The 130,444-nt window shown below is 31.8% G+C and overlaps 6 protein-coding genes across 11 annotated transcripts; 3 read left to right on the top strand and 3 right to left on the bottom strand.

Moving 5' to 3' along the window:
* Positions 1-1,403: 1,403 nt before the first annotated feature.
* On the bottom strand, positions 1,404-11,464 carry LOC134713839 (retinol dehydrogenase 12-like). Its single transcript, XM_063575114.1, has 8 exons — positions 11,267-11,464; positions 10,329-10,414; positions 9,548-9,755; positions 5,594-5,628; positions 4,797-5,003; positions 4,078-4,222; positions 2,482-2,608; positions 1,404-1,594 (listed from the first exon to the last, which is right to left on the bottom strand). Exons 1-8 carry the CDS (start codon positions 11,340-11,342, stop codon positions 1,498-1,500), a joined length of 981 nt encoding a protein of 326 aa, XP_063431184.1. The 5' UTR covers positions 11,343-11,464; the 3' UTR covers positions 1,404-1,497.
* A 2,199-nt stretch (positions 11,465-13,663) lies between these two features.
* Positions 13,664-23,952, top strand: LOC134715005 (tripartite motif-containing protein 2-like). Of its 4 annotated transcripts, none has more exons than XM_063576822.1 (3): positions 13,664-13,902; positions 21,391-21,459; positions 22,769-23,949. In XM_063576822.1, the coding sequence occupies exons 2-3, from the start codon at positions 21,399-21,401 to the stop codon at positions 23,881-23,883; spliced, it is 1,176 nt and encodes a 391-aa protein (XP_063432892.1). In that variant the 5' UTR covers positions 13,664-13,902; positions 21,391-21,398; the 3' UTR covers positions 23,884-23,949. The 4 variants fall into 4 exon arrangements, with proteins under 4 accessions (XP_063432892.1, XP_063432893.1, XP_063432896.1 ...); XM_063576823.1 differs by lacking the exon at positions 13,664-13,902 and adding an exon at positions 18,722-18,963 and having other exon boundaries at positions 22,769-23,952; XM_063576826.1 differs by lacking the exon at positions 13,664-13,902 and adding an exon at positions 19,120-19,170 and having other exon boundaries at positions 22,769-23,952.
* Positions 23,953-46,895: 22,943 nt separating this feature from the next.
* LOC134715004 (transmembrane anterior posterior transformation protein 1 homolog) lies at positions 46,896-60,595 on the bottom strand. 2 transcript variants are annotated; one of them, XM_063576821.1, is made up of 12 exons: positions 60,399-60,595; positions 58,839-58,969; positions 58,191-58,315; positions 57,402-57,543; positions 57,295-57,315; positions 54,424-54,559; positions 53,989-54,086; positions 53,285-53,435; positions 51,482-51,591; positions 51,191-51,250; positions 49,502-49,647; positions 46,896-48,550 (listed from the first exon to the last, which is right to left on the bottom strand). In XM_063576821.1, exons 1-12 carry the CDS (start codon positions 60,427-60,429, stop codon positions 48,001-48,003), a joined length of 1,701 nt encoding a protein of 566 aa, XP_063432891.1. In that variant the 5' UTR covers positions 60,430-60,595; the 3' UTR covers positions 46,896-48,000. The 2 variants fall into 2 exon arrangements, with proteins under 2 accessions (XP_063432891.1, XP_063432890.1); XM_063576820.1 differs by lacking the exon at positions 57,295-57,315 and having other exon boundaries at positions 57,381-57,543.
* A 6-nt stretch (positions 60,596-60,601) lies between these two features.
* Positions 60,602-99,272, top strand: LOC134715003 (phospholipase DDHD2-like). Of its 2 annotated transcripts, XM_063576818.1 has the most exons (21): positions 60,602-60,829; positions 62,827-63,174; positions 72,534-72,965; positions 73,459-73,646; positions 74,141-74,284; positions 74,850-74,867; positions 77,393-77,456; positions 78,215-78,304; positions 78,672-78,813; positions 80,784-80,886; positions 81,172-81,277; positions 85,588-85,718; positions 86,314-86,430; positions 89,250-89,345; positions 91,948-92,057; positions 92,581-92,800; positions 93,353-93,364; positions 93,769-93,862; positions 94,700-94,894; positions 95,906-96,044; positions 96,298-99,272. In XM_063576818.1, exons 1-21 carry the CDS (start codon positions 60,688-60,690, stop codon positions 96,614-96,616), a joined length of 3,210 nt encoding a protein of 1,069 aa, XP_063432888.1. In that variant the 5' UTR covers positions 60,602-60,687; the 3' UTR covers positions 96,617-99,272. The 2 variants fall into 2 exon arrangements, with proteins under 2 accessions (XP_063432888.1, XP_063432889.1); XM_063576819.1 differs by lacking the exon at positions 74,850-74,867.
* A 2,034-nt stretch (positions 99,273-101,306) lies between these two features.
* Positions 101,307-108,341, bottom strand: LOC134715002 (E3 ubiquitin-protein ligase RNF103-like). Its single transcript, XM_063576817.1, has 3 exons — positions 107,879-108,341; positions 106,434-106,683; positions 101,307-105,607 (listed from the first exon to the last, which is right to left on the bottom strand). Exons 1-3 carry the CDS (start codon positions 108,102-108,104, stop codon positions 104,065-104,067), a joined length of 2,019 nt encoding a protein of 672 aa, XP_063432887.1. The 5' UTR covers positions 108,105-108,341; the 3' UTR covers positions 101,307-104,064.
* A 1-nt stretch (position 108,342) lies between these two features.
* Positions 108,343-130,006, top strand: LOC134715001 (coiled-coil domain-containing protein R3HCC1L-like). Its single transcript, XM_063576815.1, has 12 exons — positions 108,343-108,460; positions 111,886-112,039; positions 112,508-112,651; positions 113,348-113,518; positions 114,634-116,075; positions 116,542-116,648; positions 120,331-120,421; positions 121,106-121,187; positions 121,511-121,581; positions 122,097-122,192; positions 122,644-122,793; positions 126,718-130,006. The coding sequence occupies exons 4-12, from the start codon at positions 113,373-113,375 to the stop codon at positions 126,780-126,782; spliced, it is 2,250 nt and encodes a 749-aa protein (XP_063432885.1). The 5' UTR covers positions 108,343-108,460; positions 111,886-112,039; positions 112,508-112,651; positions 113,348-113,372; the 3' UTR covers positions 126,783-130,006.
* Positions 130,007-130,444: the final 438 nt, after the last annotated feature.

Genomic DNA, 130,444 nt, shown 5'->3' with positions numbered 1-130,444 from the left:
TATTTTTTTTAATAAATTAAGTGATTAAACTAGGATTAATTTTATATATAAATTTTGACAGCTAAGGCGAAATGAGAATAAGCCACACCTGGTGATGCTTGTTAGAATAAAGATCGCACACCAATTAGTACATTAACACCTGTAAATCTTAGATTCACACCTGGTGATTCTTGTTAGAATAAAGATCACACACCAATTAGTACATTAACACCTGTAAATCTTAGATTCACACCTGGTGATTCTTGGGCAGTACTCCTTTTGCGCCAATTACTGTTTTTCAGGGGTATCATTTGCGCCAACATTGTTTCTCTCAAATGTATCAATTGCGCCAGTTTTCGGAACTCATTTGCGCCAATTTACCTGAACACATATTGATCGTACGTATTAAAGATTAATATATATTTAGTATCAATTTTGTATTATATATTTTTGTTCGTTAAAAAATTGTTACTGTTGTTGGTGAAAGGTGAGTAAAAATGATAGGATTACCATTAAACTAAAGGTATCCATATAAACAAACAGGTAAACACTAATTATAAAAAGTGTTCAGTGATAAATATATAAAAGATGTTTTTGCTGATGGAACATTTAAGTGTTGTCCAAAGTATTTATAGCAATTTTATACAATACATGGATTCAGGAATGGACATTTAATTTAAATTCCACTTTTATATTGCCTATTGCCTTCCAAATCAGGAGACTGTTATAGAAACATGTTTTCTTTGTTTAAGGAAGTTTTTGCAAGATTTAATCTTTAAATGAATGTTACATCTATGCATGTAGATTTTGAGGAGAGAATGCACGTTGTCGTTAAAGAGTTTTTCCCAGGAATTATCATCAAGGCCTGTTGTTTTCACTCTGGCCAGGCATGGGGTCGGAAAATACAAAATCTTGGACTAGCAAAAGAGTATAAAAAAGTTGGCAGTGATGTTAGCAAGTGGTTACATCATTTTTTATTAGCTTTTCTGAACCCTGATGAAGTAGGTGATTGCTTTGCTAAAGATTTGATACAGGATATGCCAAAAGACAAGAAAATATAAGTCATTTTTCTTTAAATTGGCGCAATCGTATATTTTATTTATGGCGCAAATGATACCATGTAATTTTATAAACAGGTGGCACAAACGTAGCATTGAAGAAAAAAAGTTGTGGCGCAAAAGGACGCATTTTTGGCGCAAACGGATCTCTCCCGATTCATGTTAGAATAAAGATCACACACCAATTAGTACATTAACACCTGTAAATCTTAGATCAAATTTTATCTGATATTTGGACAGTAATAAGCTCATCAAATCATATATATATATATATATATTTATATCCAAAAAGGATTAAAGACAAATGGTCATTGTAACAGACATGAAAAGAAATATAAATGAAGACTTCACTATCATTAATTATTATGGACAAGATTTTTTTTTAATGAGGATTTTTATCAACTCTGTATAGGTAGCAGACAGAAAATCAAAGAAAGACATTGCCATTTTAAGAAAATTATTATTTTGTCTTCCATTCATTTCTTATATCATCTGTGATATAATCATTTAAACGTGATAGAGAATATTCCAGTACAGATTCTTGAATGTCTTTGTTTCTGAAAAAGAAAAGAAAAATAAATAAAAAAATCCCCACTGAATTGAAAGAAACGTAAAAATTTTTGTTCAACACTTTATTATCACTAAGGTCAAAGGATAGCAACCATATCAGTTAGTCAGGGAACATTTGTTAAATATCTGTTTTATAAAGAATTTGACCACATTTTGCTCAGGAACTACAAATTGGAGCTTCCTAAAATTTGCTTTACTGTATCACGTATGATGCACTTTCAGATCCACTACTCATCAACATCCTGTTACCCAAATACTTCATAAATTTTCATAACATTTATCTCTGGAACTACATAGCATGGCTTTCTAAAATTAGTAATTAAGCATCATGTGAGCATACTATACTGAGAGAGATTTCACATTTCAGCACTTATCCACTTCATGTGTATTGGTAAGCAGGGTCACATATGAACTGTCAACATTTACTCACTAAAAAATCACTGTGCAGCTAGTTATGACCAATAAGTTTGGCAGTTTACTGGTTTATGAGTATTAATTATACATAATGACATGACAATTTAAGAATAGTTGCAAAGTATATGTCTGTTTGAGAGGGTTAACTTGCGCTCGTCTGGGGTATATCCAAGGGCCACAACTTTTGCAAAAATCATTTGAATAGGACAAAATTTAAAAGGTTTGTTTTTGATACAACTACATCATACCATATATCTTAACAATAGACTAAAAAATTACTAGTACATATCAAAGTAAAAAAAAACAACCTCCTGACTGAATGCAAAGTTATATTCCCAATGTGACTTATTGGGCAGGCTGACTGAATCTTGTGTTTGATTTAAGAAGACTACCCACAGTGGGCAGATGGAAATAGCAAAATCCACCTAACATTTAAAGAAGGTATTGATATGAAACAAACCTTGCATCATCATGAGTATTCTTTGGTTTACAGTCTTGATAGTAAACATCTCGCACACCTTTTAAAGCAGGGTTGATTGCTGCATTTAATGTACATTCTGCTCCTGCAGCTGGTGACTTACTGAAAACTATATAAATAATACAGATTAATAGCTTTATTCAGAATGCATTTAGTTCAATTGTGCTGCTCGAATTTGTCTGTCTATGGAAAAAGTTTCAGTAGGGAATACTTGAGTACTGCTTGTTGAGAGATAGTGGCATTTATAACATTTTTTATAAACCACTGGAACAACTTGTATGAATATAAAAATTAAGGGATGAGGTACAGTGGCAGATCCATAATTTTTTTTAGGGAGGGCCAGGCTCATCATGCTTCAGCGATTCCCTATATAATCAACCAAATTTGTTCTACACACAAGGGGGGGGGGGGGGCTGTCTGGATCTGCCTATGTGGTATGAGTGCCAATGAGACAACTGACAACTATCCAAAGAGTACAAATGAAAATGATGTCACTATAATTCACAATACAACCTTAAAAATTAGCTCACCCAATATTACACACTACCATTTATCGATTTCAGGATATCCTGAAATATTTATGAAGTAAAACAAAAAAACAGTTTCAGGACGGAACTCAATCAAACCAACTTAAGCTGAATGGCTGCCATGGCTAAAAATAGAACATAGGGGTAAAATGCAGTTTTTGGCTTATATCTCAAAAAGCAAAGCAGTAAGAGCAAATCTGACATGGGATTAAAGTGTTTGTAAGGTGACGTTCTATCAGCCCTGAAATTTTCAGATGAATCTAATAACCCATTGTTGGGTTGCTGCCACTAAATTGGTAATTTTGTTGCTGCCACTAAATTGGTCATTTTCAGGAAATTTTGCAGTTTTGGTTATTATCTTGAATACTATTAATGATAAAGATAAAGTGTAAACAGCAAATATGTTCAGTAAAGTAAGATCTACAAACAAGTTTATACGATCAAAATTTTCAATTGACCTCATAAAGAGTTATTGCCTTTAAGGACAATTTTACACAATTTGTTTACCATGTCTTCTAAATCTAAAAATCTTGTTTTCTGAAACCACTGAACCAATTCCAACCAAACTTAAGCTGAATGGTCCTTAGGGTGTCTATAATAAAGTTCGTGTTTTATTTTCTGTTTCATCAAAACATGGCAGTCATGGTTAAAAATAGAACATAGGGGTAAAATGCAGTTTTTAGCTTATATTTCAAAAACCAAAGCAGTTGGAGCTAATCTGACATGGGTTTAAAGTGTTAATAAGGTGAAGTTCTATCAGCCCTTTAGGAACAATTTTACACAATTTGTTTATCATGTTTTCTAACTTTTATTAATATACATTAAAAAAAAAAAATACAATGAAATTGGACACTTAAACTCTTAAATGTAAGATAAGTGCCAAAAAATTAAATATGTGCGATTCAGGCTCTTGAGAGCCTCTTGTTCATTATCCAAACTACGCCTTTACATGTAATATAGGTTTTGTACATTTTTTTGATATTATCATATTACTTAAAATTTTGACCTTATTTTCTGCCTCATGTTGGGTAAAAAAATGTGTAGCAATTACCTCTTGCTATTTTCCATCCCCAAGTCATCCATGAAATATCTTGAAATCCTCGTGTTACTTCTGTGTCTACCAATCCGGGATGTAGTGACAACACACACACATTACTTTCAGCAAGCCGACGATTCATAAAATACATTTGTAAAATCTGAAATGAAATGGTCTCTGTGGAGTGAGAAAAAAGACAGAACTGAATCTTTATTTCAGAAAAGCTGTGTTGTCTTTATAGTAAGTTTGAGATTTAGATAATTTATCAATTGGTTCAAGATACCAAATTATTTCAGTCATTGTCCATTGATATTTTAAAGTTTTGCGAAGTGTACATGCTGAAGTGTGTGCAGGGAACCGCTTATGATAAGTCATTGGTAATTTGGATTGTAGTTGTATTAGCACTGGCATTTCTCATATCCAATGGTTATTTGTCCCTGTACCTTCAGTCAAGGTGCATTGTCTTTGAATGGTTTGCATAGTTTATAAGCTAAGGTACAGGGTAATGCTGTTTAACATTTGGAGTACATTATCAAAATATCACAAAAGTCGGACAGATCTCTGGTCAATTTTTTTTTAATCTACTTTTTCATACTACAATGTACATTTATTTTCCCCCGATTCGTTTCGTGGAGCTCCGTGTTGTTTCGTTTCCCACATTACATATAATATTTCATTTATAATGATGGAAAATTAGTTAATTATGTATGGCCTTGGCTTACATTTTATTTTACCTGATATAATTTCGAGTTTCCATAATATTTAAATCTAGGGAAGTTATCAGCATTATGTTGCTTTCCTTGTATTTTATCCACAGAAAATGGAGTGGAGTGGAAATTATGTCCGTGACTGCTGACAAGGATTATCCTGCTATCGTCACCAGATCGCTTCATTACTGGCAACAAATGGAACGTTAACAAAAGTTGGCTTAAATAATTTACCTGAAAACATAAACTAAGTTAATATCTACAGTTTAGATTTTTTTTACCGCTTGCAAATACAGAATGATAAGCAGTTCTTTGTAGGTTTTAGATACTGGTAATACACATTGATCGACTCATAAACAGTTGTTGATGATTGGTCGACTCATAAACAGTTGTTGATGATTGGTCGACTCATAAACAGTTGTTGATGATTGGTCGACTCATAAACAGTTGTTGATGATTGGTCGACTCATAAACAGTTGTTGATGATTGGTCGACTCATAAACCAGTTGTTGATGATTGGTCGACTAATAAACAGTTGTTGATGAGATTTGTGTCCGGAATAGTTCTGTGCACTGTCTTTGTCACTTTTCTTTCGACATTTTGATTGCTCTTGTGGTATTTCTCTGTTTTACTCTAAATACAACTATTGAAAGTAGACTTTTCATAACTTTATAGGATTTTTACTGCTATGACTAGTATAATATAAGGATATGTGTTATGATTGCTTATCTAACAGAGTCCAAATATAACATATATAAACACCTAAGACACGTATGGCCTTCAATAGTGATCAAAACTCAAATCGTAAACTCTTTAATTCTTACCTGAAACATAGTTTCATTTCCATCCTCGGTATATTCTGGAAGTAAACAATATTCATTTCTATTATGCAGCGTTAAAAATTGACACCATTTTGTTAAAAGATGCAAGAAAAAACGATAAAGTATAATACCTAGTAGTGGACAGAATTGTCCTATGTCCCTTTGAATTTTATAATAAATATCTTTTCTAAAGATGTTTCTGGACAATTTTGCACGATTGATTAATTTAAAAAAAAAACGTGTTCCATCCAGCATCACCGAAAGAACATTTCATACGAATCTGATGCACAATAATTGGAACTGTTAATTTTATCACCAAAAAATATCTTATAACAGTTCCAATTTTTTACGTATTTCTAATATCATCAATATGATTTCTTATAAGTTATGTAAGATAACTCGAATAATTCATTAGACATATCTTATATTTAGCGAGATGTCTTATAAAATGAGTGTTGTAAGCTATCTTCTAAGAGTGTCAGATGTATTAGAAATTTAAAAAAAAAGATACATAGAAATTTTATTTTATGAAATATATTAGATATATTTTAAAATATAAAAAAGATGTCATATTAAATACAAAAGTTGTCTCCTTAAATATTACAGATATCTTTTAGAATTCAGAACATATCTTAAAACTTTTATATGATCTATTTTTACATATCTTGAACGTTAAATGAATATGAAAATCGCGTGCCATACACGACTGGTATAACCATATAATTACATTAGATGTATGTTTCATTTTAATACGTTATTCTGATTGGCTAACTGCACATCACATGTTATTTAAGAATTGAATGGTTTTTTTATACGACCGCAAAATTTGAAAAAAATTTCGTCGTATATTGCTATCACGTTGGCGTCGTCGTCTGCGTCGTCGTCGTCGTCGTCGTCGTCCGACTACTTTTAGTTTTCGCACTCTAACTTTAGTAAAAGTGAATAGAAATCTATGAAATTTTAACACAAGGTTTATGACCACAAAAGGAAGGCTGGGATTGATTTTGGGAGTTTTGATCCCTACATTTTAGGAATTAGGGGCAAAAAAGGGCCCAAATAAGCATTTTCTTGTTTTTCGCACTGTAACTTTAGTATAAGTAAATAGAAATCTATGAAATTTTGACACAAGGTTAATGACATCAAAAGGAAGGTTGGGATTGATTTTGGAAGTTTTGGTCCTAACAGTTTCGGAATTAGGGGCCAAAAAGGGGTTCAAATAAGCATTTTTCTTGGTTTTCGCACCATAACTTTAGTAAAAGTAAATAGAAATATATGAAATTTAAACACAAGGTTTATGACCTCAAAAGGAAGGTTGGTATTGATTCTGGGAGGTTTGGTCCCAACAACAGTTTTGGAATAAGGGGCCCAAAGGGTCCAAAATTAAACTTTGTTTGATTTCATCAAAAATGAATTATTGGGGTTCTTTGATATGACGAGTCTAACTGTGTACTTGGATTCTTAATTTTTGGTCCCATTTTCAAATTGGTCTACATTAAGGTCCAAAGGGTCCAAAATTAAACTTAGTTTGATTTTGACAAAAAATGAAACTTAGGGGTTCTTTGATATGCTGAATCTAAAAATGTACTTAGATTTTTTATTATTGGCCCAGTTTTCAAGTTGGTCCAAATCGGGGTCCAAAATTAAACTTTGTTTGATTTCATCAAAAATTGAATAAAAGGGGTTCTTTGATATGCCAAATCTAACTGTATGTAGATTCTTAATTTTTGGTCCTGTTTTCAAATTGGTCTACATTAAAGTCCAAAGGGTCCAAAATTAAACTTTGTTTGATTTTAACAAAAATTGAATTCTTGGGGTTCTTTGATATGTTGAATCCAAACATGTACTTAGATTTTTGATTATTGGCCCAGTCTTGAAGTTGGTCCAAATCAGGATCTAAAATTAGTATATTAAGTATTGTGCAATAGCAAGAAATTTTCAATTGCACAGTACTCAGCAATAACAAGAAATCTTCAATTGCACAGTATTGTGCAATAGCAAGAGATTTTCAATTGCATAGTATTGCGCAATAGCAAGAAATTTTCAAGTACACAGTATTGTGCAATATCAAGTATTTGCAAATGCACAGTATTGCACAATATCAAGAAATATCTAATTTCACAATATTGTGCAATAGCAAGATTTTTAATTGGAGTTATCTGTCTTTGTCCAGAAGAGGTAGTTGAATAAACTTAAATCATTGTTTTATTCAATATACAATGTATATTCACTTTTACTACCAACTGATAAATTAAAACAATCTTTTATACCATTTAGTGATAACAAGCACTTTTTAACATTTTAATATTTTATGATGTATTTAAATGAGTAATTATTGTTGCAAACTCAATTAGAAATTAGAATTGAGATTAGTTTTGGAATAAAGGATAGGGGGTGTGAAAAAAAATTTGGGGGGGGATGGGTTCAATTTTTCTCATTTGAAATTTCATAAATAAAAAGAAAATTTCTTCAAATTTTTTTGAGAGGATTAATATTCAACAGCATAGTGAATTGCTCAAAGGCAAAACAAAAATTTTAAGTTCATTAGACCACATTCATTCTGTGTCAACTATTTAATCACAATCCAAATTTAGAGCTGAATCCAGCTTGAATGTTGTGTTCATACTTGCCTCAACCGTTCAGGGTTCAACCTCTGCGGTCGTATAAAGCTGCGCCCTACGGAGCATCTGGTTTGTAAATTTATTGGGGTGTAGAAGCGTTGACCAAAGTATATTTTGTATGAAGCGCGAAAGCGCTTCATGCCAAAAATGTACGCACGGTCAACGCTTTTACATCCCTATAAAGTTACAAAAAGAAGCATTCAATACTTATAATTACATTTTTTTTTATGTAGGATCATGAAAACACGATTTTTATCAAGTTTTATTCAATTCACCTGTGAATTTTATTGTGAGACCTCGTGTCATCATGAATGATAAATTTTATTTGAGAATTGAATGCTTCTTTTTGTAAATTTATTGTGGTGTAAAAGCGCTGACCGAAGTACATTTTATATGAAGCGCGGAAGCGCTTCATTCTAAAAATGAACGCACGGTCAACGCTTTTACAACCCTATAAAGTTACAAAAAGAAGCATTCAATACTTATAATTGCATTTTTTAGCTAGGATCTTGCATCTTTTTGTAACTTTATAGGGTTGTAAAAGCGTTGACCGTGCGTACATTTTTAGAATGAAGCGCTTCCGCGCTTCATACAAAATGTACTTCGGTCAACGCTTTTACACCACAATAAATTTACAAAAAGAAGCATTCAATTCTTAAATAAACGTTAATTCAATAATAATGGTTTGGTTTTTATGCCCTCGTCAGTCAGTGACTAGAACACCGATGCTCGTCCTTTTATCGTTATGTCTGTTTAGACACATTTGAATTTTGATTAACTACTTTGAGGTGGTGAGAAAATCATTTCGTATGTGTTGCGTGTTCGATGTCCGTCCATTTGCGGATATACAACTTTCGTAGTAAGGCAGCAATCATGAGCATTTTGTTTAATAAGCTGTTTCTCAGCTGACTACTACACTTTGTTCAAAGAGCCTGGTTTTAGTCTTATATGATTGTGGCTGTCGTTTGTTGATGAGTTTCATAAGTTTTTCTCGTTTGTATATAGATTAGACCGTTGGTTTTAATTTGTTAATGGTTTACACTAATAAATTTGGGGTCTCTTATAGCATGCTGTTCGATGCGAGTCAAGGCTCAGTTTTGAAGGCCGTACTTTGACCTATAATGGTTTCCTTAATAAATTTGTGACTTGGATGGAGAGTTGTCTCATTGGCACTCCTACCACATTTTTATTTTATATCTATTATAGTCAAACTATAAATAGAATAACGAAGCAATGCAATGATTATACTTAAAATGTGAACTTTATTTTATGATGCAGTTAAAACGCACTTTTTGTTGCTGATACAACTGTGTTCTTTAAACTTTAGAATTAAATATACCTAATGGGTGAAAAGCAATTCCTGCATTGCATATTAGTGTGTTTAGTTGCCGCCCAGAATCAATGAATTGATCCGTAAATTCTTTAGTTGATTCAAGAGAACTCAGATCTAATTTCATAAACTCTACAGATATATCGTCAGTTTGTATAACTCCTTCTGTTTTCTGTTCTTTCTCTCTCTGGAAATCTGACTTCATCCTTGCGATTGCCTGTAAATTAAATATTTAACAGTTCGGTTGATTCAGCCACATTAATGGTTCGGTTTGATTCAGCCACATTAATGGTTCGGTTTGATTCAGCCACATTAATGGTTCGGTTTGATTCAGCCACATTAATGGTTCGGTCCAGTTTGTTCAGTTACATTATTCTTACTAGTTTACACATATTTTCTTTGAATTATGAACAGCTCAAACCAACAGTTAAGTTACTGCATTGTCCATAAGTATTATAGTACATTTGTAACACCAATTGTTTAGTACTTCAATTACCAATAGTTCATCATGTGTTCGTTCAATCAAAATATGAAGCTTCAAAATGGTGAAAATTTATGATTTCATTATATTTAATACCAGTTATTTTTTTGTTATGTTTTATTAATATTTTTTTTCATCTTACAGACATATTGCCAAAAGGTACGTAGTAAGATTGAGTGCTCAATTATATTTCACTGCTTTTATACTACGACCACAGCAACTAATTTCATATGGTTGTTGTTTCGTCTCAAACTGTTGCAATCAATGTAGGTTATTATGATTGTTTTCGATTTGGATATTTCACTTTACCTCCAGAGCTCTTTTTTCTGACCTGCAGGCAATAATTACAGATGCCCCTAACATCGCCATCCATTTTGCTGTCTCATAACCAATACCTAACCGAAATACAGTAAATTTGTGAATGAGAAAATAAAAGGAATATACCGACATACATGATAAGATAAATAGAAATCTATAATACAATATCTTAAATCGATTACAGCGGGAAAAGACATGTACCTTTGGTATGTACATTATGAAAAGGGGAGGTTGAGATAAAAATAAAACAACCCACGTTTAACCGGTCAAATGCTAAATGCCTTTCCCCAAGTCAGGAACCTCTTCAATGTTTGTCTTTCATGATGTGTGAATGAATGTTTATATTTTATAAATTATGCAATTTGATGTTGATAGCATATCTTTAATAGTATCTATTAAAATAAAACTTAACAGCTTTCCTATACATTAAGTGACGTAGAGCTTGAGCTATCAAATAGATCCTGCATGTTTATTGTTTGAGACCATATTGGGGTTTTCTAAGGTTGCAATTTAACTTGAATCCTATACCTTTCTTTCATTGAAAACGAGAAGGTAATGCACCAAAATCGTTACTTGGCTAAGTCTAACATAAGCCTAGAATCATTATTATATTATATCATCCATACACGCGATATATAGGAGATACACAGGAGAGAAATCAAAGACTGGTCCGCTCGTCACCGAATGACTAAGAGAATAATACTACTACTTGTGGACCGTTTATTTGTAAAAGCATTTATCGCCAAACTTTAAGCAGTCATCATTTGATCGCTCTCTAAAATTGATACGAATATTTCTGAAATCGAGAAAGTAAGGTTAAAACGGAAACCATTTTGAAATACATTTATCGATTTCTTTGTGTAAAAAGTAAGTCAGAAACCCTTACTACATATTGACCTTTGGACTTGTGTATTCGTTCGTGTACATACCCGTATTTCCTCCTGTAACAACTACAACTCTGTCCTTGCTGATTGGAATTCTTGGGAACGATATTTTTCCACCCATTGTTGTTTAATTTTTAGAAATACACTCTAATGTAAAAACGTTTATCTGCATAGATATACACCGTCTTGTTATCTTTTAAGTAAATATAAGTATGACATAAGGGTTTAATAAATAGCTTTAATATGCACTCTTTCTTGTTTGTATTTGTAGATATAAGTGCACACAATACTTGACCTGACAAAAAAAAAATTAAATATAGTCCTTTGTTTATTTATGTTTCAGTGTCATTTTGTTTAGTTTCCTCTATTACCCCGGTACATCGGACTCGGACTTCTTTTAAACTGAGGTTTACAACACCAGTGCGTATTGTTGTGTGTTTGTTTATTCTAAATTTTCTAGAGTGGTAAGGGAAGGATTGCTATCTTTAACAATATCTTTAACTCCGCCGCATTTTTCGTCTTTCCCAAGTTAGGAGCTATATGCACTTTGTTACTCGCAGTGTATTTTTTTTTAAATTTTTGGTTCAAATATATGTTTCGGAGTTCAGTATGTCGTCCATTTTCGTTGAACTAGTACACATTTTTAAGGGCCAGCTGAAACTCACCTCTGAGTGCGGGATTTTCTTGATGTGTTCAAAACAAATGGTCGGCCTTGCGCTCTTTGACACATTCCCTTTTTTCCATTCTCTATTTTTTTTCTCTTAGATGTACAATATTTTGATGTGAGCATTACGACTTTTTAGACTAATTATATCATTGAATATTGTTTTTATTGGTAAAAATATTGATTTTATTATCAGTAAATTAAATGCAAACTAAATATTGTTGTTATATACTTATTCACCTTCATGGATCTACAATCTATCTTGGCATTGTACAAGGTAATTATTTTCTCTTGACTGTTTATAACATCTTTACACGAAATCCATAGGAAGTTGGATGTGTACTGATTGATAATTTTGTCATGATTTTTTTTTTAGTTGTTAGTGGCTTTGAACTAGCTGTCAGTAACTGCGAGTACTGTCAGATCAGTACTTAGTGTCTTTTTGCTGTTAGGATATAAAAGTATACCCGGCCACGTCCCCTTTGTGTTTTTGTTATATATGTATTTCTATTTGTATCCATCTGATGAGTTAAGCCTTTTTCAACTGATTTTTATATTTCTTTCTTATGTTGTACGGTCACACCACTGTCCCGGGTTAGTGAAGGGCTGTGATCCCGCTAAATGTGCCTGTCCCAAGTCAGGAGCCCGTCATTCAGTGGTTGTCGTTTGTTGATGTGTAACATCTTTGTTTTTCGTTATTTTTTTGTACTTAAAAATTAAGCCGTTAGTTTCCTCGTTTGAAATGTTTTATGTTTGTCTTTTCGGGGCCATCTTATAGCTTACTATATATGCGGTATGGGCTTTGTTCATTGTTGAAGGTTGTACGGTGACCTATAGTGGTTAATTTCTGTGTAATGTGATCTCTTGTGGAGAGTTGTCTCATTGGAAATTATACCACATCCTTTTTTTTTCCTCTTAAATTTGTATCAATTAATTTTATATCATTTACATAAAATTAAAAAAAAACACCCCAAAAAAACAATGGAAAAATAAAAATTGTGTTGTCACGTCAATACAAGATAAGATATTTTATTTCCAATTATGGGCCCCAAAGGGCATAAACATTACAACATCAATAATTTTTTCATAATACAAACAAACAATGAGATAAAAAAAAAAAAAAAAAAAAAAAAATATTTCATCATTTGTTCATTCAATAAAAAGTTCAAGCTTCAAAATGGTATTGAAAGCATACAGAAAATGGTAAATATTTATGATGTCGTTATTTTCTATATCCGTTTATTCTTTTTGTTTTATCTAATTTTTATTTTACTTGGCCCTGTGCTTTTTAACACAACTGGTTTACGTCTTACATATTTTTTCCACATAATAGCGGTACCATCAGAGCCCAATGGCATTTGACTGAAGGGAATTGAATCTAATGTATCAACAGTTTAACCTTTGTCAACTCCAGTAATCTTGTCACTAATTTCATTAAGAAAATGTCATTGACAGGCATACAGCTAATCTGGTTAGTGGACAACAGGGGTCCAGTTTAGCATACAGCGTGTGTTCGTATTCATCATTAGTTTAACTTGTCACATCCAGCGTAGACTTATAGAGATCCTCTCGTTTGATATTCACAATCAGGGCTTTTTAAAGCATATGACCCCCCCCCCCCCCTTAGTTTTTTTTAAAGAAGGAAACAAATAAGCTCTTGATATACTAATTAGCCTATTGACAATTTATGCCTGGTGAAATACCGCATTATTTTCTCTTCTTTATGTTCCTGACGTAATCATTATTTGGAATGTAACTCAGTATGCGTTCCGTTTTTTGTTCAGTATATATATATTGGTTACAATTACTAATATATGAAGACGGATTTTAGTCTTTGATGAGTAATGTTCATATGAAATAATTGATAGTAAAAAACGTGGTATACTCTACCCATACTGCACTTCGTAGTTTATATTGTAACCTATTGAATTGAACTATATCAACAAAAAGATCTTTGGTATGAGCAGTTGTAGGACCACACTGTGAAGAGGAAAAAAAGTACTAACGCTAACGCATGGTATGTATACACACATTTTACTTCAATTAACCAGTGTTTATTAGTAATACAAGTTACTTTTTAGCATTTGTTTGAGGCATTGGATTTTAATAGAATTAAATAACACATTTTACCCCCATTAGAAATAAAGCTACATTTAGAATAATTCATTTTGTAGGGTTGTACTCGTTGAAAATGTGCACATTTATTATAAGGCTCTATTATGTTATTGGAAGGACTTCCGTGCTTTGAGTCAACACTTTTTCACTCCAATAAATAACAAAAAAGAAACATTCAAGTCTGTACACTTTCTTTTATGTCCTAACAATTATTCTTCAAGGTTAAATACATTTTTGGCCTATTATATTTTGGTCAAATATATGCTTAGATGAATGCAAGCTGTGCATGTGCGTTCAACGGTAGTACATTTTATCGTACCCTCTTTTCACTGCATATGTTTATTTCTGAAAACTGTTCATTGCATGGTTTAATAATTGATGTTCTTCGTAATAAGAACAAATTTAGTGCATCCGTGGAAATGTGACCATTGATTTTATGATCAAGGAAAATGAGGTCAAGGTCAGATAAATCAAGCCGGAATAAATGCACACCTTGTATACAATCATTCCATAAACAGAATATAGATGACCTATTGCTCTAGTATAAAAGAAACAGACCAAACCATACAAATTCTATATTGACCAATATGAACGATGAAAATGAGATCAGGGTCAGATATAACACCTGCCAGACCGACATTGAACAACGTAAAATCATTCCATGCACAAGATATAGTTGACCTATTGCATAAAATATTAGAAAAAAAAACCCAAAATATTAATGTTTAAGAGAGCAATGAACCGTGAAACCGAGGTCAAGGTCAAATAGAACCTAACAGACTGACATGCGTCCGCGCTTCATACAAAATGTACTTTGGTCAAAGCTTTTACACCCCATTGAAGTTACAAAAAGAAGCATTCAATTCTAAAACACACCAAAACACCAAATATAGTTGACCTCCTGCATACATTAAAAAAATCTCGCTTAATTATTTGGATAAGATTTGTTTATTTACCAGGCGCGAACCATCTTTTTTTGTTTGTGTGAATTATATTCTAGTATGATATTTGGTAGGCAATGGTCTTATTATTCAACATTATCAATTTCTAAAAAGCTTGACTTTAAATGTAAGTACATTCAGTACGCACACTAAAAAACATATATTTTATTTTTAAAAGTTACACTTATCGATGAATAGATTGTAAATCTGCAGGTCTTACGATAACGAACAATTTATGATTGTTTTTCTTTCTGGTTTCAAAGTTCTTATTTGAATTTTCTTCCAATAAATGATTTTATATTGGGTAGTTTACTCTCAGTTTGGTGACTATTGAGTCAACATGTTTTTGTGGAAGGATTTTCATTTGGAATTGGTAAATATTTTTGTTCCTGATTATTTTTTTAAGGCTTTCAAGATGGGAAAATGTGAATGAAGATTACAACATACATATAAAAGTGTTTGAATTAAGGTTACCAGAAATTAGTTTTACATTTATTTTTCAAAGTGCAACCGACGATATTTAAGAAATGACTGTTTAACGCGCATAACGGGTTATTTAACAGTGTCAGAGACATATAATTGTATTATATGAGACATATATTGTATTATATGTCTTTGACAGTGTGCACTGTGCACCACATTTTTTTTATGTTATTCGAATAGACAGAAAAAATGTTACAGTCATTTCTTATAATTCAATTCTAAATTCCCTTTTTAACCGTAGAAAACCATGGAAAAACGTTGATGACGTCATGGTCACATTACTAAATTATGTCTATGGGCTGATAACAAAATAACGTTAGCTAATCAGAAGACGCGTTAAATCCGAAATTAAATTATAATTGAGAAGAATAGTATATTGTTTCGTAATGCCATTATTATGATACTATATTCTCAAATTATTTATCTTTTAAACAATATATTAGAAAAATAAGTTTCATTTCCAAAATGTTGCTATTCTCTCACAACGAACATTTTCCTTCTTTCTATAAAACGTCGATAATCATCAAGAAAAGCAGAAATTTTGACTTGTAACAGTTCACAAAACTAAATGTCATTCCAAACAGAGTTTTGATGGAAATACTATAACTTGTAATATTTGCGTCCATGCAAAAGTGGTGGTTAGTTAAGCGTAGAACTAGTTTCTTCTGGAAATTTTGAATAGTATTCGATAGTTCAGCATTTCCATCAAACTTATAAATATGAATCCTTAAACCTTGTTAAACTATTAAATGTGTATAAAACTTGATCGAGGAGAGGGACGACACAGACGGACGGACATAACTATACTATGGGCGACAATGTATCCTGTGTTATATCCCATTAATTAGATACTGTATACGGTATATATTTACAATTGTATTCACAATTTCAAATGTAGATCACTCCAGATACATTGACAAAGTCAACTAACAAAGTTTAACCATATAAACTTTAAATACTAGTCCTCCAAAATTTTTATTTACTGATTGAAGACTTCAAGCAAAATCCCATTTTAACAAAATCACTCAATCTGCCAGTATCTCGTCCAACTGACCTTCATCAGAACGTTTAATCACTTTCACTCTAGATATAACTTGCGTCATTTATTTTCAAATAAAAAGTTATATACTTTAGCCATATTTTAACCAGAGGTCAAATTTTACAAAGCATGAAATATTACAATAATCACATGACCACATTTATCTGTAGTTGTATACATGGAAAATTATGAATTTCAAAATCATTATCCGTGTCTGAGATCCGTGTTTGGTCACATCCATGTAGGAACAGTAAAGAGTTGCATTTCGATGGAATTATTCATTACTCTAAATATCAACAGAACAATATTTAATCTGCAAATTCAGCTTTTTGTACCTCACTCGCGGCAAATGTGCAGATTTAACATTGTTGTGCTGATATTATGCGAAATTATGAATCTAATAGATGTTTTAAGCCTCGTATCATCTTAACTTGGGATCAAATGAATGAATCTGTCGTAGAGTTGTCACTAATTAGACCATGCAAGTATTATATTTTTTCGTTTGGGCTTGTATCATTTCCCCCCTCCGGTTTATATGAACCGTTCATCCTATATTGGCTCTTAAATTTCAAGAGTCTATCTGAAATTGAGGGTAAATTATATGGCTTTCAGAATACCGTTTTGATCCCTAACATGTCCCTGAAGAGACATATATTGTCGAAATCTAGATCTGGTGTACAAAAAATATTGACACCTTCTGTTTGTGGCATAACATCTTGGCCACAAGTTTATCGTTTTCTGTTTAGTATTAAATTTATATTAAGATCCATTTTGTTACATCTCGTGATCAATTTTATTTGGCAATTGGCAATCGCCAATGGCAGTCAGCAGGGTTAAAGAACATCAGTTGTTCGACCTGTTAGTCAAATGCGTTTTGTTTAAATATACTTTTTCACCTTTTTGGTCTTTTGGAAAATGTTGTTTGTGCTGTATTTAGACCCTTCTACAACGCAATTTGTTTTACATACACACGTATAAAAATTGCGGTTTTTATCCAACACAATCATAGGTTTGAAAGTAGTTTTTCAATTTAGACTCGTATATGTACTATGATACAACTCTAGATTCTACTGACGAAAAAATGTAACAGTCGATTTTTTAGTTTAATCTAAGTGGTCTCGAGCGCTTGACACATATATATATATTTATATGTATGATGAAAAAAATAATAGCCAAATGAAAACTAATAAAAATTACGAATTGATACACGTCAATGCAAACTAGTTCATGCACAAAGTAACAAATCGGAAAACAAAGAAAATTATTCGAAAGCTCAAAAAGAAAAAACCAAACCAAAACCACCGACAAACAAAGGGAGAAAAACAAGTAGTAAAACTATATGAAGTAGTGGAATTGGATTAGAATATTACTATATAACGAGAACAAATGTATTTAAATCTCTTATGTTAAAGCTCATGTTGTTTAGCTTTTTTTTTATTAATAGGACTGCACAACGAATTTGTCCTGAAACCGGGTCTATTTTAAGTTTAAATGTCCTTGGATTGAAGAAATGATGTAAAATGATCAGCTTAAATACGATGAATTGACCGAGTTGTATTTCATGTGTTTTCATATATTCATTTCAATGATAAACAGGGGTTATTTATCCTACAATAGCTTAAAGAAATAAACACGATATGTTGGGGTCTCAATTTCTGTCATTTGTTTTCAAACAATTGTTGTTTGTTTGAAAACAATTTGGCCGCTGGTGTTTTTTTTAAACTATTTTAATGTGAAGTGTATAGACCATGTCTTAGCTTTAGTATCAGTTGCCGATTGTTTACTAGTCAGCTATTTATCAATTGATTAATCCATTATTAGGGAGACGGATTTATAAAAGTTTTTCCAAACTTGTTTCCGAATCCCATATTTGTACTTTATGTAACATTGTAATATTTGTCTTGAAATTGTTTATTAATAAATATTGTTTAAACTAATCCATTATTTCTTTTTTTAATATTCCTTCATCCATCCATTCATTTGTTTATTCATTTAGACTATTTTCCTTAGTAAACAAAACAGTACAATGAAATTGATAAAAAGATGCATTTAAGCCGATTCATATATCAAAGTTAAACAAATTGACAATTGTGAAGAAGTAACTTCAGTCATTGATGTTTCTACACTTGGAAATCATTCATTCGACCGTTCTTATATTGCCAGATTGTCTATGATTTTTAATTCTGATATTTCAACCGTCACTGGTACCGTCAAACCGTCAAAGGGACCAGACAAGTTTGAAAACAATTCTAAAGAAAATTATGCAAATTAGTAAAAGATATTTTTATAACAGCTAAACAAACGATCAACATGTATACCGTAAACCCACTTTATTCATATGTAAATATTTGGTCATTTTTAGTTTGGGTTTTAAAATTTGAACAGGTCACCCACTTCGAATAAAATGCAGTCAATGTTACGGTCACGGTACAGGGGCTAACAAAACGGATTAACTGAGGTTTGGGGTCATTTCAGACTGGATTTATAGAACTATCAAGAGGTAAATGTTTTTGTGTTTTTCTCTCTTCAAATAAGAATTTTATGGTTTACATTAAGAAAAAGTTCGTTTTCCGAAATTCTCAGTTAAAATACTTTTATCTTCATACGTCCAAATCCTTCCCGGTCGTAAACGAATTGTTTCTGCTGTTCGATGCTTTCGGAGATGTTGCCTGAGAATTATGTCTCAACCCGGATTCTGGAAGCAGTTGTAAGTGTCTATATTTGTAATTTGTTTGCTGATCGTTTAAGTCCACCTGCACGCAAACTATAATCTAGTATGGATAATCAACGACGCGTTTAAAAAAACCCATCTCAGAAACACATACTTTTTAAAGGTACTTCACAACAAAATGACTGTGCACGCTATGGTATTATTTTTCTTTTGAAATATTTAGGGATCAGGTTTAAATTTAATGAGATTCAACTTATTACTAGTAAATCAACATACCAGTGCATAAGGTAAGTGCTATACTGTGCTTAGTATGCTAGTTTTAAAAACGTAAAGATGTAATTATAATTTCAAATAGCCTTCAGACAAATGAGGGCAATTGCTTTTATTGGAAGACAAAACAACAACTATGCAGTTGTTTTTATATATGGATAAGGTCAACCTTTCTTTGGAATGATTAAAATGTTTTACGCTATCATCTAATTGTTTGTGAACTGGCCGATATTGAAGTTATCGAGAAAAAAAAATATTTTGAATAAATATGTTGTGGTTAATTATTGTGCTGAGTACTGATATTTTAATAATATGAGATTTGGTGAATTATCTCGCAATTGCACCACTGGTTCAGTGAGCAAGTTTACGTGTTCACAAGCATGTTTGACACCCACCCCCAATAAAAGTGTCTTTATCTAACTGAATTTTGTTGTCCATTGGTTATCGTACGACCAATGCATGTATATATCATAAACTTGTTTTTCGATTTCTGATGATTTATTTTGATGGAATTAAAGCGGCCATCGGTTGTCTTTTTAAAATTTTGTTATATGAATTAATATAGTTTCGAAGTACAATTGTACAAATTTCTCTAATTTTGTACAGTACTTGCGTCTCATAGAATTTTGGAATTGGTTAGCTTGTTAAGTATTGCTGTATACCGGTCAAAAACTCGAATTAATCTTTCAAGTTTAGGACCCCTTGGATAGTACTCGCAAACGGTTTATAGTTTATGTTGTTCCTTAGTTACAGTCTCGATTGTACCTGATAAAGGTAATTGCCGAAACACAATTTACGATGACATAAAAATGTTGAAATGTAATTATAAGTTGTTGAAGATGTTTTAATTTTTGAATCGTCTGTAGTCAATTGATAATTGTGAGTACAGAAAAAAATATTGAAAAAAGCCATTCTGAATTTCATTTACCTTAAAGTCATATGGAACTTCTTATCAAAATGGCTAGTTTTTATTATAAAACCTATGTACATATACCCTTTTTGAAGACAATTCTGTAATTTGTCCAAATTCAGAAGATTTTCCAGTAAACAATTCGCCGATATGATTTCCGTACGCAGTGGACTTAGCATAACCTTTCTCGTAAAATCCGGTGATCGCAATACGCATGGAATTGTCATTAAAATTAATTATTATCTTATTGTCACAGGCACTTGTCTCAGAATAAAAAAAATCTTTATATCTTAATATACCATGTAGAGAAAAAAAATCTGAGACAAGAGGCTGTGCTTATTGTACATGTTTAACACGTGCTCAATATCCATGCTTCTTTGTTGATTGTTTACTATAAAGGTGACAATCGGTAAACTATGGCTTCAAAACACGACAATTAATTAGCTGCCATATTTTCACACCATAACAGACCAAGTTATCGAGTATACGATATGGATGCGTACTAATGATAAAATGGCGCACAGGAGACTAAGTTTATGATATATACATGCATTGGTTCAAGAATTGGATAAACATTATTTCTCACCAGTCACTCGTTTCATATATGACTTTAAATCACCGCGTAGAGATTAACGCAGGTAAAACTGATTTGCTAGTGTATAGTCTTTTCTCTTATGTATTTTAAAAATGTAATAGAGAAGATATTCTTGAGTCTGATCCATTTGTCCTGGTTTATAAACACTAACATGTGTTTAAACTAAAGTCGTCCTACACATCGAACGATGGAATTAATACTGCAACCTTTATAAACACCCCAAATATCTATGAATAAGTAACCATATATGCTTGCTTATATACTTAGCTGTGGACACTGCTAATGGTTCTTGCTATTTCAGTTTGTCTAGGATATTTTTTTTATCATTCTGGTAAGATTTTAAATACGATAAGTGCATATACGTCTTATTCTCGTCAGACTGTTTAAGTTCATGACCTCTACTCGATTTTATAAAGTATTCATTAGGTATAAGATATGCTCAAGCATAACTTGACCTCTTAATACTTTTTTTCTTTTTCAGATAAAGACATGGAAAAAATAGAAGAAAAACAAGTGATGGAAGTATTTAGTACCGACGTAGAACAAAAATGTAAGTCAATTATGTTTTATTCAAGAAGTTAGGACCAGTTTTATGGATTCTGAATGTCAGGAATGTAAAAATATTGCCGTGAATTGTTATACATATAGTGTATCACCAGCCCATATTTGGACAAAGAGGCCAGCATATAAATTTGTATAATAATAATAATAAGAAGAAGATATTTTATTTCCAATTATGGGCCCCAAAGGACACAAACATTACCACATCAATAAATTTGATAATACAATACAATTAACAATGCTATATATATAAAAAAAAGATTAATGAGTTCTGAAAGAATAGGTAGATAAAGAATCTATAATAGTTTTTTTTTAATACTAATGCATTTTAATGCAAGTGTGGTTGATATAGATAACAAACAAGCAGCCCAAAACAGATAAAAAAGGTAGAGTAGGGGAATTTAAAGCGGTTTGAAAAGGCAATAATAACTTATTCCATTGTTCATGCCCTAGGGAACTTTCAGTCCATCAGCAGTGATGCCCAGTCAATCGTTATAAAAACAGAAAGAAAAACATATGTCTGAGAGTTTCATAAATGTGTTGCATTCATCAGGAAACCAAGAACAAAAATGATCGCAATGCGTTATCTTTGAGTGTTTAAATAAAACGGATCATATACAAATTGACTGAGATCAACAATTCGTAACTGAAAATTATTGCTGACTATAACATCATTTCTTAATTTGTAAATATGAAAAGTTTTCAAATCATCATAAACATTAAACTAGTTCTATAATATAGGACTCTGAAGGTTCATATCATTTACATTCAACGTTTTCTTTCGGATTTTTTTTTTACTATCAATGTTGAACCTCAGAACAGGTCGGATGTTAGTCCAAATAGTGTAACCGGGTAGGATGAAATGTCTACCTTGCGAACAAGCACAGTAGCATTCGGCTGAACATGTCTACCCAGAAGATAACAGGGTCCATATTTGTATAAATATCTCTTTTACTACTCATCCGATAAATATATACTAGTATCTAGTTTGTGATTGGACGTTAAAAACCAATTCACCATTATCATCATCTTATCGTGTAATTAAGGTAGTTAGTTTTTTTTCGTTTGAATTGTTTTACATTTGATCTAAACGGGGACGTTTATAGCTGACTTTGCAGTATGGGCTTTGTTTATTGTTGAAACTGTACGGTGACCTATAGTTGTTAATTTCTGTGTCATTTTGGTCTCTTGTGAAGATTTGTCTAATTGACAATCGTACCACATGTTATAGAACTACGTTAACATTTTCAATCATTTCCATTTGTACGTGTACGTAGATGTTTTATTTTCTATTACAGGTATCTTTCCTTCCAATCCAAAATTTAAAGAAAAAAGATCGATATCGTTTAGTCTGCTCCCTTTCAGACTAAAACAAAAGTCGAAACGGAAAAGATGTGCGTCTTCCTCCGATATAGCCGAAATCGAAGGGCATGTCTCGGAACCAGAATCGGACAAAGTGATGTTATCAGATGATTTCAGTACCAGTTCTAGCGAGGGCGAGGACAGTGACTGTGGACATGTCAATATCTCATTTGAACAAGAGGTCAATGGTCATGCTCTTCTGTACAAAACATTTGGGTGTCATGGAACCAGGGAAGGTAATATAAAAGATGGTTCTGATGTAAGCTACTTGGATAAAGGAAGGTGTATAGTAGCCGATCTACTCAATTGCCGACTTAACATATTTTCAAAATCAGGAAGAAATACTTTGACAATACAAAACGAAGATACAATCGAACCTTGGGGAATAGCAGTACATGAGGATATTATCCTTGTGACCTCTAGGAGAAAAAAGTTGGTTCTTAAATTGTCACAGACTGGTGATTTTGAGGAGTCATCTTTCGGTGACTCGTTATTCCAGGACCCATGTGGTATCGCTATAACAAAGGACCATAAAATTATTATTACAGATATCCAGGCAATGAAAGTTTCAATACATGACTGGAGTGGTAAGTGGTTGGACGATATTTGTCTGCCTGATAATCATCATCTACAATTCAAAACACCTAGATATGTGACAGTCTCTCCACTAGGCGATATCATTGTGTCGGATTCAGGAAATCATCAGATTTATATATTTTCTTCCAGTGGGAATTTCAAAAAGACATTTGGGTGTTATGGCTCAAATGATGGACAACTAAAGGTCCCTTATGGTATATGCTGCGACAAGTTTGGAAATATATTTGTAGCAGATCATTACAATGATAGAATTTCGTTTTTCTCAAAAGATGGAGAATTTGTTCGACAAGTTGTCACCAAACACGACGGGATATTTCATCCACAAGGCATATCAATCTCACCAGATATGAAACTATTCATTACGCATGGATCTTTGAAGGCATGCGAAGTGAAAGTGTTTAATTTAATATCAAGATCCAAAGAAAAGGACGTTATACCTGTGTTCCATCTATAATAGACAACATAAGAAAGATTTAGCATGAGATATGAAGTATAAAAATATTCCCTTCTATTAAATTAATACAACGTAGAATGTGACTTTTTTTTTTTATCTCAATCAATCGATGACCCTTTTTTTTAAACTTTGCAAAATCAGTGGACTTTTTTTACAATAAAGATTTTCAATTTTATACAGTCGATTTCATTGAGTGTGTAGTCAAAGATAATATATTTGGTTAGCTTGCTTGTTAGCTGAACCGTGAAGTCATTATTAGGTCAGGCATACTACCTTTTTTTGTCGGACTAGTCTATTCTTAAAGCAGAATAGTTTACCTAACCTAACAATGACTTCGCGGTTTAGCTAACAATCAAGCTGACCAAGGAGCCTTTGGTTTCACACTCAATGAAATCCGCTGTAAATATACATAGGTCTATACATAGATTGTTATAATTTATAGAAATCGAGGTAAATGCAAATTCATAACCATTTCTATTACTTGAAAGAAAGCAACATTCCGATAAAACCTTTTGGGATGTATACTGTAATGTCTTCCGATAATTGGACCAACTTTCCTAAAGCAAGAATATCAGCTTTGAGTTTTAGTATTGATTATAAATTCTGACAGTTACTTTTCCAAAATAATAAATAAAAAGGGATGTCGTATTTAATGTATTTGTTTACAGTAAGATTAAAACTTGACATTAGTAGAAATTTAATACTGTTAATGCTTTCGTGAACCACCAATGAAACTTTACTTGGTTCTTGCTTACTTATGTAATTGTTTATCCAAAACGTCCTCTTTATAAACTGTGATTTTCCAGCTAAGTGAGATGATTCAGGTATGATACATCACTTTTAAATTATATAATCTAGTGTGTATGATCATCGTAGAGAAACATGCGACTTTTAGTGAATAATTTCTTGGTTATTGACTTAATTTTAAATATTAAGTCTCGCAGTTCTGATATAAAAGGTAACCTTGATATTAAGATGCAGCCTTATGACTTCACAAATCCCTGCATATACGTAAGTATAACACTGAAATCTAGAAAAGTGATAACAAGCAGTAAATTATTTCTTAAAAAAATATATAAATCTTGTTGATATTTCATGTTTAAAACATTACGTTAGTAACTTTAACATATCGTTCACGAGAGCAAAATCAAGACTGAAAGCAAATTAACGTAAACATGAATCGATATTGCACCATCTGACAAAGCAGCGAACGAAATTGTCATGTTTGACATAACTGTGTTATCAAAATATTTAAACTGCTTTTAAAATTCCCCATATATTGTACTTGTACAAATTAGGGGTTTCTGGACCAAGTGTTGTTAGTTGCTGGTTTTCTTTGTTTGTATATCTATTTTCTTATTCTAATAAAGGGGCGTGTAAGAAACGGATGAAATGATTGTTCTTATGAACATCACAAGTTTCCCATTATGATTATGCAATGGCTCCATAAATTACAGATGAGCCTGACAAGACCCGGTAAATGTTTCCAGTGACATATCTTTTTGCAAACCCCGAACTCGTTACTATATAACGTATTTATGTTGCGTATGAGTTTCCGTACTGCTGAAGGATGTACGGTGACCTGTAGTTGTAAACATTATTATCTTTTGGTATTCGGTGAAAAGTTACCTCAGTGACAGTTATACCACATCTTACTTTTAATTTTAACAGTTCTGGATTGATTATATCTTTTTGGAGGTCTTTAGTAATACTAAAGATATGTTGGTCACAGTTGATTTGTATGTTTTTGTGCACATAAATAATCTCATCAAATGAAAAAATGCTATTTGATAGAATTGATTTTGGCCTGTTATAGTAATTAGAATATTTACCGGATTTGTAATAACATAAGCAACACGACGTATGCTACGTGTGGAGCAAGGTCTGCTTACCCTTCCGGTGCACCTGAGATCACCCCCAGTATTTGGTGGGGTTATTGTTGCTTGGTCTTCCATATTGTGTCTTCTGTACTACTTAGTATCATGTGTCTGTTTGTCTTTTTATTTCTTAGCCATGACGTTATCAGTTTATTTTCTGTCTATGCGTTTGACTTTCTCTCTGGTATCTTTCGTCCCTCTTTTATCAACAATGCTTACCTGATATATATGTAATTCAGGCATCACTGATGAGTCTTCTGAAGAGGAAACTTTTGCTGAGTTATTTTTCGATTAATTTTGTGTTCGTATGACGTTACATCTACATGGAAATAACTATATATGTAACATAAATATTTAAGGGATAGCTCTTTTTTTTTTTTATGAAAATGACTATCGTGATCAATTTAATCTTTCTGAGTTTAGCTTTTCATATTATTCATATTAAATGTATACGAAAAGTTTTGAATGAGGTTAAAAATATTTATGTTTTACACATTAAGATCAGGAAATCAAAATACACTTGAAAATGTTAAGCTAGCGTGGCATGTCCTTATTTGCCATTCTTAAAACTGACCCCATAAGCTTGATAAACAATTTTGTTGTAAGGATTAGACCTTGACAATATGTATACACTTTAGAAACAAAATATTTAAAGAGCAAGTGTTTAAACACGTTTACCAACACGTTTCCATAATGAAAAGCGATTCATAAACTTTGTGCACTGCCTTGACTGGCTTGACCATGGATTTGTATACAAATGAAAAAAGGATTTTAATGAAGATGTTGAAAATGTAATGGCAAAACACTGTTACCTACTTGAGTTGAGAAATAGAAACAGGTAAACTTTTCAACAAATATTCGACCACCACTGAATTAAGATATGAACATTTAGTTGATGCATAGACTGTGAGTCGCCGAGGGTATAACCAGCACAGATGAAAATACAGATATTGTAGATTTATTTTTTTTGTTATAAAATGATTAAAATCATTTAAAATTGAAGATTATAACTTCCTCATGAAAAGCTAAGATTTCTTGTACGGATTTGGCTATACTATATATGCCATTACTATGGCAAGCCGTTTTGCTATTTATTCTTACTTCAAGATATCCCATAAACTGGCCATGAGTGACATGTGTAGAAATATGAAGACATGTCTTGTGACGGTTGATGAAAATGAAGATGATGTTTTTGTCCGAAACTTTTGCTTTTTGTCCGTTGCTTTTTGTCCGTTTTGCTTTTTGTCCGTTGCTTTTTGTCCGTTTTGCTTTTTGTCCGATTATTTTGCTTTTTGTCCGATTATTTTGCTTTTTGTCCGTTGCTTTATGTCCGATAATTTTGCTTTTTGTCCGACACTTTTGCCTGTTGTTCATTGCTTTTTGTCAGTTTCGTTTTTTAGCTCACCTAAAAAAGTTAAAAGTTTGTTTTACATTATTCATTTTGGGAATTGAAGACTATGCAGTATGAATTTTACTCATTGTTGAAGCCTGTACGGGACCTATAATTGTTAATTTATGTCTCATTTGGTCTCTTTTGGAGAGTTATTTCATTTGCAATCATATCACATCTTTTTTTTTTATATGGAATACTTTTGAAGTTTGTGGTACGTTGCAAGGAAACAAAGGGGGATATAGATACAGAACCTATAATGTAATAGATAATACAGCAGATTCAGTGAGTATGTAGCTAATGGTAATATCAATGGTTAGCTTGCTTGTTAGCTGAACCGTGAAGTCATTGTAAGGTTAGGTAAACTACCCTCCTTGAATAGTAGACTAGCCCAACAGATAATCAATATATCTCTCTGTAGGACTAAGCTACTTTAAAAGGAGGGTAGTATACCTCACCTAACAATGACTTCACGGTTCAGCTAACACGCAAGCTAACCAAAGATATTACCATTAGCTACATACTGACTGAAATCTGCTGTAACCAGAGTAAAATATACAACAGATAATACAATGGAAGCAGTAATAATTGTGATAAAAAAAAACAAAAGCAACGAGTAGTCTATAAAAAAAAAAACTGAATTATCCACAGATTCAATTCGAGGTCATATTTGACTGTAGTGTTCTGTTGGTTTGGTTTGATACCTCACCCAATATGATAGATACAAAATAATTTTAAAGTATTGTCCTGCATGACACTTGATTTTTACCTGAAATTGAAATTTTTCATAATGTTAAGGTGCTCTTAACATTTTATAGGTTGCAAACTTGATTTTTGAAGTTTTGTTTATAAAACGTCGTTTTAGGATTTAAAAAAAAAATCTCAATGATTAAGGTTTGTCTATAATAACAAACATTACTAAAGCCAAAACAGTATCATTTGTATTTAGGTAGAGTTTAGAAATGGAAAAAAAAAATGTCAAAATTGAAACCCTCCCAAATTTTCACAGATTTTTACATATGACCTTTGACCTCAATTTAAAACAAATGTGACCATATCAATTTCTGACGACAGGCATATTATTTCATAGGTCTGTTTTATGTTCCCTTAAGCGGAGAATTTTAACCAAAGATGACGAACTGGATGTTTCATCACTGTATACTTTGCCTGACTATTAAAAGAGGCTAGTTACGGTCCTGTGTGTGTTCGGTGGGGAGATTAAATAAAAAAAAATCTGCCTTCAGTCACCGCAATATATCCAATTTACATCAGAATCAAAGCAATGTCAAAATGGCATACTTATGGGTATATTTCATTTGTTACCACATGTTTATAACTGTGAACAGCTTTTGCTGTATTGTTATGGTATATAAAATAAGGAGATGTGCTATAATTGACAATGAAACAACTATCAACTAAAATGCAACTTTTGCTGGTTCTTTGTATCTTTAAAGAATAGGAAGTAATTAAATAACATTCGTTATACTTATATCTTCATCTTGTCACTACTAACTCAATAACAAAAGATGTTACCAGGGAAATTATAAACAGATGACTGAATCCTGCATCTCTGTAAACTGAACATTGTCCAGTAAAAGCTATATAACATTAGGACCATGTATAATCAGAATAAAAACAACAAATTCTTCATGAAAACTCAAAACATAAAAAGATTTCCAACATCAATACAACTACTTAAATTGTATAACTGAATTAATCCCATATTTTGTACTGACAAGTTTTTGTTCAATTTTAACAGAACGAATACCTCTACTTCAATAAACTAGCGAGTTACTATGACCAAATTACAAGAAGTAACATCAATTGTATCCAGTGAAAATCAAATCTAAAAAATACTGAAATCCGAGGAAAATTCCAAGCAGAAAGTCCGAGTCACTAATCAAATGACAAAATTAAAAACTCAAACACATCAAACGAATGGATAACAACTATCATATTCCTGACTTGGTACAGGCATTTTCTTAAGTAGTAAACAGCGGATTAAACCTGGTTTTATAGCTAACGAAACCTCTCACTTGTATGACAGTCGCATTAAATTCCATTAAATATTGACAACGATTTGTGATTGTTTTCTTTTACCATGGTATCTTTAAGATATAATTGTTCATGTAAATCACAGTAATTTCTTAAGATGGACTCTTATTATCTTGTCAATATTAGACATAAGCTCCTTACAATATTGTTAAGAATGAAATAGAAATTGTAGCTTGCTTATTGTTGAGAGCTATTCATATTAAATCATATAATTCAAATATTTGACTATCTTATTAACTAAAAATCTAATTTTAAAGATACTTTAATCTTATAACGTTCATATACATCGTTCCTTTACAAGAACTGTAAACAATCAAATTAATAGTAGAAGAATTTAATCTCTCGATCGCCTATTCAACTTATCAATGAAATTTGAAACTTTAAAAGAAGATTTCAACTTGTGTGTTATCATAAAGCTAATATATGTAAATATATGCATATTCCTGTACATATTTCGCACTCTCTCTGTACATATGTATCTGCAATGATTATGTGAATAAACACAAATACAAAAAAACACTGAGACAAACAAAAAAATATGAAAAAAATATAAAAAAAAACATGTCTCATTGGCACTCACACCACATCTTCCTATATCTATGAAGTTCCATGGTATCACAAAAATAGTTCGAAAGCCAAAGTCACAATAATAAAACTGTAAGCTTCGTCTTGAAAAAGCTTGTTTAAGACATATAGTTTGCCCCGGATGACTTATCCAACCCGGTTTGCTGTCGTTGTGACAGCCTATTGTTATATAGTAACACCACTCAACCCTTCAGTAACTCCAATGACACAAAAGTATCACCATTGTCATCACATTTCAAAGTTTACCTTTATTAAGTACTGAACACAAAGCCAAGAACACCGAGCAAAAGAAAAGGAAAAAATAATTCTTAGGCTAAAATATCTCAAATTATCAATAACTAAAAATGTCAATAGTGTTACTAAATAGTGTCATTGGTGTTACCAGCATACATCAGTTTGTGAACGCTTTGCATATGCAATACATGATATATATGTTATACCACTGTCTCAAGTTAGGGGAGGGCTGGAATCCTGCTAACATGTTTAACCCCGCCACATTCTGTATGTATGTGGCTGTCCCAAGTCAGGAGCATGTAATTCAGTGGTTGTCGTTTGTTTATGTGTTACATATTTGTTTTCGTTTATTTTTGTGTACATAAATAAGGCCGTTGGTTTTCTTGTTTGAATTGTTTTACATTGTCATTTCGGGTCCTTTTCCACTGATTCGTATTTTTTTATTTTAAATTATAGGAGAGATAATGCTTTTCCTATGTCAATACCAAACAGTATTGCATGGATTTACTATAAAAATCCTTGAGTATTGTAAAAGGGGTGAGAAAGGCTTTGTATAGTGAAAGATTTTGATTCCCTGGTTTCCAAATCGGATTTTGTCCATGCACCATTGTCCTATAATGTTTCTATTACGTTTTCTTTCTATTATACAAGAAAAGATACAATGAAAATCACAAATGCAGAACAACGCAACAAGATACACCACAAAACTCATCTTGATTCAAGGCAATTAAAAAAGAAAAAAGGAAAAAATGATGCAAAGGATATACCCAAAAGTTTATTACTTCACAACCTATTTATAAAATCGTGGCCGATGTCAATCTTTTTAGGCCTATTTAGATTTTTTTTGTACAATTGGGTTGCTATCTTATTAACATTGATCAAACTTTTTTTTTTTTAAGAAAAGTCGAAGAGACTATCCTGAATCGCACGAACGACTTACATATAACTTTATCAAATATTCAAAAACATCGGCTCCAGGTAATTATTTCAATACTTTATGCTTTTAAATCTTTTATTTTAAATTCATTCCTTCTTGTGAACATGTGTGATATTATTAAAAAAATATGCCTATGTAGATAAAATAACCAAACAGAAAAGATGTTAATTCTTTCTGTTTCCGTTTCCGTATTAAGGTTTGGCTATAATGCCGATTCACTCATTAATAATCAGCTGATGAGAACTATTTTTTCCTTATACTCCAGTTGATACCAACTTGGGTTAAGTAATAACGGTACTGCCTTCAACAACGGTTGAGACCCATACCGTATGATCAACTTTGAAAGGCATCGACATAAAAAAAAAAACAATAATTTAAGCGTACAAACGTACGGACTGATATTTTACAAACCAATAAACGTTAAACAGATATAAAACTAACGACAACCACTGAATTGCAGTAAACCAGAACATGAGGTATGACCGTAATGTCTTTAAAAAATCAGCATGTTTCAGCATTCGAGACCAGTTGTTTAACAACTTCAGTAAGACATCCTAGAGTTGTTTGGTATTCTTCTTCTCTATAATGCGTTTCGGATACGAAATTTTCTTTCAGAAACAATGTTCTTTCTGCAATATGTACGCTGGCACTATGACGACACGTGTCAGACATTTTTGTTATGATGTCGACAATACAAGCGAGAAAATTCTTTTCTTCTTGACATTGTACAGAATGTCTCAATATGACAGTTTTGATTAAATATGACGGAAACATTTTCGAAACTTCGTCCCCTCCTTGTCCCACAATATACTTCATAAGCCTGTAACATGTTCTGTGAAACTCTGAAAGGGATTTCACGAGTTTAACTTCTGTTTGAGTAAACGTAAACTTAAAGCAGCACTTGCCATGGAAATAGCTTGCGGGTAGAAGCAAACATGAATTATCCTCTTTCAGTTGGTTAAAATACTTAGGAATATTTGCATCATCCTCTCTAGCCACATGATGCGAAACTTCGATAGCAATCACTATATCTATGGATATTTGTAATGTCTGTGATTTTTGTGTGTCATTTGGTGTCCATTTCATAAGAAAGTTCCCTGCGGGTCCATAAGGTCCAGACTTCATATTAATGACCATTAGTTGTCCAGTATTTTTGTATATCACATCCTCTACATACTCTGCAATAGCTGTGTTTACTATATCTACTCTTGCAATGTGATTTAAAAATGATTTCTCAAGACATCCATCGTTTGATATGTAGCGCTCAAAGGTTTTCAACGAATTTGGGTCTTTCACCTTAAGGTGGGCATGTTGTATAGTATGTCCCATCATTCGCATATGAGTTGGACATTCGTTAGCTTTGTCTACCAATATGATATCCAAAGCACTTGGGAAAGACAACTTTTTTAATACAACTAAAAAGTCAAATTCATTAGGCTCCTTTATGCTGGTTCCTTCTGCCATACTACCAACTAAATATTTGTGTGAAATCTCGTATTGCTGTCTAGTACCATACTCTCCAAACTCTGATATGATTCTCTCAACCATATCTTCAACAGCAAGTTTTATATCTTTTATTTCATCTGCAGATCTACTAAACAAAAGTTCACTGTCGTGTAAATTTGAAAGAAAATTGTTTATTTTCTGTAATTCAATGACCTTTATTTTTTTTATCGTCTGCTTCAGGTCGGTGATCTGCTTGCTCTTACTGACGCTGCGCTGTTTCCCCAGTAAAGCGCCCATTTATGAAACTGGTATATATCCCAGCTATTTGAACAAATTCAAACCTGATAGATTCTATAGACATGGTATATTGTCCAACATAATGTCTTCATTTAAACGTATTTTGTTCTGAAATATGAATACTATATAATGTAAGTAAACAGTGGTATATAAGGCTTTTAATTTCCTGTTGCGTTGTTGCTCCTGTTTTTTTTTGTTTTTTTTTTTGTTTGTTTGTTTGTTTGTTTGTTGTTGTTTTTTTTAAATCGTATGATATATTTATATTTTCTAAGTGTTATTTGATTGTTTTGAAGTTGTCCAGTGACAACATGGGATGTGACTACACGAGAGCTGATATGTATATCTTGTAAAGTGGATTTTATCAATGATTTTTACTGTTAAATATATTTCATTAACGGCAAACATTTCCATGTTAATAATTCATGTTCAAAACAAAAGTATTCATTGAACAAATGAATTTATAACATCAAACAACACAAGTCTGTGTCCACACTTGTACATATGTTTACCTTGTTATCCTCTCCATATTTAATGGATAATAAATATTTATTCATTCGAACCCGGAAGTGCATATATCAAAAGCTTTGTTTAGAATCTGTAAAATAATCCAATAAATTTGTTATCGTGTAAATTTCGGAGTGGCTATTTGTCCGGCTTTGTCCGGCTAGCCGGACGAATAGTGCCAGGGCTATTTGTCCGGCCATTGCAATGCGCATGTCATATAATGTGTTTTCGGAAGTGTGTGTAATATTATCTTCAGTAGCACCGAGGGGGCGCGTGTAATCCGATCACTGATTTTCAATTTTAAGATTATGGCTGAAAACGGCGATATCAATATTTCTGATAAACCTTGCAGTTTTCGGAATTTGACAATGAAAAACGATAGCATGAACTTCAAAAAATTATATAATCTTATGAACGGGACTAAAGAAAGGGGGGAGGTTACAACCTTGAAGTGGGGATGTTGATATAGGATTATAAAAAGTGGGGTAATGAAATACACGGGACAACAACGATGGGATTGGGAGAAAAAAAGAAAAGAGTAATTTGGGAACAGGAGCACACCGTGTCACCCCGACCCCTCACGTAAATAAAATAAAATCCAATCTAGAATTTCTGAACAAGATTTTAGCAGTGTTGTTCACTTTTTTTTCTTTCTTTTTTTTTTGGGGGGGGGAGGGGCATTATAGAAAAATCTCCCATCTCTCACTCAAAATATGGATAACTTTATGTCAAGGGAACTATAATTTTATTTGACAGCTACACCCATAATAATTTTGTACCTTTTTCAGCTACACAAAATCCTTTACGTTAACTTAAAAAGTTTGTTTTACTAGTAATTTATTCTCTCTACTTATTTAAAAAATATGGAATATACATGATTTTTTTTATAATTATTCGTCATCAACATTGGACTATATTCTGGTATGAAGAAAACAACAATTTCAATTACTAGTAACAAGATTATACGGGGCGCCGAATGTGACTCTTGTGGTTTTGTACTCAAAATTCATACAAAATTATCTATCAGCGGACAAAAGTCACTTTTGTCATGACAAAATTCATTTTTGTTACACAGACTTGACTTTTGTTACCTAATTTGAAAATTGAGTGACAAAAGTCAATTTTGTATTTAAATTAGTTTAGTTTGGTTTCTGTGAACTAATTTGCATACAAAATCGACTTTTGTTACACAAAATTGACTTTTGTTACACAAAATTAACTTTTGTTACACAAAATTGACTTTTGTTACACAAAATTGACTTTTGTTACACAAAATTGACTTTTGTTACACAAAATTGACAAAATTGACTTTTGTCTCAACAAATTGACAAAATTGAATTTTTTCTCAACAAAATTGACAAAATTGAATTTTGTCTCAACAAAATTGACAAAATTGAATTTTTCTCAACAAAATTAACAAAATTGAATTTTGTTTCAACAAAATTAACAAAATTGAATTTTGTCTCAACAAAATTAACAAAATTGAATTTTGTCTCAACAAAATTGATTTTTGTCTCACGAAAGTCAATTTTGTCTCACGAAAGTCAATTTTGTCTCATAAAAGTCAATTTTGTTGTTACAAAATTGAATTTTGTCATCACAAAAATGAATTTTGTCATCACAAAAATGAATTTTGTCGTCACAAAATTGACTTTTGTCTCAACAAAATTGACAAAATTGACTTTCGTCTCAACAAAATTGACAAAATTGACTTTTGTCTCAACAAAATTAACAAAATTGACTTTTGTCTCAACAAAATTTACAAAATTGACTTTTGTCTCAACAAAATTAACAAAATTGACTTTTGTCTCAACAAAAATGACAAAATTGAATTTTGTCTCAACAAAAATGACAAAATTGAATTTTGTCTCAACAAAAATGACAAAATTGAATTTTGTCTCACAAAAGTCAATTTTGTCTCACAAAAGTCAATTTTGTCTCACAAAAGTCAATTTTGTCTCACAAAAGTCAACTTTGTCTCACAAAAGTCAATTTTGTCTCACAAAAGTTAATTTAGTCTCACAAAAGTTAATTTTGTTTCACAAAAGTCAATTTTGTCTCACAAAATTGAATCTTACCGTACACAATTGACTTTTGTGATTTAATTTCCATATCAGGTAAAAAAAGTCAATTTTGTATGCAAATATGTTTATATTTGCATACCTTTAAGACAAAATTGACTTTTGTCATGACAAATATGAATTTTGTCATGACAAAAATGAATTTTGTCTACACAAATGAATTTTGTCATGACAAAAATGAATTTTGTCTACACAAATGACTTTTGTCATCACAAAATTGAAGTTCTCACAAAACAAGTCTGTAGCACATAGTTTTGTAAGACAAAAATGATTTTGTTATGACAGAATTGAATTTTGTACAAAATCACAAGAGTCCCATTCGGCGCCCCGTAGATTAGGCCCTAACAATAAAGATTACAAACATGTGCTACCCCCTGGTACGGGGCGCCGAATGGGACTCTTGTGGTTTTGTACTCAAAATTCAATTTTGTACGGACAAAAGTGACTTTTGTTCAACAAAAATGAGTTCAGTTTAACAAAATTTGTATCATATACTACTAATTTAAAATTTTGTCATACAAAATTATCTATCAGCGGACAAAAGTCACTTTTGTCATGACAAAATTCATTTTTGTTACACAGACTTGAATTTTGTTACCTAATTTGAAAATTGGGCGACAAAAGTGAATTTTGTATTCAAATTAGTTAAGTTTGGTTTCTGTGAACTAATTTGCATACAAAATCGACTTTTGTTACACAAAATTGACTTTTGTTACACAAAATTGACTTTTGTTACACAAAATTGACTTTTGTTACACAAAATTGACAAAATTGACTTTTGTTACACAAAATTGACTTTTGTCTCAACAAAATTGACAAAATTCACTTTTGTCTCAACAAAATTGACAAAATTCACTTTTGTCTCAACAAAATTGACAAAATTGACTTTTGTCTCAACAAAATTGACTTTTGTCTCAACAAAATTGACAAAATTGAATTTAGTCTCAACAAAATTGACAAAATTGAATTTTGTCTCAACAAAATTGACAAAATTGAATTTTGTCTCAACAAAATTGATTTATGTCTCACGAAAGTCAATTTTGTCTCACGAAAGTCAATTTTGTCTCATAAAAGTCAATTTTGTTGTTACAAAATTAAATTTTGTCGTCACAAAAATGAATTTTGTCGTCACAAAATTGACTTTTGTCTCAACAAAATTGACAAAATTGACTTTTGTCTCAACAAAATTAACAAAATTGACTTTCGTCTCAACAAAATTGACAAAATTGATTTTTGTCTCAACAAAATTGACAAAATTGAGTTTAGTCTCAACAAAATTGACAAAATTGACTCTTGTCTCAACAAAATTGACAAAATTGACTTTTGTCTCAACAAAATTAACAAAATTGACTTTTGTCTCAACAAAATTGACAAAATTGATTTTTGTCTCAACAAAATTGACAAAATTGACTTTTGTCTCATCAAAATTAACAAAATTGACTTTTGTCTCAACAAAATTGACGAAAATTGAATTTTGTCTGACAAAATTGAATCTTACCTCACACAATTGACTTTTGTGATTTAATTTCCATATCAGGTAACAAAAGTCAATTTTGTATGCAAATATGTTTATATTTGCATACCTTTTAGACAAAATTGACTTTTGTCATGACAAATATGAATTTTGTCTACAAAAATGAATTTTGTCATGACAAAAATGAATTTTGTCTACACAAATGAATTTTGTCACCACAAAATTGAAGTTCTCACAAAACAAGTCTGTAGCACATAGTTTTGTAAGACAAAAATGATTTTGTTATGACAAAATTGAATTTTGTACAAAACCTTAAGAGTCCCATTCGGCGCTCCGTACCTGGTGCTGCTGAAGATAATATTACACGCACACACAAATAGTGACATGCGCATTGTATTGGCCGGACAAATAGTCCTGGTACTATTCGTCCGGCTAGCCGGACAAATAGCAGCTGCCTTTAAATTTATCTTCAAATGGCACGAAACAAAACCATACATTTATACGAAGATGCAAAAAAAAAACAGTTTTGTTTTATTTCAAAGTTTGGAGATAACCAAGAAAATTTAATAAACTGTCGATATGCTGGTAGGTCTTATATCGGAAACTTATCCCAACTTCTATTAAAACTGATTCTCCTAACATTTCATATGTGTATAAACAAAACCTATACTCTGAATTTCTTATACTTACATGCGACTAATCTGCTTTGTGTTCCACTTTCATGCTCCATTTTATTATGCATGTAATAAACAAGTATTCAAATTAATGATTACGGTACCTTCAAGTAGATGTGATTGTCCTTGCTCTACCTTTGTACCACAATGTTCTTTCTTTTTAAAGTAGTAAATTTAAACTTGCTTACTTGAAGCAGGAAGTACATTTAATACCTGTAAATAGTAGCTAGTTCTTGGAATACGACCACACTGATCATGCACTTAACAAATTTTCGTAACCCAAACCTTATCGTGAAATATCAGCTTCAAAACTACAATATGATGAATAATAATGAGACGTTCGTTTGCCATACGAGGTTGAGGTCAATTTACTTTTATTTTGTCAAGTTTGTTTCACAAAAGTCAATTACAAAAGTCAATTTTGTGTCACAAAAGTCAATTTAGTCGTCACAAAATGAATTTTGTCAACACAAAATTGACTTAATTTGTACAATTTTGTTTCACAAAAATCAATTACAAAAGTCAATTTTGTTTCACAAAAGTCGATTTTGTATGCAAATTAGTTCATAGAATCCAAACTAAACTAATTTGCATACAAAATTGATTTTTGTCGCTCAATTTCCAAATTAGGTAACAAAAGTCAAGTCTGTGATACAAAAATGAATTTTGTCATGACAAAAGTAACTTTTGTCCACTGAAAGATAATTTTGTCATACAAAATTTTAAATTTGTAGTAGGCTACAAATTTTGTTTAACTGGACTCATTTTTGTTGAACAAAACTCACTTTTGTCCGTACAAAATTGAATATCGAGTACAAAACCACAAGAGTCCCATTCGGCTCCCCAACCGTACCCAGTTCGTACTACGGTTGGTACGCAAAGCGGGAAACCTCTATTAGGTCTCAAAGAAATAAAACCACAAGGTCCCATACCACAAAAGCAAGGTGTGAATTGAATTTGGGGTTATTAACCTTACAGTTTAGGAATAAAGGTTAAAAAAAAAGATTTTCCGGGGTTTCCAGACCATAATTCGAGAATAAATCCATGGATTTTTATGTAATGAGTATACAAGATTTCAAACCAAAAAGGGAAAGTTGGAATTGATTTTGGTGTTTATGGCCCAAACTGTTTATGAATTAAGAACCAAACAAACACCAATACTTTGTATAAATTATTTGTTTCTTGATGATGAGAACCATGTATTCTTTGGGTTCTTGAATATGCTGAATCTGTATCCATGTTTGTGTATTTTTGTTTTCGAATTGGTTCACATTCAGGTCCAAAGTAAATCTAAGTTTCATTTAAAACCACAATTGAATTATTTTTTTTTTTTTTTTTATATAATCAAACTGTGATATTTAGATATTGGGCCCGTTATCAAATTGGTTCACATTGAGGTCCACATGGTCCAGAATTAAAACGGCAAGTTTTTAATTCGTGTGGTTCTTTGATATTCTGAATATACTGGTAACTGTGATCTGTATTTAGATTTTGGATTTTGGGCCCTGTTAACAAACTAGTCCACATTGAAGTCCGAAGAGTTCTTTGAAATGCTGATTCTAACTTATTTTAATTTCTGGATATGAGAGTACATGTAAATCATGCCCGTAAAATGTATTGTTAATTCTTAGACCACATTCATTTGGGGTCCAATACCTATGCTGTGTCAAATATTTCATCACAATCCAAATTAAGAGCTGTATCAAGCTTGAATATTGTGTTCATACTTGCCCCAATTGTTCATGGTTCAACCTCTGTGGTTGTAACAAACTGTGCCCTGCAGTGCATGTATAGCGAGTGTATAGCATGATTGTAAGGTTTAGTATGGTTTATATTTGTATCCGACAGGGTTTATCCGAAATTGACCTTATATTCATGGGTCAATGATAATGTAAATGTTCTATTATAACTAGATTAAAACCTGCATTTTTGGTCTTTCAACAAAAATTCAACTTTCACCAGTTTTCATCCTGTCCGTTTAGGACAAAGCCGAGGGCCGTAAATTGCCTGTCTTGTAAGGGGAGGCAGTTTATTATCGCCGAGCGGAACAAGGCAAAAATATTTTGGACCCATTCCATGCAGAAAAGGATATTTTTTCGGGCCTTTTTCCTGTATGCAATGTACCTCCCAAGAATGCACGACTTGCTATTTTTTGTTACATTTCAATAATTTAAGCAGGGTTAATATTCATATAAGATTCATATGTTCTCATGCTTAAAATGCATATTAATTTGCAGCTGAACTTATGCAGCAAATGCCCATCCATCATCAGTTATACATGTGCAAGCCAGTTCCCTGTGAACATTCCTTATCATTCCTGACCAAGTCAAAAAGCCCTTTGGGACAATTTTTTTGATAATATTGTTCTTCTTTGAACACCTATTAATATAACATATGGTGTAGCATTCTAATGTTTTCATTGGATATGACGATATTACATATGGGGTAGCATTCTAATGTTTCATTGGATATGACGATATTACATATGGTGTAGCATTCTTATGTTTAGACCAGCGGTAGAATCCCAAAATTATTTTTTTTAATGCACCCACCGCTGAACACACGGCTAAATTATATATCATTGAAAAGATAAAATTGTTAACTTTAATATTAATGATGCCGTAAGCATGAGAAGTGGTCGGAATTTTGCATAATTGAGGTCAAAGGTCAACAATTGAATAGTACAAAATTTTGTCTTTACTGTCTATTGTGGGCTAAATTTAGGAACATAAAACATATTAAACAATCAGGGGACAATATTTCATTCAACATATATGGAACCTGTTGTGAATACCAATTTTTTTCTAAACACGTCATTTTAACGTTAAAATTGACGTTTTTTGTTATATGATACATTTTGTTTATTTATGACTTAATTTAGTTTCCATACAAGGATGACCTTGAACTTTGGTAATATTTTTTTTCCATAAAAATGAAGTCTGAAGACGACTTGCTACTATACAAAAGGTTAAAGTCAGGTAAAGGAGGGATAAAAGTTAATTTCATTGATTTCAGTTTCAATGGTCATGATGGTTATTTTCGTAAATTTTTTACATTTTTTTTTTCAAATAAAGGCTGCCATATATATTTTTGCTGTAAAATCAAAATGTATTCAAATAAGGTTTATAAAATATATTAGCATCATATCAACGTTTTTTGACGTTTTTTAACATTCGGAATGCCCGATCGTCCTTCCATAATAAACGGAAATAGCTTCAGTGTCAAAGTTAACTAAACGTATATTAAATCAACAGAAAAGGTGGACAAAACTAAAAGCAAAACAAGTGTATGTATGAATGAGCATTATTAAGACGTAAATAAGTCAGGAAATCAAGCATCATCATCATCATCTATATCTTCCAGGTGTGTATTGATGGTTTTACAAAGGTCGGATGCTTGACATTGACAAAGTTCAGTACAGGACAAATTCTGTTCAAAACACACACAACTTTTTCTGCAAACTGATTTTCCTTTGCATGTGCACACCAAATCTTGAAGGAAGTCAGATGACATTTGACCTTCAAACAAGACAGGTTCAAGACCACACTTTCCTTCTTTTCAACCAAACTGTAGAAGCGATCCAATAGCAGACTTGGCGATATGTGTAGTCATTCAGATTTTTGGTTTGGAAAGAAGAACTAAGGACGTGCTGTTTGAAAGATGCTTCACAAGGAGGGAATCGGACCAAGCTAGAATCTTTACATGTGGCTAATTTCACCCAGAAACTGTTCAGATTATTATGGCAGCCTTTGGACTTTCCTTTAGGATCATAAAGCCTAGTTACGAGTTTCCGACTGACGGCTACTGAATCTTCTATATCTAATAAAGATATATGGGACAAGTCATTGAAATCAACAGGCGCTTCTTTTAGTGCCTTTAGCATGGATTTATTGCCTATGCGAAATAAAGACGATGTAGTATCACATCCTGTAATAACATGTGCAGCTGGTAGAATTTTGCACAAAACTGAATTTAACGACCCACACAGCTCGTGAACAGGAATATAACGCCGACAATCCTTAATGCTAGTGATCATTCCTGTTTGAAACCACAATTCATATATATGAGTCATCTGTGGGAAATAATGTATTAAAAGTACTAGCACGTCCGTATCCGGAGACTTTACAATAATGCGACCGTTTACACCGTTTTCCCTGTACAGTTTGTCAGCATTCAATGCATGCAGAATAATATGTGTATCTGCCTCTTCTTGTGTACTTGACAATTCACTGCAATCTGATATACCTTTTGGACTTATTATTTTCACTATTTCTGGATTGGGAAATGATCCAGCAAGGTAGTTTTTGTCCATCCATTAGACAACTATTTTCTTTCATATATTGCAAAGTGATTTCACCAAGAAACTTTATAAGTGATTGCTTGTTTTCATCTGAACTAAGAAACGGAGTCTTAAGAGGCTTCACATCTTTCTGAACAAGATTGTTTATCACTATATGCATTCTCACGACGGGGAGGCTCATGACGCTCTTTTGGCTTGTTGAATGGTACACAGTTTATCAAAGACATTGTCTGCTCGTCGACTGGTAACGATTTTTCCTGTCCTCGTTTAACTTTAACCTGTTCAGCATGTACAGCGCTTGCATCTGTCATTTAAATCTGGAGTTGAAAAACAGCCCTAGCCATAGAATGGAAAGTATCCTTATCCACCGTTTCCGTGTTTATGTCAATGTTTGATCCTTCCTGGTTAAGACAACCATTGGACGACAGTTGTACAATACCGTTTAGAACATACACGCAATATTTGATCCTATCAATTTCATGACTTGATAAGCTTGTTAGGTAACGCCTTACCTCATCATACGAACTGCAAAACCCATGAGCATTTAATGTTTCCACTAATTGTTTTGATCCAAATTCGTGATACAATTGTAATGCAAGACCAATTTGAAATGGAGTGATAACATTAGTACTCATTGAAACTATGCTTTCTGTAAGCGACATACATTTTCGCATTTTTTCTACGGTAGTATGATTTTGGTTTGTAACGGCCAGAAAAGACGTTTCATCTATTAACGAACAAATAAATTTGGTCAGGTTGGGGGGCATTGATTGAATTGACAGCGGCAGAGAACATTCGGAAGGTGTTGGGTAATAATCATTGCTTAGATCAAGGCTATGTATATCACGCCTTAAAATATTGGCAGTGGTGTGTAAAATCTGTTCTTCACTTGTTGTATTTTTGGAACTTCCAATTTCCAAATCTAACTGTGCTATTTTGAGTTCAGATTTTAGCTGACTTGCAGCTTCGATTGCGTCACCTATAGATATAGAGCTGCTGAACATGATATTTGATTTACCCTGGCTTTGTTGTGGTTGTATGACAATTGCATCGCCGTAATAATTCATTAACCTATTTTGCAATTTATATGTTGTGTATTTATTGGCATAGTTTTGTGGAAGCAAGACACGAAATTTCTAAAGCAAGGTGGACATCATAAAAGTCTTATGCTTTACCATCAGGTCTGAATTAATTTCTGATACTAGCTTCACAAATGCAGTATCGCGGTCAGAAGATTCTGCTTTTGCTTTTTGGGGTGTTTTCAGTAGATATTTAGTTATACAGGCCGAATGATAAAGGGCATTTTTAGTAAAATTTTCATGTAAAACCATTGACTCAATTTCATGATCCGAATTTTTTCTAGCTGCCTCAAGTATATTCTTAATTCTGTCTCCTGATTCCACTTTGTGCAATTCAGCATCTTTTTTGTAAGTTTAGTTCTTACAAAAAATACAGGAATACCACTCTGATCGAGTTGTCATTCTAGATGTGCTTGCAGCAGGTGAACAAATGCTAGCACCACCTATATTCTCCTCCGTTTCCATAAATTCTTGTTTATAACAAGATAGATTCTGCTTACTGGTGTAAGATTTACAACAAGATCTATGGTATTTAACATCAACATTTTCCGAAAAAAAATTGATTAATAGAAGACAACTCTTCTTCAATCTTCAAATAAATCTCATCTTTCCGTAGTTTAGTAGCTTCAATGAAACTAACTTTGCCTTTGTCAGTGAAAATATATAATTTTTCCGGGCTTTTAATCTGACAAATAATGCATTCCAGTGTCCAGCCAATCTAAGGAAGACTTCCCTCTCTTGGCACTTGTTGGGGTAAGTTTTGAAGGACTACCAAACTGTGACATTATCCGGAAAATTTTCACAACAGATCCGGAATATTTTTTAAGCGATTACTTAACACAATGTAAACAATGATAAAAAAAATTAATATATTACCACTCTGGGTATTCAAAATAACAAAAAAACAATGAAATCAACAACAAAGCAAATATAAAACTAGTGTAAAGACAAATATAAACCCTTAAACTGATATTAATTAAACAATTTCAATGTGAAATGTAATCGACATTTGGCTTGTACAGTGATAGAACTGAATGGAGTGAGGATTAAACAAAAATAAACGCCCCGGAGGATAATTCCGGAATTAGATACATTGTGTAACAGATTGATGTGTTATATTCAAATTAAAAAAAAAGTTTTGTATAAAGTAAATATCGAAGTGTATATTTATGCCAAATAAACACAAATGAAGGGTTTTATAATTATCCTGTTATTAACGGAAACCGGTAAAAATCGTGTTAACCACAACTACTGAAGTAAAACGGTTTTTAAAATGTTGATTGTAAATATTTTTAAAACAATTATTGACTAGTTTTATCGTCAGTTATATATTCTTACATTATAAAATAAAAAAATAGCCGTAATATTGTGATTTGTAATAATAATTTACATTTTAGTGTATCAGTGATTTTTTTTATACACTACATAACGCTCTAAAAAGCCATTTTTACGGAAATTCGACCATACGATTTTCTTACGGCATGTTTAAAATACAAGTTTAACATGTATTCTTTCATTTAAAAAAAATCCAGGTGTGTGTTCTTTGGGTGCATTAAACTCCGTAACTAAGCGTCTTTTCAGATTTCGCCGCTGCACTATTTTCATTGGATATGATGATCACTAAGACAGATAGAATTTTACTCTTCTTGAAAAAAACTACCTGTGAAATACCATGCCTGGAAAAAAATTACTGTGACAAATTATCCCAAGGATAAAATATCAGAGAGGAAGAAATAACGTTACATTTGCCGTATGATCATTGACTGTGGAGGCTCAGAAATCAAATTAATTTAATAATACTTGCATGCTTTTTCATTTTTTAATTATTTGCATGATGCTGCATGATTTTTTATGTGAAAGTCGGTAAAATAGCTTACCAGAGCTCATGTTTTGTCTGTTATTATGTATATATATGCCGACTTCAAATTAGATTTACTAACTTACTTAGACAGTTAAGTTTGTAACTTTTATAGCTTGTTGAAATTAAACAAAAACTTTTTGACCAGATAAGCCATTGTTTTTCTTGTTTTTGTGACTTGGTTTATTGTTGGTGTGCTGTTTCGCTTTCCTCATTTCACCTGCATGAGGAAAATCTGTTAATCTGTAAAATCTGGCAAATTAAAAACCTAACAAAGACCTGTACCACAAAACTAACCAATGTTGTATAGAGACTAGGATTAAAAGGAAGATCTGGCATTGGATTGGTCATGTATTCAGGAAAGGAAATGAGGATATCACCAAGATTGCTTTGTGATGACACCTGATGGTAGAGGAAAAATAGGGAGATCAAAAGAGGCCTGGCATAAAACGGTAGAAACTGAGATGAAAGACCTTGTGGAGACTTGGAAGGAGATTAGGAAGACACAAGACAGACAGAAGTCAGTGGCTGATCCAGAAATTTTCATAACTGGGGCCCACTGACTGAATAAGAGGGGACCAGGTCTGATCATGGTTCAGAGATTCCCTATATAAACAACCAATTTTTCCGAGAAAAAGGGGGGGGGGGGGCTCTTTATTGTTTAGTGGCAACTATTACATCACATAAGGGAAAAGATTACCGGTATGTAAATGTGATATGAATATAACCTGCTCAACCCTCATGCTGAGATGAACATGTAAAGTGCAGTAGGAAAGAATACCAACCAACTTATTATTCTAATTCTAAGCCAACCCTGCTAGTGATTGCACCAACAACCCATGACACTTGAGGTGAGCATACTTTCATGAGTACACTTAGGCAGTTGCTTTTATATGAAGAAATAGATATTATTTTATTTTTTTTATTTTGTAAATTGACAAAAATCTTTTTTTACCATAAATCATACATATTCAAAAGTCATACTGCATAGTAGAAAGAGGCACAAAACAATTAAACTTACATAAATTATTAAATCAAAGCAGCACCCTCTACAGTGTTAGTCTGAAAATCTGATGGTGTCACAAATAGCAACACTTGAAACATGTAAATTACCAAAATATACAACATTAAATCTATTCTATACAATCGGTTGCTGGAATTTTTGGTTTCTAGAAGAAGCAGGCACATCCATGTGACTTGCTTAAATTGCATTATTTAGTAGATCTTATTCTAGTAGAATTTTGAATTTTTAAAAATTAAGTGTAAGATTAATTTATTCAAAACTTTAATAAACTCAGGAAGATTTATCTATAAAATAAAATTTGTATTAAATACTGTAAAGTTTTCTGATACATGTATACAGTAGCAAAATATAACAATGATAACAATAAATATACATGTTAGCCAGGAATGGTGGTAAAGCACAAAAAACAACAACAAGAGAACACTCAAAAATCTCTCACCTAAAAAACGAAGGTAAATAAAATACTTTTCTGAGTGCAGCATGATACAACCCCAGAGATCGAACCCTGAACAGTTAGGGCAAATTTGGACACAATATTCAAGTTTGAAACTGTCTGAATTTGGATTGTGATAAAAATTTTGACATAAATAGGTTTCTGACACAAAATAAATGTGGTAAAGATCTTTCAAATCTATTGTGTAATACTGTGCAATTGAAATTTTTTTCTAGAAACTTTTAAAAATTCAAAATTTGAAAAATGTTGATAAAAAAAATTGTGAAACAAATGTTTTTGCCCCCTTAATTCCTAAACTGTTGGCCCCATGACCCCTAAAATGAATCCCAAGGTTCTACCTGTGGTATCAAACAATGTGGTACAAGTTCAGAGTATCAAGTTCAAATATACACAAGTTATTATCCTAAAACTAAGAAAATGTTTGTTTTAGGCCCCTTTTGGGACCCTAATTCCTAAACAGTTAGGACCATCATCCCCAAAATCAATGAACCTTCTTCAAAGAGATCCATTCACTTAAACTAAAGTTATTGTCCGGAAACCAATGTGTCCTCGGACGCAGGTAACACAGTCGTTTTTGCAGTCGGTTGTATAAAAATAACAACTACTAGAACTGACAAGTTAGCCTATCAGCAGAAACAAAAAATACTAAAATAACAGTAAATAAATGAAAATTGAAAACCATTTGAATGATATTAAACAAACCAGGGCTCCAAGGATCATGTTTTGCTCACATTGCATTTATGCATAACATGATAACAATGATTCAATGCAATCTGTGTGGGAATATATCTAGTTCATTTGACTCTTTTTGCTGGACACTTACTCCACTATAGTTTTTGAGTTAAAATAGACCAAAAAAATGTCAATTCCATTTGATTCAATTCAAGGTAATTTATTGTTCAAGCTTACATTGTAATCGAGGGGAAACAACTTCTGTCATCATTTGAAGTTTTCTATCATATGGACTCATTTATAGATCTTTGTGTTGCTGATAACTTTTTCTAAATCATTCTATTACAGTTTTAAGGAGAGCCGTGGTGTAGTTGTTAGCACAACGGGAAGGTTTCTAGTTCGTTCCCCCTTCTGGGGATCTCCCATGACACCATTTGTGTGTATAGTCTTGGGAAGCAATGATAGTCTGTCGGAAGGGGATTATAATTGGCTGACCAATGTAAAGAAAGAGCAATATCTCTTTGCACGTAAAAGACACCATTGTAGATTTCGAAAAAAAGAAAAGACTAATCTACAAGGGTTAGGCAGCACTCTAAAGCGCAAAGTTGAAAGGGATTAGTATAAGTTGCAATAACTTGTTTCCCAATCCATTATAAATAAATATGTTTAAACTAAACTATTACATTTTTCAAAATGATTGGTAAAAATAAATAAATTGGCCAAAAAATCCTTATTTAAGAACCATTGCTCTTTTAAAGTCTCTATTGACAATACCAACAATGTGGATTTATTTGTAAATTTTGTCTTGTTGATAATTTCTTTCACTGTAATAGTTATGAAATAAAAATAGTCAAATGTTAAAACATTGTTCAAAAGAAATTTGTTAATATATTGTAACTCCTTTAAGATATTGTCTGACAATTTTGGTCTAAATGGAATGTAGGTCGATTTTGACATTTTTAACAGCATGTATGTTATAATTATGGATTTTCTCTCATTTTTAATACCCTTGATATAAAAAGCTGCAAACAACATGTTAACAATGACACTGAAAAGTAACACCCAAATCTAGCTTTTTGTCCTATATTGTAGATACGACAAACAATCATTGCACATTGATTTTTTTCAAATAGTAGTAAAAAAAGGCTGCTGTCACAATAATAGATATTCAGGTCTTTAATCTTTATTTTCTACTGTCATTTTTCTGTGCCTAACTTCATCTTCTCTAGGATTATCATAAGGTTTAACAGGTTTATCAATATCATGAACAGTTTCTTTAATTTTGTCTTTTTTCTCTTCTAAAATTACTGTATCATCTTCCTTATTTATATAACTGTCTGATACTGATTCTTGTGAAAATAATTCTGGTTTAGAAATATTTATTTCTTCTGTAAATACTGTTTGTAAAGATGTTATATGTTCATCTGAAAAAGTCACATTTTCTGTGGATAAGTCACTCATCATAGACTTTTGTGAAATAGAGCTGTCACTTTTCAAAGAATTATTAAGATTTCCTTTTGGCTGTTTTTCAATATCAGGTCCAATATTATCCACAAAGCTAGACTGTGTAAGAATTTGTGAAGAGTCAGCAAATACATCAGCTGTTTCTGTTGGACCTGGTTTCTCTGTGGATTTTGTTGTTTCTGTTTCCTTTGGTTTGTCTTTAATGAGATCATAAGCTTTACCTAGAACTATTATACTTGTTAGGACTTTAAATGTCATCAAACTGAAAAATAAAATAAAACTTTATGTTTCAACCTTTTTTTTTTTGGTTTGAGCAAGGATTTGTATAATTCTGTCGGTATACAAATCCTTGGTTTGAGTATATCATGTAAACAGTGGTTTCATAATTGTCTAAGTGGGTTTGTCTTAGTCACCTGCAAATGTCTCTCCATCTTTAGCATGTAAACAAGTCACTCCACAAAATATTGAATAAAGGAAAGGAACAACAAACACATTCTAGTACAGGAAAGGTATTGTGACAGTCATGTAAAGAATACACAGGCATATGGTAAACTGTGTTTTAGTATCCTTATATTAAAAACTCATGTTATAAAATGAATACTGATTGCACCTTGTATAAATCAGTAACATTAGCATTGGTTTAACACCATTATGTGGAAATCTATAATAATTGAATTCTTACAAAAAATGTATCGTTATATAACTGTGGATTTATTATTTTTTTATGTTGATTTCCTGGTATTGGGTGAAACAAGAATGTAAGGTTTCTGTATTTGCACTGGCTTAAGAAGGCAAAACCATTAAATCTGGTTAAAACTAAGAATGCAGAATGAATTCATGGTTAAATAAATTTGCAATGCAACTACAATCATGCATGATCTTCTATGTTATCCCTATTTTAGGAAATTTTCCTTTGATCTTGCTGACTGATAATTTTCTTTCTCAGCATAGTTGAATGATATGAAAATTATCGCTAAAATCTAAGGATGTGTATGCCTGTTGTCATGAATATAACAACTCTGTTATAGGTTAAATAGGAATAAACGGATTATCATTGGTCATCTCAACTCGATTACTTTTCTCGCTTTAGCCGTACCGGCTCAAGCAAGAAAATCTATCTCTTTGAGATGATCAAGATAATCTATAATAAGCAAGGTAAAGTTTCTACACTAAAATAGTGTTTATTCTTATTTAAAAAGCACATTCTACTCACCATATATATAGAGCAATTATAATACAGATACCAAGAGAACCTGATATCTTAAATGATCTGGTACATATCCTGACCAGTAGACAGGCTAGTGGTAATGGAGTAAATCCCATCCTCCTAGCTAATAGATCAGAATAATCTATGTACGCCTGAAAAAAGTAGTGTAGATTGATCAAAACAAAATATCAGAATAATCTATGTACGCCTGTAAAAAAATGGGTAAGCTTGGTCAAAACAAAATATCCGAATAGTCTATGTACGCCTGTAAAAAGTAGGTAAGCTTGATCAAAACAAAATATCAGAATAATCTATGGACGCCTGTAAAAAGTAGGTAACCTTGATCAAAACAAAATATCAGAATAGTCTATGTACGCCTGTAAAAGTAGGTAAGCTTTATCAAAACAATAGATCAGAATAATCTATGTACGCCTGTAAAAAGTAGGTAACCTTGATCAAAACAACAGATCAGAATAATCTATGTACGCCTGTAAAAAGTAGGTAAGCTTGATCAAAACAAAATATCAGAATAGTCTGTATAAGCCTGTAAAAAGTAGGTAAGCTTGATCAAAACAAAATATCAGAATAGTCTGTATAAGCCTGTAAAATATATTGTAGCGTTGTCTAAACAACACATTGAAATAATCTCTGTAAAATAGGTAAGCTTGAACAAAACAAAATATCAGAATAGTCTATATAAGCCTGTAAAAAGAAGGTAAGCTTGGTCAAAACAAAATATCAGAATAGTCTATATAAGCCTGTAAAACATATGGTAGCTTTGTCTAAACAACAGATGTTGATAACATGTGCAACCACAACCCTTGTGTGCTTGTATTAAGTCTCTAATCAGGGGTACTTTTTCATGTTGTTTATTGCTGTATATCATATTTGTTTTTGATTCATGCCTTCAGTTTTCTCATTTGAATTGTTTAACATTTTTCATTATGGGGGCTTTTATAAGTTTCTATGCAGTTTGGGTTTTGAAAGTGTACATTGACCTATAGTTGGTAACTTCCACATCATTTAGTCTCTAGCGGAGAGTTGTCACATAGACAATTATAACATAACTTCAAAGCCTGTAATAATAGGGTAGCTTTTGCAACACAAAACCCAAATCTTTAAACTAAGAGGGGGGATAGGACCTTTATTGGGACTCCTGAATCTGGTGTTTTTAAGCTGGGGTTTTCAGGATTGACTCTTACGGGATCTGGGAATTCTTTTTTCGAATTTCGGGACCTCGGGAAATTCCGTTTTTTTAAGCCCGGGATTTTGGGATTTTGTGTTTTTAAGCTTGAGATTTCGGGATCAGGACCCCTCCTACCCTCCCTCAACTAAGACTTGTATAGTTAAATTCCTTTTCTCTGTTGATATGTGATACAGAATTGTTCTTTAAATGTTAAAGGTTGTTGGTTTGACTTTGTTTAAAAATCTTATGCAATATATATGACTGATAACTGAAATTGCAGAAATGTGGATTCATTAAATATTCGTTTGATACTGATTTTCATAAATTTCATGGGTACAGGTAAGCAACAAAATTAAATAATTGAAGAATGACAAATTTTCTCTAGTCGTCTATGCAGGCTTCGGCAAAACCACAAATTAAATATATAAGAACATGCATTTTTGATCAATGAAAATTGATACCCACGAAAAATAAATGAATTCACAGTAATAACACATTAAAGTTTATACCCTGTTCTGTCTGTTGGCTACAAGGTCTTCTGCTAGTCTTACAGAGAAGGAATGGTACACCTAAAATTATATAAACAAATTATCTTAGAGAAAGAATGTTATACCTTAAACTACATCAACACTATCTTACATAGAAACAATGGTACACCTAAAATCATATCAAAACTACATCTTACAAAGAAGAAATAATACATCTTAAATTTTATCATTTTGGAGGCTCCATAAAAGTGGACAACAGTTGGTATTTCATTAAACCGAATACATTCAATATCTCCTATCTAGTTAACTTACATCAGCTGGTATTTCATTAAACTTGACTATGAAAGCATGTTTAATCCAGTCTACGAACAACTCAGCTACTAATACCATAACTGCATCTGGAATAATCACCCAAATATGATCTGAAAAACAAACAAAAAACACTTTTAAGTCATGAAAAAGCATCCAATAAAGATTGAACTTTTTTTTTGTTATTTACATGTGGCCTATGCAATAACAGAAAAATGACAATGAGTCTTGAGATACATTGTCTCCCTTTGCTGTTATATAAGTGATGAAAGAAGAAAAATAAATCCTTCTTCCAAGTATGTTACATTTGACATATGTCTGATGTTGGCAACTTTCTTTTCTTAAGTATGCAACACTTTTTTTTCAGAAATTCATGGATAACTAAACACAGGGATATTTTTAGTCAAAAGCTTTTTTCATCAATCATGTGACTAGATGCTAACACCTTTCTTCAGATCAGGTGATAAAATGTCTTGATTCCAGGAGCATTCTGTTTCTGTAAACCAACTTTTTTTCGCGAGCCATTTGTTTTTCACGACTTTCGTGAGCACAAAAATAACGTGAATATGTAAAATTTGGTTGTTTCCTTATTAAAACACACCAAGTTTGTTAGAAAATAATGAAATCAAAAAGCTGCAAAGTGGACTAGAAAGGGTCAAAGATGAGATTATTTGATATCATCTCACGGTCAATGACTTTTGAAATTTTTGCATATTTACATGTTGAAGTGTTGCCAAATAATTTTTTATCCGTTGCATTATAATAATGAATAGTAAGTTGGTTTACAGTATATTTCTATTAAAGACTACAACCAGCAATATACATATAAAAATCTCTCTACTAGTCATGTGACACATCCTAGATTGCAGGCATATTCTCAATTTCTGTCATATTTCTAATGAAGACTACACTCAACAGTATAACATATGTAAATCTTTCTACAGACCATGTGACACATACCTGGATTCCAGGAGAATTCTGTCATATTTCTAATGAAGACTACACTCAGCAGTATAACATAGACAAATCTTTCTGCAGACCATGTGACACATACCTGGATTCCAGGAGAATTCTGTCATATTTCTAATGAAGACTACACTCAGCAGTATAACATATACAAATCTTTCTACAGACCATGTGACACATACCTGGATTCCAGGAGAATTCTGTCATATTTCTAATGAAGACTACACTCAGCAGTATAACATATACAAATCTTTCTACAGACCATGTGACACATACCTGGATTCCAGGAGAATTCTGTCATATTTCTAATGAAGACTACACTCAGCAGTATAACATATACAAATCTTTCTACAGACCATGTGACACATACCTGGATTCCAGGAGAATTCTGTCATATTTCTAATGAAGACTACACTCAGCAGTAAAACATATACAAATCTTTCTACAGACCATGTGACACATACCTGGATTCCAGGCGAATTCTGTCATATTTCTAATGAAGACTACACTCAGCAGTAAAACATATACACATCTTTCTACAGACCATGTGACACATACCTGGATTCCAGGAGAATTCTGTCATATTTCTAATGAAGACTACACTCAGCAGTAAAACATATACACATCTTTCTACAGACCACGTGACACATACCTGGATTCCAGGAGAATTCTGTCATATTTCTGATGAAGACTACACTCAGCAGAATAACATATGCAAATCTTTCTACAGACCATGTGACACATACCTGGATTCCAGGAGAATTCTGTCATATTTCTATTGAAGACTACACTCAGCAGTATAACATATACAAATCTTTCTACAGAACATGTGACACATACCTGGATTCCAGGAGAATTCAGTCATATTTCTAATGAAGACTACACTCAGCAGTATAACATATACAAATCTTTCCTTTACATCACTACAGGCTATATGGTAGAGAAAACCTTTATCTATCTTCTTAAACATGTTAGATTTTATTTCTACAAACTAAAAGCAAAATAATATTTTAAATTGATTCAGTTGAAAATCATGCTCCTACTTCGACAGAAAAATATCATAAATTGATAAAAAAAAAAACCAACAACCAAAAAACATACGAATTTCAATAGCTCATTGATACATTAACATACTGAGCATTTAATATATGGACCTATTAATCAAAAATAGATGCAAGAGGATTATTTGAAATACATGAAAATAAGGAATCCTTTTTGTGTCTTGCCTGCACAGTCAGTTATTGTAGAGGGTAATAAAATTAGTTTCAGGGGACCACTAATGGTAAGTCAATGATACATGTATGTTGTATGGAGTACATGTATTATTACCATTGGCAAATCTTATTCTAATGAGATTATTTGATATCATCTCACAGTCAATGACTTTTAAAATTTTTGCATATTTACATGTTGAATTGTTGCCAAATAATTTTTAACCTTTGCATTATAATAACGAAAATTACACACAGACAAAGACATATCTCTATGCAACAATTCATATCAACCTAAAACAAAATTAACAATTTAAAACAAACTGTACTTACATTATTTGACATCATTATTGTTAACAAAGCTTTATTGTGAGAATTAAATGCTACATTCAATACAGTAGCCTGGAACAAAATCAGCAATGTATGTATTACTGATAAATGGGTTAAGGAATCAACTGTATGAAATGTAGGAAAGACCTCTATCTTTTATTTACTCAAAATTGAAAGATTTTGTTAAAAATCAGAATCTTGCATTTCCTCATCAGAGCATATAATTTTTCACATTCATTTCCCCAGCACATGTATATGTAATTGTAGTTCTAATGAAAATTGTCCAAGTAACTCACTTTTCTAAGAATATAAAAAATTTGGTTCTATGTACACGTACAATAATCTTACTTTTAAATACAGAAATATGTGTCATGCAAATAGACATCATAATTGTAATATGATATTAAATTAAGTATAGATAATTTCTCAAAAGGATACTGACATAAATAATAGCCAATATAAGATGCGGTATGACACCCACATGTTCTCTCTTTCTATCTTTTGGTTCTGTTGCTGTCCAAAATAACGCTTCTAAAATATCTTGTCCAAAACTTGAGAACAGTCTATCTGCCATCTGAAAATATAAAAGGAAGATTTAACCAGATGCTCCGCAGGGCGTAGCTTTATACGACCGCAGAGGTTGAACCCTGAACGGTTGGGGCAAGTATGGACACAACATTCAAGCTGGATTCAGCTCTAAATTTGGATTGTGATTAAATAGTTGACACAGCATAGGTTTCTGACACAGAATGAATGTGTTCTAATGAACTTAAAATTTTTGTTTTCTCTTAGAGCAATTCACTATGCTGTTGAATATTAATCCTCTCAAAAAAATGTTTGAAGAAATTTTCTTTTTATTTATGAAATTTCAAATGAGAAAAATTGAACCCAATTTTTTAATCACATCCCCCTTTCCCTTATTCCAAAACTAATCTCAATTAAAATATTCTAATGGAGTTTGCAACAATAACTACTCATTTAAATACATCATAAAATATTAAGATGTAAAAAAACTGCTTGTTATCACTGAATGGTAAAGATCATTTAAATTTATCAGTTGGTAGTAAAAAGTGAATATACATTGTATATTGTATATAACAAAGATTTAAGTTGATTCTGGACAAAGAAAGATAACTCCAATTAAAAAAATTCTTGCAATAAGATATTTCTTGCTTACTATTCTGGACAAAGAAAGATAACTCTAATTAAAAAAAAAAATTGCTATTTCACAATATTGTGAAATTAGATATTTCTTACCATTGCACAATACTGTGCAATTGAAAAGACTTGCTATTGCACAATACTTAATATAATAATTTTAGATCCTGATTTGGACCAACTTGAAAACTGGGCCCATAATCAAAAATCTAAGTACATGTTTAGATTCAGCATATCAAAGAGGCCCAAGAATTTAATTTTTGTTAAAATCAAACTTAGTTTAATTATGGAACCTTTGGACCTTAATGTAGGGCAATTTGAAAACGGGACCAAAAATGAAGAATCTACATACACAGTTAGATTTGGCATATCAACGAACCCCATTTATTCAATTTTTGATGAAATCAAATAAAGTTTAATTTTGGACCCAGATTTGGACCAACTTGAAAACTGGGCCAATAATCAAGAATCTAAGTACATTTTTAGATTCAACATATCAAAGAACCCTTTGGGCCCCTTTTTCCTAAACTGTTGGGACCAAAACTCCCAAAATCAATACCAACCTTCCTTTTATGGTCATAAACCTTGTGTTTAAATTTCATAGATTTCTATTTACTTATACTAACGTTATGGTGCGAAAACCAAGAAAAATGCTTATTTGGGTCCCTTTTTGGCCCGTAATTCCTAAACTGTTGGGACCTTAACTCCCAAAATCAATACCAACCTTCCTTTTGTGGTCATAAACATTGTGTTTAAATTTCATTGATTTCTATTTACTTAAACCAAAGTTATTGTGCGAAAACCAAGAATAATGCTTATTTGGGCCGTTTTTTGGCCCCCAATTCCTAAACTGTTGAAACCAAAACTCCCAAAATCAATCCCAACCTTTCTTTTGTGGTCATAAACCTTGTGTCAAAATTTCATAGATTTCTATTAACTTAAACTAAAGTTATAGTGTGAAAACCAAGAAAATGCTTATTTGGGCCCTTTTTGACCCCTAATTCCTAAAATGGTGGGACCAAAACTCCCAAAATCAATACCAACCTTTCTTTTATGGTCATATACCTTGTGTTAAAATTTCATAGATTTCTATTCACTTTTACTAAAGTTAGAGTGCGAAAACGAAAAGTATTCGGACGCCGACGACGACGACGACGCCAACGTGATAGCAATATACGACGAAATTTTTTTCAAAATTTGCGGTCGTATAAAAAAAAAATAAAAAATATACAATCATCATGAAAATATCAAAAGCATTCTAATATGAGCACCAAATGTTAACATGTAAACTTAACAAAAGTGACTTTAGATAGAGTATTTTGTTCATTTTTTTACATAAATAAGGCTGTTAGTTTTCTGGCTTGAATTGTTTTACATTGTCTTATCGGGGCCTTTTATAGCTGACTATATGCGGTATGGGCTTTGCTCATTGTTGAAGGCCGTACGGTGACCTATAATTGTTAATGTTTGTGTCATTTTGGTCTTTTGTGGATAGTTGTCTCATTGGCAATCATACCACATCTTCTTTTTTATATATTGTCCTTTACTCATCAATGTGCTGAACAAATTGATGTGACTTAAAGTCTAATTAGGTGAAACCGCTTTAGTGGACTCAAACAAATGTCTGTTTTTCATCTAAAATAGTCCCTCCAGTAAAGTTATGGTCAAACAACACATTCTAAAACTCTGTCATTGCAAATAAGAATATATGCATATATAGTTGAAGGGTGTGAATCTTTACTGAATGAAACCACAGCAAGGAGGTGGTGAATGAAACCCAATAATCAACCATGGATAAACTATACAACTTTTTGTTTAAAAGGTTTATAACCATCTATAGAGGTTAATTAGATTGAGAATTATATTCTCATTTTCATATTGTCATTTCAGGGCCTTTTATAGCTGACTAAGTGGTATGGGCTTTGGTCATTGTTGAAGGCTGTACGGTGACCTATAGTTGTGAATTTCTGTGTCATTTTGGTCTCTTTTGGAGAGTTGTCTCATTGGCAATCATACCACATCTTCTTTTTTATAAATACAGTACACTTTTTTAAGGTTTTGAGGGGATCTGAAAGATATTCAATATACCAGAACCAGTATTAAACATTTAACACTATAGGGTGGAACATCATAAAGTGTCTATATACTTACATCCAACATGTTATAGAAGACCTACTGTTTGATAACAGCTTGACCTCTAACAAGGTGGTATATCATGGACATGTCTATATACTTACATCCAACATGTTGTAGAAGACGTACAGTTTGATAACAGCTTGACCTCTAACTAGGTGGTACATCATGGATGTGTCTATATAGTTCACTATAATACAGCATACTACTAGAATAATACCCTTCAGAATATCACAAGCTTGTGCAGGCTCTAATATATGGCTGGTCCTGAAAAACAATTGCATGTAAATTTGAAATATCTATGTTTAATACAAAGAACATGTTTTGTTTTTATATTTTCATTAAGTTTTAAAGTAGCTGTCTCTATATCAATTATTCATATGATTTTTTTAATCATTTCCTCATTTGAACGAATTTGCAAATAGCTGACCACCTAACCACAATGACAGCAATTCACCAACAAATGTGTAAGGGCAGAGGAAATATAAACTTTTGATCTTTTTATTGTTAAGGCAGTTGTGTTAGTTTTTCAGTAGGATTATCCACCATAATTTTTATCACATACATAATACACCAATCTTTACATGTTTTTTTTTATGAATAGGTTGTACTGGTTGTCTCAAGGTCAATGGGCATCATTAACATCCTCAAATAATTGGATTTTACTGTGACATTATAACATGGGCTTTATGACCTATGAATTTTAGGGGAATGTGAAAGAAATCAAAATTTGTTTATTGGAATGAAGCTGCCAAATTTTGGTTTCAACTGAGATACTGTGATAACTTAACAAAAGTAATTAATGGACAAGAGATTTTACAAATTAGTGATCACACTGATCCTAACCTTTGCCTACTTGACCTTGTCATATGTATGGTGAAGAATGCTGGAACTATCATATGTATATATATTACCTGGATGAGAGTAACCCACATGGATGAGTTAATATCTTGAGGAATGCTACAAGTATTCTGAGAGGTAGGAATGTAAAAATAAATAGGAATGCATCCATTAAGTGCAAATACCCATAAAACAAGAACTGAAAATAGAAATAAAATATGTATATAAAATCTATTAAAATAGCGCCAACATAAAATCAAATGTGACTAAAAACTATCAACAAGATTCTTAACATTAGCATAATTAGTATGTAAAATAACGAAAAAACAATTGTAATTATTTCTTACAAGTAACACTGTTGGCATATTTCATGCATAAACACAGAATATACTATCACAGATCAAATGTATAATAAAAATGGACACAGCAAACTCATAACAAGCAATTATATTCAAAAATACAATCATTTGAAAATATTATATAATCTTTTTTTCCTTTTTAGGTTAATCATCACAAATATCTAAACAAAAGATTACTGAACCAGTTATTATTATACAGACAATAGTCAGAAAATTTAACATTCAAACTATGTAATATCCTTTTATTTGAAAACAGGAGACAGATGTTCTATTTCTAAGTAAACGTCTACAATCGACATGATCAAAGCTATTGGTTTATTCAAGCTTATTTTAGTTATAGATCTGAATTTAAAAATAACTTACCTTTTCAAGTTCCCTGGGTGTTTTCATAAATGTATACACTCTCTGTCTTCTTTCTGTAAACTTTTCTTGATCCCTTTCCAGCAGGTAACCTCTTGTCAACTCAGATTTAAAATATCCAAACACTGACACCCCTAAATGAAGAGCATGGAATATTACATTTTGGTTAACATAATCTGTGAGTATCATTTACAAACTATGTAAAATTTTAATTCAGCTGTTATACTAAAAATCATATATATACAACTGAATTTAAATCATGAGGAAATAATGTTTATTTTGTCAAACATGCAAGATAATAGATTTTGTTGTAAACATGGTAAACCAGAGCCAAAAAAATACCCAAACATACATCTAGCTACTAGTCTTCTAAAGCTACATATAGGAAGACATCTTGATAGTTCTAGAAGCTGTTTATATATAATTTATTGAGTATTGAATCATTATTTACTGCTCGTGTAATGTGTAATACTGTGAAAGTACTTTAATTCGTGGGTATCAATTTTTGTGGTTTGAGCAAAAGTTACATGTTCATGGGTTTTTGAATTTGTGGATTTTAGTTTTCTGAAGAAAAAACAAACCGAGTGAAGAATTGAAGCCATCAGAAAAGAAGATTTTTTATAATAACTATATGTTGTTTAATAATGATTTGTGAACATTGCAAAATATGGTGTTTTCGCTTACTTTTTAGTCTTTAAAAAGTTAAAAACATTCAACAAATTTGAAATAAAATAATTGCTTTCAGAAATAAGCTGATACAACTATGCTTATAAATTGTCTTGATTGCCGGAAAATTGCAAAGTAAACATTTTAATTGTTGCACACGTGTAATCAGAAGGGATGACACTAATTAACCTGAGATTGAGTAACCATGCTAACAGATTAAAGACTTTAAAAGGTGTTTATTGGGCCATGTATTCTCTAGATTATATGGCATGCCCCTATCCTAATGTGGTCAAAACTATATGCATGACATGCATGATATGGGGATATAAAATTGAAAAGTAATTTTTAGTAATTTTTTGTAAATTACAGTTTCAAACCACATTTTCTTGTTTAGTATTTTTTTTTCCAAACTATCTGTAAAAAATTATTTGTAATTATCTGCTCATGCACAGCAGTTATCAAATGGTTAGTAAGTAATTGAAAATCTGACCGATATTACTGGATATCTAAAAATTAGAAAGACTGTTTACAGAAGTCATATAATGATGGCCGAAAATTTCTTAAAGTTATGCTTATGAAATAAACATGATTGTCATAGAAACGAAATTATCAGACTAGGGGGTATATATAAGTGCATGGTCCATATGGTACATGTATATAATGGCATTTATAGAGATTTTCTAGTATATGGTAAGAAACAATTAGGGTACAAAACAGATATGGTATAAATGTTAAAAGTTCTAAATCAGTTTCACATCCTTCAATTCAATACGGATGACCTTCCATAGTGATGAACTACCTAACAGGAGAAGTGACAATATAATTTTTCAAAATCGTAGGACAAGCCGGGAGGTCTAAAAATATAATCAAAAATATTTAGGGTAAACCCGTCATTACGAGGTGTCTGCTGATTCGAAGTATTATTCATCTTTATTCTTTGATTTTGCTGCCAGTTGGAAACTCTTAAAGTTACTGAGAGAAATCAAACAAATGCGATATGTTGCATTGCATTTTCAGTTTCATTTCGTCTGTAAACAAGTATGAGTCTTTCCGATGCTTTCTTCTAAAGTCCATCTTGGTATTACTTTAAGAGCCTTTGTGACTAAGATCAAATTTACACGTTAATTGTCTCCAATACCGAAGAGTTGTCAATGACGTGTGCCGATTCTTGACAGCAGAAACACTTATGGCAGATAGAGGAAATAAAGACTCTACACCTCCACCGCTTTTACTAATGCCTGCTGGAGGGGGTTTAACCCTTAATCCTCCTGATAATCAGAATCTTCTGATGCCTGTCGTTCAAAGCGAACCTTCACTGCTAGATTCAGGTTCTGATTTATTTATCTTTGTGATGTTTTCAAATTTTAGCCAAATCATGATATGAAAGTAAAGTATATTGACTGTACAATGCACATTGTGATTGTGGCATTACGTTGTTTTTGTGGAGAAAAACATACGGATAAGATATTTTCATTTTTACCAGAAATTGAATAAAGAAAAATCATGAATAAATTGAAAATCATAAAATGAATGACAAATAATACTAATAGACTTTCCATATGGACATATACAAATGTACAATGTAGATACCATACTGTGACTCTGCATTTGATTTTCATCTGCTTATGTTAGGATTCAACTTCATTACTTCCATTGAAGCTGCACTTAATTCCACATTTGAACAAAATATGTTTATATTTTAAACATGAGTCAATGAAATACATTTTATAGTCATGATAGTGATGACTCCAGTATTCATAATATTAGAGCAATGTTTCAGATTTCTAGAAATTATGTATGCATTTAGAGCTTGTCGATAATGTTGCATTTAAAACACTCAAGAAAAGATATTTATAAAGAATATATATATGTGAAACCTATGTGTATGTACAATGTATGTATTGTTGACAATGCAATTTTAAGAAAATGGAATTATACAGAAAATTTTCGCTCTGAATCAATTATTTTTTTTTTTATCATTTATGGGTTTTAAAATTTCTTAAGACATCAATAACTCTGCAAACATTCTTAATTTTTTAAAAACTTTGGCAGTTTATTTACTGTTTCAAGCATAATTTTTACCTGTGAACTAGCCATGTACATCATGTACATCTCCTTGTCTTTTATCTTTAAATTGGTTTCTAGTTCTCAATAAAATTTATTTTGACGTTTCCAAATGTTATGAACACAATGATTATCATTACACCGCTCGTAAATAAAAAAAAAAATGTAATTTGCAGTCTCCACATTCTTCATTATAACTTTGCTTTGCCTCAACCAATTGGAACTTGTACACATTTCTTATTTAACACCAAACATAGATCAAGTTCAAGATTCTGCAATCTAACTTAATTTACCAATAGAATTTGATTTTTTTCTCAAAATTTTAATGGATTTTATGCACTTTTAAGACTGTTGATGAGTTATACAGGAAATATCTTTTTGTCTGCACTCTAACTGTTGTACATGTATGTGTTGATCAAAAACAAATTTTAAAATTTTCTGGTTACACCTCACCTGGTCAAGAAAAACTGCCTATTTTTGACTTTTCAACTATGTCATTGTCTAATATTCAGTGTGTCACGAAACATAGCCAATACCCCATGACTCGGCCTTAAATACTTATTAATCAATCAGTCAATTTTCAGTTGTCTTAGATTTTTGAGATAACATTAAAACACTTTCCTAATTTATTGTTTTTTTTTAAAAAGTATTTTAATGTTTATAATTGCTCACATGATATTACATTTTCACCTTTTTATTGACTATTTTAGGAACAACTTCACAAGATGAGTCAAACACAGATGACCAAGGTTCTTGAATGTCTTTGCTTTTTTTCACATTGCTATAGTGTCCTGATATTTAGACTATATTTTCACCATTACACTCCTGGCTTGCAGGTTTTTGGTGAACAAACATTTGTGCTTCTAGCCTCAGTCCTTTTCCTAAATGTATCTTCACTACTTTACATTTAAATCATCTACATCACTTTTCTTGTCAGTGTACATTTTATTTTGTGAAGGTGCCTTATTTTTTTTAGGTTTTTATGTTCAACTGTATTTTCCTTGTGAATGCAATATTTTTTCTGTTTCTTTGTCTGTGTTGTTGGTGTATTGTTAGGTGGTTGAAGATTTGCAATAAATGTAAAATCTATTTTTGATCTATTTACATTAATGATTTCCTTAATTAAGTAATACTTACTAATTTCAATGTTGCTAACCTAACTTGAATGGATTATGTATATTTAGTAAATGCTATTATTTATCAAGAAATTAGTTATGTATATTGTTACCTTATTTACATTCCTCAATGTTATTTATTACAGAAGAAGAAGGAGAAGCTGACAGTTTTGTTGGACAAGAGCCTAGTAATAATCCCTTCCAGAATGTTGGTGGTTCAGACCCCTTTGCTAATGTTGGACACAACCCTTTTCCTTCAAAACAAATACCCAGTTCAATACCACAAAGGTTCAACAGTCAGACTCCTCCACAGAGAGCTAGTCCAGGACCAGGACAAATGGGAACACCAGGTCAATTTCCTGGAAATAGAACACCTGGTCAGATACCTGGTATGGGAACACCTGGCCAGATACATGGTATGGGGACACCTGGCCAGATGCCTGGGTTTGGAACACCTGGACAGATACCAAGACATGGTGGACCACCATCTACAGGTGATCTATATATTAGCCTATTTATTTTAAGAATTTTCTTTGGAGAGCACAAAATTTACAAAATTATATACTTATACTTAAAGATACTTAAAGATGTTTTCCGGTACAGGATCCTCACGGCTCCTCTTCACCAGACTCATATATTAGGTCATTATTATTACTGTTACTGCTGCTTCCGGTTATAACTGCGCGGTAATCAGAATAATATAGTTCCTCATTTTTCCAATGATTGTCTAGTCTGTTTTTAAAGGCATTAACAGACGGTGCCTTAACCACTTTTTCTGGTAGTTTGTTCCAGGTTTTAGCTATTCTCACCGTAAAGCTATTTTTCCTTAGATTAGTATTAAACCTTTGGTGCATGATTTTAATGCTGTTTGTTCTTGTACTGTGTCTATTCTCTGTACTCGACATTAATTTAAGGAAAGTACTAGTTTCCGGGTCATATTTATTGTGTATAATCTTATAAGTCTCAATCATGTCCCCTCTTATTCTTCTGTACGCTAGTGTTGGTAATTTTAATTTCTTTAGTCTTTCTTCGTAGCTTAGGTTTTTAAGTCCAGGTATTTGTTTCGTAGCTCTCTTTTCTACACTTTCAATTTTATCGATATATTTTTTCTTAAAAGGTGCCCATACTGAACTAGCGTAATCTAGATGTGTTCTTACAAGTGTTTTATATAGTGGAATAAAGATTTCTGCATTTAGATTTTTGAAAGATCTTCTTAATGCCGCAAAGATTGAATTTGCTTTGTTTACTTTCTCACATATATGCTTTTCAAAGGATAATTCTTCATCAATGACTACCCCTATATCCTTCTCTTCTTTGCATCTGCTTATTTCTTTTCCTAGTAGATTATATTTTTCAATCTCTTGTTTTGATTTTTTGCTGATATTTATATGTTTACATTTTTCTGGATGAAACTTGAGTAACCATGTATCACGCCATTTTTCTAGTTTGTCTAAATCCTTTTGTAATGTTTCGTGGTCTCTGTCTTCCTTTATTATTCTAAAAATTTTTGTATCATCAGCAAATAAGTAAGCATCTGAGTTAACTCCTTCCGGTAAGTCATTGATGTAGAGTACAAACAAGAGTGGTCCTAGAACTGAGCCTTGTGGTATACCTGAGGTTACTTCCTTCCATTCCGATGCTTCACCATTTATTGAGACTCTTTGTTGTCTATTTGAAAGAAAATCTCTTATCCAATCTAGTATTGGGTTTTTTATTCCATAATTTTCGATTTTCTTTAGCAGCCTTTTGTGTGGAACTTTATCAAATGCTTTCATGAAGTCTGTGTATACACAATCTACCTCATATCCGTCGTCTATCGCCTCTGTCCATATGTCAATTACCTCTAGTAATTGCAATGAGGTTGATCTCCCAGAGATAAACCCATACTGCTTATTTGAGAATAACCTGTTTAGCTTCATATGCTTTATTATATGCTCTCTTATGATTTTCTCCAATATTTTACATACAACTGATGTTAGACTCACTGGGCGGTAATTTTTTGCTTGCGATTTGTTTCCTTTTTTAAATATAGCGCTTACAAGTGCATTCTTCCATTCTTTTGGTACTGTCTTTTCTTTCAATGATTGGTTAAAGATCAAGCTCAAGGGTTCAGCTATACTTTCCATTGTTTCACGCAGCAATCTTGGGTGTAGTTTATCAGGACCTGGTGATTTATCAATCTTTAGGTTTTTTAAGTGTTTCATTATCATATCTTTGTTGATAATTAGATCAGTTACTTCATTTTCAATTTTTATTGGATTTGGTACAGGGATTTCGTCATCTGGTTCTTGTGTAAATACACTAGCAAAATATTCTGAAAGTATTTCTGCTTTTTCTTTATCGTCATCTGTTTTTGGAGATTTCGTATCGTCGGGGTCAGTGTGTAGGTCGCCTATACCTTCCCTTGTTTTTGACTTTGATTTTACGTAGCTCCATATTGCTTTTGGGTTTGCTTTTGCATTTTCTGATAATCCCTTTTCAAATTTCTTCTTTAGTTTATTAACTGATGATTTTGTTTTATTCCTTACTCTATTATACTCAGCTCTAATTTCTGGGTCTTGGTTGGTTACAATTTTCTTTGACAGTATATTTTTCCTCTTAATTAAATCTCTTGTTTTTTTGTCAACTGGGAAAGCGTTTTTCTTCTTTCCTATTTGTGTCATTTTTAGCTCACCTGGCCCGAAGGGCCAAGTGAGCTTTTCCCATCACTTTGCGTCCGGCGTCCGGCGTCCGTCGTCCGTCGTCCGTCGTCCGTCGTCGTTAACTTTTACAAAAATCTTCTCCTCTGAAACTACTGGGCCAAATTGAACCAAACTTGGCCACAATCATCATTGGGGTATCTAGTTTAAAAAATGTGTGGCGTGACCCGGTCAACCATCCAAGATGGCCGCCACGGCTAAAAATAGAACATAGGGGTAAAATGCAGTTTTTGGCTTATAACTCAAAAACCAAAGCATTTAGAGGAAATCTGACATGGGGTAAAAATGTTTATCAGGTCAAGATCTATCTGCCCTGAAATTTTCAGATGAATCGGTCAACCCGTTGTTGGGTTGCTGCCCCTGAATTGGTAATTTTGTGGAAATTTTGCAGTTTTTGGTTATTATCTTGAATATTATTATAGATAGAGATAAACTGTAAACAGCAATAATGTTTAGTATAGTAGGATTTACAAATAAGTCAACATGACCGAAATGGTCAGTTGACCCGTTTAGGAGTTATTGCCCTTTATAGTCAATTTTTAACCATTTTTCGTAAATCTTAGTTATCTTTTACAAAAATCTTCTCCTCTGAAACTACTGGGCCAAATTGAACCAAACTTGGCCACAATCATCATTGGGGTACCTTGTTTGAAAAATGTGTGGCGTGACCCGGTCAACCAACCAAGATGGCCGCCACGGCTAAAAATAGAACATAGGGGTAAACTGCAGTTTTTGGCTTATAACTCAAAAACCAAAGCATTTAGAGGAAATCTGACATGGGGTAAAAATGTTTATCAGGTCAAGATCTATCTGCCCTGAAATTTTCAGATGAATCGGTCAACCTGTTGTTGGGTTGCTGCCCCTGAATTGGTAATTTTGTGGAAATTTTGCAGTTTTTGGTTGTTATCTTGAATATTATTATAGATAGAGATAAACTGTAAACAGCAATAATGTTTAGTAAAGTAGGATTTACAAATAAGTCAACATGACCGAAATGGTCAGTTGACCCGTTTAGGAGTTATTGCCCTTTATAGTCAATTTTTAACCATTTTTCGTAAATCTTAGTTATCTTTTACAAAAATCTTCTCCTCTGAAACTACTGGGCCAAATTAATCCAGACTTGGCAATCATCATCTTTGGGGTATCTTGTTTTAAAAATGTGTCCGGTGACCCGACTATCAAATCAAGATGGCCGCCACGGCTAAAAATAGAACATAGGGGTAAAATGCAGTTTTTGGCTTATAACTCAAAAACCAAAGCATTTAGAGCAAATCCAACACGGGGGTAAAATTATTAATCAGATCAAGATCTATCTGCCATATAATTTTCAGATGAATCTGACAACCCATTGTTGGGTTGCTGCCCCTGAATCGGTAATTTTAAGGAAATTTTGCTGTTTTTGGTTATTATCTTAAATTTTATTATAGATAGAGATAAACTGTAAACAGCAATTATGTTCAGCAAAGTAAGATTTACAAATAAGTAAACATGACCGAAATTGTCAATTGACCCCCTAAGGAGTTATTGTCCTTTATAGTCAATTTTTAACAATTTTCATAAAATTTGTAAATTTTTATTAACATTTTCCACTGAAACTACTGGGCCAAGTTCATTATAGATAGAGATAAATGTAAGCAGCAAGACTAGTAAAGTAAGATTTACAAACACATCACCATCACCAAAACACAATTTTGTCATGAATCCATCTGCTTCCTTTGTTTAATATTCACATAGACCAAGGTGAGCGACACAGGCTCTTTGGAGCCTCTAGTTTTTGTTGGTACGAATCTTTGTTCTAATTCGTTTAAAGTGGTTAAAAAGTATTTCCAGTTTGTGTCAACAGATAAGTCATCTTTTAATTCTTCCTGCCAACTTATCTTATCCAATTCTATTTTAAAATCATGGTAGTTCCCATGGTCATACAGCTTAGCTATTCTTGGTTTGTTCTTTATGTTTATATAACAGTTGAAGTCAAAGGACAGTACACAGTGGTCACTTTTTCCTAGTGGGCTCATGTATTCTAGATTATTAATCATTTCTTCTTCGTTCGTCAATATCAAATCTAAGGTATGCGGAGTATCTGTACCTCTCCATCTTGTTGGTTTGGTTGTATGTTGGAATAGAAAGTTTTCTTGTATCGATTCTAAAAATCTGTTTTCGATGCTATTTTCATTTTCTCCTTTTGTGTTCCATCTCTCCCAATCAATTGCTGGGTAATTAAAGTCTCCCATAATAAGTATATGCGAAAAACCTTTCTGAGTTGCTTCTGATATTAATTCCGTTAGTTTATCATTATACTCCTTTTTGTTGTTTGATGGTGATCTGTATATTAGGCCTATCAATAGTTTGTCATTTTGGTTAAGTTTGATCTTAATAAATATGTTTTCTTGGAATTGGGCTTCCATATTTACTTCTGTCGATTCAAGATTTGAGTCTATATATAATAGTAGTCCTCTTCCATCATCTGTGTCTAAATTTTTCTCATACATTTTATAGTTTCCCACCTCTGGTAGTGAGTATTCTGCCTTGGATGGTTTGTACCTATTTACCTTTGGTTTAACTTCTGTTATTCCAATTATATTTGGTTTATTATCCCTTGCTCTAACTATTAATTCGGATAATTTGTTGAATAGCTGGTCTGCATTTGTATAAAAACAGTTCAATTTGGGTAGAACTGTAAAACTATTTACATCTTCGCCGTTAAAAACCTTTCCCCTATTTTTTACAGTTTTATTTACATCCTTTGAACTTTTTTTCACTACTTCTTTATTTTTATCACTTTTCGGGCCCAGGGTGGTCCTCTTACCTTGTATTGGTATTCCCCCGATAAGCATTATTCTTGTAGCTGTTTTGCTTCTGCCCATAGTAATTTCTCCTGTTCCCTTTCACTTTGTGTCAGGTCGTTACTAACGTTGACTTTTTCATACTTTGGCATACCTCTGATATAGTGCATATTTTTGAATAGGGTAAGCTTTGAGTCTATACTTTTAAGATTAACCAATAAGGGTCTCCTATCTTTCTCACTATCGTACTTCCCTAGCCTTTTCGTTTTCACTATATTTCCTTCCTCCAGGTTTATTTTTGCATCATAGAAAAGTTCATTTATATTCTGAATATCATGGTCTATTCTTTCTTGTTTAACCTCAGATTTATTTTCTGTAATGCCAAATATGATTAAGTTATTCTCTCTTGCTTTTCTTTCATTCATCTCTTCTATCACTGTTGTCACTGTTGCTTTCTTATGTGGCCCTGTTCCCTTATTTTCAGCTTCTTCCATTTGTTTATGTACAGCAGCCCCTGTTTTAGTAGCTTCATCTTTAGCTATTTCTCTGATCATATCTTTATCACAGCTATTTTTAATTATTGATTCTTCTACTATTTCCCTAACTCTTGTCTCATCACATTTAGTGTCAACAGCTAATTCTATAGCTTGTATTCTCTGCTCATAATTTGTCATTATCTCCTTGCATCTCGCCTCTATCTTTAGATCAGTAACTATATGTTCTTCTACTATCTTTCTACATGGGATGCAGAACCACATTGAGTCTGATTTGCTTAAGAGGTCATATTCTGCTTTTGATTTGTTAAGGCACTTGACACAGAAGTGATCCTTGCATCTCTGACATTCTAGAAGTTTAGCATTTTGGTCTTTATATACTATTGAGCAGATTTTACATTCCCATGGTTCCTCGTTCATTACGTCAACTGATGTACCTCTGTTTCGTCTAGACATTATAACGCCTGCTCTTGATAGTTGATAGAGCTTCTCTATCTATTATCTAGTTGTGACAGTGATAATGTGATTTTAGGGCTTCCCTAAGAATCTAATTATACACCTAATTGTTTTTGTTGTATGATAGAGCTTCTCTAATTATACACCTAATTGTTTTTGTTGTATGATAGAGCTTCTCTATCTTACTCTTAAGATTAAAATAACTGTCCTTGCATGTATAGTAGGGCTTCCCTAGCTATTTCTGTTTTCTTATGATATCCTTTATTGATTTACCCTTGAGCTTGTAGTATAGGGCTTCCCTATCCTAAATAAAATATTATCAACTCTCTTTTGTACTCTTTCCAGACTGGGACACCTTTATTTTATTATATTATAGGGCTTCCCTACTCTAAATAAAAATATTTTTCACTCTTGTTTGTACTCTTTCCAGTATGGGTCACCTTTGTTTATTTTATAGGGCTTCCCTATAATTAAATTCCTTATATTCTAAATATAGACAAACAGGGCTTCCCTATTTATTCTAAATTGTTACAATTGCTATATATATCTCCAACTCATTTAGGGCTTCCCTATAAGAGTCATTCAGCTTATAATAAGGCTTCCTTATAATAAGTTCGACTAACACCTATCTTCCGATAGTTCTAGCGCTAGATCAATAAGTTTATAAATCCACAGCTTTGCTATAGTTCGTGTTGGATGTACACCGTCTTGTAGCAGATTATAGTTTTTCCTATATCTAACCTGTCTGTCCTTTTTTGATTTATTTGATATAATTAAATCTTGTGATAGCCTAGGTGTTGCTGTATATCTGTTGATTAGTTTTATCTGACGATTATAGTAGTCAACTTGTTGGCATACCTGATTGTCAATTTCTGTAGATAACTGTACTAATCTGTTCGTTTTAAATTTATTGATCACTAGAGATGGTTTTTTATTTGCTTTAGGTCTTTCATTGTCTTCTTTTCTTATTGCATATCTTTTGTTTGCTCTAGTTATAGAATAATATGGACAGTCTATAAACAATACTGTGCTGCTTGGTTTTAAGTCTTGTATTTGTTTTTTTACTTCTCTATACTTGGTTAGAATGAATTCTATGCTCTGGTAAGGGTATTTTCTTGTTTCTATTGTTCTTTTTACTTTCCTTGTAATTTCACAAGTGCCTAACCATATGTAAACTATTGGGTTATCTGATGATGTTGATTTTAGTTTATGAAGTAGGTCTTCAATATGATGTTTATTTTCTATGGTCGCCCCTCTTTTGTATATCACGTTGAAATTTCCTTTAACGGAATTTGGTGTGTAGTCTTGTAATCCAACACCTTTACTATCGGTGAAAAGGTATGTATCTCGGTCTAGCGCCGCACCTCTTATTTTTGAGTAAAACTTCTTCCTTTCTTTCAATATTTTTGTCACCGACATATATATATTATATTACTGTATTATTACGTCAACTTGTGGTTATATGGAAAAGTTTAAACAGTAGTTATTTTATTATCAATAGTAGATTTGGTCCGTATAGGGCTTCCCTATGGCGGACAAGGAGAAAAACGTGGTGGATGACTTTATGGCTACATATTTCTGATGTTATGCGTTCAAATGTCAAGATAATGTGATATTTTTGGATAATATGATGTAATGATGTAATTTGATGTATAAATTGGCTTGGATGGACACAAATTTGAATGATTGACACAGATTTACCAAAAATTTTTTCACTAGAAAAAATTTCAACTTGCTGTAGACCGGAACCGGAAGCAGAATATGAAACTATACTATAAGTTATATGGTTCGCTACTGACCCCCTACGGATCCATAGAGGGTTAGTAAAATCCATAGGGGGTGAGGCCAGAGGCGGAATCCCCTATGGATTTTATTCACCCTCTATGGATCCGTAGGTTGTCGGTAGTTAACCGTATAACAAATTTATCGTACGCTGAACTTTTTCAGCTGCGTTTTGTTGAAAAATAATCAAAGAAACAAAAAAAATAATCAAAGAAACACAACAACATTAATAGATGACGTCACCATTATCGCGTCACGAACCCCCTACATTCTCATAGGAGGTCACCACGTGATGGCGTTGAACCAATCACAATGTGATAATTCAGCCGCGGTACGATAAATGTATAGATATAGATAATATACACTGTAGTTCAAACAGACATTGATATTTTACTCTCAGTACTTATGCAAACATGCATTCTTGTAAACGAATTATACTATAACAGATTTTGACGAGACTATTGGAAGACATTACAACAATTAACTTCAAACAATAATGTAAAATTGAGAATGGAAATGGGGAATGTGTCAAAGGGACAACAACCCGACCAAAATAAAAAAACACAACAGCAGAAGGTCACCAACATGTGTATGTAAATAAAAGAAAATGAAAAACATGGAAATTATTTATATGAAGCCACATAAATTTTGTTCGCATATAAATATGTTAATATAATGTTTTTTCTATATTGTTCATATCACATCATTTATCAGCATTATACCTAAATAAATGGAATATTAAAATATCATTAAAATGGATCTGTCATGAAATAGTCACAATTATCTTCAATTTTTCCCATTTGCTTCATCTTTGATACAATTTTTTTTTGTAATTCTTACTGTAAGGTATTCATGATGACATAAAAATCAATCTGACGAAGTGTTTTAACGTTCAGCAATATTAAATGTTTACATTCAACTGAACTTAAGGGGGCTTGAGGGTATAAATCCATTTTTATGCCCCTACCTATGGTAGTAGAGGAGCATTATGTTTTCTGGTCTGTGCATCCTTTCGTTCGTCATTGTGTCCGTTCGTCCCGCCTCATGTAAAAGTCAATTTTTCGTCCGTGCGTCCTTTCGTCCCGCCTCAGAGTAAAGTTTTTGATCAATTAACTTGAAACTTAGTACACATGTTCCCCATGATATGATATTAATAATTTTAGTGCCAAAATTTAAGTTTTGACCCCAATTACACGGTCCACTGAAAAAAGATAGTGTGAAGGTCAGGTTAAAGTTTTGGTTCAAAATTTTGGTCAAGGTAGTTTTTGATGAAGTTGAAGTCCAATCAACTTGAAACTTAGTACACATGTTCCCTTTGATATGATCTTTCTAATTTTAATATCAAATTAAGGTATTGACCCCAATTTTACCAATTAGAAATTAAGGTCACAGATGAGTTAAAAAAGATATTTCAATTTTATTGGAAAAAATGCCATTTTTGCACCTAAGGGAGATAATTTGGAGCTTTTTCAATGATATTTTTTTTTTTTTAAAGTCATTTGGGGCCAAAACAAATTGATTTTTTGGGTTAATTTTTGTATTATATCATAAAGTAACAACTAACAGGGTAATAAATAAAATGTGTAATGTAACTGCAATCCTCCTTAACTGTAAAATTAATAATTTGTTTTCATTACAGGTTCTACACCACAGAATGCTTTTAGACGAAAGGATGCTGGCAAAATGAAATATGCAATGCCTCCAGAAACTTTAACTCCTGTTCCTAACATGTTTCAACAACCACCAGGAGCACAGAGATTCCCAGGGCCAACATCAAATCCCCTACCCCCCTCACCATTCACACCACCAGTGGCTCAAGTAGCACCCACAATGTCATCAGGGTACAATATGGAAGGGGGCTTTAATGGTCAACAACAACCTGGGTTCAATAGTCAACAGCCCTCTGGGTATTACAGTTCAGCACAGCCTGCTCCATATAATACAGGGGACCAGGGTATTTATCAACCAGTTACTCCACATTGGTGCTATAGTAAGAGAGTGGAACTGAAGGAATGTTGGTTTACCTTTTCACTGATTGACAGTATAAAATTAGAGGAAGCTTACAATTCTGGTAAGATATATATGTTGTAGGGCATTTAAAATGCTAGAATCTATCTTTTTGCCTGTAAGGACTGGATCATTTGTTGATTTTTGTAAGATATCACAGTTGCATTTTACTACAGACCTTATAAAACTTTTACATTTCATATAAGAATATGGAAATGGGAAATGGGAAACTTGAACATGTTTAAGGTATATTAAAAATCATAATTTACTGAAAAAAGTCAATACAAACAATTAAAACTCAAGCAGTTGGTTATTGACAATCTTATTTCTGACTTATTATATAGGTACTTTGCATATAAACTTTTTATATGTAGAAACTAACAGTTCTAAGAATTATTTTGTTTTGTTTTGTAAAACACAGAAAGTTTTTTGTGATGACTGAACTTCAATATCATAAGAATGAGGAATTTAAAATATTTTGTTCTAACTAGTGGATCTTAGTTGATTATCTGGTTTTTTTTTAGTTTTAGAAGAAATATTCCCTTTTGTATTTCTAGGTAATGACACTTTAGACATACCAACTGATGGGGGAAGATATGATGTCAATATATCACAGAGGACAAAGAAATCTGTGTATTGGGATGATGATATGCCATCCTCTGTACGCAGGTGTACTTGGTTCTTTAAGAGAGAATTAGACAGTAGATATGTACCTTATGAAGAACAGTTTGCCCAGCAGATTGAGGTAAATATATAAATAAGATATGGTTTATGATTCAAGGGAGACAACTATCAACAAAAATACAAATAATTTTATACCTTATTGTCTTCAACAATGAGCAAAAATTTATTTATAGACAGATATATCATATTCTGTTTTTTTTTTTGTTATTAAATTTTGCATAATTGTATGGAAAACTTTTATATTTGTATGGTATTGTATTGAAAGCTTGAGTATCAAAGGTACCCGTTTCTAAGCTTCACAAAAAAAGGACTTTATTCTTAAGACAATGCATGTTATTGTGTTTTCTAACAACCTTCAGATGTCACTAGTTAGCTTTTCATAGGGAACACTTCTATCATCTGTGAAGATGCACAAGTTTTAAATACTAAGCTGATGTTATATATAAAGAAAAATGTTATCAGACTTTGTTAAATGTCCATTTATAAAAAAGAATATGTTTTGTCAACAGTTGACATGACCGATCAGCTGACCGCAAAAGTTGTTACATTTTTCAGAATGAATACAGAAATGCAGTGTTAAATAATACATGGCATAAAAGACTTGAGTTCCCAGGAGGGGAGACAATCGTGATGCATAATGCCAATGTGATTGTACATTTCACAGCGTCTTCACAGCCTGACGAGTGGGGGATGGTTCAGGTTAGTTCAAGATTAATTAGTACAAATTTGTTATTATAGTTTATAGCCTTTTTACTAATTAATTATTTACTTGTTGAAATATAACTAGAACATTTTACAAGACATATCCAACTTAATCATGTATAACATACAAATAGTAGTTATAGAAACAAAATGTGATTTGTGTCTTGGTAATCTTTAAAGGTCATCATGTTAATATATAAGCATGTTAAGAAATTGCTTTAACCAAACACAAACATTGATACTGTCTTTTTGGCATTTAGCATCATATAATACATGTAATATTAGTAGAAGACGTATAAACCAACACAAAGGTATTGATAAGATACTGAATTTATTGCACCAAGTATTTTGGCTTTAGCATTTATTGTGGAGAAAAATGGTTGATAAAAATGTAAATCTGTGAAATGAAGAATTTCAAGTATCAATCATTAAGATTAATGTCTTAGACTGCAGTTTATTTATATCATCTTGTAAAATCCATATTTCTTGATGTATTGAGAATGTAATGCGAACAGATGGGTAAATGTGCTATGTATAAATCTTCCATTTTTCTCTGATACAGGGCATGTCTCCTATGGTGGTGAGTCAACATTTAATTTATTCCCATGTGCTTGTTTTAGTTTTTTACTTTGTTTTCAGTGTCAGTTTTTTTGTACTGTGCGCTAATATTCTTAACTTATTAATATTGGATGACAAGAAATTGAGTTTCAGGATCCTGAAACCATATTTTGTATCCGACATACACAAATGTTATCATGTGTTTTATTATATGTTGTAGGCTGTTATTTTATATCCTTTAGCATTTGAGCTGTGTCAGATAAAAATCAACCTTAAACAAGTGCACATATACATGAACATGTATAAGATTCTGATTGTGTTTGGAACATTTAAATACAAAATAAATGATATATTTTGGACTGTTTTGTAGGGTTCTTATACCATCTCAATTTTCAAACAGTGACAGCCTTTTCTTAAAGTTATTTTCCACCTAAAATAGGTCTCTGTGGATTCATATATTTTCATGGGTACCAATTTTCATGAATTAAGGAAAACTTACATGTTCGTGGATATTTAATTTCGTGGTTTTGCCTAGGTATGCATATACACCTTTTTGTCATTCCTTGAACATTAAATTTCATGGTTAACATATACCCACGAAATCCATGAAAATTGGTATCCATCGAATAATAATGAATCCACACTTAACATATGCATTGATATTCGTTTGCATAAGGTCAACTATTATCTGACGCACCTCATATATTGATATTTAGAATTTAATTATTAAGTATTCTCATGTCCTAGTTTACATCTTATGAACAAAATTGAGCTTTTGTTCCTTACTAGTGAAACTTTATCCTTGGTTTAAGTAGAACCAGTTTTAAACCATTTCTGTTTTCTGTAGCTAAATTACATTTGAAAGAAGGAAACATATTGTGACAAATGTTTAAGAGATAGATAAGTAAATATTAAAAGATGAAAGCCAAGAAACAAAAAAATCTAGTATTTTTGTGCAACTAGTTAGTTTCTAAGATACATGTGAAATATATAATAAACAATAGTAGAAATAATATTATAGACCATTTCATTACGACCACAATACTTTATTTTATTGAGATGAGATCATTGTCCATGGTAACACTGTGATAACATTCTGTTCTTTCATTTTGTCTTTGACAGCATTGAAAACTCCTAAAAAAATGTTGAAATTGATTTGTATGAAAAATAAATGTACTTTCAGCTTTTTGATAAATGAGCTTGTCCAAGGAATGAGTTTAATATAGACAAAATATAACCAACTATATATGAAGCATGTGTGGTATTAACATTATTGATTTGCCAATGTGTATCTTGAATATGGTTAGCCAGGTTAGGGCTGTTCCAAAATAAATTGATTGTGATGAGGGAATGGGAGGCACTCAAATTAATCAATTGTATGTGGGTGCATTTATCCTTAGATTTTTGTATGAATTGTTCGTATAAAATTCATATCATATTTTGTTTATATAGGAGCTGGGGGTTGGGTGAAAAAAGTGCCCTTCCATGTCCCTTTGTATTTTATTCTGAAAATCTTTTTTTACACAATGTTTTGAAGTGGTTTTGTAAGTAAAATCTTTAAATCATTTTGATATTTTTGAATTTAATGTTAAAGTTTACTATATATTTGTTTGAAAGTTTTAATCCAAACTTAAAAGACAAAGAACATTTTTTTCTTAAATTGCATTCTCATATTTTGAAATTTTACTTTCTTTTTATGTTTTATTCATTTCATATGAACCTTACAAAACTGCATGGATCAATTTCAAATATATATTTTTATGTACAGAAGATATTGACTTTGCATGATTACATGGGACATTATTTTATGCAGAAAACATTTGTTAGTGCATTAAATACAGCTTTGTAAAACTTTAAGTTAATATAAGAAGATTCAGGGTGATTTTCACATATGACTTATTATGACTCTGTGGTAAAATAATAAGTTTCCTGTCAAAAGTGATTTTTAAACTGAAGCACTTCATAATACTGTTTAGAAATTTTAAAGACAACTATTACATGAATGCATATTAAACAGAGTTTAAGATTTTATTTAATTTTTATTGCATGAAATCATTACATAGCTTTGTTATGATCAGATTATATTTTCACAATGATAACACAATGATAATGTTATATTAAATTTACAAAAAGAGTGAAAATAAATGTACAAAAAAGTTGTACATACATAAAATATTGATTGTATATATAATTGTTACTGTAGAACATTGGACAAATATGGAAAGATTGATTTTTGTGTATCAGAAATTATGGCATACAGATACATGTAGCACTACTGTACATATCAGAATATAAAAAAATCCAAAGCCAAATTGATATGAAAAATATTTATGAAAAAAATAAACTAATACACATACAATTGAATTTGTGCCATCTTTATCTTATTCTTAAAACAAACAAAATATATAGATATTAAAAAATATTGACCAGGTTTCTGACTATAGGCAGGCACATGCATAAATTATGAATTTATTTAAAAGCAAAGTGTAAAAAGCTGTATTCTAGTCACAACTTTAAGATTTCTATAATTTTATTTATGTTCTATAGGGAGAAGGGATGAGACCAAGAGTAGTTAAAAGAGGTGTAGAAGATTTTGCAACAATTGAAGATGGTATGGATACTATGAAATTTATATTATATAAAAAAGAAGATGTGGTATGATTGCCAATGAGACAACTCTACACAAGAGACCAAATGACACAGAAGTTAACAACTCTAGGTCACCATAAGGCCTTCAACAATGAGTAAAGCCCATACTGCATAGTCAGCTATAAAAGGCCCAGAAATGACAATGTAAAACAATTCAAACAAGAAAATTAACCACCTAATTTAAAAAAAAATTAAAGAAAAACAAATATGTAACACAAAAACAAACCGCAACCACTGAATTACAGGCTTACCCGGTATGTTAATTTAATTGGTTGTACTGAATAAATACTTTAATCAGGTGATGATAGAAACATTTTTTTGCTCAGCTTGGTCTTTGTAGTGTTGACTTTTCCACTCCCTTTGCAACACCTGTTGACTATGGTGTGTTTGCTGTCATACACAATTAAAAAATCTTAGACTAAACTTCGCCTGCTTTATCTAGCTTATATGTCTACTGGAAACCTTTAAATATGATGATCCTGTTGGCTCACCAATATGACAACTACTGGTAAAATAGAACAAAGGAGTAAAACAAAAAAATCAATTAAATTAACTAGGGACATTTTTTTGGATGTCAAGCAAATAATCTTGATATCTGGAACTGCAAACAGGGAACTTTATATCATTGACCATAGGCATGTGCATTAAAAAAAAAATCTGTATTTAAGGGAGATAAATTTTTTCAGATATTTTAACTGCTTTGAAACATTTACTTTTCAGGAGAACCATCTCAGGTAGACCATGTTGTATTTGTTGTGCATGGTATAGGAAAATTCTGTGACGTTAAATTTAGAAATATTGTGGAATGTGGTAGGTCTCATGTTAATTTATCATTTCTAAGAACATTTGGGGCTCTAGGGATAACAATTTTCAAGTACTAAAATTATATGAATATCTTGCTCAACAAAGAAACTAAAGATTACTAAAATCTTAAAAAGTTATATATTTTATTGTTCAAAGTGTAAAATATGATTTAATATTAAGTCATTATTTGAAGCAATATTTAAAATGTTTTCACAATGTCTAAATTATGAAGCAATTTGTTATTTAAAGAAAAGTCATAGAACTTAATCTAGAGATTTTCTCTTTTTTTATTTCGTATACTGACAGGCTATTGAATTGAATTGGTTAAACAATCAAGTGTACTCATCTGTGTAATATTTTCATTTCATTTCAGTTGATGACTTCCGTTCAATATCACTAGAACTACAGAACAGCCATTTTAGGAAGTATAAGGATGAGAATAGAATCGGCAGAGTTGAATTCCTTCCTGTTCTTTGGCATTCTGTGTTACATGGAGATGCCACTGGTGTAGATCAGTAGGTCTATTATATTATGATCAAATCAATTTTCAATTTGTTTCTATTTACCTACTACATATGTACTGTAAAATCAGAAATTGTTGCAATGTTGTTATTATTGCAAAAAATTGTGAAATGTTATGATTTAATAATATTTTTAAACTAAAATTGAAATGTTTTATATGAATTAAACAGGATTTTTCAAAAATTGAAATAGCATTTTAGTCTAAAATGACAAAATCACAATAATAAATGAACGCAAAAATTTCTGAATTTACAGGCTTTTTTTACGGAGTGAGTACTTGTAGTTAATTGCCTACACTTCTTTTGTTGCTCAAATAGATTGTGAATAGTTGAAGGGATAAATATTACCTAGTGACAATATTATCATTTTTTTATTGGAAGTTTCACGAGAGCTATACACCATTGGACATCTTGTATGCTGCATGAAGGAGTACTTGGGTCATAATGACACATGTAGTTGATTTGTAAATGAAAAAACAATGTTTAATATTGCACATTAGTTGTCTGTGAGGTAAAAGTTCTTTTTAGCTCACCTGGCCCGAAGGGCCAAGTGAGCTTTTCCCATCACTTTGCGTCCGTCGTCCGTCATCCGTCGTCTGTCGTCGTCCGTCGTCGTCCGTCGTCGTTAACTTTTACAAAAATCTTCTCCTCTGAAACTACTGGGCCAAATCAAACCAAACTTGGCCATAATCATCATTGGGGTATCTAGTTTAAAAAATGTGTGGCGTGACCCGGTCATCCAACCAAGATGGCCGCCACGGCTAAAAATAGAACATGGGGGTAAAATGCAGTTTTTGGCTTATAACTCAAAAACCAAAGCATTAAGAGGAAATCTGACATGGGGTAAAAATGTTTATCAGGTCAAGATCTATCTGCCCTGAAATTTTCAGATGAATCGGTTAACCTGTTGTTGGGTTGCTGCCCCTGAATTGGTAATTTTGAGGAAATTTTGCTGTTTTTGGTTATTATCTTGAATATTATTATAGATAGAGATAAACTGTAAACAGTAATAATGTTCAGCAAAGTTAGATTTACAAATAAGTCAACATGACCGAAATGGTCAGTTGACCCCTTTAGGAGTTATTGCCCTTTATAGTCAATTTTTAACCATTTTTCATAAATCTAAGTAATCTTTTACAAAAATCTTCTCCTCTGAAACTACTGAGCCAAATTAATCCAAACTTGGCCACAATCATCTTTGGGGTATCTAGTTTAAAAATTGTGTGGCGTGACCCGGTCAACCAACCAAGATGGCTGCCATGGCTAAAAATAGAACATAGGGGTAAAATGCAGTTTTTGGCTTATAACTCAAAAACCAAAGCATTTTGAGGAAATTTGACATGGGATAAAAATGTTTATCAGGTCAATATCTATCTGCCCTGAAATTTTCAGATGAATTGGACAATCGGTTGTTGGCTTGCTGCCCTCCAATTGCTAATTTTTAAAGAAATTTTGCCGTTTTTGGTTATTATCTTGAATACTATTATAGATAGAGATAAACTGTAAACAGCAATAATGTTCAGCAAAGTAAGATCTACAAATAAGTCAACATGACCTAAATGGTCAATTGACCCCTTAAGGAGTTATTGCCCTTTATAGTCAATTTTTAACAATTTTCATTAATTCGGTAAATTTATGTAAATTTTTACCAAATATTTTTCTCTGTTACTAATGGGCAAGGTTCATTATAGATATAATTGTAAGGAGCAAGAACGTTCAGAAAAGTAAGAACTTCCAACACATCACCATCACCAAAATACAATTTTGTCATGAATCCATTTGTGTCCTTTAATATGCACATAGACCAAGGTGAGCGACACAGGCTCTTTAGAGCCTCTAGTTTTCATATGTTGATGAAATTACAATTAAATATTCTACCAATGTTAGTTCATGTATGAATTTTTAACACCAATTTCCACTGTTTATCTTCCATATTTGACCTCATTTCGAATATGTCTTTACAGACGGCTGAAGGCTATCACTTTACCAAGCACTCAGAAGCTTCGTAACTTTGTTAATGACACCCTGATGGATATCTTGTTTTATACTAGTCCAGTTTATGCACAGGTATTTATTTACTTAAATTTTTAAATGTACCATATTGTAAAGAAAATGAATATACTGTGATTATGATTATTCAATTTTAACTAGTTTAATAGATATGGTATGTTTGAGCTTGATTTGATATAAATGATGATGAGATTGCACCATGGAGTCATGTAACATTAAAACAAACATAAAAATCCTTTTTATAGTAAAATCATTTCAACTATATTTTGTTGTCTTAATAATAGTAATAATGATACTAGATATGACTGGAAGTTCTGCAACCTATTTTTGTTCTTTATGTAGTGTATAGCAGACACAGTTGGCACAGAGATGAACAGATTATATCAGCTATTTTGTAACAGAAATCCCAGCTTTCAGGGAGCAGTGTCTGTTGCAGGGCATAGTTTAGGTAGGTTTTAGCTAAGCAGTAATTTTAGTTTTCCTGGGCTACTGTTAATGTTTATTGAAGTCATGGATTAGACAGATTAAGCTTAACAGAAATCTTTGTTTTCAGGGTCATATAATGACAATTAGATGGAGCTACGCTCGTTATAGAGGATAGAGGAAAACTTTATATAAAATGCATTTCCATTATATCATTATTTACCACCTTTGTGGTCTTGCGATAGTGTGCTTGTCACAAGTGGGGATGTAATGGATTCATCCCCTAACTAGTTTGAACCAAAGACTTTTAAATTAGCATTTTCTGCTTCTCAATCAAGCATGTGGTATTTAAGGAATAACAGTACTGTAGTTGAAGAGTTGCCACCGTCAATTGTAGATTTGACGGTCGCAAATGCAGTTTTACTGGCGACGCCTAGCAGAGACAGTAAAACGGAGATTTGCAACTGTCAAATCAAAATTGACGGTGGCAACTCTTTAACTACTGTACTGTTATTCCGATTCTAATGCATTACAAAAAGAAAAAGTGCGATAAAACTTGAAAAAATGTCTAAATTTGTCAAATAAAACAAAAATCAGCGAAACTTCATGAATGATTTTCGCACAAAGACGTCATGGCTAAACGTGACATCATACAAATGAAAACTTTTAATCTAGAGGATATTACGTTACCTGTTTGCTTCAAATTCGGATAAAATTACATTAAAACGTCCAATTCGAGGAAGGTGTTGATTTATTTTCGATTATATAGTAGTAATCGAACATTTATTGATTCATCAATTCAAAATGCTAATGAAAAAAATTGTTACATCCAAGTTGCATTAGAATCAGAAGTAAGAACATGGACTGTGAAGCATGATATCATGATTATCATCAGTCAATCATGAAATATCTTGAGATGTTTAAAATAAAATCATTTTCATATTTGGTACACTGCATCATTAAAGGGAAACTTTGCAAAAAAATCGAAAATTGATATTATGTTTATTCTGTATAAAAATTCTCAAATTCATAGATATTAAAGTTTTATTCTGCTAGATAAGAGATCACCATCGATTTTAAATTTAGAGTATCAATTCTCTGCGGTCAGCCATTTTGTCACCTTCTCAGATTTGCAGTCACGATATGTCTAAGGACCAAAACTACAGTAACCCGATGTAGTCGTAATTGCGTGTCGATATCTCGTAAATCGTACGGTTGTTTTATCCGACTATTAACTAGTTAACTAACTTGATATGGAAAATTTTCTTCTTTTTTTTTTAAATAACCATGATCTGTTATTTTTAGACTGATAATATAGGAATTAGTGAAAAAGTCTAAATTTCAAATCATAAATAAGTCTTCCGTGAAACTTGAATTGTTTTCGGAAATCTAATTAGTTCATAATTCTTTTATATAATAAACTTTATTCAAATAAATTAGGATCTTCGCTCCACTGATCACCGTATGGCTAAAGGTATTACTCCCAAAGGTATTGTAGGGGGTGCGAGGTGACACGTCCAGGTATTCAAGCGATTTCCTGTCGAGTTTGCAAATTCATGCATCGTTTCACTTCTTAGTGTATTGATAAGTGTACATGGCCGATAACTTATAACTTTCCATTTTGAACTATTAGGTGTATAATATACATCTCTATCTTGCGTGTCCGAAAGTGATATTACTAAACTCATACGCTTGTTTATGAATAACATTTCCGGTGAAAAGAAAATTATTTATAAAATATATAATAATACCAAAAAAAACAGATTTGATGAAATAAAAATCTATATACATATTTTTTCCAAGGGTAAATTTGGTAAAATGTAATATATATACTCATTGTCAATGGTGAAGGCCAGAAATATTGATTTAAAATTGTACGTACTTGTCGACCATTCGTATATACGCCTGGATTATAAGTTACGGAACTATAGTGCAATTTAAAATATATACATGTATACATAGAACCAAGGATTTGTATAGTCTAACTATACAAATCCTTGATAGAACATAAGAAAGAAACATACATTTTGGGTAAATTGGGGTAAAAGTTTTGTAAAATGACAAGTTCATGTATGCCAACAGTATGTAATCATCAAATGTTGATAGACTATAGTATACCAAAAGAAGAAGAAGAGATTTAAATACAGGTCGATATATAACTTTATTTGGCTCATCGAAGTTATGGACATTTATATACCAATTGGATTGTTCTCGAAAAAAGGAAGAAATTCGCCATCATCACAATTGTTCTGACATGCATGTAATATATAGGCAACTGGAAGTACACTAATACCAAGGGATGTGAATATTTTCCAGGAAAACTATAGACAAGGACTTATTTACGTCCCTGCTATAAAGTATCAAAGTTTCAAATCAATTTCGGGATTTATTTTCTCTCTTGATATTCAATGACAGCAATTTAAAGAATAAATGATTGTCCCTTTTAGTGGTATTCTTGCCAGTTGAAACAGACTTATAATTACATTAAAAAAAAGGGAAAGATGACATTTAATTCGTTCATTCTTTTTTAATACATCGTTGGTCAAATAGCTAAAGTATTATATATAGTTACGGTGTGAGACGAAGAGTATTTTAAGAAGGACATTCCTGATTATGTATAAATTTTGTTGATGTTTTTCACACTTGAAAAGCATATCTTGTTGATTCCATTCCAATTAGATCCTTTGATTTCCTGTCAATTTTAAAAAAAATCTTTTTTCAAGTATCTGAAGTATTCATATGTTATGAGATTTAAAATATTTTGATGAGCAGTTTAATTCCTAAATAGGTAATTAAAGATCACTTTGGATGGACTTAATTATATAATTGCAATTGTTAATGATCTGTTTGAAATATTTAAGGCTGCCGTTCCTAATTTGAAATAGTACAATTTTTAGTTCATAAACTCGTGTTTAGAAGGCTTTTTTTATTTATAAATTCTTCAATTAAAATAATTCAGTATTTTATCGTTACTAAAGTAATCAAAAGTCATAATTCATTAAAAGTGATCTTATGCAAAATATAAAAATAGCTATCCAGTTATTGCGCGATCTTATTATTCCCGTTAATTAATTTTAATTATTTTTTTTTTACATTCATGTATCTGAAAACTTTATCTGACTCCCGTTTAAAATTGATACGAAGTGTTGTTCACACCTGAAATGCCAAGAAATGCCAGTGAACCGTGACGCCTAGATTTCACTGAATGAGGATCAAAAGATTAGAATTACATAATGCTAATCTTTTAATTACCTTGAGTTAAACTATGTTTTCCACATTCTTTAGGTGTCACAAAACAATACACATTTTATTGTTTCCACCGTACAAGCAAGTGAAAATGATTGCTGGAATGAAGCAAAAAGGTCAGAATACAAACATGTATTTTTAATACACTATCGATCATGTCAGTTTCATATGTTTGTTTAAAGTATTTTTAGAACAAAAATCATAAAAATGTTCTGTTGTATGATTTACTTTTATTATTAAAATTCGTTTTAAAAAATCCACACGATCTTATTTTAAAAGTTGCATGACTATCACTTATTTTTCGTTGGTTAATAGCTACACCAAAAGTCGTCGATGCGCTTTAAATCGCGTTATAAGATGGTTAACGAACAAGACTTAAATGAGATGTTTTCACTCCCGGCATGCATCAAAGACTTAAACTATGTCACATAAGTCAGGAAGTTTAAAAAAATAAAATTAATAATTCCCAATTTTCTTCTTTATTAGATTTCATATCAAAATAAAACTTGGTGAATATGTTTTTTATGGTATTATGAACATGTGAAAAATCGCAAATTATCCCTTTAATATTAGTTTAAATCATGTGAAATACTTTATTTTCATGGAAATAACATGAATTATTTCTTTTTATATAAAAGTGGAGGATTCATACATTGTAATCGTTTTAGGCTGTTATTTATCGTTTGACCTACCTCTTCACCAGACATAACAAGTTTAGGGTGTTGTGCATTGATTGACCTACTTCTTCATCAGAAATTATGACTGTTTTAGGCTGTTATGTATTGTTTGACCTACTTCTTCAAAAAACATTATAACTGTTTCAGGGTGTTGTGTATTGTTTGACCTACTTCTTCATCAGAAGTAATGACTGTTTTAGACTGTTGTGTATTGTTTGACCTACTTCTTCATCAAACATTATAACTGTTTTAGGGTGTTGTGTATTGTTTGACCTACTTCTTCACCAGAAGTTATGACTGTTTTAGACTGTTGTGTATTGTTTGACCTACTTCTTCATCAAACATTATAACTGTTTTAGGGTGTTGTGTATTGTTTGACCTACTTCTTCATCAAACATTATAACTGTTTTAGGGTGTTGTGTATTGTTTGACCTACTTCTTCACCAGAAGGATGAGGATACTGATGACACTCCCACACATGAGCAGTATGTCCCTCCAACACAACCAGAAGTTATACAACCTGTAGAAACATTGAATGGGGAGGTGAGTTATAATGTACTCAGCTCACTTTTATATCATTTAAATGATAATAAGTTTAATTATTGCACCTCAGATAGATAAGTGAAGTTATGGCTTTTAATGTAATCACAAGTTGCGCCCCATTGGATCTCTAAGGGGGCAGTATATTTCATATTGGGGTTCATGTCATCGGGTCTTCTATTAATAGTGGTTTCATCTATTAATTCTATTGTTTTTCATTGTTTATTTTTATACCAAATTTGGCAGGAAAAGTCCTGTGTTCAATACATTTGTTATATGGTTCACTATAGAGGGTAAGTAAAATCAATAGGCTATTCCATCTTTAGTCTCATCCCTTATGAATTTTATCAACTCTTTATGAATCCGGAGGGGGTTAGTAGCAAACAATACATCTTATAATATTTCGTATATTGATTAAACAAGTTTAAGTTTTATACAACTTTCTGTACTAGAATTTGTATTAAAAAGCTTCAATAAACTTGTTCATGTTCAAGTTAACACAAGAGAATTTTGGTGGCTTCAAAAAAAAGTTTATCATTCCATAAATAGCCTTCTAATTATAAATATTATAAATATGAAATATAAATGTAATTTGTAGCTTGAAGAAGATACTGAAGAAGAAGCCGAGATGACATTAGAAGATCTTCTGGCTAAAGTTGGACTGAAAGAGAAAGTAAAGGTGTTTAACGATGAACAGATTGACATGGAAGCTCTGGTAAGTCACATGATAATTCTCTTACAATCACGTGACTTTAGATAAACAAATTCTGTTATAATCTGTGAATATCACCAATTTTCACCTATTCTGACAGTTTTTGTTGCGCCTGGGACTTTAAAGCTTGTCAAAGGGATAGTATTCAGGCGGTACCGGCGGCATTAGCTAACTTCTCAAAAGCTTTATATTTTAGAAGGTGGAAGACCTGGATGTTTCATACTTTGTATATGGATGCCTCCTGTTATGAAGTTTTCCTCGGTCACAATGTCCTTGACCTCATTTTCATGGTTCAGTGACCACTTGAAAAAAAAGTTACGATTTTTTTAATGTTGAAGTAACTCTTATAATAAGTAATAGGATAACTGACTTTGGTATGTGCGTAACTTGCAAGGTCCTCATGCCTGTCAGACAGTTTTCACTTGACCTCAACCTCATTTCATATATCAGTTAACAAGAGTAAGTTTTGGTGGTCAAGTCCATATCTCACATACTATAAGCAATAGGACTAGTATATTCAGGATATGTACATGTCCAACTGGCTGGTATCATCTGACCTTGACTTAATTTTCATGGTTCAGTGGTCAAAGTAAATTTTTTTAGTTTTTGTCTTTTTTTCTAATACTAAATGCAATAGGTCAACTACATTTGGTGTATGGAAATATTTTATGATCTAGATGTCAGTTGCGTAGGCTTTATTTGACCTTGACATCATTTTCACTGTTCATTGCTCAGTGTTAAGTTTTTGTGGTTATGTCTGTTTTTCTTAAACTATAAGCAATAGGTCAACTATATTTGTTGTATAGAACAGTTGTTAGCTGTACATGTCTGCCTGGCATGGTTCATCTGACCTTGACCTCATTTTCATTGTTCATTGGTCAATGTGTAGTTTTCTTGGTTAATGTAATGTTAAGTTTATGTGAAAGTTGTAATAAAGCTTTATATTTAGGACTATCAACATAATATCAATGATTAGTAAAGAGGGCGAGACATTTCAGCGTGTGCACTCTTGTTTTTATACGACCGCAAATTTTGAAAAAATTTTCGTCGTATATTGCTATCACGTTGGCGTCGTCGTCGTCGTCGTCGTCGTCGTCGTCGTCGGCGTCGTCGTCGTCGTCGTCGTCGTCCGAATACTTTTAGTTTTCGCACTCTAACTTTAGTAAAAGTGAATAGAAATCTATGAAATTTTAACACAAGGTTTATGACCATAAAAGGAAGGCTGGTATTGATTTTGGGAGTTTTGGTCCCAATATTTTAGGAATTAGGGGCCAAAAAGGGCCCAAATAAGCATTTTCTTGGTTTTCGCACTATAACTTTAGTTTAAGTAAATAGAAATCAATGAAATTTAAACACAATGTTTATGACCGCTAAAGGAAGGTTGGTATTGATTTTGGGAGTTTCGGTCCTAACAGTTTAGGAATTAGGGGCCAAAAAGGGACCCAAATAAGCATTTTTCTTGGTTTTTCGCACCATAGCGTTAGTATAAGTAAATAGAAATCTATGAAATTTAAACACAAGGTTTATGACTATAAAAGGAAGGTTGGTATTGATTTTGGGAGTTTGGGTCCCAACAGTTAAGGAAAAAGGGGCCCAAAGGGTCCAAAATTAAACTTTGTTTGATTTCATGAAAATTGAATAATTGGGGTTCTTTAATATGCCGAATCTAACTGTGTATGTAGATTCTTAATTTTTGGTCCTGTTTTCAAATTGGTCTACATTAAGGTCCAAAGGGTCCAAAATTAAACTTAGTTTGATTTTAACAAAAATCAAATTCTTGGGCCTCTTTGATATTCTGAATCTAAACATGTACTTAGATTTTTGATTATGGGCCCAGTTTTCAAGTTGGTCCAAATCAGGATCTAAAATTATTATATTAAGTATTGTGCAATAGCAAGTCTTTTCAATTGCACAGTATTGTGCAATGGCAAGAAATATCTAATTTCACAATATTGTGAAATAGCAAATTTTTTTTTAATTAAGAGTTATCTTTCTTTTTCCAGTAAAGTAAGCAAGAAATATCTGCAAGATTTTTTTTTAATTGGAGTTATCTTTCTTTGTCCAGAATCAACTTAAATCTTTGTTATATACAATATACAATGTATATTCACTTTTTACTACCAACTGATAAATTTAAATAATCTTTACCATTCAGTGATAACAAGCAGTTTTTTTACATCTTAATATTTTATGATGTATTTAAATGAGTAGTAATTGTTGCAAACTCCATTAGAATATTTTAATTGAAATTAGTTTTGGAATAAGGGAGAGGGGGATGTGATTAAAAAATTGGGTTCAAATTTTTCTCATTTGAAATTTCATAAATAAAAAGAAAATTTCTTCAAACATTTTTTTGAGAGGATTAATATTCAACAGCATAGTGAATTGCTCTAAGAGAAAACAAAAAAATTAAGTTCATTTGAATACATTCATTCTGTGTCAGAAACCTATGCTGTGTCAACTATTTAATCACAATCCAAATTTAGAGCGGAATCCAGCTTGAATGTTGTGTCCATACTTGTTTAACTTCATTTAAGAAACAGACCATAGTTATCATGAACTTTTTATTCTGAATGTTTCCTTACATACTAAAAGATTTAATTTGAATCCATACTTATTCATATTCAATATTCAGGTACAATTGATATTACTCATGTATTGATATGAGAGAGTTGTCTTATTGGCACTCATAGTCTCATACCACATCTTCTTATATCTATTGAAGCCGTTTCAGATTGTTTGTATGAAGTCATATAAAAATTAATATTGTATGATTTGTTACAGAAAGAGTTATAATTGTTTTGACATGTGTTTTTTTACAGACAATGTGTAGTGAAAGTGATCTTAAAGACCTAGGTTTACCCATGGGTCCAAGGAAGAAACTTCAGGGTATTCTCAAAGAAGAACAACAAAAAAAGGTAAATACTTAATGGTATATGCCATTTCTCTAGTAAGAAATACTTTTAAGGTTATTGCATCAATAATGGTGAAATATCTGCAAAACTTAAAAGAATAAAAGATACTATGCTTACCATTATTCATTTGTCAGAATATTTGCAAATCGTATTAATTATGTATTCCAAAAATGTCTTTAAGTATTATGAAGAAGAAACTTTTTTTTTCTAAAATTTCTTGAACAATAAAGGGGTGGGCACATACACACTTAAAGACAGTATCATTAATGCAGCATTTTCATGCAATAATTTTGCTGAACTATGAAATATATATTGTCTTTTTAACAATTAAAGATGAAATGAGTAAATTACATGACTATTTATAAAAAATATTTATAAGAAATGTTACTTGAACTTTTAATCACAAGAAATATAATTGTCTTTATGTATGATATGAAAAGTAAATAACATTTCAAAAACATTTCAGAAGTCATCAGGATTGGTTAGTTTGTAGCATATACTTAAACAAAATTTTTATTGTTCTTAATAAAAATATAACCTAAAAGTATACAGTTTAAAACAGGGCTTCCAAAACGGTCATATAATCCGGTCATTTGTATAATGTCCGGTAAAAGACCGGCTGGGAAAAGCATGAAACGGTCATATACTTTTTAGTTTTCAAGGCTTTTTCGGTCATTTTAATATAATTCACCTTTTTGACCCAACATTTTGCCTTTAACAGTCATACATTTCCGGTCATAAAAGTGACATGTTGATTAATTACTATCAAAACAACCCTTACTTCAATACTCTCTAATTTTAATCAAGGCTAATTAGTTGTTGGACAGCTGAAAACTATACCTGTTCAGGTGACAGGTAAACTAATTTCAGTACCGGACATCGTATAAATTAATCGGTCCATTCACAATTACATTCGTACATTTCAGCGGTTTGTATCTAATTGGTTTAGTCCAAAAGATCAAATTTATAATAAATACATTTATAAACTTGATTTGATGAAACATTTAAAAAGGTTTTACATGAAAAAATCGTCAGAACTACGTTGTATGAACGAGAACACGTGTGCGCATGTGCACAGGTGGGAAATTCAATTATGCATCCTACATTTCTTCAAAATTCTAAAACTTTCATTGATACCTGTACCTAACGTTCATTTCAAGTATTTTGTTGAAGAAATAACGTGGAAAGAGCTTCTTCGCTCAGTTGTGCTATGAAACGTACACAGATTTTACGTATCCGTTTATGGTCCATGTTTTACCATTGTCAAGTCAACATCCGGTTTTGAAAAATGTGACTTTAAAAACAAAAATAAAGTTCTAGACAACGTCAATTTGCACAAATAAAGAGTCTAATGCAGATATGAACACACTGATGTGCACACTTTGAATGATGCAATGCCAATTTTAACAGTTTATGTCAGAACATCAAATTCATATCAAAGTAAATTTCAATATTGTTTTTAGTCTAAATTTATGTCATTCATTGGGATGGCCATCTGATTACCATAATTGCCTTTTGTGACTTAGTCTTGGGGATTAAAATTCGGATCAGATATAAAATGTCCGGCTGGCTCAGAAAAATTTTGGAAGCCCTGGTTTAAAAATAAATACATACATACCCATACCCATAGATATGTGACTGTTGCTTTGATACACTAACAATTAAAGTCATACAATATTATGAGGTTCTTAAAATGTAAACATGAATGACTGATACCTTCTAAAAATCATTGGATACAGAGAACATTTTAAAAATAAGGATGCTTGTTGACACATTAAATTTTAAAAATACCATATTCTAGAAAGAAGACATTAACACTGTCATATATTTATATTTATGAGTTAAGTCTGATATCTGCTTCAAATTCAGACCTTATGATAATGTGCATTTTAAGTAAATCATGTCAGAAATGTTTCATTTTGAGATCTGCAAATTAATAATCCATTTTTCACAACTAAATATATTTTGCTTCAATATATATTGGTATCAGTAAAGTGTCTTATGAGATAATGCTGTAACTTATGTAATACAAATACTAATTTTTGGCATGTAATGATTTCCAATCATATACTGTAAACATACTGTAAACAGACCTGTATCATCCCATACCCGTAGCCAGGGGGGTTCACAGGGTTTGGATGTCCCCCCCTTGAAAACAAATAAGCAGTGTTAAAGACAACATTCTGTTCGAATTGTGTCTGTTAAAGTTGAGTTCGTGAGTCCAAATAACCCCCCTTTGGAAATTCCCTGCTACAGGACTGCATCCTATTCATTTATCCATGTTTTATAACAATTGAAAAGAATATTTCTATTTAGGATGGAGATTTTTTTTATTTGGTTGTGAACATAAATTGTTATACACATTGTATGCATGATAATTAAGGAATAAGGTAATACATAGGTAAAAGATATACATAATAGGCAACCATCAATTAATTGATGTAAGAAAGTCATAGTAAACACACCAAAAAATAGTTTGATATTTAGCAGAATATGATTGCAAGACAAAGGTTGTTTGAATAGATATTTTATACATGTGGAGGTTTTATTTATAGGTAAAAAGGTTTCTACTTATCATGTGATCATTTTTTAAATGTTATACTAGGTAAACAAGAAACAATCAGCAGATAAAAAGAAGAAAGCAGAAGAAGAAAGAAGAATTAGACAACAGATAGAACAGGAAATGCAAAAACAACAAGAAGCTAGTCAACAAAGGTAACAATATTTGACTTAAAGTATACATTAACAGTGAAATGAACAAATTGTAGATGATTTATTATTTGTGTAAAACTGATTAGACAACATAGCAACATGTCTAATAGAGATCATAAGACAAGGATGTACAATGAACAATGTTATTTTATGTTATTTTATTCTTTTTAGTTGATTCATATTTGGGTACTGTAAAATCAGAAATCATCCCATTGTTTTTATAATGTTGAAAAATGCAAATGAGTTATAATCGTAATAATTTAAACTTGAATTTTGATTTTTTTATATGAATTGAACAAGATTTTTCTCAATATCACAAAAAATAAAAATCACATTTTAGTCTAAAATGACAGAACTGAATTTGACCAATGAAAGTCTGAGATCATATGAACCACAGAAAGACTATAAAAAAAGTCATCAATTAGTCGGGGAAAGAATATATATCCAGAAGTTATTATTTATTTTGATATGCATGTACTTGTCAACTTACTGATAGTCTTTAGTAAGATGTTATTTTATTTTACAGTAGTCCTCACAGATCTTCTAGTATGACTGTAGATTATTTATTGGGATCTGCAGGAACAGGGCAACCATCTGTTAAATATCCTCAGTTAGACTTCCAACCAAATTCCCTGTTTGCTTTTGGTTCACCCATTGGTATATTCCTATCAGCCAGAGGAGTACAGAATATAGGGGAAGATTTCAAACTCCCTACCTGTCCCAGAGTATTCAATGTCTTTCATCCAGTAAGTGATTCTGAATATTATTAAGATAAGATACTGAGTTCTTTGTATAGTATCAAGACTAATTTCTGACAAAAAAAATTGATATTTATATTGTTTGTAGCTGTTGGAAAATGTAATAAGGGCTATTTCATTAAAATATGTGGGAGGATAGGAAGGGACTTTCAAAATATCCCTACAACCAAGAACCATTTTTAAAATAATTTTGCATAATGGTAAAAGATGCATACTAAAAAAAGACCCATGGTTTACATTCAGTAATTAAATTTCCCTACCTACCCTCCCACATACATTTTAATCATTTAATGGAATAGCCCTAATTGTGTTCATGAAAAAGTGTTGACCTTTTATAATTCTAAATAAAAAAACAGTTCAATAAGTCATGAAATTTATTTTCTGAATGTTTGCTTTTTAATTATTTTAATTTTGGGAAAATGTAGTTAAGGATGAACATAAATAAGATCAAATTTAGAATGATTTTTTTTTTTCAATGCATGTTTGTAAAGGATAATCTTAAAAAACCATCAAGTGACATTTCATTTTATTTTGTTTCAGTTTGATCCTGTTGTGAGTATAAAAATAGAATTTATTATTATTATTGTACAGAAGAATAATTGCTATTTTTGAAAAAAAAAAAATTAATCAAGAAACAGTTTTTCTGCAAAAAATAGAATATGTATCTACTAGATGACAAAATGCATTTGAATTATGTTACACTTTTCAAGTGACATGTCAGCTTTACAAAACATGCAATGTCAGAGCTATAATATGAATTTTGAAAGAAAAATTAGGGTTTATTACAGTGGGTGATTTTGTAAACATAAAATTTGTAAATTGAAACATATATATATGAATTTGTGGTCTCTCACTTTAACATTCAAAGGAAAGGGAAAAAGACTAAGAAAGATAAATGCTCTTTAAGATTTTCATATAGTTATTTCCCTTTTACACCCACACTTTATACATTGTAGGCCTATAGATTGGAACCTCTAGTCAATGCATATACATCCAGTTGTAAACCTGTGTTAATTCCACATCATAAAGGCAGAAAAAGACTTCATTTAGGTAAGACCAGATAGAAAATAGAAAGTGTGATAAAATAGTGATAATAGAGCAGACCACTAATACAGGGTTGTTAATTAAAGTTCCTGTGGATTTATTTATTTTTCGTGCTTACCAATTTTCATGGATTGAAAAAAGCTTGCAAATTTCATGGATATTTGATTTCATGGTCTTGCCAATGTCTGCATACAACCCTATAGAAAATTTGTATTTCCTTGACATTTAAATCTGTGGTTTATCTGTTCTCAAGAAATCCTTAAAAATTGGTACCCCACCAAAATAATTAATCCTCAGTAGATGTATATAGGATTGTTGAACTACATTATCTTGAGATATCTTGTTTAGTCATCTGGTTAAGTACTGTACGTAATATAGAAAACAATGATCAATGCATAACATATCCTCTATTACAGGGACTTGTTCTTCACTGGACATTCATATTCAATTTCAATACCAAAATATATATTTAGACAGGAATATGTCTGTGTCTTACTGCAACATATCCTACTGCTATTCATTTTATATTTTACTGCAAAATGCATTGAGTGTGTAGGTAAAGGACAAATCTTTGGTTAGCTTGCTTGCTAGCTCAACTGCAAAGTTATTATCAGGCTAGGTTTACTATCCTCCTTTAAGAGTAGACTAGTCTGACAGATAACCAATCTATCTCTCTATAGGACTAGACTACTCCGAAAGGAGGGTAGTATACCTAACCTATAATGATTTCACGGTTAAGCTAACAACCAAGCCAACTAAAGATTCTACCTTTATCTACACACTAAATGCATTCTGATGTAACATTATTTGACATTGATTTATACTGGTTCCTTTTTATTCCAGAACTGAAAGAGAGTTTAACTAGAGTAGGAGCAGATATAAAACATAAAATAATGGAATCATTGAAGAGTACATGGAATTCTATAAATGAATTCGCCAAAGCTCACAAATCTTCTCAGCTATCATTAGAAGAACAAGTAGATTCTCAGATGTCGTCTGTCATGCATGACTTAGACGATGATAAGTCAGATACAGCTTGTAAGTGTCTTATATACTTTTAAAAATGAATGTTGAGAAAAAACTTTTGATCATCCATTTACGGATCTTCATTAAAAATATAGAAACATTAAGAAAAGAAGTATGTGATTTGAAAATATATAAATATGTATAAAAAAAAAGTCTTGAAATATAAGCACATTATTTTGATCCTTTAAAGAATAAGGAAATAAATGGACAATCAAACCTCTGGGTCATAGAAAACCAACAATGCCATGAGTAAAGAACAAAGATGGATCGTCAAGTCTACAAAATAATACACAGAAATCTAGAAAATGAGCAACACAAACTCCAGTAAACACCAGAGATGATATCAGTTGCTCTGGAAGGGTCAGCAATCCCTGTTGTAATATAGGCTACTAGTTAGTGTTGCTTATGACAAGTAGTAATCTGGGGTTGAGTCTTAAAATTTATGTCACAGTCAAAGAAAAAAGTAAAATCACAAAAATACTGAACCCCGAGGAAAATTCAAAGTGGAAAGTACCTTATCAAATCGCAAAATGAAAAGCTCAAACACATCAAAGAAAGGATAACAACTGTCATATTCCTGACTTTATACAGGCATTTACGTATGTAGAAAATGGTGTATTTAACCTGGTTTTATAGCCAAACTTCTCACTTGTATGACTGTCAAAAGACATAGGACAATATTTTGGATATGCCAAGTGTAACATATTTGTAGTTATCACTGAGAAAGAAATTTGATATTAGTCAACCAAATTATGATTGTATCAGTAATGCTTTCAAAGAGATAACTTCAATTTCTTTGTTCAATAGCTTCTTTGCAAGCTACAACCCCAAGTTTTTAAACACATTTTTAAATATAATTGTATGAATTGAACAGGATTTTTCTCAATACATGTATTGTAAAATTTATAAGGGCATTTTAGTCTAGTACGACAAAATAACAATAATAAATGCATGCAATAATTTCTGAATTTACAGTCCTAATTTCAAATTGATATGGCTAATTTTTAACCTTAATTCTTTCAGCACAAGTATCAAACTATGAAGATGACATGGTAGTAGGACAATTAAATGAAGGTCGTAGGATAGACTATGTGCTACAGGAACGACCTATAGAAAGCTTTAACGATTATATATTTGCATTAACTAGTCATGGATGTTATTGGTAAGACAGTTTCATTCATTCAATTGACATTTAGATCTAGAAATTGAACAGCAAACTTTTGGAAGTGTAAAAAATAAATTTTGGAAATTTTATATATATAAACATGACAGTACTATTTTTGTAATCAACTTAAACTAAAATCTGAAATGAAACAATTAAGTAATTCATATTACAAATGATTGATTTTCTTAATAAATTCAAAAATATATTTTACAAACTGTGTGCTACTTTGACTATTTGTTTTATATTATAGGGAGTCAGAGGACACAGTGTTATTAGTGTTAAGAGAAATATATGGACCTTTAGGAATGATGCCACAAATGCCTGGACCAGATTCATCTAAGAACTCTTTCCCCTCAGGACCTGTACCATTATACAATAAACCACAGGGTGGTGTTGGACCTCCTCCTCCTCAATTCACACAAGCAGTGCCCCCTATGGGACATTCTCCTAGTGTGCCTCAAATGTCAGCTGGACTGCCTCCTCAGTCTATTAATAGACCTATGTCGGCACCTCCACCACCCAGCCATAATTTTGGTCCTCCTCCAATGCAAGGATTTCTTAAGAAATAATGTATTGAAATAATGCTGTGATGTTTTTATTATTGATGAAAAGGTAAATGGAAAGTCTTGCTGAAAATAATACTGTTTGTTAGTGACAGTTACAGAATACGCTGAAATTTCTTTAAATTTATCAGGCATTAGCATAATTTGACATATATTTTGCCACACCAGTATATTTTTAAACTTTTGTAAATGATACATGTATTTTTTTATAATGGAACCAAAATTGCATGTGCAAACAAATTATAAGGACAGATGGGTTTTATCTGTTTGAAGATATAGTTTTTGGTTTTATATATAATTTAAGCATCTTCTAAAAAAAAGTTCTTTACTATCCTCAAAATTAACTTTGGTATCAATAAATTGGTTCCAAGTTAGCTTTTTGTTGGTTTTTGAAGCATAATATTGAAATAATGAAGTTACCTTAAAATTTAAAAGAATTAACATTGGTGTTAAGAATGTATACAATTGAAGTTGAATTGGTGATAAGAATATATACTTTTTATGTTACATGAGCTGAGAAGCATTTAAGAAACAAGTCATTATTAGTGAAGTCGTTTGATATCAATGTCATATGTTTCATATGGTATTCATTGAACTAAAATAATGGTGTATGTCATTAGATATTTATTCATGTCATCTCAAATCTGTATAAGGTTTATTGTTTATTTTAACATGATTTTAAGTTGGTGCAATATGTTTTCATGATTAGCATGATTAGTATATATAATATCAAGGTTTAGCAGCATTATAACATTTTCAGTGAAGTCCTGCTTAAATATATTAATTTTGAGAATGTTTAATTCAACATCAATCTCTGGGTATTGTCATCAATTTTTCCCTGCATGGTAACCATGGGTGCATTCCAAATTATTATTTTGCAATAACCCCCCTCTTGAAAACATAATCATTTAATCTGCATTATTATGTGTGAATGAATTTCTGAATACTCCTTACATGACTTGAGAGTTTATTCATATTTTATCATTTATATTTCAGTAATTGAAAGTTATCTTTTTACTTTGTTTATTTTCTGTTTTCTGTAATTTTTGTAGAGAATTATTTTTATTTAACATTCCAGTATTTAAGTGGTATTATTCTTCCAAATTTTTTAGGGTTTGTTTTTGAGGAATTAAAGAGTTTTGGTTTAAGTTATATACATTCAATTTAATATTTACAAAAAAAGAAGGTTGTCTCTTATGTATACATCAACCAATATTCTTTTGAATGTTATATAAATAAAGGTTGTAGTTAGTGAGAGGTCTGAGCGAAAGATTTAAGTACAATTTTGAAAATGGATATCTAGTTGTTCTTCACATACATATACTCTGCAATACCTTATAGATATATGTATCTTCCATTAAATACATACTATTTATATATGAATTCACAGTAACTCATGTCTCTGTTGGGAAGTTTGTCTCTTTTACATCAAAGAATATGTGAGAATATCCCTTACTGTCAAAGGACCTAGCTTCAATGTTATATATGTATTTGTACTAAAGTAAGGTTGTGGTCAAACTGAAAAAAAGACTGTTAGTGCAAGTTTAAGAATGATTCAGTGCTAAATAAATAAAATATTTAACATGAAGTGTGTTATAAATGAAATGAAGTGATGTTTGCATGAAATTACATTAGATGCATGTTTCATTATACATTGTAAATGATATTTTGATTGGCTAACTGCACATCACATGTTATTCCATGGAATTGCATTACTCAATAAAACTTATCATTCATGATAACACAAGGTCCCACATAAAGTGCACATGTGAATTATATTTAAAAAATTGATAAAAGTCGTCTTGTCATGATCCTAGCTAAAAAATGCTTCTTTTTGTAACTTCATAGGGCTGTAAGAAGTTTCCGTGCTTCATACAAAATGTACTTTGGTCAACGCTTTTACACCCCAATGAAGTTACAAAAAGAAGCATTCAATACTTAAATAAATGTTTGATTGAAACAAATCTGGCAAATATAAAGCAAATAAAAATAAGGGCAATTCTATATTCATATATTAATCAAAAATATTGTTTCATTTTACTTTTAAATCGAAGAAGCTTATTTTTAACCATACAAAAGCTACCACCAAATTACAAATAAATAACTGCCATTAAATTTCAACTACATGCTTTTGAAAAATTATACCTAGTCATTTGAACAATTTTGTTTCTGTTCAAGAAGTCACTTCACTTCTGATATCAATAATTGTTTTAAAACCAAAATAAAAAGACATGAAAGCAAATATCATACTTTTTTCACAGAATATTTTTAACTTCAAAATTTATTATGTATGACTGCAAGAAGCATATTTTTTGTAATATTCTACTTGGCATAAACCAAATACATTTTATTTTTTTACTTGAACTTAATATTGTTTTACAATTAGACATAATATATTGTATGACAATTCATGATGAAGTCAAATCATCTCTGTATTGACTATGTACCTGTTGAAATGTTTATTTCACAGTATAAAAAGTTTTTTTCATGTCCATGTAGTGATTTTGAGAATGAGTTAATACACCATAATCTTTCTTTTTTTTAAATGCGATATCACAAGATTAAACAAATGATACAAAACATTGTATGTTTTGATTGTTGAAGGTGTGTCTTCATAAATATGTACATAAGTATAAATTATTAAAATTTTAACGGTGCTGTACTTCTTGTTTCTTTTGTTTGAAAATGAGGCAGACAATCTGAAAGGACAATCAAAAATCACAAGTAAACAAGAATGTGTCCACAGTACACGGATGCCCCACACGCACTATCATTTTCTATGTTTAGTGGACCTTGAAATTGGAATAAATTCTTTAATTTGGCATCAAAATTAGAATGATCTTATCAAAGGGAACATGTATACTACTAAGTTTCAAGTTGATTGGACTTCAACTTCATCAAAAACTACCTTGACCAAAAACTTTCACCTGAAGCGGGACAGACGGACGAACGGACGGACGAACAGACAGAAGGACAGACACACAGACGAACAGACGCACAGACCAGAAACATAATGCCCCTCTACTATTGTAGGTGGGGCATAAAAATACCAAACAAACAACACAAAATGATTTAAAAAAGACTTCAAAACACAACATAAAACTGAGAAACACAAACCTCATTAAAAAACAACCTTGACATGGAGTTATAAATCCAAACGTAATTAGAGAATGTTGTCTTTCTGCCAACTTATATGAAAGATACTTAAGGGGCAATCAAAACCAGTCAGTCAAAGAAGGACACACGACCAGAGCATGGCAAAAAGACTAAAACACTAAAAATGCAGAAGTGTTGTAGGATTGTTTTTGAGACTACTATCCACCAAAGTTCGAATGAAATGGATGCAAGCAAAAGTACATCCTTAACAATGAGAAAAACCTGTTAGTACTTTATTCTGGCAATAAAAGACATAGAAAAAAGTGAAACAATTCAAACTAGAAAACTAATGGAACCATGAATATGAGGTCAAGGACAATTGACATACATCAGACCAAAACTTCACAACATTAGGGATCTGCATACAAGTTATGAATCATTCAGGTCTTCTTACTGCTGAAATATAAAGCTTTACACAAATAGTTCAGGCTACTGCCACCAACACCAGGTAGTAATACCTATAGATACAACACAACATATGGAGAAACTCATCTTTTGCAATCAGCTCATCTGAAGGATCAGTACAAATTACAAAAACAACAATAGACACAAAGCACTGAAATTCAGAGAACTAGCAGTTACTGAAAGCTAGTTTAGAGTCAATTACAACTAATATATAAATGATGGTCTCCCAAAATAAAGTATCTATTAGTACTCATCCAAATTAGGGTAAAGGCATTATAAACAGTCTTGATAAGTGCTTGTCAAAGCCCACCAAACCCTACATATGAAACTAAAAGACAAGACTAACAACTGAGCAACAGAAGTGCTAGCAACCAAACCTGGGTTCTCAGATATAAAAGGTAAATTTCTCCATTGGTTGTAGCCATCTTGTGAAGGGAACATGATATAGAGATGAAGACCTCCATCAAGTAGGAGCATTGAATTTTGTAAATGTTGCCATGGCCATATCAATTTTAACTTGAAGCAAATCAGGCAAACATTTTCTGATCTTAGTGGTTCCTTTGCTGTTGTTTTTTCTGTATTACAGGTGTTTTACTGGGTTACTTGTGCGTCACAGTTTGAAACTCAACTTGCTGTCAATTTTGACACCTTGAAAGAGTTATTGTCTCTTAAATGACAACTTTTACAATTTCAGCTTCTCAAAATAGCAAAAATCACTCTGCATGACAAAATGTACCAATAGTTTAACATGGCCAAAATTTAAAGCTGTTGATCAATGATTTATTGGAGTTATTCACCTTGAATGACAATTTTGTATCCCCAATTTAGTAGGTTTTTTTTCAGCCACTGAAATGATGACTTATCCATACAGAGATATTATAGACTTTTTTCAATCTTTACAAATTCATATAATCAACTTTTGCACAAATTTGCCATATTAATTGTTGAACAATGAACGTAAATGTGAGATTAAATATTGTGATTTCAGGTTATACTGCATACCAACAATGCAATAGAAACTTTTGGTGCAACTTTTTTGCATGACCTATCTTGCCGAAAGTTTTGATATAATAAAAATGTGGTAAAAATTCTTAAATATGTAGAAATGATTGGTTCATGGCTTAATAAATAAAAATTATCAATTAGTGATATTTTATTCATCAAATATATCATATAGATAACAATTAGTGCTACTCTGTTTTTTATTTCAAGTGAATACTGTTGTTAATTTGTTGTTACTTTTCATATAAACTATCATTATATAACAGTTTTCTATATCATTTACATGTTTCATACTGTCAAATATTAATATACCTTATAATTTCTAAATTTGTAATTCATTTCATTAACAAAACTAAAATGATATTCTGATCTGATTAACTTTTCCTTCATAAAATCTTACTCTGCTCTTTGACCCAGTCCCCATTTCTATTCTCAATTTTTATTATCTCATTAAAAACATACTAAACAGATACAGTAGAAAAATATATAATTCAAGATATAATGTGATTGAAATGTCCAAGCAATTAACAATTAAATGGAGCTAACTCCAGAAACTGCTATCATTCTAACCAAAAGCTATCTGGTGATTTTTTTAACAAGAACCACAGAATCAAAACACTTTCTTACTCCAAATGAGGATAAGTGTAAAATAGAATGGTTAGGTCAATGATTAACTTAGCAAAAAATTCAAATTTTGAAAAAGTAGTCAACAAGTGAGCAGATAATACGTCTATTCATGAATATGTAAATAATTATTCAATAAAATTTAGAATGGAAATGGGGAATATATCAAAGAGACAACAACCCGACCAAAGAAAAAACAACAGCAGAAGGTCACCAACAGGTCTTCAATGTAACGAGAAATTCCTGCACCCGGAGGCGTCCTCCAACTGGCCCCTAAACAAATATATATACTAGTTCAGTGATAATGAATGCCAAACTAATTTAACCATAAGATTACCATAGTGATTATTTGAAAATTTAATCTACCAAAGGAATTTTTGCTTTTGATGTTCTGAACTTAAGTTAAATTTAGTTTAACAGCTTTAAAAATATTAAGGTGGTATGGGAGTCTAAAATAAAAATGATAGAATTTGTTCATACTTTGTCAAAATGTAGTATCTATTGATACATGCTCAAAAATGTTATAAAAATGATAGGTCACTGCGCATTTTCACAAGCTACAGGTTGTGACAAAATGACAAATTTTGTATGGATTATACAGGAAAAAGCACCATTTTGTGAATAGAAACTAAACAAAATGATAGAATCGTATAATAAATTAGAAAAAGATAGCTTTCAGACAATGCTTTTAGAATATCAAAAGAAAAGATAGGGTCATCATAAGTTTTTTCCGGCTAAAAGACAAAATAGGAAAATTTCATGTAGAGTCCTTCAGAAAATGCACTGTTTTAGAGTTACCTCCCCTTAAAATGCCAATTTGAAAATATTAAAAAAAACAACCAAAAATAATCTACACTTCTAAAAATTTAATATTTCTAAGTTATATTCTTATAAATTGGTTCTTTTAAATGAAAATTCACATTAAATATTGCATTCCTGCATCAAATTTTGCTAACTTGATAGAAAATATGGACCTTAGATTCTCTGTTTTTTACAATCCAAGATGGCGAAAGACACCCATACCACCTTAAAACTTCTGAAATAGCACAAAACAGGAAACAATTTCGAGAAACAAGAATTAAATAATAATAAATTATATTTAAAATACCTATAATATATACTCACTGATAATTGTACATGTTGATAAATATAATCATTTCTAAAAGTTGGCAAAAAGATATGGAAGACTTGCATTGTACTGATACTACAACAATAAACTAAGTTATGGCTCAGCCATGCACTAATTAGTGTGTATATAATAGTAGAAGTATAATGATTCAAATAATGAAAAAAAAAATAATTATATAACAATTCTATAAGAAAAAATTAAATAAACTAAATAAAACAAAAAAAATAACAACTTCAGATAGCTAAAACAGCACTGTATACACAAAGGTATATAAGTAGAGAATTGTCCTATGCCAAGAGATTTCTGTCAAATAGATCATGTTTTTCAAGTGTTCACATTTTAGTTTTATTTTTCATTGAAAACTTTTTGAAGAGATGTAATACAATTACTGTTGAAATAAATTCAACAAATAATGAAAAAGAAACGCTTGAAATTGGGACTTTCAAAAATAACATTACAATGATATAAACTGACAATTAACTTCAATAAAATATAATTTTTATGTATTGACTATTATCCTAAATGATTTCTTTTAATCTAAACAGACAAAGAAACAACTGTAAAATCATTGAAAGACAAAAATGTTAGAACTGAAATCCTTAAATAGAAACTGAATTCAAATATTAATGCTTATATTTAGTTTTTTCAATCATCTTGTATCTGTAAGATAAATTGTGTAACATGTTGTCTATATTTTTAGCAAAGTAGTACAATGTATAGTTGACATAGATTTAACAAAAAATAACCATCCATAAAAATAACAACCAATATCACATCACAGAAAAGGATTCCTAATTTTTTAAATCATAATATGTAAAATTGATCATACTTCTCTGACATAATCAATTTTTTTCTTAATATTTTTTTTAAAGCGTTTCTTTATTCTTATTGAGATAGTTTTTCTTCCTTTTCAGGAAGAAAGTCTTAAATCAAAAACAAATTAATTTCTTTTTACCAGAATTAAATTTATCTCCTCATTTTTATTTTCAAATGTATGTTCAATATACAGTATACATGTTCATGTAGATACAAGAATGGATCACACAAATTCAAAACAAAACAAAATCCACTACATGTATATTCTTGAATACAACAATATTTCCAGAGATAGACCAAAATTGGACATAACACAAACAAACTATTCTGAATGTAAATGTATGTAAGATGGCTTAGGTGTGTAGGAAGTCCATCTACAGACAGGACAATAATGATTGTCCCGTGTTAACCATATGTGTATACATGTTTGATGAAAACTGTGACCACATGGTAATCCACACAGCCACACACCTTTTGTGTAATCATCCAGACATATCACACACTGACTATTTTCTAAATGTAAATGTTCATCCTCCATGGTATCTTTCTCTTGGTCCGTGTCTGATTGGTCGGTAGTTGTAGGATCGGAATTTTTCAGTCTGTCGAAATGTAAGTGTTTCTTTTTTATTGATGGAGATGATTTTGGTTCATTACATTCATTTTGTAATTTTCTACACTTTTCACATGATTGTGTACTGAATGTTTTGTCAGGGGGATCTGAATTACAAACACATTTACATGTTTTTTCAGACTTAGAAATAATGTCAATGTTTCCAAGATTTTCAACTGTTTTGTCCATTATAAATTGCCATTTTGGTAATCTTGTGATATAATCATCGGGGACGCTACATATCTGTCTAAGGGTAGGCATATCTCTCATATAAACTCTTTCTGGATCAATTGCTGGGATTCCAGCAGATCTGAACAAACCTGCTGTGGGACTAAATAAATGTTCTAAAGTTCTAAACTCTGAAAAGTTCCATTCATCGGCTTCAACATCCTCTTCCTCTTCCAGTGGTCCTTTACGTTTGTATTGTATGTATCCAACGGTTACAAGATATAAACAAAAAAATATTTCAGTAAAAACAAAGTGACGGGAGTAAAAACAATAATCTTTATAGAAAAGTGTTCCAAATGTTGATAGTCGACATAATCTTAGTAATTTTAAACACAGAACTGTTAAGTTATGCATTAAGGGAAGTTGTAATAGTGTCAGTAAAGCTATCCATATTAATAACAGACACATATTAATCTTTACAATACACCAGATAAACTTCATCAATCTCTTTATAAATGTTCCCTGTGCTAAACTTATTTCCAATAGTGTTACACAATTACATATTATTAAACTCAAAATAAAAATATCATTGACACAAGGATATAAAGTTTTCAAATAAGTTTCCATGGATTTAAAATTAAGATCTTCTCCAAAGTTTTGCCCATAAACCAGAATGTATTCATTTGTAATTATAAGATAAGTAGGAGGTTTTATTGATTGAATATTATACAGAATATCTTTTCCACTTTTACTTCCGCTATCAACAAAACCAAATTTGACACGACCTGGAAACTTGACACTGACCGAAGAATAGAATAGTGGAATGGATGGATATTTGGAAAACATGACGACCCTAACTTCTGATGGATCTCTAGAAGTTATATACTGCATCCAATTGTTGGAGTATGAGTTCAAACTGTTCACTGTGTGCACTTTCTTACTGATACTTTCTTTTATCCATGAATGGATGTTGTTTACTTTAAATGGTCCTGTATATTGAAACAAAGTAACTTTAGATTTTGTCTGAAACTCTTCCGGGAGACCAAGTATAAGACAAGTATAATACCAATCTCTTCTTGCACAATACCTGCAAAATATAAAATAAAAACAAATGATAGCATTCTGTAACCTTTACATATAAATTGCAAATAGTATGTTACATTTTTTCAATATAAGAATAGAGAGATATGTTTTGGTTTATATTATTTGGATAACAACTAAAACTCACCCACAATACATATACTGGGGTATGCACCAAAATGTCTGCACAACAAATCTTTGAGTTAAGATAGCTGTATACATGTATGGGGACTTAAATAGGTTGCACATTGTAATAGTCTGCAGACCACTCAGCAACCAATCCTAACACTCTTTAAAATTGATTTGCATTAAATTCAAAATCAAGTATTTTAAACTTTTAAAAAAATAGGACTATTACCAAATAAATCATTACTTGATGTGTGGTGGTTTCCATAGCCAAGAAGAATGAGATGAAAAAGAATTAAAACAATTATAATTGGAAATGCATTTGTTAAATAGTACACAAGCTAAAAGTAAGATTTTAGAAATTTCAATATTAATACTCATAATAAAACAAAAGAGATATTGAAAGATGAGAGGATGTTTTGCCTCAGGCTTATTATCTTCTGTGAAGAGACTTATAACACTAATATGTTCATGTGGGGGAATTGATTAAATCCTGATATATCCACAGCACGCATGTATCACGTCTTGCAAGTTTCTAACACATCTATTTGAACATATGGATGATTTTGACAAAAAGTTTTCCGCCAAATGATTTGTGAATTTTGCTTCAAAAACCAATTTAGGTATGAATCATTCTTACTGTACCTTTTTATCATACTTTTAGGTTGTAATCTATACACTTTTTATTGATTCATATCTGTACTTACATAGGGTCTAAACTACAATCAAAAACTCCTATATTAACACCAAATTTAGACATTTTTTGTTTGATGATATTCCAGCTGGTATCCGCTAAGTAGTTGACATGGCTTTGATCTGGTATGATATAAACCAACCAAATGCTATCCTTAGCATCCTCTACATGTTCATCAAACAGACTTCCGGTTGTAAAATTTGTTACAGCAACTGTTGAAATTTCTTCTTCCTTATTTGTCTTTGTGTCTTCTGCAATGGCACCTTAAATGATATTGAAATATACAGGTAAAAAAACTTCTGAATACATTTTTGTATTTTCTATCTGCAACAAAATGCAGTAGGTTCCCAATGATCTGGACCATTGTATACTTTATGAAGGTAGTTTACATTTACATTTGAAAATAAGTAATATTTATAGAAAATGTCAATTATAAATGCTTGATTTGCCCTTATACTTTGCAAGGTCAGAAGCTTTCACATGTCAGCTGTCAAAAGGCATATAAACTATATATCTTCCAAAATAATAGGCAGCAGCATCGGCATACTGTCACATAAAATTGAGAAAGGAAATGGGGAATGTGTCTTGTTGTTGAAAATATATTTGGCCCAAAATTGCAATAGGAATAACACATGTTTTTAGTGGCTTTGTATTAACATACATTGGACATGTACACTATGTCTGATTGATGCAGGTATCGTCACTCTGAAAATCAGTTAGATTAATACATTGTAGATTATTGTAATGTGATCGATGAGCTCTGGAAAAATGTGTTGTGTTTATTAGAATGAACCTTAAATTTTGTTTTTGTTTGAATTGTCCCACATTTTGTCATGTAAAGACCTTTAATATCAGACTATACAGTTTTGGTTTTGCTATTTGTTGAAGGCCGTACATGTACATGTACGCTGATGAATAGTTGCTTACATCACTGTCAATTGAACGTTGGTGGATAGTTGTCTCACATGCACATCTCCTCATTTTTATGTAACATACACTTTTGTACAACTGTAGGATCAGACTGAAACATTTTTTTGTTTGCAGACTTCCAAGCGTTATAATAGAATAAGATTAAAATCAATCTTCTGAAAATATATTTTTTTACCATCCTGTTACTAAACAATGATGAAGTACAGTAACTTTATACTTGATTATGTCATGTATATATGGATGGATGTCATCAAATTCTCACATGATATTTTATACTTGGATGCATTGCAATATAACAGGTCAGTATATTGAGGTTTTTTTTAAATCTGCCAATAAAAAAGAACTTTTTCAACCATAAAACAAGAGGCCTGGGTGATCACATAGCTCGGTCAGTTATCCTGAATCATTGGATTTGATTTTGTTTGTTATGATCATCATGATCATGGTAATCTTTTTTGAAACAGAAATTTCATCAACTTTTTAGATTACACTTCATATTTAAAAATATCAAATTGCTATTTGTATAACCTGATGATTCAACTAATTCAGCAAGCTCTTGTTTCTCTATTGCTCCTTCATAACTGATCCCTCTTTGGTCTAGCAAGGCCTTAAGTTTCATGACAGACATGGTCATTGGGTCAAGGAGTCTGCGTGACAGATTACCCATTTCAATCCATGTTAAAGTTTCAAGTATACGTGTCAGCAGAAATAGTATAACAATGTATACAAGAAACAATATCAGCTTGATGAACATTGTTATATATGGCGGGAACAAATGTCAAAATATTAAGTGACACGTCTACATTAAACTTTACAGAAAATTTGATTACAAAGACAACAATATTAAATGACAGTTTTTGTAGACAATTTAGATTTCACTATAATGCATCATTTAATGCAGAAGTAAGGTCTGGTAAATGGCAAATTCCCCCATTTTATCTGACGAAAGACAACTTTGTCAACTTTACAAAGCTGCCATTCAACCGGAAGTAAACAAAGGTCAGTAAGAAACTAAAAACAAAACGTTGACGGAGACAGCAGAACTTCCAGTTTATTGTTTGTACTTTAGGTGTTTGGCAGCTTTTTTGAAATATTTCATGTTTATATGAGGTGAAGTATTACACAGATCTTTAAAAGGGGAAGATAAACCATTGACATTGCAACCTTATTAGCATTAAATGATGAAACATATATCCAAACCAAGGATTTGAATAGTTGAATATAAAAAAAACCAAAATGCATGCCTAGGAACTTGTAGAAGCAAATTATTAAATATGACTGCACAGTGAAAACAAATATTCTTGTAACTAATATTGCAACCTTCATTATCAGCACAATCATGACATGTTGGGTCTTTTTATGTTGCGAAAAGGTACAAATCATCACAAATTACACCTAACAGCCTTAAGGCTAAGTTATTGCTATTCTGAAATCTGTTACGCTTGACCAGAGAATCTGTCCGGCTTGAACTTTTGAAGTCATACAACAATAATTTTGACTTGTGGCGTCAGATGTTTTCTTTTATGACATCGATTTTTTTTAATGTCCAGTAATCATGGTACGGAGGACAAATTGTGATAAGGTGTATTCAAGATTGAGAATGGGATAGCCAGGGTGCTTATGCTAAACCATATCCGAGACCATATCTTATTGTTGTCATGATTATCAAACAATGTTTATTATAGATTTCTAACCACAAATCACAGGATCTTGATGAGTTCTAATCAGGAATAGTCCTATCAATGAAAGTCGTAAGAATCATAAAGTGTGACTGAGACTTGCATTCAAACAGCAAATTGATTTGAGTGTGTTGGTAAACAGGTTGAGGATAACCCTCTAAATGAGTAACAATCCCTTATTTGTGTAATTATTTGGAATTTCTTAAAATAAAAATGTGTCTTTTCACTATGGGGAATCATTCCCCATTTGGTAGGTTGTTCCCAACTTAGTAAAAGTAATATCTTTGCCAGGTGAGCTTGCTTGCTTGCTTTAATACTGGCTATAGTGAACCATCATTTGAATGATTATTAGTTAAGGTATAACCCTCATTTAGGCAGCATAAAATTATTATATTTAAGAAGAGAACCATTCAAAAGTAAGGACAGTGCACATGTACACACATTGTGAAACCAGGTTAGAAACGTTTTTTCAATCTAAATTTGAAATATGGTGTCAAGCATTTGAAGGTGTGCTTGATTTGTCAATGAGGTTTTAATAAAAACATTACAATACATTTTTTTCAAAAGCATGGTAAGAGGAACATCTCAAAAATTTGACCAGATTAATTTTATTTTTACATCTTCTGTAGTACTCCCCATAACATTACATAGCAAAATCAAACATAATCTATAAGCATGTTATAAGAGATAATCCTCACATTTTATCTTAAAATTCTATGGTGTAGTTTTTTTTTATCACATAAAATTGGATTTTCCATGCATAATCGATACAAAATCTGACAATTTTGCATAAGGTAGCACTCCACAGTTAGGTGTGTAGTTTCGCATTTTGGCCCCTGTGGATTTTTCAAATATGAGAGCTAGTGTGCAATAAAAATCATTTTTGGATAGCTGAGTATTAAAATAGCCTTTGTATTGGGTTTATATGATTATCAAGGTTATGTAATGTATGTAATATAGGCTGTTTTCTGTATGACAGTCCGTATTTGCATGTCCCTACCATACATTGGTCCGGCAATTATTGCAATGTTTTTTTCCAACTTTTTATCGCACGAACTTTGTGATTGGATTTTACGAAAAAATGAGGCGAAAGACACCCATTTTTTATTTGATCATTAGGAAGATTTAGGAAAACAGTTTCTAAAAAGGTATCACTCAAAGGCATTGAAATTCTAGTTTGATCCAAATTTTGGGGGGAATTGAGACATGTTCACCCCCCTTTTTGCCATATTTTATTGGAAATAAATGCAGAATGTTGCCATGGATACAGATAAAAGGAATTTATTTTCACCCTATTAACTTTTGAAAATCAAATCTATGGAAGATACTGATTACATACATATGCACATGTACAACACAAACAGTTAGGTTAATGTATTAGAAATCCAGGAATAGGAGATGATAAAACATTTTGGGGCTCATTTTTAATTTTATTTTCTAACTGTGGAGTGCTACCTAACCTGTAGCGTGAAAAACAAATCTGGTGATCCTTACTGTTTGTTATTAGTTTTAAAAAAGAAGGATAAATAGATATAGGAAGATGTGGTGTGAGTGCCAATGAGACAACTCTCCATCCAAATAACAATTTATAAAAAAGTAAACCATTATAGGTCAATGTACGGCCTTCAACACTGAGCCTTGGCTCACACCGAACAACATGCTATAAAGGGCCCCAAAATTGTTAGTGTAAAACCATTCAAACAGGAAAACCAACGATAAAAAAAACTACATTTGGACAAATTATTAAAAAAATCCATGGATTTCCCTGCTCACCTGAAATTGAAAAATCAAACACACTTTTAACCTGAAAACATATTTTTAACTCGCTTGTAAAACTGGTTTCACAATATTTATATTTTGCTCCTTCTTCTGATTGGTTCTGTGTCTAACTACATGTATTGTTTCCGCCCAAAAGAAGGTGGTACATTGTACCTTGCAATTGGCTAATACTGATTTCATTGTTCAGTTAGCTATAGCTAGCAATCTGGCCAAATCTATTACCTTTACCTACATACTTCAGACATTTTGCTGTTTATTATACAGGAAGTTTTCAACATGTTCAAAAAGAATGAAAAGAAGCTGCCATAACAACTGGGATAAATTCATATATCATTAATATGAGTCCTAGATGGAGTTAATCCTATAATTTCAGTTCTGCTATATAATGTGCCATTTGTACATGGAGTAACATTAGCAGAACAACAACCACTGAATGAAATAGTAATTGTGGATATGTTATAAATTTTAGATAGAGCATGCAAGACTTAGTTAATATACTTAGTTATATAAGCAGGATTGGTTCAATATTTCATACATTTAAATTCAAGACACTTGTTTTATACAACTTTAATTTTGAATGTTTGTCCCTCAATCTACATTGGCAATGATAAATGAATACAAAAAAAACCCAAAATTTACAATAGATGAATTGTAATTATGCTACAGTATGAAGAGGTAAATTTTTAGCCTTATAGATGAATTCTTATTGTGCTACAGTATGAATGAGTAAATGTTTAGCCTCACTGATGAATTCTAATTATGCTACAGTATGAATGAGTAAATGTTTAGCCTCACTGATGAATTCTAATTATGCTACAGTATGAATGAGTAAATGTTTAGCCTCATAGATGAATTCCAATTATGCTACAGTATGAATGAGTAAATGTTTAGCCTCATAGATGAATTCTAATTATGCTATGTACAGTATGAAGGAGTAAATTTTTTAGCCTCCTTGTTCAGTATATTTACATTTTGTACTCTCTTCTTCATGTATTTGATATTTAGGATATTGTAAAAACATGTACATGCAAAATTTATTGTTTTATATATGTTTTTTTAAATGTTTGTTTATTGCAGTGATCATGGAAAGGTGACTTCAAGTATACAAATTTAATTGAGTAGATCTGGCTTCCTACTTTGAAAGTAGATATTTAAGTCCGTTGGAGGAAATATTTATAGAAAATATTTACACAGATTTAAAGAAATATATACAAAGTGGTACAAAAAAAAGGTAAGATATAAACAATTTAAATTTGCAATCTGAATACTTCTTTTATTTCACCAATTAGTTTAAGTTGAAAGTTGTTTCATGGCTATATGTGGGTACAGGCAAATCAGGTTTTAAACATATTTTACAAATTCTCTAGTATTTTCTTGTATAAAAATGAGAATGGAAATGGGGAATGTATCAAAGAGACAACAACCCGACCACAGATAAAAACAACAGCAAAAGGTCACCAACAGGCCCTCAATGCAGACGTTGTCAAATATCCAAGAAAAAAGCAAGTTTTCCTCAATCCATGAAAATATTAATCCAAAGTACATGTATAGCCCTTTCAAAATAAAAATTTCTATTTATAAAAAAAATTAAAAATAAAATAGTGCAACAGTACAAGGAAAGTTCTAATTAAAGAGAAATTTAATTTCCCCATTGATCTATGGGTAGAATGTAACTAATCAAGTATTCTTTTGTTTTCAGTGTGTTGATCTTTCCACCATTTAACAGTTTCCACAGATTTCTAGCCCATAAATGCACAGAGGAATATAAAGAATTGAAAAGTTTTTCCATTGGACAAGGAATACGCAGGAGACTTGTTATTTGTGACCAGAAAGATTTTATCGGGTAAAGAATACTTTGTCATTTTTATTACATGAAGACCATGTAGAAGTAATAAAAACTGTATTTATTCTTAAATTTTTTAAAAGCACTATTTATATTTAGTGCAACTAAGTACACATACTTGAATGCAGCTTGATGCTTGATTGGTTGATTGTTACTTGCTCAACATCTGGTTGCAAATTACACCTGTTTATGTCACAATAAAATTTACATCATCAGTATTTGAACAAGGCTTACAATCAAAATGGACATTGGAGATCTATAGATGTTTTAACTTCTATGTTATTTAGTCACTGGCAGATAGTTGTCTCATTGGCAATTATACCACACATCTTGTAAGTTTTATATTATAAATTTAACACTCCTGCTCAGACTCAAGATATGGTAAAATGAAATAGAATAAATCAGTGCCTTATTTAGAATGTTTGAATTCTATGAAGAATATTATTGATGCTTGATGCTATTGTTGCCATAATCAGAAGATGTTTCATGAATTTTGTTAAATGTCTGAGGAGAACGTCAAGGTCACAAACTTATCGAAATGAAAAAAGTTGTATCAGTGTCAAGAATAACAATTGACTACTGTAAAATTTTAACTGCCTAATAACAGATATTTTTAAATGAAAAATACAACATGAAATAAAAAAAAACATTTTGACAGTAGCACATCAAGATAATAATTATATTACTATTTTTCAGTAAATCATCAAACTTAGGTATCTGTATGTCTAACCCCAAACCCTCAGTGGGTAGGGGTAGGGCCAGGGGAAGAGTAAAGGATGGAGATAGTCCAGGAATATCACCAGTAGGTGTAAGACAGTCAGGGATACCAGATTCTGAACATCATAACAGCAAACCAGAACCTCAAAGGTAATAAACACATGATTAATGATAACATTTAAGATATTTAGAAAATATTTATACCTGACAATGAGACTCTCATGGATAGTCAATGTAAACACCCCTTTAAATTATACTTTTATTTAGTAAAATGTATTAGTTCAATTCTCTGGGTTATAACATTGAATTGCACAATAGCTCAGTATATAGAGGTAATAAATATGATGCTTTTTCTGTACTATTGTTGAACTGGTCTAGCAGGTAAGAATCTATCGGTATTTAGAATTACATTCGTTTTATTGTCTCTCCTTGACAGAGTCAAAAAGCGAGGTATAGGATAGGTATGCTGTATCCGGCAGGATAGTGGTCAGCCCTGGCTTCAGACAATGTGTTAGTTTGTGATTAAGTCTAGTTTATGGTGAACCACAAGTGGTAAATCAATGATATTTGGTATGCAGTTATATAGGCATTTGATTGGCACACCTCATTTACATGGAGATTATTTGGCCAAGCCCCCTCAATCATGGTGTATTGACTTTGCAACTTTTAATCAGTTTACATGTATAAGTTTGTGATATGTTCAGTTTACAGTGAACCACAAGTAGTAGGCCAATGTTTTAAATTGGTATTCAGTTGTATAAGCAAAACACTTCAGTTCCATGGCGAATATTTGCCCCTCATTCTTGGTCTATTGACTTCACAAAAATTTTGCTTAGTCTACATGTTTTAGTTTGTGATTAGATCAGATGACATGCTTATGTTAGGTCAATTATATTTGGTATTTTAATTTATTGGCATTTGCAAGTATCGTTTTTATCAAGATTATATAGCCACACCCTCTTATCATGGTTCATTGACCGAATTTCTCATAGTTTACAAGTTAATGTTGGTGTTTAGGTTTGTTTGAAAGGAATAACATGATAAGTCAATGGTATTTGGTATGCAGTTGTATTGGCATTGGCATATCTTATTTCCATGGAGATTTTCATCGACTTTTATATTTGCATAATTACATGTAAAATAATTCCTATTGTAATTTCAACATTTGTGTAATCAAAATTACAAAAAAAGATGAGACATATCTCTTTGATAACACTATACTATAAATCAAATCAAAAATGAAAAATGCAATGTTATTTTTGCAGGTCCAAAGGTAGGGGGAAAAAGCCAGAAGTTCAACTTTATGTTCCAAGGGGACGGAGATCTCAAGAAAGTAGTTGTGGCAATTCTCAATCAGAAGAGAGTCAAAGTCTTCAGAGCAATTCTTCTGAATGTGACCAATTAACAATATCTGAGCTCAAAAAGCCACATGGTGGTACTACAGAATCACATGATAAGACTGATGATATTGAGAAAAACCTGACTAGTTCAGATATAAAGCCTGTACAAACTAAACCAAGAAAAAGTAGAACAGCTCAGGTTTACATGCCTCCAGGGAGGAGGAGGGAGCAAGAGAAAGGCCAATCATTGAGTGAGAGTTCAGAGAGAGGCTCTGATGGGGATCAATGGGATGCTGACAATGCTGATACACATAATATAGACACTGAAATGGATACATGTTGCAAGAATGAAGAGGAACTAGTTCAAGATGTCTCGTCATTCAAAATTGAGGACACAAAATTAAGTGTATGTAAAACTTCTGAACATTTGAACCCTGATATATCTCTTCGACCAGAAACAAATGATGATGTACATATATGTCAGAATATAGTTAAATCAGAACATGATACGGAAAATGTTAGTGCTAAAGTTCATGACAAATTAGATACTGAGTCTTCAGATTTATTAAGGGAACAAACATTAGGTGGAAATCAATCAAATACTAACAATCAGACAAATATACAAGATTCTATAGAAAATAATGAACATTCCAACAATCATGACAATTCAGGGAACATTGTAAATAGTGACATTTCTGATGATATCACAATCTCCAATGATGGTGCACCAGAACAACATGAACAAAGTGACAATTTGATATCAAATGACACTGTAATATCTTCAGAAATTAACAGAACAGAGGAGTGTATTTCAATATCCCATGATTCAGGTGCTAGTACACAATCTGTCCAATCGGGTGAAGTAACAAGGTCACATGATAAAACAGTACTGGATGCCTGTTCAAAGAAAGATTCATCAGACCAGCTGGGAAGTGAAAAGGACGAAAAAAGTTTGCAATCTGTTTCCGATGGTCAAAGTAATCATTCAAAGTCTGAAGTGCCTGATTCTTGGGACAATGAAGATTCGGATTCAGGTTCACATGAAGAATCAACATGTTCAGCACCTAAAGCAAAAAAGACAACAAATGTTGAAAGTAAGACCTCAGAAAAACCTGAAAAAGATGAAAAAAAGGTTAAGAATTCTTCCAAAGTCATCGTCCGTAATGATAAACTAGCAGCATTTGGTTGGGATTTGTACACAGACGAGACAAATGAATCAACTGCAGAAAGAGAAAGGGCAGAAAGTGAAGAAAAGGATGATTATAGGAAGAAGTCAGGAAAAAAGAAAACTGGAAAAGGAAAGAATAAATTGAAAAAGAAACTAGACAGTCCTGCGGAGTCAGTGGAAATAGATCAACAAGAAATAGGTCTTTAATTACAACATTAAATTCAAATTTCTCTTGCTTGTAATTTGTTTAAGCTATATAGTGAATGCTTGTGACACTGCATGATTCACCCATACTTTTTTTTCTGTTTTTCTTCTGCTCAATATACAAAACGGAAGTAGGTAACACTTGCAGTATAAATTTCAGATTTGAAAGAGGCGGTTGTTTGTTACAATCATTTATATAAGATAATAAATAGGTATGAAGTTTGGGATGTTTATAAAGAAAATTAATGTAAGAGTTTGAATGATTGGTTGATAGGAAATTATTTCATAAATTCAATGAATAAAATTAAGAAAAGGAAACCCTCATAAGGCTTAAAAGTATTATAGAGATAACTATAGAATTTCAATGATTTATACAAACAGGCCATAGTCCACAGACATTTTACACATTATGATAAATTGATAGAATTTACCTTTTGTTATGGTTAAATCTGTCTTTTTAGAATCAGCTGTAGCAGAGAAAAAGCCTGTTCAGTCTGATGAAGATGCATCATGGGATACAATGTTTGATGATGATGGGGATAGTCTTGATCCTAACACTTTAGAAGAGGTAGGTATGATGATGGGGATAGTCTTGATCCTAACACTTTAGAAGAGGTAGGTATGATGATGGGGATAGTCTTGATCCTAACACTTTAGAAGAGGTAGGTATCTTCTTCACAATGTTTGATGATGATGGGGATAGTCTTGATCCTAACACTTTAGAAGAGGTAGGTATCTTCTTCACAAGGTTTGATGATGATGGGGATAGTCTTGATCCTAACACTTTAGAAGAGGTAGGTATCTTCTTCACAATGTTTGATGATGATGGGGATAGTCTTGATCCTAACACTTTAGAAGAGGTAGGTATCTTCCTCACAAGGTTTGATGATGATGGGGATAGTCTTGATCCTAACACTTTAGAAGAGGTAGGTATCTTCTTCACAATGTTTGATGATGATGGGGATAGTCTTGATCCTAACACTTTAGAAGAGGTAGGTATCTTCCTCACAAGGTTTGATGATGATGGGGATAGTCTTGATCCTAACACTTTAGAAGAGGTAGGTATCTTCTTCACAATGTTTGATGATGATGGGGATAGTCTTGATCCTAACACTTTAGAAGAGGTAGGTATCTTCTTCACAATGTTTGATGATGATGGGGATAGTCTTGATCCTAACACTTTAGAAGAGGTAGGTATCTTCCTCACAATGTTTGATGATGATGGGGATAGTCTTGATCCTAACACTTTAGAAGACGTAGGTATGATGATGGGGATAGTCTTGATCCTAACACTTTAGAAGAGGTAGGTATCTTCCTCACAATGTTTGATGATGATGGGGATAGCCTTGATCCTAACACTTTAGAAGACGTAGGTATGATGATGGGGATAGTCTTGATCCTAACACTTTAGAAGAGGTAGGTATCTTCCTCACAATGTTTGATGATGATGGGGATAGTCTTGATCCTAACACTTTAGAAGGGGTAGGTATCTTCCTCACAAGGTTTGATGATGATGGGGATAGTCTTGATCCTAACACTTTAGAAGAGGTAGGTATCTTCCTCACAATGTTTGATGATGATGGGGATAGTCTTGATCCTAACACTTTAGAAGACGTAGGTATGATGATGGGGATAGTCTTGATCCTAACACTTTAGAAGAGGTAGGTATCTTCCTCACAAGGTTTGATGATGATGGGGATAGTCTTGATCCTAACACTTTAGAAGAGGTAGGTATCTTCTTCACAATGTTTGATGATGATGGGGATAGTCTTGATCCTAACACTTTAGAAGACGTAGGTATGATGATGGGGATAGTCTTGATCCTAACACTTTAGAAGAGGTAGGTATCTTCTTCACAATGTTTGATGATGATGGGGATAGTCTTGATCCTAACACTTTCGAAGACGTAGGTATGATGATGGGGATAGTCTTGATCCTAACACTTTAGAAGAGGTAGGTATCTTCCTCACAAGGTTTGATGATGATGGGGATAGCCTTGATCCTAACACTTTAGAAGACGTAGGTATCTTCCTCACAATGTTTGATGATGATGGGGATAGTCTTGATCCTAACACTTTAGAAGAGGTAGGTATCTTCCTCACAATGTTTGATGATGATGGGGATAGTCTTGATCCTAACACTTTAGAAGAGGTAGGTATCTTCCTCACAATGTTTGATGATGATGGGGATAGTCTTGATCCTAACACTTCAGAAGAGGTAGGTATCTTCCTCACTATGTTTGATGATGATGGGGATAGTCTTGATCCTAACACTTTAGAAGAGGTAGGTATCTTCTTCACAATGTTTGATGATGATGGGGATAGCCTTGATCCTAACACTTTAGAAGAGGTAGGTATGATGATGGGGATAGTCTTGATCCTAACACTTTAGAAGGGGTAGGTATGATGATGGGTATAGTCTTGATCCTAACACTTTAGAAGAGGTAGGTATCTTCCTCACAATGTTTGATGATGATGGGGATAGTCTTGATCCTAACTCTTTAGAAGACGTAGGTATGATGATGGGGATAGTCTTGATCCTAACACTTTAGAAGAGGTAGGTATCTTCCTCACTATGTTTGATGATGATGGGGATAGTCTTGATCCTAACACTTTAGAAGGGGTAGGTATCTTCCTCACTATGTTTGATGATGATGGGGATAGTCTTGATCCTAACACTTTAGAAGAGGTAGGTATCTTCCTCACTATGTTTGATGATGATGGGGATAGTCTTGATCCTAACACTTTAGAAGAGGTAGGTATCTTCCTCACAATGTTTGATGATGATGGGGATAGTCTTGATCCTAACACTTTAGAAGAGGTAGGTATCTTCCTCACAAGGTTTGATGATGATGGGGATAGTCTTGATCCTAACACTTTAGAAGGGGTAGGTATCTTCCTCACTATGTTTGATGATGATGGGGATAGTCTTGATCCTAACACTTTAGAAGAGGTAGGTATCTTCCTCACTATGTTTGATGATGATGGGGATAGTCTTGATCCTAACACTTTAGAAGAGGAAGGTATCTTCCTCACAATGTTTGATGATGATGGGGATAGTCTTGATCCTAACACTTTAGAAGGGGTAGGTATCTTCCTCACTATGTTTGATGATGATGGGGATAGTCTTGATCCTAACACTTTAGAAGAGGTAGGTATCTTCCTCACTATGTTTGATGATGATGGGGATAGTCTTGATCCTAACACTTTAGAAGAGGTAGGTATCTTCTTCACAATGTTTGATGATGATGGGGATAGTCTTGATCCTAACACTTTAGAAGAGGTAGGTATCTTCCTCACAATGTTTGATGATGATGGGGATAGTCTTGATCCTAACACTTTAGAAGACGTAGGTATGATGATGGGGATAGTCTTGATCCTAACACTTTAGAAGAGGTAGGTATGATGATGGGGATAGTCTTGATCCTAACACTTTAGAAGAGGTAGGTATCTTCCTCACAATGTTTGATGATGATGGGGATTGTCTTGATCCTAACACTTTAGAAGAGGTAGGTATTTTCCTCACAATGCTCATATTTGAAGTTCATACGCAGAGGTTTTAGAACATATCCATAATACATATTCTTATAGAATGGATTATGATAAAAAAAAATCACATTTGCTTATAAGGAAAGAATAAACAGTGAAAAAGATGTGATGTCATATGAAGAAAAGAAATATGAAATTATTTTAGGGAAACATTTTGTATAGGGGCAATCAAAAATCATAAATTGAAAATGACATATAATTTTTTTTTTTTTTTTTAAATAAAACGATTACAGTAATAAAATGCAAAACCAAAAATCAAGTAAGATTCAGCAACAAAAATCTGTCAAAACAGTTTTATTCTGAAAGGGTAGGCATATCTGCTCCTATTGTTGAACCTATTGTGTTTAATAACAAACAAAAATATATTGAACAAAAAAAAATGAAATTGTGTCCCAAAGAAATGTCCACCAAACATAATAATTATATGATTTCTAAACTAACTCCTTGATCCTGGAACAACCAATTTTAAACACCTAGTAATCAATTTGCAATCTGAAGATAAAAGATGTCGCTAATACAATAAACAAAAGGTAGCGGATTAACGCGGAAGTCGGAGGGAATACTCTCAAATTTCCCAGAGAATTAAGGGAGTAATGTCAGAGTTTCCTGGTGTCACACCAGGAAAAAACTTGGTGTTTGGAGTTTGGGATGGCTTTCGCCAAAATCGTACTGTATTTCAATAGACCTATTGGTTATTTTCAGTTAAGTGGTAATGTTGGTAAAGTGAAAGTAAAGAAGCCTGTCATAAACTACCTCAATTACCAGCCAAAGGAACCAGAACTAGATTATGAAGGTAAACACAATGTTTATATTAGTCTTTTATACTATTGAAATAGTTTTGAATTGTCAAAAAGGAGAAACTTGTAATATTACAATATATATATTTTGATATTTTTAATATAAAAAAAATGAGCAAAACTAAGTGAATTAGCTGGATTGTCTTATTCTGTGAAAGAGCACCAAGGTCATTAGTTTGTTTACCATACATTAGAATTGTCTTTGTCTTTGAAAGAGAAGCAATATTTTTTACTAGGCAGACTAACCATTGGATGGGTAACAATATTATGACTGAAAAACCTGTTTACCCAGTGTCTGTATATTAATTAACAAAGAAGTCTTACTTTAAAAACAGGCAGACTTTAGCTTTATATACATAGTACACACTTAATCAGTTCACTTTAGAAATTGGAGATATTATCTCCCTTTGTTGAACCCCTTATTTTCATATTTCTTGTCACAATTTAGGTCTGATATTTAAAAATGATTATAGAGGGTAATTAGTTTTCTGAAGACTTTTCTCAAATAAAATTATTCAAAAGCATTGAATTGATATAGTTAATTTGTCATTAAATGATTTTAAAATAGGTCTTTCAATAAGGGTTAATGGTCTTTTTTTTTTTTTTTTTTTACAAATTATCAATTGTTTGTTGACCTCCATCTTAGTACATGTAAATTTGTATCTATGGTTACATTTCAGGTATGAATCATGTGATAGAAATATTTGACTTCTCATCTGAAATGAAAACAGAAGATCTCCTCTCAGCATTTAGCATGTTTAAGTAAGTATTCTTCAAAAAAGAATAAAGCTTCTGTGTCTTGAGGAAACAAAATATTTTAAGAGAATAAAATTTGATCTTGTTAAAATATTTTTACTACTGTAAAGACAGTTTAAAAACTAGAAACTATATATTTTCATTATTCTAGTTTGTTTGATATTTTAAAAAAATGATATAATAGATTAAATGTTGGCTTAATTCTGGTGAAATAACTTAATTTGTATATATTAGTTTCAAATTACTTTCATAGCTGGAAATGTATAAATGGAATTAGTTTATCTATTCATGAAAAGTAGTTAATTCATCTGTCTGTTTTATATTTACAGATCAAAAGGATTTGATATTAAATGGGTAGATGATACACATGCATTAGGAGTGTTTTCAAGTGTTATAGCAGGTAAACTAACACTATTTTAACTGAAAAGTTGTCAATTGTTTTGTTTAAAATTGTGGACAAAATTGCTTTTCAAAATTTCAATTTGGGAGCCTCCATGGGGACCCCCCCCCCCCCCCCCCCCAATAGTGACAGTTGGCAGGTATTTTGCTGATCCATTTTATATTTAACCAACTTGAGATAATAACCGGTTTTATTTCTTTTCATGACCAAACATAAGAATATACCTTAAAAGAGATCTCCAGCTTATTTCAATTGGACACCAACTTAAGGTTGATAGACATCTAGAGGTCAAAATTTTGTTTAAACAAGACCTAAGGGAGACGATCTGTCTTAACATTTTTGGTCCATATATTTTTGTGAAAATAATGTTTAAATGATCAGGTATTATTATGAACTTTTGTGAAATATACATATGTAGACAAAGATCACTTCTTAAACAATTCAAAAGTATGCAAATATAGCTTAAGCTGAAGGAAAGAAAAAGGTTTGTTATAAATTGTTTTCTGATTTTACAGCAAATGAAGCATTACAGTTTACACATCCTTTACTAAAAGTGGGACCATTATCTCTAGCCTCTAGAGAATCTAAAGTAAAAGCTAAGAAAGCTGTTGGTATGTATTGCATCACATCTTAATAAATACAAATAATCTAGAATAAAAGCTAAGAGAGCTGTTGGTATGTAATGCATGACATCTCACCAAGTACAAAACATCTGAAATAAAAGCTAAGGGAGCTGTTCTGCATGAAACCATATTTTGTGAAAATCTTGATATTTAGTATCTGAGGTCGACAATTATGAACAGAAATGATGTGTTATCTGCATATTTGTGAGAAAGAAAATTCTTCGGCATTTCAATTAAATTAATTGGGAATATCCTATTTGCTGCAATGCTATTAAATATAATACACATACCATGAACTTGTCTTGGTTTATTAACTAGGGAAATAATAATATATAGCAGAAATTATCAATAAAAACTTTAGTTGTATCATAAAGATATTTCCATCTGTAAATGTTGGTAATGCTTGTGTTTGTCCTTCATTAAAACACGTCTTTTACAGAGTTTTTACAACCGTACAAGGAGAGACCAGAGACAACAGCTGTCGTAGCTAGGAGAATGTTAACTGGAGCACTAGGTTTAAAGACTAAAGTCTCTAAAGAACAGAGAGAAAAGGAGACAGAGGAGAAAAGAAAATTAAAGCAAGCTAAAGGTATGAAATAAAACCTGATAAATTGTGAGAGGCTACTGTGGATTCATTTATTTTCATGGTTATCAATTTTTCGTGGATCGCTGTAAACTTGCATATTCGTGGATATTTATACCCCCGCTTTAAAAATACCCCCGCTTTAAAAAAGGGGGGGTATACTGTTATACCTCTGTCTGTCAGTCCGTCAGTCCGTCCCATGAAACTTTCATCACATTTTTCTCAGGAACTACACATCCACCCTTTCTGTAATTTGGTATCAACATTTATATATGTCAGCCTTACCGTGTGATGCGTTTTCAGATTCATCACTTGACAACTTTCTGTTTACCGAACACTTGTATGATTTTACACATGATAGCCAAGTTGAAAATTTTCGTCACATTTTTCTCAGGAACTACAATACAAGGATTTCTGAAATTTGGTTTCAGGATTTATGTAAGCCAGCTATACCGTGAGATGCGTTTTCCGATTCATCACTCTACAACTTCCTGTTTACCGAACACTTGTATGATTTTACACATGATAGCCAAGTTAAAAATTTTCATCACATTTTTCTCAGGAACTACATTACAAGGATTTCGGAAATTTGGTTTCAGGATTTATATAAGTCAGCTATACCGTGTGATGCGTTTTCAGATTCATCACTCGACAACTTCCTGTTTACCGAACACTTGCATATTTTTACACTATTAATATTATCCACTTGCGACGGGGGTATCATCAGTGAGCAGTAGCTCGCAGTTTCACTTGTTTATTTCATGTTTTTGCCAATCTCTGTAAACAAAGCCTAGATTGAAATCATGTTTTTAGTTGAACATTTGAATTTGTGGTTCACCTGTACCCATGAAACCCATGAAAATTAGTATCCAATGAATAATATTAATGAATCCACAGTATATAAGAATGCCCAAACAATACATTGACATTTAGTCTTTACACACTTATACAAAAAGATTGATTGAATTATTTCTGCTGTTATTACAAATGTGAATCAAACTGTAGTAGCCAACACATTGGTTCTTCTTCTACGTCATTGATGGCATCTTTTTTACGTTGTATAAACTGTTTACTTATATTATGGCATTGCACAAATGTATGATGTTTTTTCAATAAATCCATTAGATGTTAACTGATTGTTTCTTCAGTTTTGTCATTTGTTGATGTGTTACATATTCTTTTTTAAACCCAAGCTTTAAAAAAGTAGGGGTATACTGTTTTACATCTGTCTGTCTGTCAGTCCATCCATTCATCCATCCATTTGTCCATCCTTTGGTTCATTCAATAAATATTTTTCCTCCCCTCTTTCTCAGGAAATACATAACAAGGATCTCTGAAAGGAGTAGGGACATTAACCCTTTCACGTTCCGCCAAATTGGACGTAAACTTATGGAAAGACACTATCAAAGTTCAATCGCATATAGCATTCGCACTGAGGCTTACATAAAGGTCGTTTTAGGTCCATTTGAGAGATAAATGATAAAATATTTCAAAAAATATAATATATCAGAAATTTTGTCTTTTGAAGTCACGTGTTATCTGTCCAAAAGTCATGTGACTTGCGAAAAAAAAGTAAAAAAATACAAAAGTCTTCCGAAAAAGGTCGTGTGGAGACTTTTATAAGGGCTAATAGTATAAAGTTTAAGTGTCAAAGCAATTTCCTAAGTCTGATAGACACAGGAAAGTTATTATTATGGTATAGTTGGAGGAAATACGTGCTATATGCCCCCAAACGTGGATGCCCGCAACATGCAAAATAACGGTTTTCAGACGTTTTTTCGTCAAAATCTTATACTTGACACAAATCTTAGCTTAAATTATGTTTTTCCAAGCAGCACATGGAATTTTGACTTTGAAAGTAAAGATTCAATGAATTACCAATAATTACTTTGGTGTTTTGGGCCTATGAGGTTTTAGTTTAAGGGGGGGGGGGTGCAATTAGGACACACATTTTTTAAAAACATACAAACATTGTTTTTAAGTTGACTTTTGTATGTATTCATGACCCTCTTTTTGAAATTGAAAGTAAAGTTAAGTTAAGTTTCATTTAATATAGGAAATTATTTTTCACCTCCGGCTTTGAGGTTCGAACATGCAATCTTCCTGCTATGGGCTAGTGCAGCTTCCCACTGGACCACGGGAGTTCCAGTTTAATACATCGAAATTTTAATACTTAACTCTTTCATAAAGCAACGAAGTGAAAGTAATCAAATAATCAGCCTGTTTACTGTTTTCGTTTAGAAATTAAGTCTCGATATAACATAGAATTGTTGTAAAACCCATTATTTTGAGCAAATATAGGATGATATCATACTTTAGTCTGCCATTTTTTTCTAGACGTTTACCGGTTTCTTTATTTGAACAAAAGTGTTTTCGACATTTCCATAACCAGGCACATCAGAAACAATGTTCTGTTACATCTATTTCAACTTCGAAAAAAAAAAATTCATGACTTTTTGTCTTTTTTGTCTTTTTTTCAATTAATTTGGAAAGAAATGACCACAAATTGAGAGAGCATTTCAAGTAAATGATTGCGTTGGTACACTTTCAATCACTTTGTTCACTTAAGTACAAGTTTTAATCATACTTTGAATAGTTTCCCTCAAAAATACACGGCGAAGTTAATAAAAAAAGTCATATTGCCCCTAAAATCAACAGTTTATTTTCCCATACTCGACGGAAATATTAAGTTAAAATAAAAAAAAAACACACGGTTTTTACAGGAGAAAACGTTGTCCGTTAGGGGCGATTTGATATCAAACCGTACTCGGAAGAAGTTTTAGGCACCACTAATCACACAGCTGTGATATAGGGGATTGATTTGAGCCATCAACCACTTCTGTACGTCAACAAATGTCAAAGATTCAATACATTGCGCAAGTTAGTTACCCAAAAATATAGCCCATCGGTACCAGAGTACCAGAGTACCGATGGGAACAGGAAGGGGTTAAGGCCTAGTTTTGGCCCAAGAAAATAAAATGTTTGATAACTATTTCAAATTGGCACATAATGTTTAGAAATGCATAGGGTCAAGAAATATAAATGAAAAACATAAGGATTTTTTTCTGATGACGTCCCAATAAAGTCATTATGTGTATTAATTTCACAAAAACGAAGAAAAATACAGAATTTATGCAGTTTTCTATCTCTATTTCCATTGTGGAAACATCTTGCGCAGCCGAGAAACAACAAAATAATTTAACAGAAGCTTTATTACAACTATTGGCATAATCTCACCAAATATAAAGTTGTTTCTTTGGTGCGCACATACTTTTTCAATCTAAAATATACTTAAGATTTGATGAAAAAACAAGGAAAATCATGAAATTTAACCAAATATTTTTAGTATAGTACCTTATACCTTAGTGAAGTTTTCAGTAGTTTAAGTATATGTCTGATAACTTTTAAATTTGCAGTAATTTTTGGGCCAAATAAGGGCCTTATTGCCCCTACTCCTTTATCTTCATAGGGGGTAATGGTAACGTTTTCTTCTGTTGCTCAGTCCATATCGTTAACTTGGCTTGTTTCAAAGCTGAGACATTTTGACATATGTGGTTAAATTTTTTGAGGTACGAAGTGAGATTACTTTTTCCGTAAATTATCAACCCTGAGTATCATTTTGTGATGCAGCTCCTCGTGGTTAAAAAAATCATTTTTAACACAATCAGTTCTTTGAAAATTTAATACTTTCAACACATTGTTAAAATAGCTCCATAGTTTTTACACATTTATTCTGGTTTCCCCTACTTTCTAAATTAACACAAATGCTTAAGCTCAGTCACTTGTTTATCATAGAAATGTGTCAAATATCACTACACACTGATTTTTTGTTTACCTGTGACTTTTTTGTTCCTCTTTTCAAGGCGCATTAGGGATATTGTCCCACTTAACAAATATAACATTTATCTTTATATTGTTTTTATTTTACAGATAAGAAGAAGCAAGAACGTAAACAGAAAGATGATATATGGGAAGGAAATGTTACCTCAGAATAAAACACTTGATCTTCTTGACCTTTAATAAATTTATATTTTTTTATCTGTTTAATGAACCAAATTGTGTCAATCAATTTAGATTTTAGAAGTCAGAATGTGTGTAATTTCTTCTGTCAGTTATGGACTTGGAAGCAATAAATGAAGAAAGAAAAATGGAATACAGAGATTTTACATGTGTTTGAAAGAAACAGGCTTAAAAGACCAAGGAATTGTAAATATTTAATACTGTGTTGTTGATAGTATTTGTAAATGTGTTTTTCTTCTTCAAAGAACAAGAAAACAAATAAATAATGTTTCTTTGTATGGTTAGTTTTTTGATTGAATTTCTGGACATGGTATGTAACTCAATTGTGTACATTGACTTTTATAGCTATTGAAGTTGAATTTTGATAAGTTTATGGGACATGTTATTTAATTCATGAAAGGATACAAGCTACCCATAGAGAAAAAATATGTAGTATTCATAGAAATTTACTGTTATATTACTTTTAAAGCATTTTAAATTATTTTACTGTGATCAAATTGTAAAATATTTTTTCCATGCTTATTCATGTATAGATATTTGATATTTGTTTAGCTAGTATGAGAGTCAGTATGAAGTTTATTTTTAGCTCACCTGGCCCGAAGGGCCAAGTGAGCTTTTCTCATCACTTGGCGTCCGGCGTCTGGCGTCGTCCGCCGTCGTCGTCCGTCGTCGTTAACTTTTACAAAAATCTTCTCCTCTGAAACTACTGGGCCAAATTAAACCAAACTTGGCCAAAATCATCATTGGGGTATCTCGTTTAAAAAAATGTGTGGTGTGACCCGCCAAACCAACCAAGATGGCCGCCATGGCTAAAAATAGAACATAGGGGTAAAATGCAGTTTCTGTCTTATAACTCAAAAACCAAAGCCTTTAGAGCAAATCTGATAGGGGTATATATTGTTTATCAGGTCATGATCTATCTGCCCTGAAATTTTCAGATGAAGTGGACAACCTGTTGTAGGGTTGCTGCCCCTGAATTGGTAATTTTAGGAAAATTTTGCTGTTTTTGGTTATTATCTTGAATATTATTATAGATAGAGATAAACTGTAAACAGCAATAATGTTCAGCAAAGTAAGATTTACAAATAAGTCAGCATGACCAAAATGGTCAGTGTACCCCTTTAGGAGTTATTGCCCTATAAAGTCAATTTTTAACCATTTTTCGTAAATTTTATATATCTTTTACAAAAATCTTCTCCTCTAATACTACTGGGCCAAATAAAACCAATCTTGGCCAAAATCATCATTGGGGTATCTCGTTTAAAAAATGTGTGGTGTGACCCGCCAAACCAACCAAGATGGCGGCCATGGCTAAAAATAGAACATAGGGGTAAAATGCAGTTTTTGGCTTATAACTCAAAAACCAAAGCATTTAGAGCAAATCTGATAGGTATATATATTATTTATCAGGTCAAGATCTATCGGCTCTAAAATTTTCAGATGAAGTGGACAACTGTGTTAGGTTGCTGCCCCTGAATGGGTAATTTTAAGGAAATTTTGCGGTTTTTTGTTATTATCTTGAATATTATTATGGATAGAGATAAACTGTAAACAGCAATAATTTACCGCAAAGTAAGACTTAAAAATAAGTCAACATGACCAAAATTATCGATTGACCCCCTAAGGAGTTATTGCTCTTTATAGTAAATTTTCAAAAATTTTCATAAAATTTATAAATTTTTACTAACATTTTCCACTGAAACCAATCATTATAGATAGGGATAATTGTACACAGCGAAAATGTTCAGTAAAGTAAGATCTACAAAGACATCACCATCACCAAAAACACAATTTTGTCATGAATCCATCTGTGTCCTTTGTTGAATATTCACATAGACCAAGGTAAGCGACACAGGCTCTTTTGAGCCTCTAGTTTTATTTCAATTTCATAACTATTTATAAATGTGTTTAGTTGTTTTAAACAACATAAAATAATTTGGTTCATACATTGATATTCTAATTATTTTTGAAGATAGAAAAGCTTTGACATATGCATTTGTATCTTACTGTTCATAGTGTGCATTCAAATAACTTGAAATTTAATCTAATTGATTTTAGTGAAATTCACATAGCTCTATAAATTCAAAATGCTATTCTACCCAAGGCTTATGTTTAGTAGAAATAGAGGTTAAATTGAACAAATATGTTTTTGTTTCAGTCTATTAATCTTTGTTTTTACTTGATTTTTTTCTGATTGTTTTTTGAACTTTCAATAAATAGCACATTACTGAGAATGCTCTGAGCATTGAAAAATCAAACTTAAATAGAGATAATTCGCTTATATTAACCTTAACTACTACTTCTAAATGATTGATAAGACCACATTTACATAACTCATTTTAGCATTGAATGAGTTGTTTTACTGTGGATTCATTTATTTTCGTGGGTATCAGTTTTCGTGGATTGAGGAAAACTTACATGTTCGTGGATATTTGATTTCGTGGTTTTGCCGAAGTCTGCATACAAGTCTATTGAAAATTTGTCATTCGTTGAATATTTAATTTTGTGGTTCAACTGTTCCCACGAAATCCACGAAAATTGGTATCCAACGAATAATAATGAATCCACAGTATATGTTAATTTGGAAGTTTTAATATATTGTAAATATTATAAATAACTAAATTATACAATGTTTTATTGAGTTAGGATTCTTATATCAAAATGCAAAAATTTGTAGACTTCGTATCTTGAAATAGTAGCAGTAGATCATCAGTTACATGTTTCTCACTTCATATATGGAACTACATCAGTTGATTTTCTAACATGAGCAGTGATTTAAATGTTAGCCATTTCATGACATCATGACTATCATGTTATATATATTTAAACCTCTGGTTGTTTTGAAAACTGGCAATTTTGTGAAATAAATTTGTATTTTTTAAAACTGTGCTTATATTCATATTGCATTTTCTTGCAAAGATTTCATTTCCTTTTGAATTAAAATAGAACAATGAAATATAGAAACTTTAAGACTTTAAAAAAATTACATAATTTGGCAAATTTTAAATCATGTATTTTTTTCATTGTTGATCAAACATGATGGTTTCAGTTGCATATTTCAACACAACAAAAAAGTGAAAGAACAAAATTTGAATGAAGTCTTAAATCAATTGTATAATTTAAAACCATTTTAATTATTAAATTATTGTGGTCAGCAAAATACCACAAAGAACCAAGTACTATGTACACATAATTTGGTGTATCCAAATTCTGAAGGAAAGGTTAACTTTTTTACAGTAAGTTGGTCTGTCCATGGCATTAGTTTTTGGACACTCAGAAACTTCGAGTCATATCTTCTTGATGTATGATTCCAAGCTTCATCTGCTTATGCCATACAAATACTGTGTTTTCATAAATTTGAATTGCTGACCAACTTCATATTTACTTATTACTTATTGTTGGCATCATTAGGAGCAAAAGGTCACATCATGACTTATTTATCATAGTTTTCTATGTATACATTTTTCAATATTTAATAATGTATTTTATAATCAATGCCAAAAAAAAGTGCTTGTAATATTGTTTTTATTTGTTTTAATGTAGTTAATAAACTTAAACAGATGCTATCATCTTGCCTTTTTAGCTCTACTGGCCCAAAGGGCTAAACATAGAACATAGGGGTAAAATGCAGGTTTTG

Source organism: Mytilus trossulus, chromosome 4 (assembly GCF_036588685.1).
Source record: "Mytilus trossulus isolate FHL-02 chromosome 4, PNRI_Mtr1.1.1.hap1, whole genome shotgun sequence".
In the NCBI taxonomy this organism is placed as follows: domain Eukaryota; kingdom Metazoa; phylum Mollusca; class Bivalvia; order Mytilida; family Mytilidae; genus Mytilus; species Mytilus trossulus.
Note: the sequence above shows the minus strand (reverse complement) of the source record. Positions and strands in the feature narration are given on the sequence as shown.

Excerpts from the sequence above, each read along its gene's own strand:
- LOC134713839 (XM_063575114.1), bottom strand. The coding sequence starts at position 11,342 with ATGGGTGGAAAAATATCGTTCCCAAGAATTCCAATCAGCAAGGACAGA. Across the intron at positions 10,415-11,266 it reads TGTTACAGGAGGAAATACGG|GTATTGGTTATGAGACAGCA; the intron begins GTATGTACACGA and ends TATTTCGGTTAG. Across the intron at positions 9,756-10,328 it reads CAGAAAAAAGAGCTCTGGAG|GCAATCGCAAGGATGAAGTC; the intron begins GTAAAGTGAAAT and ends TTTAATTTACAG.
- LOC134715005 (XM_063576823.1), top strand. The coding sequence starts at position 21,399 with ATGGAAAAAATAGAAGAAAAACAAGTGATGGAAGTATTTAGTACCGAC. Across the intron at positions 21,460-22,768 it reads TACCGACGTAGAACAAAAAT|GTATCTTTCCTTCCAATCCA; the intron begins GTAAGTCAATTA and ends TTTCTATTACAG.
- LOC134715004 (XM_063576820.1), bottom strand. The coding sequence starts at position 60,429 with ATGAATAATACTTCGAATCAGCAGACACCTC. Across the intron at positions 58,970-60,398 it reads TTCGAATCAGCAGACACCTC|GGGTGTCAGTGTTTGGATAT; the intron begins GTAATGACGGGT and ends CTCTTCATTTAG. Across the intron at positions 58,316-58,838 it reads CACCCAGGGAACTTGAAAAG|TTCTTGTTTTATGGGTATTT; the intron begins GTAAGTTATTTT and ends TTCTATTTTCAG.
- LOC134715003 (XM_063576818.1), top strand. The coding sequence starts at position 60,688 with ATGGCAGATAGAGGAAATAAAGACTCTACACCTCCACCGCTTTTACTA. Across the intron at positions 63,175-72,533 it reads TGGTGGACCACCATCTACAG|GTTCTACACCACAGAATGCT; the intron begins GTGATCTATATA and ends TTTTCATTACAG. Across the intron at positions 89,346-91,947 it reads AAGAAGAACAACAAAAAAAG|GTAAACAAGAAACAATCAGC; the intron begins GTAAATACTTAA and ends ATGTTATACTAG.
- LOC134715002 (XM_063576817.1), bottom strand. The coding sequence starts at position 108,104 with ATGTTCATCAAGCTGATATTGTTTCTTGTATACATTGTTATACTATTT. Across the intron at positions 106,684-107,878 it reads TGAATTAGTTGAATCATCAG|GTGCCATTGCAGAAGACACA; the intron begins GTTATACAAATA and ends ATATCATTTAAG. Across the intron at positions 105,608-106,433 it reads GATTGTAGTTTAGACCCTAT|GTATTGTGCAAGAAGAGATT; the intron begins GTAAGTACAGAT and ends TATATTTTGCAG.
- LOC134715001 (XM_063576815.1), top strand. The coding sequence starts at position 113,373 with ATGTCTAACCCCAAACCCTCAGTGGGTAGGGGTAGGGCCAGGGGAAGA. Across the intron at positions 116,076-116,541 it reads AATAGATCAACAAGAAATAG|AATCAGCTGTAGCAGAGAAA; the intron begins GTCTTTAATTAC and ends CTGTCTTTTTAG. Across the intron at positions 120,422-121,105 it reads ACCAGAACTAGATTATGAAG|GTATGAATCATGTGATAGAA; the intron begins GTAAACACAATG and ends GTTACATTTCAG.